The 144,179-nt window shown below is 39.7% G+C and overlaps 1 protein-coding gene and 1 long non-coding RNA gene across 3 annotated transcripts; one reads left to right on the plus strand and one right to left on the minus strand.

Annotated features, from left to right (window-relative positions):
• Nucleotides 1–30,622: 30,622 nt before the first annotated feature.
• Nucleotides 30,623–104,734, plus strand: slc2a1b (solute carrier family 2 member 1b). Of its 2 annotated transcripts, none has more exons than XM_061885701.1 (10): nt 30,623–31,018; nt 64,665–64,760; nt 85,904–86,064; nt 90,688–90,928; nt 90,999–91,161; nt 91,226–91,413; nt 91,492–91,596; nt 94,428–94,529; nt 94,608–94,811; nt 101,655–104,734. In XM_061885701.1, the coding sequence occupies exons 1-10, from the start codon at nt 31,004–31,006 to the stop codon at nt 101,853–101,855; spliced, it is 1,476 nt and encodes a 491-aa protein (XP_061741685.1). In that variant the 5' UTR covers nt 30,623–31,003; the 3' UTR covers nt 101,856–104,734. The 2 variants fall into 2 exon arrangements, with proteins under 2 accessions (XP_061741685.1, XP_061741693.1); XM_061885709.1 differs by lacking the exon at nt 101,655–104,734 and adding an exon at nt 101,439–101,648.
• LOC133541958 (uncharacterized) lies at nt 35,136–50,393 on the minus strand. Its single transcript, XR_009804021.1, has 3 exons — nt 50,137–50,393; nt 39,504–39,578; nt 35,136–35,955 (listed from the first exon to the last, which is right to left on the minus strand). It is a non-coding gene; the product is annotated as an uncharacterized LOC133541958 (long non-coding RNA).
• Nucleotides 104,735–144,179: the final 39,445 nt, after the last annotated feature.

Below are 144,179 nucleotides of genomic sequence, written 5' to 3' on the forward strand. Positions count from 1 at the left end.
ACGGTTTGAATCGGGTGAAAAATGTGGAAGGTAGAGCGCGGAAAAATCTGGAGAAGAAGACTAAAAACTATATGTGTGAATGTTTTGGAGCAGTCACACAACAAATCTTTCAAATTGCATGGAAACATCAGAGGTTGATCCAAATAAAGGACTTTACAGTTCTAGTTTTTTTTATAAAGGGTACAACCCAAACCTGGTTCGTCTCTGTCCACAGACTGGCATTGGTCCGTGGTTTTAGAAGCAATGATATTTTTCCTTGTAATACCGTACATCAAATTTTATGCAAATGCGTATACATTTTTGAAATTACAGATGGTTATTTCATTTAAATGATATTATATAAAGGTCACTAGATGAATACTATCAGTTAAATAAAGTTTTCTCACTGGGGACGCTACAGAAAACTTGACAGACTTCTTTTCAGGATAACGGAAACGGGAAAGAATCTGAAACGATGACAGCAACTACACTCTTGGGAGTATGGGTTCTTAAAGGGTTCTTTGTAGGACTACGGGTTCCCATAAGAACCATTTCAACACTAAGAACCCTTTTTGCTACTGGCAAATCCTCACTCTCAAGTATAGAAATGTTCAGCCATGTTTCTAATCTCGCTTCCGAGCTAATGAGTGTTTGTTACGTTTCAGTTTGATGTTAAAGTTGACTTTACATGCTTATTTGTGTTTCACTGTATACATTGAACCTAATACAATTGTAATTTTTTGTGACAACACTGTCTAAAATGTCACCAAATGCCACAGACTTTTGAAAATTCCGCTCCGAATATCTTCGGCAATTTCCATAGATCCACGGCCAAAAGACGTAACGAGAGTAATGCTCCTACACTCTGACCGTATTATTAGAGCAGTCATACTGGAAATTTGCAAACATTGTAAAGAGATGTGGTGTTTATCATTTACAATCCTTATGTAAGACACAAACACAAATGATTGGGTTTTCTTATGAATTCTAAATCCTAAATAGATATCTAACAATTGGATCTCATTATACTCTCTAAAAACATCCAGAAAGTCCATTTACATGATTTGACACAAAAAATGCTAGTAACAGCAACTATTTTTTTTAACCCTTCGTGAGGATTGTGATTGATTCTTCTTTTAAACAGAATTATGTGAGCGTCCCGTCGGTCGGCATCCCAGCAAGAGTGGAAATATTTATATATATATATATATATATATATATATATATATATATATATATATATATATACACACACACACACATATATATATAAGCCCTATATATATATATATATATATATATATACACACACACAGGTGCTGGTCATATTATTCGAATATCATGAAAAAGTTGATTTATTTCATTATTTCCATTTAGAAAGTCAAACTTGTAGAATGTATACATTCATTCCAAACAGACTGATACATTTCAAGTGTTTTTTGCCAAAAAGGAGATGATTAGAGCTGACAACCAATGAAAACCCTATATTCAACATCTCAGAAAATTAGAATATGGTGAAAAGGTCAGATATTGAAGACACCTGGTGCCACACACTAATTAATTAACTAACTCAAAACACCTGGAAAAGTCTTTAAAGGGTCTCCCGTTTTGATTCTGTATGACACACAATCATGGTGAAGACTGCTGACTTGACAACTGTCCAAAAGATGACAATTGATACTTTAAAGAAGGAGGGCAAGACACAAAAGGTCATTGCCAAAGAGGTTGGGTGTTCCCAGAGCTCTGTGTCCAAGCACATTAATAGAGAGGCAAAGGGAAGACAAAGATGTGGTAGAAAAAAAGTGTACAAGCAAGAGGGATAACCGCGCCCTGGAGAGGATTGTCAAACAAAACCAATTCAAAAATGTGGGGGAGATCCACAAAGAGTGGACTTCAGCTGGAGTCAGTGCTTCAAGAACCACCACACACCGACGTATGCAAGATTTAGGCTTCAGCTGTCACAATCCTTGTGTAAAGCCACTCTTGAATAAGAGACAACGTCAAAAGCGTCTCGCCTGGGCTCAAGACAAAAAGGACTGGACTGCTGCTGAGTGGTCCAAAGTTATGTTTTCAGATGAAAGTAAATGTTGTATCTCCTTTGGAAATCAAGGTCCCAGAGTCTGGAGGAAGACAGGAGAGGCACAGAATCCACATTGCCTGAAGTCCAGGGTCAAATTTCCACAATCGGTAATGGTCTGGGATGCCATGTCATCTGTTGGTGTTGGTCCACTGTGTTTCCTGAGGTCTAGGGTCAATGCAGCAGTCTACCAGGAAGTTTTAGAACACTTTATGCTGCCTGCCGCGGACCAATTTTATGGAGGTGAAGATTTCATTTTCCAACATGACTTGGCACCTGCACATAGTGCCAAATCTACCAGTACCTGGTTTAAGGACCATGGTATCCCTGTTCTTGATTGGCCTTCAAACTCACCTGACCTTAACCCCATAGAAAACCTATGGGGTATTGTGAAGCGGAAGATGCGAGATGCCAGACCCAGCAATGCTGAAGGGCTAAAAGCCACTATTAAAGCAACCTGGGCTCTCATAACACCTGAGGAGTGCAACAGACTGGTCGACTCCATGCCACGCCGTATTGCTGCAGCAATTCAGGCAATAGGAGCTGCAACTAAGTATTGATTGCCGTACATGCGGAAACTTTCCATGTTCATACTTTTCAGTTGGCCCACATTTCTAAAAAATATTTTTTGGTACTAGTCGTAACTAATATTCAAATTTTCTGAGATACTGAATTTGGGATTTTCAGTAATTGTCAGTACTAATCATCAAAATTTAATGAAATAAACATTTCAAATATATCACTATGTGTGTAATGAATTGATTTAATATGTAAGTTTCACGTTCTGAATATAATTACTGAAATAAATCAACTTTTTCATGATATTCTAATAATATGAACAGCACCTATATATACAGTATATATATATATATATATATATATATATATATACACACATATACATATATATATATATATATATATATATATATATACACATATATATATATATATATATATATATATAAATATACACATACATATATATATATATATATATATATATATATATATATATATATATATAAATACAAAACTTGTTGCTCAACCTCTTTGGGTAAGGACTCAAAAGTATAAGTTCCTGTATCGTGTTTTTTCCTCAAAGTAATCATTGTTGGCTCTCACAAAGTCTGCTTTATTAGCATTGTTGTTAATTCTTCATCCAAACGAAATGATGTGAGCGTCCCGTCAGTCGGCATCCCAGTGAGAGTGGAACTTTTACGATAAGTGTTTGTTTTATTATGGTTAATTTGTATGTTTAGCATTTAGCAATGATGCTAATGGTATAGTGTCGTACTAAAGTTAAATCCATCACTCAGCTTCTAAAACTTGTTGCTCATCCTCTTTGTGCTCGGGCTTAAAAATATGAGTAACACATCTTGTGAATACATTGAGAACAGGAAGTGAACAAAAGTGTTAGCAACTGCTATGTAAAGGAAAAGGTGCAGGATTAAATAAGCTCTGATTCTTCCTGCTCCTTTTCGAACATGTTGAATAGAGAAACTGTAAATTGTGATGTATCATGTTGTATGCATGCATGTCTGATGTATCATGTTGTATCCATGCATGTTCCAAATAAAAATACACACAAAATCAAACATCACCTCTGTGTGTTGTAGGGTTGTACAGTACTATACTGCCTCTAAAAAAGTACCAAAATACATTTTCGTACCAATACCGGTACCAAAATATTGGTATGGAGACAGCCCTAGGTCAGACCAATGGTTAGTCTGTATTCAAAAGGTGCTTTTAATGTGTTTATTTTAGTTTTATACACAATACATGATAACTAAGTTTTAGTAGAGTACTATAATAGATTTCCAATAGCAGGTCACTCCCACATGGGTTGAAAAACAGCAGTGAAACATTCCTGTCACTCACACAAGCTTTGTTGTCACGGTTACAGACTTAAAATGTTGCCACAGGCTGTCTTTACAATTGAACTACCCCTCTCTCTCTTTACCCCACGCCCCAAAAAATGGAGTTAAGTTAAGTTAAGTAAACGGCAGAGTCCTCAAGATAAAGCCCTAAAGATATCCACCGCTGTGTAGGTTTATCTGTTTACGGGCAGGAGATGTTGACAATTAGCGCATATATAGCCCAAGCTATCGCTGTCTCCTGATAAGAACAACAACACCTGACCTACCACTTTTAGACGAGGTGCTGTTAGGTGGAGGTGGAAGACAGGTTCACATTTTACTCTTATAGAGTTTGACATCTGATTAAATCAAAGGATGATTAAAATGAATCCAGGTGTGCATTAGTTGACATTTTTCATAGTCTGCATCACATTGTCCTTAATTGACCTGATCAACGGATTCACTACTTGGCCTGGTTTGCACCGCACTTCAGATCGGATTTGTTTGCCCTCAAGTGATACGGACTGGATTAATTTTTTTGCCAATCTAAAACGCTCCAAAGCGCTTCAATTCTGATCTTTTCGTATCAGTTTCAGGCCACAGCACATCTTATTAAATGTAACTTCAGTCTAAACCGCAAAGCGTTCTGAATGAGACTTTTATGTAGTCTTTGGGCGAGTGGATAGTTCATCACAAAATCCATAATGGGCTATATGTAATCGATCCATATATATTATATGTATGTATAACATTATATATATACATAAGTATATATATTATATGTATGTATATATATATATATATATATATATGTGTGTGAATATATATATATGTGTATATATATATATATATATATATATATATTTATATATATGTATATATATATATATATATATATATATATATATATATATATATATATATATATATATATATATATATATATATATATATATATATACACATTCACCTTTATATACGTACATATACAAATTAAAGATTGATTCAGAGGCTCGCCAAACGATGTAATGGGTTATACTTGTATAGCGCTTTTCTACCTAAGCGCTTTGACACTATTTCCACATTCACCCATTCACATTCACACATTCACACACTGATGGCGGGAGCTACCATGCAAGGCCCTAACGCTGATGTACCCGTTCCCCTACTTAACGGTCACAAAAAGATTACAACCATCCCAAATATATTACACTGTATACATCCATCCATACTTCATATTACTTTACATTCTTGTAAAAAAAAAAAAACAGTCATTTTTAAGTTGTGGTGACTTTTCTTTTCTTTTGTAGTAGTAGTAGTAGTAGTAGCAACGTCCTTGTTCATTTACGGATTGAGGCCACATTGGGGCTACATTGACCACGAGAGTCTGCTAAAGTAAGACTGCCTGCTAAACAACTTTGCAACGATGGAACTGGGTCCCAAACAAAACCACCTGGGTCCGTTTCAGACATCCCCCTGCTAGTATAATGCCAGTTTTAAATATGATATATGTCTGTAATGGAATTACTCCCTCTAGGAAAAGGCATGGGAAGACTTTAAAGACAAGTCCAAGGTGCCTGTGCGCTTCAAAGAGCTGTCGACATGTAAATGGTCCTGCTTTGACTAGTCGACATTTCCATTGCCATGGTTTTGGGGACAAATTCTCCCGGCAAGAACCCGTTACCTTGTCCACTCCCATTGAGAGCGTGGACATCCCTCAGGGTTTTAGTAGTCAGGGCTGGGCATGGCTTGGCGTTAGCTCCCGCCAGTCAGTTACAGTCCAAATGTCTTGGCAAGAACAATGACAGGACAGCCTGCTGAGACCTTACCCCACCAAACATATCAGCCGTGAGCCAATGGAGAAGTCGGGACAAAGCGGTCATGTCCATCAGCCAGTGTCTAAACACACGAAAAGTTCTACAATCACCTACTCAGTGCCCTAGTGGTTAGAGTGTCCGCCTTGAGATCGGTAGGTTGTGAGTTAAAACCCAGGCCGAGTCATACCAAAGACCATAAAAAGGGGAGCCATTACATCCCTGCTTGGCATTCAGCATCAAGGGTTGGAATTGGGGGTTAAATCACCAAAAATGATTCCTGGGCACGGCACCGCTGCTGCTCACTGCTCCCCTCACCTCCCAGAGGATGAAGGGGAAGGGTCAAATCCAGAGGACAATTTTCACCACACCTTGTGTAATTTAACTTTAACTTAATCAATCAATCAATGTTTTACTCAGATAGTGAATTATTAAGTGCATTGAATTACATTTTTATATAGCGCTTTTCTCAACGACTCAAAGCGCTTTACATAGTGAAACACAAAATCTAAGTTACATTTAAACCAGTGTAGAGGGCACTGGGAGCAGGTGGGTAGAAGTGTCTTGCCCAAGGACACAACGGCAGTGACTAGGAGGGCGGAAGCGGGGACCGCACTTTGAACGCTCAAGTTGCTGGCACGGCCGCTCTTCCAACCGAACTATACTGCTCCTAAATATATAGCCCTAAATCACGAGTGTCTCAACGGGCTGCCCAAGTCACAACGAGGAGGTGCTCACTTATGTTTTCACACCATATTATTTCAGTATCAACCCTGAACTACAAAGCAAAGACAAACTGAGGTTGGATGCAAGTCCATCCATCCATCCATTTTCTACCACTTGTCTCTTTTGGGGTGGCGGACAAGTTGCCACCAAAAATTTATACCAAAAACTTATATTTTGGTTTCATTTGACCACATGACATTCTCCCAATCCTCTGCTGTGTCATCCATGTATCCATTTTGGTATAAACTCAACTCGTCGTGTTTGGAGGTTGAATAATACTGAATTGCATCCCAAGAACACCATACCTACTGTGAAGCATGGGGTTGGAAACATCATGCTTTGGGGCTGTTTTTCTGCTAAGGGGACAGGACGATTGATCCGTGTTAAGGAAAGAATGAATGGGGCCATGTATCCTGAGATTTTGGGCCAAAACCTCCTTCCTTCAGTGAGAGCTTTGAAAGGTTGACCAAATACTTATTTTCCACCATAAATTACAAATAAATTATTTAAAATTCCAACAATGTGAATTCATGGATTTTTTTTTTCACATTCCGTCTCTCACAGTTGAAGTGTACCTATGATGAAAATTACAGACCACTGTCATCATTTTAAGTGGGAGAACTTGCACAATCGGTGGCTGACTAAATACTTTTTTGCTCCACTGTGTATATATATATATATATATATATATATATATATATATACATATATATATATGTATATATATATGTATGTGTATATATATATATATATATATATATATATATATATATGTATGTGTATATATATATATATATATATATATATATATATATATATATATATACGTATATATATATATATATATATATATATATATATATATATATATATATATATATATATATATATATATATATATATATATATATATATATATGTATATATGATCGGAAGCAGAAACGCGGATGCCGAACGGGGCTAAAACAAAGCAAAAGGCTAATCCCCACAGAACACCACTTCCCTCCATCCTGAAGCCAAATTAAAATGGAAGATGTGAGCCTGCTAGACTGGGTAAGGAGTCAGTTAGTTAAAACAAGTTTTTTCTGCTTTGACTGGACATGCGTTCTACTGAGGTGGCAAACTATGGTGCGTTCGGTTTATCAAAGCACCAAACAAACAATCGGAAAATTCCCATCATATCAATTCCTAGATATGGTCGTAATTATTTTAAGTGCACTACGCATAATAAACACAACATTACTAATATTGCTACTATGCATAATTTAAACAAAAATTCCCTAAAACAGCCCACTACCTATAATATAGGTTTTTTAAACATAAGATCATTGTCTCCCAAAACGTTATTGGTTAATGAGGTCATCAGAGACAACAATCTTAACGTCATCGGTCTCAGCGAAACTGGCTTAAACCAGACGACTTTTTTGCGCTAAATGAGGCATCACCTCATATGCGCATATTGCCCGTCCCCTTAAAAGGGTAGGGGGATCGCACTAATATACAACGAAAACTTTAACCTTAATCCTAACATAAATAATAAATGTGAATCGTTTAAGGTGCTTACTATGAGGTCTGTCATACCGCTGCCTCTATACCTGGCTGTTATCTACGGCCCCCCAGGGCCCTATTCGGACTTTATCAATGCATTCTCAGAGTTTGTGGCTGATCTAGTGACGCACACCGATAATATAATTATAATGGAGGACTTTAATATCCATCTGAATACCCCATCGGACCGACCATGCGTAGCGCTCCAGACTATAATTGATAGCTGTGGTCTTACACAAATAATAAATGAACCCCCGCATTGCAACGGTAATACGGTAGACCTAGTGCTTGTCAGGGTTATCACCGTTTCCAAAATTATGATACTCCCGTATACTAAAGTAATGTCCGGTCATTACCTTATAAAATTCGAGGTTCAGACTCATGTTCATCAAACTAATAATAATAATAATAATAACTGCTATAGCAGCCACAACATTAGTACTGCCACAATGACAACTCTTGCTGACCTACTGCCCTCGGTAATGGCACCATTCCCAAAGTATGTGGGCTCTATTGATAACCTCACTAACAACTTTAACGATGCCCTGCGCGAAACCATTGATAGTATAGCACCGCTGAAGTTAAAAAAGGCTCCAAAAAGGTGTACCCCATGGTTTACAGAAGAAACTAGAGCTCAGAAATGATCATGTAGAAAGCTAGAACGCAAATGGTGCACGACTAAACTTGAGGTGCACCATCAAGAGTGATGGTTTAATAACTTATAAACGCATGCTTACCTTAGCTAAAGCTAAATAATACTCAAATCTCATCCACCTTAATAAAAACGATCCTAAATGTTTGTGTAGTATGGTTGCCCACATATGCGGTCCTCTCCAAGGTTTCTCATAGTCATCAATGTCACCGACGTCCCACTGGGTGTGAGTTTTCCTTGCCCTTATGTGGGCTCTACCGAGGATGTCATTGTGATTTGTGTTGTGGTTTGTGCAACCTTTTGAGACACTAGTGTTTTAGGGCTATATAAATAATCATTGATTGATTTATATATATATATATATATATATATATATATATATATATATATATATATATATATATATATATATATATATATATATATATTATATATATATATATATAAATTAGGGGTGGGCGAATTAGTGCGTTAATTATGAGTTAACTCATCAATCTATTAACGCCGACAATTATTTTATCGCACATTTGCGTATGTTGTTTACATGCTTTTATTTTGTTAACGCCTTTTCTTAACAAGATGGCGTCGCCCGGCGTCGAGGGGCTCTTGGTAAAGATGGAACATTTGGCAAAAATACCAGACAATTCTGCAAATTTCATGGCTGGCTTACAGCGTGGTCACTCCGGGATCACTTACGACCGCCAGACAATTCTGAATGTGGATAGATCAGGCCGTTTTGGACTGAATGACGCGTGCTTGCTAGACCGGCTAGCTAGCATGGGAATACTTTGCCGGCTACATCCAGCGGCCTGTGAAGCAGCGGAGTATATGTGTTGTCTGTCTATTTATGAATAATGCAGACGAGGCGTGTTGGCTGAGTTCTTAATGTTTGCTTTCAGAGCGTGCATATCACAACATACAAGATGCCGTCATGGCGACACAACCTATACCGGGCTACCGCGCATGCTCGTCACTCCTGTTGCATGCTGGGTAGTGTAGTTCTTTTATTCCCTGACTCACAACTTCACAATATAGTACCATGTATATGATGCGTTCAGTTTATCAAAGTACCGAGCAAACAATCGGAAAATTCCCATCATATCAATTCCTAGATATGGTCAGAATTATTTTAAGTGCACTACGCAGAATAAACACAACATTATTAATATTGCTACTACGGATAATTTGATCAAAAATTCCCTAAAATAGCCCACTACCTATAATATAGGTTTTTTAAACATAAGATCCCTGATAAAAAAAAAAATTTCTGCTGTCACATCAGAAATTGCCTGTTCAGATGTTATGATTGTGGCTCAGAGATTTGTATGTAGATTATATTTATTTTCCATAACAAACAGGATAACTTAAATACCCTGGCAGTGGTAGTAATAAGCTTAAATGTTTGTATTTACATTTTTTGAGTTGATTTTCATAAAGTATGCTATTTAACTGCTACTGTTTAACAAGGACTGATTTAAATTGTGTTTGCACAACAAATGTTTTGGCGCTTTTGTTCATGTGGGGGAATATTCCACCAAAGGTGCACTACACACTACTTTTGAATTCATTATTGGGCTTTGCGTATACAATGCAGTTAATCGCGATTAATCAGAGAAATAGTGCGATTAACTTCGATTAAAATTTGTAATCGTTGCCCAGCCCTAATAAAAATATATATGTATATATGTATGTATGTGCTGATGTAGTTTTGTTGTAGTTGTCATATTCTGTATATATAAAAAAGGTTGATACCAATATACGTCAAAATGCCAAATATTGACGCCAATAGGGAGTCCAAGTTCACATTTTCTAGACTTTTAAACATACGGTAACTCTCATTCAAACTATACACTGCTGTGTAGTAGAAAAATGGAAACAGTGGATGAAGCATGTGAATTTACGAGCCAGTCTTCCCCACAACAAGAGGATAGAGAAAAATACTTCAAGGAAAATATTACCATATATGGAGATATCCACTGATGTCACCAATGGAAAAACGTTACAAAATGGGCAAATACCAAACATCTTGTTTGGGGAAGATGGAAGGAACGCAAGATTTTATAAATATATCCGCCAGGCATCCATGGTTTATTTTAAAATTTTCGGTAAATATGCATTTCCCAGAAAGACAGAAACAGGTACCAATAGGTAAAAAAAGTTGTTTTTTTAAGAATAGGGGTAGCACGGTGGTAGAGGGGTTAGTGCGTCTGCCTCACAACACGAAGGTCCTGAGTAGTCCTGGGTTCAATCCCGGGCTCGGGATCTATCTGTGTGGAGGTTGCATGTTCTCCCCGTGACTGCGTGGGTTCCCTCCGGGTACTCCGGTTTCCTCCCACTGCCAAAAACATGCACCTGGGGATAGGTTGATTGGCAACAATAAATTGGCCCTAGTGTGAGTGTGAATTTTGTCTGTCTATCTGTGCTGGCCCTGTGATGAGGTGGTGACTTGTCCAGGGTGTACACCGCCTTCCGCCCGATTGTAGCTGAGATAGGCTCCAGCGCCCCCCACGACCCCGAAGGAAATAAGCGGTAAAAAATGGATGGATGGAGGTCCCCTTTAAATCATTGACCATTAGTTTATTGATTATACAAATTCGAGGATACCAGTATTTCATATATGCCAGCATGTCTTTGAAAGAATTTAGACCATAACCATTAGGGGGCACAAAAAATGTAATTTACAATCTCTTAAGACTGTTGTCATGAAAAACATTAGCATGCTAATATTAGCTTGCATTCCTGTTATTTTTGTTTTGATCAATTGAATCCAACAAAGTTCTACCATGCCACCCAATATTTCAGACTTTCCTCATATCAGCTGAGTTCTCTAACTGTTTCAAGAAACACTGCTTCCAATCCACTCGTCAACAGAACCCCCAAGTACTGCTATGAACTCCACGATGAAAGGAGACCTTTGATGCGTTTGTGTTTTGCCGAACCAAAGCCAAGCTGTGCAGAACAGGAAACAAATCTGTTTTTCTTGGATCAGCCCAAGCCCGGAATCTTGGGAGTGTTCGTACTCAATACGCATGTTTGGGTTAAAGCAAAGGTTCCAGCAAAAACGTGCGTTCAACAGGTGGATGCCCTAGAACACTTCCTATTGGCCGGTTTCGACTCGAAACAGCGAGATTGGGGATTAAAAAGGTAGCAAAACAGCACAGTGCAAGTCAAATGAGGTAAGACTTAGATTATAGACCTAAATAACGATATTAGGTATGGACAGAGGATTGTCACTGGAGTGGGTTTCTTGTCTCTGTTACAGCGATGTAAGATTGATTGATTGATTGATTGATTGACACTTGTATTAGTAGATTACACAGTACAGTACATATTCAGTACAACTGACCACTAAATGGTAACACCCTTATACGTTTTTCAACTTGTTTTAAGTCGGGGTCCACGTTAATCAATTCATGGTTAAATCGTTGTTTTAAAGAAAACGTTTAAAAAATCAGGACTTTGCTGTTTTTTGACACTTACATGTCCCTTGTAATGTACCACAGAATACTTACTAGATCATTTCCTCACATTATTATCATTGAAAATGTCAAATTCTATAACACGCATGCTAAGAACCCAGAAAACGCTTCCCATTGGGCAACTTGTGCAGCTCTTTGAGACACTCGTGATTTAGGGCTATATAAGTAAACATTGATTGGTTGATTTATTGAACTCTATCCTGTAGCCACACCCCCTCAGGTAGTACACTTTCCGTGTTGTGACCTCTGTTTACAATCCGTCACGTCATAAATATATACCTTCTCGCTGGCTGCTGATAAATACTCTACAACAGGGGTGTCGAACTTATTTCACGGAGGGCCACTTCACAGTCAAGGCCTCAGAGGGCCGCTTGAAACTTATAAGAATATAAAAGCATAATTGCCTCATTATATTATTGCCTGTACATTTGGTAATTTGATTTTTGTACGTACAATTTGATGGATAACTTGCTTTGAAATTGTAAGTCAAGATGACCAGCAGATATTTAAGGATTTGTGTTATTTTTACAAACTATCATACGGTGTATAATAATTAGGGGTGCTAAAAAATTTTTTTTTATCACATTCGGATCCCGATTTTTTTTTGTAATTTTTTAAAATCAAATTTATTTTATTTTTTATTACGAATTATTCAAAAATATATATATTATACATATATTTTTGAGAAAGCTCCGCTCTAGATTTTCACTAATGTCAAGCATGACTGAGGTTTTGTGCCGGGGCCCTACTTCTTTTTACCCACCCCCCGCCACCCCACCCCCCGTGACCTCCTCTAATAAAAGACAGAGTGCGCACACTCGGAACCCACTGTGCTTTGTGAAGTGGACTGAGAAGATTAACACCAACACAAAGGCCGTTGATGGACATGGCAGAGGAGACTACGTGAAAGACTGCATGGACGCTCCTCTCGGCTCTTATTACCAGCACAGACCGGTTGAAAAGTGGCCCAGGTTTGAAAGACTTCAACAAGTTTCGGTAGAAACATGCATTTTTTTTTTTCGTGCTGCCCGGTAGAATCGTCTCTGGCAACAAACGTACATTAAAGTCATTCCTCAAAACTGAGACAAAAGTGGACTCCTTTGAGTAGCATCCTGAGCGTTGTGGTTGAACTCAGGTCTTTGTTCCAGAAAACACGTCTGTTATTGTTAAAAAGCAAACATAAACAGACTGCACTGTCCCATGGCAGGTGCTCTTCCTCCTCTCATTGGGATTATTTTTCTTTCCATTGCAAATAGTTTTATCTTGGAAATACAGCCAACACAACAATCGATGTTTATGCAGTCTGTTGACGTATTTGGAGTGTGCACTCGAGATGCAGCGATAACAGTCTGATTAACAATAATGGTTTCACCAGTAATACCATTATTATGCATTTATTCATTTTACAACAACATATTCATAAAATCATAGACATTCCTTAGAGATTGTAATGTGTCATTTATAAATAAATGATATTACAATAACAGTACACAATGATAAATATAAACAAAAATAATCAATAATAAACAGATACGTTAATCAGATTATTATTAACTAGAAAATTCCCATGGAAATTTTGATATCTGTGCCCTGAACCTCTGGCTGGGGGTCGACAGAAGCCGCCGTACTTTGAAGTTGTTGCCGAGTGTCTGAATCCGTGAGTTTTAGGTGTCACTATACAAAATAAGCTACAGGGCTAGCCTAAAACATTTGCATGCCTACATTAGAATGTAATATTTAGCATATGTGCTAACGACGGCATGCTAACAGTTAGCATGTCTCACATGTCAAGTAACAGGGCTGCGAGGTGTATGACTTACCATGAATTGATTTACGTGGACCCCTACTTAAATAGGCTGACCATACGTCCTCTTTTCCCAGGACATGTCCTCTTTTCTCGGGGTGTCCGGGCGTTTTTTTTTCAAACGCGTCAAATGTCCAGCATTTTGAATTAGGGTTGCGTGTATTTTCAATGTAGGTCCAGGGTTCAGTTACCGTATATATATATATATATATATATATATATATATATATATATATATATATATATATGTATATGTATATATATATATATATATATATATATATATATATATATATATATATATATATATATATATTTATATATTTATATATATATATATATATATATATATATATATATATATATATATATATATATATATATATATATATATGAAATACTCGAGTTGGTGAATTCTAGCTGTAAATATTGTAGCGGCTGGCTACGTGGTGTTAGCCAGTGGCTTGGGCTGGGGGGGCGAGACTTCCGGGTAAGTTAGGGAAGTTACGCTATTGACAGGAAGTGTTGGTTCGAGGTTTGCCGGGAAAAGGAAATAGACTCCTTGGTAAACACTAAGGTGAGTGTAAAGTCAACATTTTTAACTCCAGTAAATGAGTTATTTTAGAATTTATGAGTCCATGGAAACTTCACTTTCATCTCCCGCTGAATCCACATCGTTCAAGGATGGAGACAGACTAGCTGATAGCTTCAAGCTAACCAGCACCCGAGCAGACTCTTCCACCTCAAAAACATACTTTGCAGGTCAAAAAACAGGGCAGTTATTTGCCTTTTGAAGTGTTAATGTGCGAGGAGTGTTCAAAAGGAGTCTTTTGAAGAAGTGGCTGACAAGTTAGCATCGCTGACAGTGACGTCATCACCGTCATTGTTTACGGAAGCAGAGATGATAAACGTGGTAGATTTATCAGATTTAATTTTTTATTATCTATAGCAGGGGTGTCAAAAGCGTGCCAAAGGGGCCATTTGCGGCCCACAGCTAATGTTTTAAAGGCCCACGGCACATTCTAAAAATACTATCAAAATGAACTAAAACATAATAAAAGTGAAATAAAAAAGCATAAAGGTGAAATGTAATTTAGAAAAAGTTGCAATGTTGACTAATAGAACAAAGCTGTTTTTTTCCTTTTAAACTGTCATTGCTCAAAACATAATATTGAATCAAAATCAATGGTATTATGAATTATTGACCTATCCAAGGTTCCCATTACTTCACATCAAATATTATAAATAAATGATAAATGGGTTGTACTTGTATAGCGCTTTTCTACCTTCAAGGTACTCAAAGCGCTTTGACACTACTTCCACATTTACCCATTCACACACACATTCACACACTGATGGAGGGAGCTGCCATGCAAGGCGCTAACCACCACCCATCAAGAGCAAGGGTGAAGTGTCTTGCTAAGGACACAACGGACGTGACGAGGGTGGTACTAGGTGGGGATTGAACCAGGGACCCTCGGGTTGCGCACGGCCACTCTTCCACTGCGCCACGCCACTAAGAAAAATATTTTTGGTGGAAGATTTTGCATATTTTGTGTGTTTGCCATTAAAAACATAGTTTTGTTTGATAAAAAAGGGCGGAAAACAAACAAACAAAAAAACAACATAAAAAAAATAAAAGATTTTGAAATGAGGGATAGATGTGAAGTTGATGTAGACTCCAGAGATTTAAGCGTTAAATAAAAAATGTATGTATTTTTGGCGTTTGTCTGAGAGCAATTGTCCATTAAAAGGGCATGTACCCATTTAATTGGCCCATTTTTTTTTTTTTATTTGTGAATAGCGTCGCCATGGTAACACAACATGTTGCAATTTAAAGTACGGCCGTAGGCGCAAATGAGACCTTTCCGACGATATAACATATGTTTGGGTTCGTTGGCCGAGCCGTCTCGTATTAATCGGAAGAGAAATGTGCGGAACTATAATAATAAAAGTTGAAGTGTGAGGAATAATAATATGGGCTGCTTGCATCGCAGCAGGCCCATAATAATAATATTACAAGACTAAGAAACTCAAGTGTTATTGTCATCAATTTTAAGTGTGAATTGTCTTTTTATTGATTTTTCATACAAAAAATACAAAAACATGTTAGTGATAATTTGATGTGAAAATGAATGGTTGAAAACGTGGATTTCCAAGTTTTTACGGACATTTCACATGCCTAAAATGATTGATTTTAAGCCATTATCCATCAATGGACTGACAGACATACTTCTGTCACTTCTTTAATGGTTCCAATAATCTTCAAACTGGCAAAAAATGATATCAATGTTAAACATATTTGAGGTAGCTCAAGTCCGAGGTAAAAATAACATGGTTGTTTACTTTATGCTCGACCAATAACTGATCTTCTATTATTTTATGTCACAATACTAATATGTTTGGTTTCAAACATTGCATTAACACCCTTTTTTTTTTTACTAAGTGTAGCATTGTTCTGTTTGATCTCATGGCGAATGAGGAAGTACAGTGTCAAATTCCTTTTTTTCTATACAAAGTGGAACTTCTGAGGTCGAGTGCCATCAATCTAATTATTTCCTTTATCCTTTTTCTTTTTGATCAAAATTACTTTAAAAGTCTTAAAAAGTGTGATAATGAAGGCAACACATGATGTAAGTGTCTATATCAGTTATATTAGCCTACTATCAAAATGACTTTAAAGGCATACAAGTGTTATAATGAAGACAACACATGATGAAAGTGTCTATATTATTTATATTAGTCTACTGTCAAAATTACTTCAATCTAATATAAACGTTATAATGAAGACAACACCTTATTTGTCTAAATTAGTTGTATTAGCCTACTATCGAAATGACTTTAAGAGTCTTATATAAGTGTTATAATGAAGGCAACACATGATGTAAGTGTCTATATTAGCCTACTACCAAAATGACTTTAAAAGTCTTATATAAGAGTTATAATGAAGACAACACATGATGTAAGTGTCTATATTAGCGTACTATCGAAATTACTTTAAGTCTTATACAAGTGTTATAATGAAGGCAACACATGATGTGTCTATATCAGCAAGATTGGCCTATGATCAAAATGACTTTAAAAGTCTTGTGTAAGTGTTATAATGGAGGCAACACATGATGTAAGTGTCTATATTAGCCTACTACCAAAATGACTTAAAAAGTCTTATACTGTATAAGCGTTAAAATGAAGGCAACACATGGTGTAAGTGTCTATATTAGCTATATTAGCCTACTATCAAAATGACTTTAAAAGTCTTATACTGTATAAGCGTTAAAATTAAGGCAACACATGGTGTAAGTGTATATATTAGTTATATTATTAGCCTACTATCAAAATTACTTTAAAAGTCTTATATGAGTGTTATAATGAAGACAACACATGGTGTAAGTGTCTAAATTAGCTACATAGACATGCTGCTTATATACGTAAGCAGCATGGTGGAAAACCAACATTGAATGCCCGTGACCTTCGACCCCACAGGTGGTACTGCATCAAAAAGCGACATCAGTGTGTAAAGGACATCACCACATGGGCTCAGGAACACTTCAGACAACCACTGTCAGTAACTATAGTTCGCCACTACATCTCTAAGTGCAAGTTAAAACTCCACCATGCAAAGCAAAAGCCATTTATCAACAACACCCAGAAACGCCGCCAGCATTGCAGGGCCCGAGATCATCTAAGATGGACTAATGCAAAGTGGAAAAGTGTTCTGCGGTCTGACGAGTTCACATTTCCAAATTGTTTTTTGGACCAAAGAGGAAAAAAAACATCCGTATTGTTCTATGCTCAAAGTGTAAAAGCCAGCATGTGTGATGGTATGGGGGTGCATTAGTGGCCACGGCATGGATAACTTATAGGGGTGTGGGGAAAAAATCGATTGGAATTTGAATCACAAATGTCACGTTGTGCGATTCAGAAAGGTTATCATTATTATTATTATTTTTATCAATCCAAGAATACAATCCACAGCAATACCATAACAATGCTCTCCAATTCCAAAACCAAACCTGACCCAGCAACACTCAGAACCGCAATAAACAGAGCAATTGAGAGAAGACACAAACACGACACGGAACAAACCAAAAGTAGTGAAACAAAAATGAATATTATCAACAACAATATCAAAATTTGTTATAATTTCAGCATAGCAGTGATTAAAAATCCATCATTGACATTATCATTAGACATTTATAAAAATAAAAAAAAGGACAATAGTGGCTTACACTTGCATCGCATCTCACAAGCTTGACAACACACTGTGTCAAATATTTTCACAAAGATAAAATAAGTCATATTTTTTGTTCGTTTAATAGTTAAAACAAATTTACATTATTGCAATCAGTTGATAAAACATTGTTTTTTACAATTATAAAAGCTTTTTACATAAATCTACTACTCTGCTTGCATGTCAGCAGACTGCGGTAGATCCTGCTGAAATTCTATGTATTGAATGAATAGAGAATCCTTTTAAATCGGGAAAACAATCGTTTTTGAATCGGGAATCGTGTTAAATTGAAAAAAAAAATCGATTTTGAATCGAATCGTGAACCCAAGAATCGATATTAAATCGAATCGTGGGACACCCAAAGATTTGCAACCTTAGTAAATTACACATCTGTGAAGGCACCATTAATGCTGAAAGGTACATACAGGTTTTGGAGCAACATATGTTGCCATCCAAGCCACGTTATCATGGACGCCCCTGCTTATTTTAGCAAGACAATGCGAAGCCGCGTGTTACAACAGCGTGGCTTCGTAGCAAAAGAGTGGGGGTACTAGACCGGCCTGCCTGTAGTCCAAACCTGTCTCCCATTGGCGCAATATGAAGCCTAAAATACCGCAATACCGGACTGTTGAACAACTTAAGCTGTACATCAAGCAAGAATGGGAAATAATTCCACTTCAAAAATGTGTCTCCTCAGTTCCCAAACCTGTACTGACTGTTGTTAAAAAAAGAGGCCATGTAACACAGTGGTAAAAATGCCCCTGTGCCAACTTTTTTGCAATGTGTTGCTGCCATTAAATTCTAAGTTAATGATTATTTACAAAAAAAAAAAAGTTTCTTAGCTGGAACAATAAATATCTTGTCTTTGCAGTCTATTCAATTGAATATAAGTTAAAAATGATTTGCCAATCATTGTCTTCTATTTTTTATCTACGAATTACACAACATGCCAACTTCACTGGTTTTGGGTTTTGTAGAAATTTAAATAAAATATAACATAACATAAGCTAGCGGGTGTTGTTGTTATATTTATTTTGTTTAAACAGTGTAAGTTCGAGAAGGTTGCAAACAGCCCTTTCAATTAAAGAAAACAATTACTGACGTGGGTCGGCGAAGTATCGACAGTTTTGTTTTGTTTATTTTTTCACTTCCTGCAGTTGTAACGTCCAGGTGTCCAAATCCCCCCCCCCCCCCCAACCCCCCCTCCCCCCGCCAAGTCATTGTTTTTCCAATGTTTCAAAGGCAGGAGATGACATGGGCAGCGAGCAGATTCTTAGATTCACACCCAAAAACCCTCCCTCTGCCTCCGCTGTGCAAACACGCTAATATTTCCCATTTGCCGCTCACAATTCTTTTCCTATTTTTTTTTTTTGAATACACCCTAGCCAGACCCCTTCCATCCGTCTACCCTAAACAAAGGGCAGTGCGTAGTTTTGGGTTGAAACATTTGTTTTTTCAAGCCTTTTGCTAAAAAACATCCTAGATCACAGCTGAGAGAATGAATGGAGGGCATCTCACCAACTTTGTTAAAAATCATCAGATCACCATCAATGAGCCATTGTTGGAGTTCAGGTGGGAACGGGAAGGCCATCACTCATAGGTGGGTGGAGATCAGAACTTGTACCCCTTGAAATATGATGGGAATGTGAGGCTGCTAGATTTTTGACAAGAACAAGAAAGTTTGATTATATTACGCCTATACTGGCTTAGGGTTTTACTACTTAGGTATAAAATACTACACGGTCTAGCTCCGTCCTATGTTGCTGATTGCAAGAAATCTGCGTTCAAAGAACTCCCATCTATTAGTGATTCCCAGAGCCCAGAAAAAGTCTGCGGGATGTAGAGCATTTTCTATTGGGGCTCCAGTACTCTGGAATTCCCTCCCGGTAAAAGTCAGAGATGCTACCTCAGTAGAAGCATTTAAGTCCCATCTTAAAAAACAGTTTTATACTCTAGCCTTTAAATAGACATCCCTTTTAGACCAGTTGATCTGCCGTTTCTTTTCTGCTCTGCCCCCTCTCCAGGGGGGGCACAGATTTGGTGACCACAGATGAAGCGCTGGCTGTCCGAAGTGGGGACCCAGGGTGGACCACTTATCTGTGCATCGGTTGGGGACGTCTCTGCACTGCTGACCTGTCTTCACTCAAGATGATCTCCTGCTGTTCCCACTATGGACTGGACTCTCAGAGGACTTTCGTCTTTTTAACGAACGGGGAAAGAGGAGTGACGTATACCGTAAAGCAGGTCAGCACATTTGTAGTTTTTTGCGTGCCAGGGTTCCTGCCACCTTCCTTAAAGTTGCTATGTTGCTCAGGCCACGACAGAGGTGCCATTCAATTAGTTTTTGTATACTCTAGCCTTTAAATAGACCCCCCATTTAGACCAGTTGATCTGCTGTTTCTTTTCTTGCTCTGCTCAGATTCGGTGACCACAGATGAAGCACTAGCTGCCCAAAGTCGGCACCCAGGGTGGACCACTCATCTGTGCATCAGTTAGGGACCTCGCTGCGCTGCTGCCCTGTCTCCACTCAATATGATCTCCTGCTGGCCCCACTATGGACTGGACTCTCACATTATTATGTTATTTTCACTATGGACTGGACTTTCATACTATTATGTTGGATCCACTATGGACTGGACTCTCACACTATTATGTTAGATCCACTATCAAATCAACTTTATTTATTTATAAAGCACATTTAAAATTTACCACAGGGGTAGCCAAAGTGCTGTACAATGGGCAGGTTAAAAGATAATACGAGGACTGAGCAAACAACACAACACAAACAGAACATGATAAAAAATAAATAAATAAAACATAAAAACATAAAAACAGGTTCACAGCAGGTGTATAATGGGTAACCATTGCAGGATGGATATCACTCAGTGTTAAAAGCCAAGGAATAAAAGTATGTTTTTAAGAGAGATTTAAAAACAGGAAGAGAGGAGGCTTGTCTAACACTCAGGGGTAGGTCGTTCCAGAGCTTGGGAGCAGCAGCGGCAAAAGCTCTGTCACCTCTAAGTTTCAGCCTTGTGTCAGGGACCGTCAGTAGCAGTTGATCTTAAGGATCGGGTGGGGCAGTAAGGCTGAAGGAGGTCGGAGAGATATGTTGGCGCGAGGTTGTTTAGACATTTAAAAACAAATAGAAGGAGTTTAAAATTGATTCGATAACGCACAGGGAGCCAGTGAAGGGACGCTAATATAGGAGTGATGTGCTCACGTCTGCGGGTCTGTGTTAGCAGACGAGCAGCAGAGTTCTGCATGAGCTGCAGGCAGGCGAGGGAGGCCTGGCTAATGCCAACATACAGGGCATTGCAGTAGTCTAAACGATTTGAGATAAAGGCGTGAATTAATTTCTCAAGATCATGTCCTGACAGAAGCGGTTTCACGTTCCCTGTTTGGCGTAATTGATGAAAGCTTTTTTGAACGACACTGCTGATTTGTTTTTCGAATTTAAAATCTGAGTCGAACTTTACCCCGAGGTTTGTGACACAGACGCTGAGATACGGGGTCAGAGTGCCGAGGTCAACGTTGGGGGAGGGAGAGCGACTTGGACAAAACAACATAACTTCTGTTTTGTCTTCATTTAGACTCAGGAAGTTAGCTGAATGCCAGGCTTTGATGTCGTGCAGGCAGTCAATGAGACGTTGAACTGTGTTATTTTGTGCCATGGGAAAATAGATCTGGCAATCATTGGCATAAAAATGAAATGCAATACCATACTTCCTAAAAATAGAACCAAGGGGGAGAATATAAAGCGCAAATAGGATTGGGGCAAGGATTGAGCCCTGGGGGACTCCGTGTGGTAGAGGAGCTGTGGAAGACATAAAACTGTCTATTTTTACACAAAAACTCCTGTCGGCTATGTACGACCGGAATCAGTTGAGGGCGGCGCCCTTAATACCCACACAGTTCTCAAGACGAGTGATTAAGGCGGCGTGGTCGACGGTGTCGAACGCAGCAGACAGATCTAAAAGCACCAGGACAACATATTTACCAGAATCAGTTAACAGGAGGATATCGTTAAAAACTTTTAGAAGCGCTGACTCTGTGCTGTGGAGGTCTTTAAAACCAGACTGGAACAGCTCAGTGATACCATTATCCTCTAAGAAGGGCAACAACTGACTGTAGACAACCTTCTCTAATATTTTGGAAATGTATGGAAGATCAGAGATAGGTCTAAGGTTAGAGAGGAGAGAGGGGTCGAGGCTTGTTTTTTTAAGCAGATGTCGTACCACTGCATGTTTAAACTCTACTGGAACTATTCCAGAAGAGAGGCTACTATTGATAATGTTAAAGACACTTGATCTAATAGTAGCAAATACCTCCTTAAACAGGCGAGGTGGGAGGGCATCTGCAGGAGAACCAGAGGGCTTCATATGACTAACTGTCATTTAAAAAAGAAAAGGACACCGGCTCAAACTGAAGGAAAACAGAAGAGAAATGCAGAGGAACAGAAGGGTCATATGAAGGCTGGGATAAACTGGCTGTAGTTGACACAATTTTGTCAGTTAAAAAATGGAGACAATTTTCACAGAATTGAAAAGAAACATCAAAACCAAGAGATTTGGGAGCATCAGTGACAGTGTTAATAGTTTTGAACAGAACTCTGGGGTTGTTGCAGTTTGAAGATATAATCTGAGATAGATATACATTCATCTCTGCTTTTACAGTCATCTGAAAGGAAAGCAGGCTTTCTTCAAAAATGGCAAAGGACGCATGCAGCCTGTCTTTTTTCCATCTTCTCTCTGCTCTCCTACATTCACGCCTGGCTGCACGAGTGACGTCATTCAACCAGGGCTGAGGCGTGGCTTTAGAGCGGCGGCACTTGAAAGGAGCGATCGTGTCCAAGGTTTGTAAACAAATAGAGTTGAACCCAGTAACCAACTCTTCAGTATTCGGACATACAGAGGCTGCAGAATTATCATCACAAAGAGTTGAAAAAATGGAGGAGAACAGAGCAGGAGACGACGAATTAAACATGCGAGAGCGTTGAGGCGGAGCGCACAATTTAACCGGACACTGAGTGGGAATATCAAACAGGATCGGCATATAATCAGAAAAAACAGCGTCGCAAATGTCCAAATTTAAAACACATAAACCATACGAGAGCACTAAATCGAGTGTATGCCCGTGTTCGTGTGTGGAACCACTCACAGACTGTACAAAGTTAAAAGAGTCAATGACATTCAGGAAGCTCCAGGATAAAGGTTCGTCTGGACAGCAGGTGTGAATATTAAAATCACCAACAATTAGGACACAGTATCATATATGGGGAGGATTTCGGCCAGAAATTCAGAAAAGTTATTTATAAAGTCTTTGTGGTATTTGGGTGGTCGATATACGACGGCACACAGGACGACATCAGAAAGACCCAGTTCAAACATGCAGAGTTCGAAACTTGAAAAGGAGGATTGCAGGCGGATCTGACGGCATTTAAAGTCATTTTTAAAAACAACTGCCAATCCTCCTCCTTTTCCGCCGGACAACCGCGGAGAATTAAAATACGAGCACTCCGGTGATGAAAGTTCATTAAGAGCGGCGGACTCACCGGCTCTCAGCCATGTTTCCGTCACACAGAGGAGGTCCAGTCTGAGGGAGACGAATAAATCCTTCAGGATAAATGTTTTGTTTGTTAAGGATCTTGTGTTAACAAGACCGAACTTAACGGGGGCCGGCGCTTCCAATGCTGCTGCTAATCCAGGTGGGGCCCGGCACACAGCCCGCAGGTGGCGGGAATTCACGCCGCGCCTCCGGGGGCAGTGACAGCAGGAGCGAGGCGGGCGAGCTTCCCCCTGCAGACCGATGACTGGAACAATCCAGGACCTGGCGGGATCCAGCGAACGCGGGTGCAGGAAGAAACCAGGTACTGGTCCATACCTCCTTCGGGAAGCCACGGAAAGCCGGGCCAGGAGTGCCCTAACTCTCACCAGCTGGCCGCCACGTTTGCCGCGGCGCCGGTGGCGCTTTTGCCGGGGGGGAGGAGCCAGTGGGCGAAAAAGGAAATCAGGAACCCGGCCAGGTGAGAACGCTGACTTGGACATCGAAAAACCAAGGTCGAAGTTGATCATGTCCGTGTGAGAGGGACACAGATCCAACGGCGTTTGGCGATCATACACAAACAGTAAGCTGACAGGGACAACAAAAAACGTGAACAGCACAAAAACAAACAGAGCTGACAGCGAGAGACGGCAAGCCACAGCACATACTGGCACCATCCTGGATTTTTTTTTTCAGTTGCGACTATGGATTGGACTCTCAGACTATTATGTTAGATCCACTATGGACTCGACTCTCACAATATTGTGTTAGATCCACTATGGACTGGACTCTCACAATATTATGTTAGATCCACTATTGCAGGGGTAGGGAACCTATGGCTCTAGAGCCAGATGTGGCTCTTTTGATGACTGCATCTGGCTCTCAGATAAATCTTAGCTGACATTGCTTAACACGATAATTATGAATAATTCACAGTGCTAAAAATAACGTCCAACCGTTTCCTACCGCACCTGTTCAAGAAGTCGCATTAATGGTAAGAAGTATTTTATGTCACGATGGGGGGTGGGGGATGGGGGGGGGGTTCTCCCAGGAAGGCAGACAGACTACTTGGGACATGGCATTTAGGTAAAAACATGACTTAATTTAAACTACAAAAAAGATTCAAACAAAAATCTCTCACAGCGGAGGCACAACTTGGGCTAAGGAAGAAAGCTAACGCATAAACAGACTATGAACATTAATCAAACAAAACTTACTTGGCATGGCATGAAGCACGAAACTATGGCAAGGCATAAAACAAGTCAGCACAGAGCACGAAAAGATCACATTGACGCCAGGGCGACTGGCTGGCAAAGACAAGCTTAAATACTGCCTCTGATTAGTGCTCGGGAAGCAGGTGAGCCGGCATTTTGTCCACCAGAGACAGGTGGACAAAATGAGTAACCAAGGAAACCAGACAAGGGAGTGGAAGAAAACAGGAACTTAAAGAGTCCAAAAGACAAACAGCACATGGCCAAACAAAAATTTAATTTTATTTATTATTGGTTAGCTTCAGAATAACAATGTTATGAAAAAGAATAAGAGACTTTTTATACTCTAAAAATGTTGGTCTTGCTTAAAAATGCACGCAGTTAGTTGTATTGAGTGTTAAAAAATATGATATGGCTCTCACGGAAATCAATTTTGAAATATTTGGCTTTCATGGCTCTCTCAGCCAAAAAGGTTCCCGACCCCTACACTATTGACTGGACTCTCACAATATTATGCTAGATCCACTATGGACTGGACTCTCAGAATATTATGCTAGATCCACTATGGACTGGACTCTCACAATATTATGTTAGATCCACGATGGACTGGACTCTCACAATTTTATGTCAGATTCACTATGGACTGGACTCTCACACTATTATGTTAGATCCACTATGGACTAGACTCTCACAATATTATGTTAGATCCGACTATGGACTGGACTCTCACAATAGATCCACTATGGACTGGACTCTCACACTATTATGTTAGATCCACTATGGACTGGACTCTCTCACTATTATGTTAGATCCACTATGGACATCTTTTTCCAAATGGCGCCGCTGTAATGGCTTATGTTGGCAGGAGCTCTGTGCTCTTGTGTCATCCTTTTGTGTTCCTGATGTTTTAATGTGTTTATATATATATATATATATATACATATATATATATATATATATATATACATATATATATATATATATATATGTATATATATATATATATATATATATATATATATATATATATATATATATATATATATATATATATACATATCCATTCATCCCTTTGGGGTCGCTGGTGCCTATCTGAGCTACAATCGGGCGGAAGCCGGGGTGCACCCTGGACAAGTCTCCACCTCATCGCAGGGCCAACACAGATAGACGGACTACATTCACACTCACATTCTCACACTAGGGCCAATTTAGTGTTGCCAATCAACCTATCCCCATATATATATATATATATATATATATATATATATATATATATATATATATATATTCATCCATCCATTTTCTACCACTTATTCCCTTTTGGGGTCGCGGGGGGCGCTGGCGCCTATCTCAGCTACAATCGGGCGGAAGGCGGGGTACACCCTGGACAAGTCGCCCCCTCATCGCAGGGCCAACACAGATAGACGGACTACATTCACACTCACATTCTCACACTAGGGCCAATTTAGTGTTGCCAATCAACCTATCCCCATATATATATATATATATATATATATATATATATATATATATATCCATCCATCCATTTTCTACCGCTTATTCCCTTTTGGGGTCGCGGGGGGCGCTGGCGCCTATCTCAGCTACAATCGGGCAGAAGGCGGGGTACACCCTGGACAAGTCGCCACCTCATCGCAGGGCCAACACAGATAGACAGACAACATTCACACTCACATTCACACACTAGGGCCAATTTAGTGTTGCCAATCAACCTATCCCCAGGTGCATGTCTTTGTAAGTGGGAGGAAGCCGGAGTACCCGGAGGGAACCCATGCATTCACGGGGAGAACATGCAAACTCCACACAGAAAGATCCCGAGCCTGGATTTGAACCCAGGACTGCAGGACCTTCGTATTGTGAGGCAGACGCACTAACCCCTCTGCCACCGTGAAGCCCTATATATATATATATATATATATTAAAAAAAAAAAAAAAATACATATATATATATATATATATATATATATATATATATATATATATATATATATATATATATATATATATATATTTTGCCTTTTGGTTGGGGACACTTTGGGACTGTGGAACAAGGGGTGGCACTTTCATGACTTCTGCGTTGCTTTTTGTGGACTTCTGGATCTGCCTCCTGGGAGCCTTTTGGCCATGGAGACCAGCTGCTGGGTCTCTGCCACACCAGAGTCCGTTTGGAGAGACTGGAGGAGATGCGGATGAAGAGACAGGGCTGCGGAGCTAGCAAGGAGCGACGGGACAGACAGGCTTCACAGTGTCTTGGCTGAATGAGCAGGTATCGGACACCTTGGTCTCCTTGGACGTATCCTCGCTCATCCATGCGTACTGGACACTGGCCGAGTTAGTGGGCGGCCGAGAGTGCAGTCGGCTCTCTTGGTTGCTTTGTTGGGTCTGCTTCTTTCTTTGGCCATGCTCCCCCAACACCAGCAGACGATGGCGTGGAACACCACAGAGGCCACCAGAGTGTATATATTTTTTGTTGTTGTTTTACTTTTGTGGCCGTGTGTAGAAGTGGCTGGTTGCATCACCTCTGCTCTTTTAATGTCTTTGATGTAATTTGTGTTATTGGATGTTTCCGTCTTACACAGATGCTTATGTGTGCTATGACTATGAGTTTTTCATCCCTCGGCCTCAGTCTGGACCCCCTCGGACAATTTTTTTAAACAGGTAAGTGCGCCGTGTATTTCTTGAATCTCCAGCTCTTAGCTTTGTATGGACTCATTGATCCTTTACAAACTTAGTTCGGAGAAGAAGTGACGCCAAAAACATCGCGCCCCACACAGGAAGTGACGTCAGAAAGAACGCGCCACAGCACCTTCATAATTGTGGTTTCATAACTTGGAGCTACGTAACCACTGGAAATATGGAGGAGAGTCATCCAGACATGTTAGTGTTTCTCCTTCTTCTGCATGTACAAACGCTTGTGGAAATCACACATGAATACCTTAGGGGAAAGCGATTGCAGCTATTTGCGGATACAACACTTCTCAGACGGCAAGAGAAGTTTGGAATGTTCAGATCAGCTGCGATTCTACTTATCGAAAAATTTAGTCCATTTGTCGAAGGAGAGTCAACGAAAATGTACTACCTGGCCATCAAGGGAAAAGTACAGAAAACAACGAATTATTTTTGACTGGCAAAGCAGACTCAGGTGGGATTCACTACAATAGGGCCCCACAGCACACTGAATTCCATTTAATTGAAATACCTTAACACTGGATATTGTTCAGGTAAGTTAACCTCGAGAACTTGCACAAAAAGCAACACTGGAGGTGACTATGACGTGCGCATTTTCCGCGCATGCGTAATAGGTCACTTTGTGCCGGCGGAAGGAGGGGGGGAGGTGGTCTTAAACTGTGACATTGTTGTGTGTGGACACGGATAAGGTTAGGTGGTATTTACCCTGGATAACTTTATCCGGTTTAATGTAAACCAGGCCTTAGACTGAATTTTTTTTTCTCACCCCCTCCCTGCCGTTTACCTGTTTGTCACCTTTTTTGTAAGAAGCGCCGGAAGTTGGCACACCCGTGCGCAATCCTGTTTTGTCTCCCTGTAATGTTTGTCCGATCTTGAATGGGATTGTGTGATCCTGTTCTGTCTCCCTGTAGTGTTTGTCTGCTCTTGAATGGGACTGTGCTGGAAATTTCAATTTCCCCTCGGGGATTATTAAAGTATTTATGATTCTGAAAATCACCGGCCGAGTTAGTGGGCGGCCGAGAGTGTAGTCGGCTCTCTTGGTTGCTTTGTTGGGTCTGCTCCTGTCTCTGGCCACGCTCCCTCCACCCGAGCAGACGATGGCTTGGAACACCGCAGAGGCCACCACAGTGTTTGTTTCGGTTACTTTTTATTCATAGCTGTATGTAGAAGTGGCTGGTTGCATCAGCTCTGCTCTTTTAATGTCTTTAATGTCCTTTGTATTCTTTGAAGTTTGATGTTTCCTTCTTACACACATGTAAGAGGGATGTGTGCTATGGCTATGAGTTTTTATCCAAATATGTTGGTCTGTCCTTTCACCTTCGTCCTTATCTTCCTCTTTATGCTCTACTTACTCTATACAAAACTCTCTTTGAACCACATTTACCTCCTGTAATGTCATCTGGTGTAACACCTTCCCTAGCTACCTTCACAAATTAGAATCCATGCAAAAGAAAATCATACGGGCCCTATCACGGTCCAAGTTTAATGCCCCCACTCGACATCTATTCCATAATTGTCATCTCTTAAGACTGACAGAGTTCAATATTTATCACAATGCTTGTCTAACTTATGAAGTCATCCACAGGCTGAATCTCAGGCTCTGTAGCTTGGTTCCTATATATAGATAGATAGATAGATAGATAGTACTTTCTTGATTCCTTCAGGAAAATTAAATTTCCAGCAGCAGTGTACAGAGTTGAGATCAATTAAAAATAAAAAATAAAAAAATTAAAAAATCATCCCCAGCATGCCCACAACACACCTAACTTTGACCTAATATTAGGTAAACATTGTCTACTGGCTTGTACTGCTTGAAGTGTTGTATGGAGGGGACCAAAGATCTGGAACCGGCTTGATGAGAGCCTCAGGATGCTGTAATCATTCTCCAACTTAAAAAAAGAAAATGAAATCCTACCTATTAACCACCTATCTCTAATGCCTCATGTGGTGTAGACTACTGTTGGGTTGTGCGTGGTTGAATGAATGTATGACTTTAGACTTCCTCTTTATTGTCATTCAAATTAGAACTTTACAGCACAAATAAGATGTATGTATGTATGTGTATGCTTGCTTTAGGGCTCTAATTTTGTGTTTAACATCTAGCGTTTTTGTGCTTGCCACCATGTTTCAGCATGCCGTGCATATACTGACCTCTGGACCCCCTGCTAAAAGCTTATTTTAGCTTATCTGGGGGACCCTTTCACTTATCACCATCCATAAATGGATATTCACTACTGTTGTAATTGTAATATGGTAGAGTGAAAAAACTTAGCACTATTTTTTACCCTTGGTCTCGGCCTGGACCCCCTCTCCAGTGGCCCAGGCTTAGGCTGATTTTTTTTCTCACTCCCCACCCCTCATTGTTTACTTGTATCTCACCTTTTTTGTAAGGGGTGCCGGAAGTTGGCAGACCTGTCAGCGATCCTGTTATGTCTCCCTGTAATGTTTGATCCTGTTCTGTCTCCCCGTAATGTTTGTCTGATCTTGAATGGGATTGTGCTGAAAATGTTTATTTCCCCTCTGGGAGTAATAACGCATTTCTGTTTCTGATAATATAATTACTTCTAGATATTTAAGGAAAGTAAATAAAAAAACACTTTTATCTTTAGTTATGATCATTCTGGTTATGTTAGGCCAGCAGAGAAGGAATGCCTGGCTGGCCTTGACGACTCACCACTGCGTAATACACTTTTCAGGCATGTCTTATATTTGTGGGTAAATAAAAAGTGTAATTTTGACAGCTTTAAAGCAGAGAAATAGCTTCCCTTTGAAAAGACTTTAGTCTCATTGCGTGGTAAGAAAGTGAATGTTTCAGGCACATGAATAAATATTTTAGTTGTGCCCAGACTGAAAGGCTGCTGGGAGATGTCGGAATGGTTTTCTTCCCTCACTTTCGTGTCTCTTAGCTACAACAAGGCCTTCTCCTATTGGCCGAGAAGGAGGCTGTGTCTCCGCAGGACACGCCCCTAAAGCGTTGCGTCATTGCATGACATATATGAACCTCGCCGGCCTCCTTCCACAGGGCCGACAAACTTTCTTTCCCTCAAGGAAGGAGGAAAGAGGAGCAAAACAGAGTCTTGATTTACTTTTTTTTACTCACAAAATCCAAGTGGTGTTAGAAAGCTTAAAGGAAGACGGAAAGACGCTTGACTTTTTTTTTTTTTTAAACAAAAACCGCCATCTGGAAATCTCTAGAAGAGGAAAAACGTGACCACAAAAAGACGTTACTTTTTCTTTTTGTAGATTTTCTTTTATTTTGAGACGTGACCAAGCAACTTTGTGAGAAGAGGAAGTTGGCCCATCACTTTTTAATATTTTTTTTAAAGAAAAGTAGAGACGAACTAAAAACAAAAGAAGACTTACCGCCAGCACCAACATGGATTCTGGAAAGGTAAGCCCGTCAAACCTGTTTTTGTGCCGGTAGCTAAGTTGTCAGTGCCTGTTAAATTGTCGATTTATTTACAGAGAGTAAAAGTGTATTGTTGTCAAGGGAGGTCAATGAGTGCGGGACGTTTTATTTACTTACCCATGATGCACCTTGACTTTTATTATTTTCGATTTGATCACCAATGTCGTCGTTTTTAAGTTGCACATTCGAGCATTTTAAGATACACTCGTAATTTATTTAAATGTCGTCATTTCTTAGCTACACTTTGGAGCATTTAAATAGCTGTTTGTAATGTCGTCGTTTTGAAGTCGCACTTTCGAGCTTTTAAAAATATATTTAATTTATTTAAATGTGGTCATTTCCTAGCCGCTCTTTCGAGCATTTAAAATATATTTGTAATTAATTTCAATGTTGTCGTTTCTAGGCCGCACTTTCGAGCTTTTAAAAACATAATTGTAATTTCTTTTAATGGTGTCATTTCTTAGCCGCACTTTCGAGCATTTAAATAGCTATTTGTAATGTATTTCAATGTCGTCGTTTTGAAGCCGCACTTTCGAGCTTTTAAATATGTATTTGTAGTTTATTTCAATGTTGTCTTTTCTAAGCCGCACTTTCGAGCATTTATCATAGAATATGTCATGTATTTGTTTCTCTGTCATCATTAAAAAACAGTGCAGTTGTATTTCATATATTAGTTTTCAATTTTGTCTGTAAAGCCTGTGTAATAGCATTATAATTTTTCCGCAGCCGTCAAACTAAATGCAAAAGAGGTTTCAGTACACATTCGTCTATGTATTTGATTATTATTTTGTTTTTTTACATTTGTTTGTGGAGTTTCCATGGCAAATACACGCTACAGCAGGGGTCAGGAAGCTTTTTGGTATAGAGAGCCAATAAAGCCAAATATTTTAAAATGTATTTCCGTGAGAGCCATGTCATATTTTTTTTTTTAACACTGAATACAACTAAATGCGTGCATTTTTAAGTAAGACCAACATTTTTAGAGCATAATAAGTCTCTTATTCCTTTGAATAACATCGTTATTCTGAAGCTAACCAATATGAATAAAATACTTCTTACCATTAATGGGACTTCTTGAGCAGGTGCGGTAGAAAACAGATGGATGGATTAAAATGCCCGAGAATGTTATTTTTAACACTGTGATTACCAGCAGAATTATTCTCTACTAATCGTGTTAAGCAATGTCAGCTAAGATTTATCTGAGAGCCAGATGCGGTCATCATAAGAGCCACATCTGGCTCGAGACCATAAGTTCCCTAACGCTGCGCTACAGGAATGCTATCAAATGTTTTCCTTTTTCCCCCAAAACACTCACAAAATATAACAAAAATTTAATAAAGAAATAAGAGAAATAAATGAATAAAAATAGGTAAATACAAATAAAATGTAGATAAATTAAATAAATCAAAATCACAACTTGTTATATATATATTATTATTTTTTTTTTTTTACAAAACTAATTGATGGGTAAGTTGCTTTAAAGTCATAAGTGTGGGTGACTGGTAAATATTTAAGTAGTTATTTTACAAAAAATATTTGTTAATGATTTTAGCATGATCAGATTATATTGAAGTTTAATAGACATACAAATGCATTTTTTTCTGCGACAATTGAAAAAACAATCATGTTTAGTAAGAAAGGTGAAGGTGAAGTTTCCAGGCTTCTGTGGACCACATAACACGAACCAGATCTGGCCCCTTGGCCTTGAATTTGAAACATTATCAAGGGATCGCGATACCTTTTGACCTATTAACCAGCCATCAGAAAATAGTAAATATTCTGTCAAATTACTTTTGCACGTAGGCGCAGTTTTCATCTTATTTGCATATGTGTATGCAATAAGCCAACTTTAACTACTTTTAAACCAACATTGTGTAAAGCCTGCTGTAATAATTAAAAGTAAATGTTTAAATTAAACAAACGCATGTTTTGCTTGTAAATCGTAAATAGATAGCAAGAGACGTGTGTTTGCTTAACTGGAATGGTACTGCAAGTACGTTCCCAAATGCCCTCAGAGGTCATGGTGAAGTTCTGTATTGCCAAAACAGTTGACGTAAACATAGTTCGCATAGAAGCAGTGGAGCTCCGTCAAGGCCCGACCATCCGAAAGTGAATTGCGGAGCAAATTCTACATAGTGGATCGCTTACATGTGGTTGAATTTAGGGACATTTTCAAATGTAGCAAGAGTCAAAACAAAAAAAAAAATCACTCACTCCGTTGCGTAATGCAACTTAACAGACAACAATAGGAATATTTGCATGAGCAACCCTTTGCGTTGTTGTCGTTCATTCAAATGATTCCTAACCATGCCTGCCTTTATTCAAATGGCCCTAAGGCAAGGGTGTCACATTCATTTTTGCACAAGGGCCACATGGAGAAAAACTAGTAAAATCATAACAGAATAACTTGAAAAAATTAAGACAACTTTAGATTGTTTTCCTTGTTTAAAAATCGACCAAGCAGATTCAGAAAATGTACTTTCTGAATAAATTATGTGATTATTGTTCATCAGTCAAATAGGTGGAATTGAGTCTTAAAATGCTCCCGGTGTTCATTTTTAATCCATCATAAGATGAAATGAAAAATAATATCAATATCAAATTATAGCATGCTGATAATGTAATTTACTCATTTTCCTCAACTGAAGTACTAACATCTTGTCCATCGAGTGTGGTGCAACTGGCCGGTTACGTTGTTTCCGGTTTATTGGGCTGAGCACTCCATTTATGTTGAAATAGCATGTATTCGAATTCCACATTTTGTAGCTTCGAGTCACTTTCATCTCACTCTCTTGGCTTCCATCTGTTCCAACGTCTCACTCTTCCTTTGTGCTCACTTCTACAAGCAGTAGATCATTCTCAGTATATTCAGCTTCAAAATCATAAGGTTGTGAATCCTCATTGGTCCAAAAATAGTTATCTTTGTTGTTTGTTGCAGAATCTACCATGATTAGAAAACACTCACGTTTGTTTACGGATGTACGACACCCATTTTTTCATCATGTGGTTTATTCTGTACATTTGTAGCATCATCTATAACAAAACTTGTGAATTTGGACTTGTTTCATTGATCATATGTATAATTTTAGTATCTTTACGTGCCCCCATAAAATGTGTCCCCAGTTATAGGTACAACACGAGAAGTACAGATTATCAAAAGTAGAAATGTGGTCTGATTACAATAAAATTTGAAAAGTATATGAATAAGAAGACTTATGAACCTAATTGAGCAAAAAACAAACTGATGTCACAGTTTACATGACAGACATCTTCGACAATCAAGACATGGCACATACAAATAATGGCTATTGCGACATCTAGTGGACACATTCAGACCACCAATTTTTTGTTTGACAACCCTGTTCTCAGGGAAGGTATCAGTCGTCTTATATTGTTGTGAAAGCAAGCATGACTTTATCTGGTGTCTGATAACGCTGTCTCTGACTTCAGTGCCGTCGCGTTGTCAGACACTAAATTCGGCGAGACACCAAGGAGATCTTTTTGGACCATGTTCAGAGGGAGCGGTTTCTTTAGCCACTAACACATTTCCTCTGCATGAGTTTTCTACCACCCTGATCCTGTGGCTCCCCAGTGGGCGGTGCATATTGGGTGATGGGAGTCTGTCCTCCCAGTCTGCACACACTGATGCTGACATGACACATTGCCAGTGGGAGCGTGAGGCGAAGCGATGCATTAGCACAAAGCTCAACAATGTCATCACGGCTTTGCAGTGATATTTGACGTCATTGTTTACAGCTTATTTAATATATATTCAGAAACAATCATTCCATGGCGTTAGCTTTTCACATCTGAAATATATTTTATATATATATATAGATGTGTGTGTGTGTGTGTGTGTATATATTATACATATATGTATGTATGTATATATATGTATGTATATATATATTTATGTATGTGTGTATATATATGTATATACATGTGTGTATATATATATATATATATATATATATATATATATATATATATATATATATATATATATATATATATATATATATATACGCGTGTATATATATATATATATATATATATATATGTATGTATGTATATATATATATAGTGTGTTTGTGTGTGTGTATATGTGTTAGGGCTGCAACTAACGATTAATTTAATAATCGATTAATCTGTCGATTATTACTTTGATTAATCGATTAATAATCGGATACAAGAGACAAACTACATTTCTATCCTTTCCAATACTTTAATTTAAAAAACAGCATACTTAGACTTAGACAAACTTTAATGATCCACAAGGGAAATTGTTCTGGCACCATGTTCTTTCGACTTGCCAGGTAAAACAAGGCAAGTTTTACAAAAATGTTTTTTTTATTTTTATTCTTTTTTTTTTATATATAAAGTGCACCATTGTCCTGCACAATAGCCATAATTTTGCTTAGGGGAATTTCAAACCTGGCTACTACCTATTCCAAACATTCTGCAATGTTGGATGCTGAATGTCTTTCCTCTAGTGGCATGGTCGTAAGGCAGATTGACTTCATGTTCCATTCCTCTCCAATGTAGTGGCATGTATTGCCAGGGTAGGCTACACTTGTCCACACATCAGTAGTGAGAGCAATTTTGCTCTGGGTGGCTTTTACTGTATGTCAGTCTACACTGCATGGAATGTCCGCTCGTACTTCCTCTCCATCAGTTTGATAAAATGGTTCCTCGAGGGAAGAGTGTAACCAGGGTTGAGGACGTGAATCATTTGTCTAAAACCTTCATCCTCCACCATTGATAGTCGCCTCATGTCAGTTAGCAACATATTCAAGATAGCATCAATCAGTGCAGTCGCTTGCTGTGGTGTGCACACCTTCCTTTGTATCAGTGCAGCCGCTTGCTGTGGTGTGCACACCTTCCTTTGTACTAAGTCTCTAATGCTGCCTTGTTTCTTTCTGAAATGAGAGAAACCATATTATGAATGTACATAGTAGCATCATTTACATATAACTCAATACATACCCACTTGATTTAATTAATAATTTCCGACAAATAAGCCACCACATTAAAAAAACAGCTTAATTTAGTAAATGAACATTGGAGTTGCAGAATACACCAATAACAACACAGAAATGTAACTCATCAGATCAAAACGGGATCAGATATAGTACACGTTTCTGTTTTGAATAATAAAGGATTCACTTTAGGCTACCTCTGAATAACAGCATGTAATATTCCAACACCTTCATAACGTTTAGTTATACTAAAGCGTCACTCAAGTCTAAATAGATTGATATAGCCTAATTGGGCCCGGCTACATTGATCCATTATGAAACCAACCTGAGATATTTCTGTCCGTTACGTTTATACGTGCGTTTTCTCTCTGAAAACGGAGTCAAATGTGCCGGAGACACATTATCAGCCCCGCGCTGCAACAAAGACATAACGTTAAAGTTACTCACAAAAAAAGCTGAACTTATGAATGTCTGTTGCCACTCAAAACAACACATAAAATGAAGTCACCGCACTATCCAAAAAGTTCCTAACACTCTGAAAGTTAATACACAACACCTGCTGCTGCGCTTCCAGAAAAAAATGTCCTCGTTAACAAAAGATTAAAAACACACAAAGATTGACACAACGGATCACTATACCCGGACTATGGACTTAAAAAAGTTATGTACTGTGAGTTCTTCCCTTCATCTTCTTCAGGTGCTGCCAAAGCAATGTTGTCCTTCCGTGCCACGCGACGTCCATGCTGAACGTTTTGCAGGAAATATCTTCTTTGAAGTCTTTGAAGTAAAGTGTTCTGACACTTTGGACGACTTATGTCGTACACTTTTCTCTATTGAAGCAATAACCTCGAGATATTTCTCCGCTTAACTATCCGTACTGTTTCCCTCCGCCATTTTTTGAACATTTCCACAAAGGAGACGGCGTGGTCACGTGAGCTGCACGTGACCACGTCATTGGCTGGCTTACTGCCACCTCATGAGACTTAGCCTCAGCGCAGCCCTGGCGCTGTTTTGTACTGTTTTTGTACTTATTTAGATTATTGTTTTTCAGCTATTTGTAAATGGTGCAGTTTATAAATAAAGGTTTAGGGGGGAAAAAAAATATTTAAAAAAAGCCTCCGCGCATGAGCATTGCATACATCCAAAGATTCGATGACTAAATTAATCGCCAACAATTTTTATAATCGAATTTAATCAATTAGTTGTTGCAGCCCTTATATATATATATATATATATTGTACATATTGCGTTGGCATTGCTGTGAAACACTTTTATTGGTGTTCCTCTCCAAAGAATAAAGAGCTAATTGGGGTCAAGCGAATTGCCGAGGCGGCCTATTCTCTAACATAAAACTGTTGGCCTTAGTGTCAGCCTCCAGACAGGCTCTGTAGCCCAGCTTCTCTCTACTCTACACCTCCATTGCTCTTCCTGACTGACTTCACCGTGTACGAGTGACCGTCTTCATGCTGGCAACTGGTAGAATTGTCTTCTGACTTCGAATCAGACCTAATGAGACTGAGCTCAACGTTTGACTATGCGATTCTAAAGTGAAACCGGAGTCTGTAAATCAGAGATCACACGTCGGACCCTCCTGACTGTCACACATTAGATTTATTTTAAGATTAGCTCTCTGTCACCAAGGTCGTAGTGTTTGCGTTAGAGACTGTCTTGGCAAAGAGCACGGCGTCATATTGACTGTCTGTCATGTCTCCAGCCAGGGCGACGTTAGAGGGATGAAGCACTTTTTAAATACGCGTTGGCAACGTTACTTGGACCAGTACTGCACAGGCTGACCATCCTCGAGAAAATTATTGGCAGGTCAGACAAGCTCATCGCTCCAAACTGTTTGTATAAAGTTTAATAACCACGAATACCAGGCAGCATGAATGACGCCTTGCGTTCAGTGTTTCCAAGAAGAAGGGATACAAAGTGGTCATATGAAAACTAAGTATTTAATCAGGAAATAGGGCTGCACGATTTAGAGGAAAAACTTTATTTCAATTTTTCTCTCAAGAATTGCTATTAAGTGTTTGTTTGTTTGACCATCTCTTGTGGGCAGTCTTATATACGTGCCTCCACTTTGACAGCATCTTCTCCCCGTCATGTTTTTATGTGCCACTAGTTTTTAGCGCTTCCATAGTGAGTCTACTAAAAGATATGAGTTAAAAGTGTACGCTACTTTGTATTAGCAAGGGCAACAGCGTAGGATGAAATATTATTGACCACAATGGCGGATGTGCACATATTTTGAAGACTTATGCAGATCCCAAATACATATTAGCAGTTTAAAATATGTAAGAAAAGTTATTTTGCATAATATTGCGAAACAAAACGTCATATGTCTCTGAATAGGTGCCATTTTGGGGTCCTTATACACACACCATAATAATACCGTACGTTGAAGCACAGTACGTCCGACTATGGCAGCCGTAATGCTCAGACAATTGCAATTTTTCTCTCAAAAATTGCAATAGTGTTTGTTTGTTTGACCATTTCTTGTGGGCACTCTAATTTACGAGCCTCCACTTCGACATTATCTTATCCCCGTCATGTTTTTTATGTGCTGCTAGTTTTTAGCTCTTCCATAGTAGCATCATTTACATGTGACTCAATACATACCCAGTTGATTTAATTAATAATTTCTGACGTAAAAAACAAATACGCCACCACATTTAAAAAACAGCTAAATTAAATACAGTAAATGGACATTGGGGATGCAGAATACACCAATAACAACAAAGAAATGTAACTCATCAGATCAAAACGGGATCAGATATGGTACACGTTTCTGTTCTGACTATGGTAGCCGTAATGCTCCAACAATTGCAAAAATGTTATTAAGTGTATGTTTTTTTGACCATCTCTTGTGGGCACACTTATTTACTTGCCTCCACTTCAACAGCATCTCATCCCCGTCATTTTTTTATGTGCCGCTAGTTTTTAGCGCTTCCATAGTGAGTCTACTAAAAGATACGAGGTAGAAGTGTACGCTACTTTGTATTAGAAATGGCAAGAGCGGAGGATGAAATATTATTGACTAAAATGGCGGATGTGCACATATTTTGGGGACTTGTGCAGATCCCAAATATACATCAGCAGGTACCAGTAATTAAGAAAAGTTGGTTTTGCATAATATTGCGAAACAAAACGTCAGAATATGTCTCCTAATAGGTGCCCTTTTGGGGTCCCATAATAATACCGTACATTGAAGCAAAGTACGTCTGACTATGGTAGCCGTAATGCTCCGACAACTACAATTTTCCTCTCTCAATTAAAATTTTGTTTGTTTGACAATCTCTTGAGGGCAGTCTTATTTACGTGCCTCCACTTCGACAGCATCTTCTCCCCGTCATCTTTCTTTGTACCGATAATTTTTAGCGCTTCAATAGTGAGTCTACTAAAAGATCTAACTTAGAAGTGTATGCTACTTTGTATTAGAAATGGCAACACAACGAGAGGATACAGAAAAAGAAAGCGGATGAGCTCACATTTTGGGGACTTGTCGATCCATCCATCCATTTTCTACTGCTTGTCTCTTTCGTCGTTGCTGGGGGTGCTGGAGTCTGTACCAATAGGTAAGAAAAGTTGGTTTTGCATAATGTTGCTAAACAAAAAGCCAAATAAAATGTCAGCTAACAGATGCCATTTTGGGGTCCTTATACACACACCATAGTAATACCGTATGTTGAAGCACAGTACATGTGACTATGATAGCCAAAATGTCTCCTAATAGGTGAAATTTTGGGGTCCATGTACACACACCATTGTAATACCATATGTTGTTCTACTTCACACTCAAGCTAGCTTAGCGCTACGGCTAGCTTGAACACATAACGTTAGAGAAACGAATGGTTCTCCCATGGTTAGCCAGAACCAAACCTAGACCGAACATTTTGCATTAATACCAAATTTTAGAACCGCCTGTCTAACTTTATTTAACATTTACCATGAATTGATTAACGTGGACCCCGACTTAAACAAGTTGAAAAACTTATTCGGGTGTTACCATTTAGTGGTCAATTGTACGGAATATGTACTGAACTGTGCAATCTACTAATAAAAGTATCAATCAATCAATCAATCAAAACATATGTAAATATTCCATATTTCGATTCAGAATTGTCCACGTTCTAATCATGATGCATCAGAGCATTGATAATTTTTTGCACCTCTAGTAGCTTGAGGTTTAATAATTTTTGTAATTTTTTTTTTCCGAATAGTTTAACCAAGTTGTTGTTAGCATGTGACTGTAATGTTAGCACTTCAGCTCGCATAGCATTGCCGCTTTGAGACAGGCGTTGACAAAGACAAGTCATTCTTTTTAAAGCCACAAACACAGTAGAACTTACTAAAATTACTTTTAAACGTTCTAAATGATTGCATCAAGGCCATATTTGGGATGACACACCTAATGAACCCATTGACTTATAAAATTAAGACTCCGGAACAAAACACTTTTATAAATGGCGGTCGAGAGGATGAGTGGAAGAGGTGGATGATGCAAACACATGGCCCACTTGTTGGATTCTCCACAGATGTGTAATATGAGAGCGAGGAGGTGAGACGTGAGGAAGGCTGCGTAAGCCGAGAAAGTAAGGCCTGCAGTTTACAGGAGCTCCCAACTGTACTCTCTGTGTGACCTTTTGTTGTCTTGGCATAACGTGGTTGTGATTTGCATCACGCCTGCAGTCATATGAGGACTTACATGTATTTGTTATTTGCAATAACCCAGATATGCCCATGGTTACTATGCAAGTCACATTTCATGGTTTCTTTGTTGCTTTTGTAAAAACAATTTTAAGCTGTGATGTCACTCTTAAAACTATTGCCGCATTTAAAACCGCTCTCGTTGTGTCCTTCAGCAGTCTTTATTTATACTGTTTTTTAACATTTTTTTATCATTATTTATGCATGACCGTAAGTTTCCACCTATGGCTTGGCGATATATTGATATTCTCGATATATCGCGGGTTTGTCTCTGTGCGATATAGAAAATGACTATATCGTGATATTGGAGTATACGTTGTCACGCAGTTGCTTTTAGCTGCGGGCATCACACTGCAGGCTCGTCTCACTCTTTCCTGTCTCCTTCTCACAGACAAGCGTACCTTCTTACATTTGTAACATACTGTCGCATCAAACTCCCTCGCATGAGAGGTAGCAGCATGGGTAACATTAGCTGTGATGCTAGCGGAGTGGTGCAAATTTTAATACGAGAGAAAAAAGGTGCCAATCTGTTAACAAATGAAGGAATAATTTATTCCTAAGAAAAACAGCACGGGGTCCATCGTCTGGCTGTGGTTTGGCTTCAAACGGGAATATGTCGGACAAGTATGCGGCAAAAGCGTTGTTACAAAAAGTAGCACCTCCCGCTAATTTGTAGCATCATTTGAAAAGTCCCCCGCTAGAGAAGGAAAAGTGCTTGAAACTGCATGTCAACATCTCCGTTCGTTGCCATCCAATCCAATCCAATCCACTTTATTTACATAGCATATTTAAACAACAAAATATTTCCGAAGTGCTTCACAACAAAAATAAAAACAACATTCAAATACTATACTGAGCTCCACCAATGACTGAACAAAAACAAAAAAATAAATACATATAAAGCCATCCATCCATTTCCTACCGCTTATTCCCTTTGGGGTGGCGGGGGGCGCTGGTGCCTATCTCAGCTACAATCGAGCGGAAGGCGGGGTACACCCTGGACAAGTCGCTACCTCATCGCAGGGCTAACACAGATAGACTGACAACATTCACACTCACATTTAGGGCTGTACGATATATCGGTATACGCGATATATCGCAGGTTTGTCTCTGTGCGATATAGAAAATGACTATATCGTGACATTCGAGTATACGTTCGCACGCAGTTGCATTTAGCTGCGGGCATTGCACTACAGGCTCTTTCCACTCCTTCTTGTGTCTCCTTCTCACTGACAGCAAGCGGACAAACTTACACACGTCACATACTGTCACGTCATACGTCACATAAGTATACGCCCTCACCGAGCAGAGAGGTAGCAGACTGGGTAATGTTAGCTGTGATGCTAACGTAGCCGTGCGAGTGGTAATACGAGACAAAGAAGGTGCGAATGAAGGAAAAATTAATTTCCAAGAAAAACAGCAGACGGTGGTTCGGCTTCAAGCGGGAATATGTCGAATAGACAACTTTAATTTGTCAAGTGTGGGGCATAAGCGTTGCTACCAAAAGTAGCATTAGACTTAGACTTAGACTTTCTTTTTATTGTCATTCAAATTTGAACTTTACAGTACAAATAAGAAGGAAATTTCGTTGCATTAGCGCTTGGTAGTGCAGGATAAAAAAAGCAATAAGGTGCAGATATAAATAAATAGATTACTGTACGGATAAATATATTGCACTTTTGCATTTGCATCCAGGTTTAACGATGTATGTTATATTACCTTTTTATTCCAGCGAGTTAATCCATTTTGGGGGGGAAGTTGAGGGGATAATATCATTATGATGCGTTCAAGAGTCTTATGGCCTGAGGAAAGAAGCTGTTACAGAGCCTGGAAGTTCTGCTTCGGAGGCTGCGGAACCTCTTCCTAGAGTCCAGCAGTGAAAACAGTCCTTGGTGGCCGTGGGAGGAGTCTTTGCAGATTTTCTGAGCCCTGGTCAGGCAGCGGATTTTTGCGATCTCCTGGATAAGAGGAAGAGTAGTCCTGATAATCTTTTCCACCGTCCTCACCACTCTCTGGAGAGACTTCCAGTCTGAGGCTTTGCAGGCTATAGTCCAGACAGAGATGCTGTTGGTCAGCAGGCTCTCTATAGTGCCTCTGTAGAATGTGGTGAGAATGGGGGGAGGGAGCTATGCTCTTTTCATCCGACGCAAAAAGTGCATGCGCTGCTGAGCTCTTTTTACAAGAGCTCCGGTGTGTAGGGACCAGGTTATATTGTCAGTGATCTGCAATATAATGAAAAGTGGAGCGTGGCTGGACTGGTGCTTCCTGAAGTCAACGATGATCTCCTCCTTGTAGGCCCACTACTGTCGTGTCGTCCGCATACTTCACAATGTGGTTGGTAGTGGACCTGGCGAAGCAGTCATGGGTCATCAATGTGAACAGCAGCGGACTTGTAATGCTTCAATTGCTCCCTCTGGCCAGGTCATCACCTGCTTTACTGTAGCTTTCTTCCTGATCAGCAGGGGCTTGTATGCAGGAATTAGCATCACAGATATATGGTCTGAAGAGCTGAGGTGGGGGAGTGGTGCACCTTTATACGCCTGTTTAATATTACTATAAACTAAGTCCAGCTTGCTTCCACCCCTGGTTGCAAAATTCACATATTGATGGAAATGAGGGAAAACTGTTTTCATGTAAGCTTGATTAAAATCCGCTGCAACGATGAAAACTCCCCCTGGATGTGTAGTTTGCAGTGCATTGATGGAGCAGTACAAAGCATTCAAATAATCTTTGGTGTTAGCACTTGGGGAAATGTACACTGCTGTGAAGATCATAGCACTGAATTCCCGGGGTAAATAAAATGGCCTGCTTTTTATAGTTAATATTTCTACATCGGGAGAGCAGTGACTCCATTACTACTAAAATGTAGCATCATTTGAAAAGTCACCTGCTAATAACTTTAATAAATACAGTTTTTATCAATTGACTTAATTGTGATTTCCTTCTCTGCACGAAAGTTAAAAATGAGCATATATTAATGCGGTATGAACAAGAATTTTTTAATGTAGACACATAGAATCATCATACTGCTGTGATTATATGTATCAAGTGTTCATTCAAGGCTAAGGCAAAATATCGAGATTCATATTCTGTGTCGATTTGGCCTAAAAATATCAGGCGTGGCGAAGTGGGATAGTGGCCGTGCGCAACCCGAGGGTCACTGGTTCAAATCCCACCTAGAACCAACCTTGTCACGTCCGTTGTGTCCTGAGCAAGACACTTCACCCTTGCTCCTGATGGGTGCTGGTTAGCGCCTTGCATGGCAGCTCCCTCCATCAGTGTGTGAATGTGTGTGTGAATGGGTAAATGTGGAAGTAGTGTCAAAGCGCTTTGAGTACCTTGAAGGTAGAAAAGCGCTATACAAGTACAACCCATTTATTTATTCATCATTTATATTTAAAAACGTCCATATCGCCCATCCCTACTCACATTCACTCACTAGGGCAAATTTAGTGTTGCCAATCAACAGGTGCATGTCTTTGGAAGTGGGAGGAAGCCGGAGTACATGGAGGGAACCCACACAGTCACGGGGAGAACATGCAAACTCCACACAGAAAGATCCCGAGCCCGGGATTGAACCAAGGACTACTCAGGACCTTCGTATTGTGAGGCAGACGCACTAACCCCTCCCACACCGTGCTGCCCTCCGTTCGTTGCCATACCCAAAATGCCTAAGCAACCATTTCCAGATCGTATGAAAAAAAATAGTCAACAAAAGAATTTAATAACATCCATAGTAACCTACCACATAGCAGCTCATTTTTATTTGACAGTTATTAAGTATCTTGTGTGACATCATGCACAAAAGTGCACGTAAATTGACTTACTTGTGGTTTGCCTCTCTACATGAAAGTTTAAAATGAGCATATATTAATGCAGTTTGAACAAGGATGTTTAATGCAGACACATAGAATCATCATACTGCTGTGATTATATGCATCAAGTGTTCATTTAAAGCTAAGGCAAAATATCGAGATATATATTGTGTATCGTGATATGGCTTATAAATATCGAAAAGGCCATATCGCCCATCCCTATTTTCAACCCACTGGGAGTCAAATATACTGTGCATACAAATACTCACATACACATCGTTATTCATTCATGCATACATACATACACACTAGGGCTGTGAATCTTTGTGTTTCCCACGATTCGATTCAATATCGATTCTTGGGGTCACGATTTGATAATATACCGATTTTTTTTTTTTTGATTCTCGATTTCAAAAACGATATTTTTCCGATTCAAAAGGATTCTGTATTCATTCAATACATAGGATTTCAGCAGGATCTACCCCAGTCTGCTGACATGCTAGCAGAGTAGTAGATTTTTTTAAAAACAGCTTTTATAATTGTAAAGGACAATGTTTTATCAACAGATTGCAATAATGTAAATTTGTTTTAACTATTAAAAAAACTAAAAATATGACTTATTTTATCTTTGTGAAATCATTGGACACAGTGTGTTGTCAAGCTTATGAGATGCGATGCAAATATAAGCTACTGTGACACTATTGTTCTTTTTTATTATTTTTATAAATGTCTAATGATAATGTTAGTAAGGGATTTTTAATCACTGCTATGTTGAAATTATAACTAATATTGATACTGTTGTTGATAATATTCATTGTTGATAATATTCATTTTTGTTTCATTACTTTTGGTTTGTTCTGTGTCGTGTTTGTGTCTCCTCTCAATTGCTCTGTTTATTGCAGTTCTGAGTGTTGCTGTGTCAGGTTTGGTTTTAGAATTGGATTGCATTGTTATGGTATTGCCGTGTAGTGGTTTGTTGGATTGATAAAAAAAAAAAAAAAAAAGAGAATCGATTCTGAATCGCACAACGTAAACAATTCGATTCGTATTTGAATCGATTTTTTTCCCACACCACTAATACATACACACATACATACATATATACATAGGTACCTACACTCCCACATACATACACAAATACAGTACATACCTACATACTCAAAAGTTTGTACATGCACATTCACTGTACAAAAATACATATACACATACTGCACATATACAAACATACACTCATGCACATAATCCATCCATCCATCCATTTTCTACCGCTTATTCCCTTTCGGGGTCGCGGGGGGCGCTGGCGCCTATCTCAGCTACAATCGGAAACATATTAACGTTGTTGCCCTAGGGGAAACTGGATAACACATGGCACACTGAGAAAGCTTAACCTATTGTCGCTAAAACAATCTACAAGGTTAATATAGGTTGCTTCTCTTTCTTTCCCTCCATTTTTCTGCATTCTTTTGTATCTGTAGTTATCGTTACGTATATGTATTGTTGCATTTGAACAATTGTATTGTTGATAATAGAGGTAAATTATTGGTATTGTCCATTATCAATAGTGATATTTCTATTGGTATTTGTATTGCTCAATTTGTAGTGTAACACTGCTCAATGTCATTTCTGTATTATTTATTTCGCTTACTGCTTCTTTGCTATCACTTTTACTATCATATTTGTACATATCCCAATTGCTGATGTTGCTCTATTTATGTTGTTTTTGTTGTTATTGTTGTGTTTGCTGCTGTTGTTTTTTTCTCGCTGTCTTCCCTTTTTTCTCTTTCTATCTCCTCCTGCACCGGCCCGGCCACACTGAATGATAATATAAATACATTTAATAAAGTTAAATACAAATAAAGCAACAAGAGAAGTATTTCACACTTCTCTTTTGTAGAGTCAATCTGAACAGCTGATATATATATATATATATACATACACACACACAAATATTTTAATGTATTTTAGAGTGTGTGAAGTTTGCATGACATTTTTGTTTTTCTTTGTCATCATTAGTAAAATATAATTTTCAAAATGTCTGGTACTCAGACAATATTTTTGGTATATTCGATGGAGTTTTGAGTAAAAATTCCATCGAATATACCGAAAACATTGTCTGATTACAAGAACTTTTCAAAAGTATATGAATAAAGAGGCTTAATGAACCTTTTTGAGCATATTTGTAAAATATACACAGTATAGGCCAAAAGTTTGTACACATCTTCTCATTCAATGGGTTTTCTTTATTTTTATGACTATTTACATTGTAGATAGTCACATCAAAACTATGAATGAACACATTGTCCCACTGGGTGTGAGTTTTCCTTGCCCTTATGTGGGCCTACCGAGGATGTCGTAGTGGTTTGTGCAGCCCTTTGAGACACTAGTGATTTAGGGCTATATAAGTAAACATTGATTGATTGATTGATTGACATCTGGAGTTATGTACTTGTAAAATATCTCTTTGCCGTGAGGGTTCTCCTGAGTCCGAAAGATCGTCCGTGAGCCCGGTAGACAGTTTGAATGCAGTCTTTTTTTATTTAACCACAACAGTCTGGAATTGTTTTATCAGCAGTCTGTTTTCGGCGTGTCTCTCTCGCTCTCGCTCTCTCTCCAGCTCCCAACTCCAACTCCAACCCCGTGTCTCTTTCCACCTGCTGCTAATAAAGGTGACAGGTGATTAGATAACATGGCCCACCCGGACCATCTACTCAACTGTCGCTGTCTTCGAGGCCGGTCCTTGCACACCCTGTTCCGGGGCAGGCCCGCAGGCCACCCCCCCCCCCCCACAGTACTTAAAAAAAAAAAGGTGAAATAACTGAAACATGTTTTATATTCTAGTTTCTTCAAAATAGCCATCCTTTGCTGTGATTACTGCTTTAAGTAAAGTTAAAGTACAAATGATTGTCACACACACACACACTAAGTGTGGTGAAATTTTCCCCCTGCATTTGACCCCATCCCCCTGTTCACCCTCTGGGAGGTGAGGGGAACAGTGAGCGGCAGCGGTGGCCGCGCCCGGGAATCAATTTTGGTGATTCAACCCCCAATTCCAACCCTTGATGCTGAGTGCCAAGCAGGGAGGTAATGGGTCCCATTTTTATAGTCTTTGGTAGGACTCGGCCGAGTTTGAACTCACAACCTAGGGCGGACACTCTAACCACTAGGCCACTGTGTAGGTTCTTTGCACACTCTTAGCATTGTCTCGATTTATTTTCAAGTTGTAGTCACCTGAAATGGTATTCACATTCACAGGTGTGCCGTATCAGGGTTGATTAGTGGTATTTCTTGCTCTATCAATGAGGTTGGGACCATCAGTTGTGAATGAGGTGTGTCCAAACTTTTGACCTGTACTGTACATGTATTTTTTTAATTAAATGTATTTAAAGAAATATTTTCATTTAATTAAAACCAATATATACATAATTCTATTTATTTAAAACAAATTTGTGGGATACTTCTCTTGTTGCGTTATTCATGTTTGCTTGTATTAGGCGGACATGGAAACACATTAAAACAAGAAATAACCAATGATTGTTACCCGAGATGTCCGATAATATTGGACTGTCGATGTTATCGGCCGATAAATGCTTTAAAATGTGGTATCGGAAATTATCGGTATCTGTTTCAAAAAGTAAAATTTATGACTTTTTAAAACGCCGCTGTACAGAGTGCTACACGGACGTAGGGAGAAGTATAGTGTGCCAATAAACCTTAAAGGCAATGCCTTTGCGTGCCGGCCCAATCACATAATAACTACGGCTTTTCACATACACACAAGTAAATGCAATGCATACTTGGTCAACAGCCATACAGGTCACACTTAGGGTTGTGGTATAAACAACTTTAACACTGTTACAAATATGCGCCACACTGTGAACCCACACCAAACAAGAATGACAAACACATTTCGGGAGAACATCCGCACCGTAACACAACATAAACACAACAAATACCCAGAACCCCTTGCCGCACTAACTCTTCCGGGATGCTACAATATACCCGCCGCTAACATCCCGCCCAACTCAACCTCCTCATGCTCTCTCAGAGAGAGCATATCCCAAATTCCAAGCTGTTGTTTTGAGGCAAATTAAAAAAAATAATGCACTTTGGGACTTCAATAATAAATATCGCAGTGCCATGTTGGCATTTTGTTTTCCACAACTTGAGTTGATTTATTTTGGAAAACCTTGTTACATTGTTTAATGCATCCAGCGGGGCCTCACAACAAAATTAGGCATACTAATGTGCTAATTCCACGACTGTATATATCGTTATTGGTTGATATCGGATTTGGTAATTAAGGGTTGGACAATATCGGAATATTGACTGCATGTTAGCATAAACTTGTTTATGCAAAAATTGTGTTTTTAGTCTCTACCGTGAGGCCTGGTTGAGTATTTCCATGTGACTTCTTGAACCCAGTGCAGCATCTGCGGTAGCCTCAAATCCACAGTTATTTGTGCTTGGCAGTCATGACTCTGCAGAAAAAAAGTCACCATCACATGGTTAGATTGTCACCAACTAAGTTTAGTGGTGGGCTCCTGCTGACTGAAACACTCAAATAGAGACATGTAGGCGACGCATGAAGGTTAGAATTATTACAACACACTTCCTTGTGTTTGTTTACAATAGGCTGCATTCTTGGGATGATTGTTGACTTTAGGTAATCATATTTCCTTTTGCTCATGGCCACGCCCCCTATTGTGTATTAAACCACTCGCCACTGTGCATACAATGCTGCACGCTGGTCATTGTATTTGTTCTTTACTCCTACGAGAGTGAAAGATGCAGTCAGACCACGCAGTCCTCAGCAGCTGGCCGACTGAAGGCAGAGTTGGCGTGATGATGTCACTGCACGTCTTCATTGTCGTGTGTGGGAGTGGCGCCGATGACACGCAGCAGCCTTTATGCACAACACACTAGGAATCTTCCATTCGCTGTCAGCATGTGTTGCAAAGAAGAGAGCAGCAAGCACAAGTTGGGCCGAACAAGGCCCCAACATTAAAAGTCCTTAAATGGCTTTAAAAAACATTACATTGGCTGGTAGTCAATCAAACGCTAAACAAAAATGAACTCATCGATAAACTTCTATGCCAAAGTACAACTGGGCGATATGGCCTTTTATTAATATCTCAATATTTTTAGGCCATGTCACGATACACAATATATATCCATATTTTGCCTTAGCCTTGAATGAACACTTGATGCATATAATCACAGCAGTATGCCGACTCTATGTGTCTACATTAAAACTTTCTTTTTCACACTGCATTAATATTAGGGGTGTAACGGTACGTGTATTTGTATTGAACCGTTTCGGTACGGGGGTTTCGGTTCGGTTCGCAGGTGAACCGAACGACACGGACATATTAAGTAGTGCACCGCACGTTGTGTAAACAATGCATACCGAGGCACCATGAATGAATTTACGTGGACCCCGACTTAAACAAGTTGAAAAACTTATTGGGGTGTTACCATTTAGTGGTAAATTGTACGGAATATGTACTGTACTGTGCAATCTACTAATAAAAGTTTCAATCAAAAAAACAACAACACAAGGCATGCTAGCAACGACTGGGCTATGATAGACTGACCACACCTCCTCTTTTCACGGGATATGTCCTCTTTGCGGGGCTGTCCTGGTGGAGTTTCTTAAATGCCTCAAATGTCCGGCATTTGAAGTTATGGTTGTATGTATTGGCAATGTGCATTCAGGGTTAAAAAGGGGTTAAAAAAAAAAAAGTGGTGCACACAGCGTTAACATTCGTGAGGGCGGGGCAGAGACAGAGAGAGTAAGAGAGTTATGATAAACGCGCATGCGTCGCCAGGCTCTACTTTTTATCCTTTGATTAATCAGATTTAATTTTTTATTATCTATAGCAGGGGTGTCAAAAGTGTGCCCCGGAGGCCATTTGCAGCACAAAGCTAATGTTTTAAAGGCCCACGGCACATTCTAAAAAAACTATTGAAATAAACAAAAACATAAACAAAAGTGAAATAAAAAATCTTAAAGGCTAAATGTAATTTAGAAAAACTTGCAACGTTTACTAATAAAACAAAGTTGTGTTTTTTTCTTCAAACTGTCATTGTTTAAAATATAATATTGAATCAAAATCAATGTTATTATGAATTATTGATCTATCCAAGTTTCCGGTTACTTCACATCAAATATTCCACTAAGAAAATTATTTTTGGTGGAAGATTTAGCAAATTTGTTAAATAAGTAATCAAAAAATGTATATTTAGTTTTTTTCTTACTGTACCGAAAATGAACCGAACCGTGACCTCTGAACCGAGGTACGTACCGAACCAAAATTTTTGTGTACCGTTACACCCCTAATTAATATATGCTCATTTTAAACTTTAATTTTGCGATATTGCCATATTTTTGCTGAAAGGATTTAGTAGAGAACATCGACAATAAATGTCGCAACTTTTGGTGCTGATAAAAAAGCCTTGCCTGTACCGGAAGTCGCAGACGATGACGTCACAAGGGTGAGGGCTGTAATTTTGCGCACATCCTCACATTGTTTTTAATGGGAGCCTCCAGCAGCAAGAGCTATTCGGACCGAAAAAACGACAATTTCTCCATTAATTTGAGCGTGGATGAAATATTTGTGGATGATGATATTGATAGCGCAGGACTAGAGAAAAAAAATAAAATAAAAAAGTTAAAATAAAAAGGCGATTGCATTGGGACGGATGTTTTTAGACACATTTACTAGGATACTTCTGGGAAATCCCTTATCTTTCTGTTGTGTTGCTAGTGTTTTAGTGAGATTAAATAGTACCTGATAGTCGGAGGGGTGTGTTCACGGGTGTCTTGAGGCCAGTGTCTGAGGGAAGTCACGGCAGATACAAGGACGGCGCAAACTCCACAGATTTCCGGTAAGAGGCGACTTTTTAACATAATTTTCTCACCGAAACCTGCCGGTTGACAAGTGGTCCGGAACCACGTTCGCTTGATCGCTCTGGTCCATAGTAAAGCTTCACCTCCGGGAATTTTAAACAAGGAATCACCGTGTGTTTGTGTGGCTAAAGGCTAAAGCTTCCCAACTCCATCTTTCTACTTTGACTTCTCCATTATTAATTGAACAAATTGCAAAAGATTCAGCAACACAGATGTCCAGAATACTTTTTAATTGCGCGATGAAAAGAGATGACTTTTAGCCGCAAGTGGTGCTGCGCTAATATTTCCTGACAGTCTGTGACGTCACGCGCACGCGTCATCATTCCGCGACGTTTTTAACAAGAAACGTTGCGGGAAATTTAAAATTGCAATTTAGTAAACTAAATTGGCCGTATTGGCATGTGTTGCAATGTTAATATTTCATCATTGATATATAAACTATCAGACTACGTGGTCTGTAGTAGTGGGTTTCAGTAGGCCTTTAAGCAGTGGCACAAACATTCATGTCATTTCAAAACAGAAAGTGCAAAGTTGTCAGAGACGTTTTAAAACAAGCTATGAGTGCACTTTTGTGCATGATGTCACTAAGATGACACATCAAAACAACACTAAATTAAAGTGCGCTTTTTGTACAGAACGCCACTACAACAGTTTAAAACAAATAAAGTGCACTTTTGTGCATCATTTCACACAAGGTATTTCAATAACTGTCAAATAAAAATGAGCTGCATAATAGTAAGTCAAATAGTGTATGTCCTTCACTATGAAGTAGGTTCCTGCTGCTCCATCTGTTGTTGACTATTCATTTAATTCGGTGTTGATCTGGGAATAGTTGCTTCGGCATTTTGTTGGCGTGGCACCGAACGGAGATATTGACATGCAGAGTTTCAAGCGCTTCGTAATATTCTTTAGCAGGTGACTTTTCAAATAATGTTACACATTAGCAGTAATGTTACTTTTAGTAGCAACGCTTTTACCGCATAATCATTCAACATTTTCCCGCTTGAAGCCAAACCACTGCCAGACGATGGATCCCCTGCTGTTTTTCTTGGGAATGAATTCTTCCTTGATTTGTTACCAGATTCGTACCTTCTCTCTCCTGTATTACCAACCCCACCGCACCGTTAGCATCACAGCCAATGTTACCATGTCGCCAACTGTCTGCTCCGTGGGAGCGTGTAATGTTGCAAAGTATGTGACGTATGTAAGAAGGTGCGCTTGTTTTAAGTCTCTGTGAGAAGGAGTGACAAGAAAGAGTGAGAAGAGCCTGTAGTGTAATGCCCGCAGCTAAAAGCAACTGCGTGACAACGTATACTCGAATATCACGATAAGTGTAATTTTCTATATCGCACAGAGACAAATCTGCGATATATCGAATATATCGATATATCGCCCAGTCTGACGCTAGAGTGTTTCTTTTGTTAGTCTCCGTCTTTTAAAGTGGATACAAGAGGGTTCACTCTGTTCATCGCTCTCAGCACCTGAGCACGTTTGTTCGACCGTATAATTCCACGAACAGAGTGAGCCTCTTGTCAGTCTTTCACAATCTTTGTTTCGGCATTACATTGCATTTTAGTACCGTATTTTGCGAGCTATAAGGCATGCTTAAAATCCTTTAATTTTTGTCAAAACTCGACAGTGCGCCTCATAACCTAATGTACGGAATAATTTTGCTTGTGCTTACCGTTCTTGAAGCATTTTTATTTGTTACATGGTGAAATGATAAGTGTGACCATGTGTCTCGTTTGTTCTGTCGACGGATGTAAGGAAGCTACTTCCGGGTATGGCCAACAAGGTATTTGTCATTTGTTGGTATTTTACTTGGTAAAATGTTTGATCCACATGCTGTGCATGTTATTATTTTTACGTTTGTAACCTGCTTTATTTATTACAGTTTTCACAGTGAATTTGAAGGGAAAGTAAGCCATCAAATAAATCAGTTCAAGAAAGCCATTGTGTCTCTGCTATTTGGCGGGAGTTACACTTTCTAACCTCACTAATGCCTTGCATCGTTTATATTAGATATATAACAACGGGCGGGTGGCGGGTGGCGGGTGGGTGTGTCTTGGAGAAATGTTGGTTCGGGGGGATTGCAGGTGGATGACGAATTTAGTGATGCGGTTGCGGATGATATAATTGCCTCTCCGCGCATCTCTAATATGTATATGTATGTGTGTATATGTATATATATGTATATTTGCATATATATATGTATAGTGCCGGAGTGAGAAGACGTTTTAAAATAATTAGCGCTTGCTTACTTTTACCGCATGCCTTTGGTAAGCACAGGAGTGAGAAGAGGTTTTAAATTAATTAGCGCCCCGGCGGCTATTCAAGGAAATACGGTAGTTTTAAGTGGCATTTAAAAACATTCCATTAGATTAGAACCTGTATAAGTGACGGAAAGCATCGCCTACAAGTTTTGGCATGAATCCAATTCTTCAACAATCACGAAAACTCACATTTCCCCTGCAAAATATCTGAGCAAACACTGTTGACCGGACTGGATTAAATATAAACAATCCTTGGTAAAAGTTAAATATGTGGATGTTCTATTCCTCACTGTCAGCAGTCTGTTGACACTGGAAAAAGCTCCTTGAAACTCTCAATCTTTAGCATCGGTCCCTTTAAGAGACAAGCCCTTCATGCTGGAAAGTCATATTTACACAACAGGCATGTTTGTGATCTTGATGACACACACGCACACAACATCCGTATAGGCTCGGGAGAGAAGGTGTGCCTAAAATGGCTTTAAATCTGTTTTTTTTTTTTCACCAGGAAATGTTGACCTTTTCCACGACTTCCTCTTCACAACTGCTCGTAAAATAAGTGTCACACATGAAAAAGACACTTTAAAAGGTTTACAAAAACTGCTCTAATTTATGGTCTGCATCCTTCCAAGGCTGATCATAACAGAATGCAGTGCAAGGCCACATAAAAAGCAATAATTTCCTTTAATTTTTCTGGCTACATCACAATCCTCATCCATCCATTTCTACCGCTTGTCCCTCTCTGGGTCCCAGAGGGTGGAGAGGTATTCATGTTTTTCTGCAAACTGCAGTATTCATGTTAGAACAATACACAAGCTAGGTGGCAACAGTGCTCGACCTAATCAACAGGCTCTGTTCTACCCAGGAGGACCGTATTTTTCTGAACAAAGGTCGCACCAGATTATAAGGTGCATTAAATGTTGAATTATGACATTTTTTTTTGTAATTTGAAACTCTTCCTTGTGGTTGACATAACATGTCTTGTGGTTCTCTGGCCAAAATGTTGTATGGATTATAGTCTTTGAGCCGCTTTCCGACCATCTTTTTACGTGCCTCCACTTTGACAGCATCTTCTCCCCGGCATCTTTGTTATACCGGTAGATCTTAGTGCTTCCTAAGCGAGTCTACTGACGGATATAAGTTAGAACTGTATGCTACTTCATATTAGAAACGGCAACAGCGGAGGATGAATGCCCCACAACAAGAGAATAGAGAAAAAGAAGGAGCTTATTGATTACAATTGCGGATGTGCGCGCAATTACAGGACTTATGCAGATCCCAAAAACACATCAGCAGGTACCGATAGGTAAGAAAAGTTGGTTTTGCGTAATATGGCAAAACAAAACGTCAGTTAATGTCTCCTAACAGGTGCAATTTTGTGGTCGTTGTACACACACCATAATAATACCGCATGTTGAAGCACAGTACGTCTGACAATGGTAGTCGTAATGCCATAAAATCCATCAAGCGGGGTGGCTTCGTAGCTTAGCAAAGTCGTACTAAAACATTTTGACGGATTTTTGAGCGCTGTGTTTAATGTTCTATATTCTCAATGAAACATCAATGTTTTGGTGTTTCTTGATTACGGGTACTTGCTAGCATCATTTATTGAACAGGCGTCAACCTGCAGTGCACACATATCTCTTATGTGTGACTGCCCTCTACTGGTCGCACTCATCATGACACCATGCACCAAATAAAGTTACTTGGAGGTCGGTAAGCACAACCAGAATTAATATGCACATTAGGCGAACTGGGTTATAAGGCGCACTGTCCATTTTTGAGAAAATGAAAGGATTTTGAGTGCGCCTTTTAGTCGTAAAAATACGGAAAGTGCAAAAGAACACGTGTACAGAGCTAACGGAGGCTAAAGGATTAGAGTTTGTGAAAGAAATGAAAAGAAGTCGTCAGCACCATATATGAAGAATATAACTCAAATTGTATATTGTACAGTAAAATACCTGTAAATAACTATTATTTGTAAATAGTCATTAAAATCAGGGGGGTCGTGGAAAATGTCTGTCCCCCACGGGGTCATAGTATCAACTACCAAGTTTCATTGCGCTGTCTTGCTGTGGAATCTCTGGTGGGTTAGTAGGGAGACTTTGTATTCAGTCCTGAGTGGAACAGGCAGCTTCTGAATGTTCTTGCTGCGGATCCCGAAAAGAAGTGAGTTGCAGTAGTCCAACCTTTACTTTCGTTGTTCATGCTGACACTTCCAATGTGTCCGTTGAACTTGTAGCTTCTCAAACTACTCTGTGTAGTGTTCAATGGCTTAGACGCTACTGCCATCTAGTGTCTCGAAACTGCAACTGCCTTCAAATCCACTGCAATTTTTTTACCTCCTGGCTAGCAGAAACCTTCTCCGCTGATGAACAGCAGACTTGATAAGTTGGAGATTGTGTTACCGTATTTATTGGCAGGCTTAAATAAGTCATACAAATTATCAATATCGATCAATACAAAAAATGTATGTTGTGAAACAGTTTTCAGCCATATGGCCCAGCTCTACTTAAAAGCATGTAAACAGTGATATATTGGTACATTCCTATGTTATCCATTCATCCATCCATCCATCCATCTTCTTCCGCTCATCCGAGGTTAGGTCGTGAGGGCAGCAGCCTAAGCAGGGAAGCCGAGACTTTCCTCTCCTCAGCCACTTCGTCCAACTCTGCCCGGGGGATCCCGAGGCGTTCCCAGGCCAGCCGGGAGACATTGTCTTTCCAACGTGTCCTGGGTCTTCCCCGTGGCCTCCCACTCGTCGGACATGCCCTAAACACCTCCCTAGGGAGGCTTTCGGGTGGCATCCTTACCAGATGCCCGAACCACCTCATCTGGCTCCTCTCGATGTGGAGGAGCAGCGGCTTTACTTTGAGTTCCTTCCGGATGGCAGAGCTTCTCAACCTATCTCTAAGGGAGAGCCTTGCCACCCGGTGGAGGAAATTCATTTCGGCCGCTTGTACACGTGATCTTGTCTTTTTCGGTCATAACCCAAAGCTCATGACCATAGGTGAGGATAGGAATGTAGATGAACCGGTAAATTGAGAGCTTTGCCTTCCAGCTCAGCTCCCTCTTCACCCCAACGGATCGATTCAGCGTCTGCATTACTGAAGACGCCACACCGATTCGCCTATTGATCTCACGATCCACTCTTCCCCCACTGGTAAACAACACTCCGAGGTACTTGAACTCCTCCACTTGAGGCAGTGTCTGCTCCCCAACCCGGAGATGGCACTCCACCCTTTTCCGGGCGAGAACCATGGACTCGGACTTGGAGGTGCTGATTCTCATCCCAGTCGCTTCACACTGGACTGCGAACTGACCCAGTGAGAGCTGAAGATCCCGGCCAGATGAAGCCATCACCACATTATCTGCAAAAAGCAGAGACCTAATACTGTAGCCACCAAACCGGATCCCCTCAATGCCCCGACTGCGCCTAGAAATTCTGTCCATAAAGGTTATGAACAAAATCGGTGACAAAGGTTAGCCTCGGCGGAGTCAAACCCCCACTGGAAACGTGTTCGACTTGCTGCCGGCACTGTGGACCAAGCTCTGACACTGATCGTACAGGGAGCGGACCGCCACTGTCAGACAGGACGTTACCCCATACTCTCTGAGCACTCCCCACAGGACCTCCCGGGGTACACGGTCGAACACCTTCTCCAAGTCCACAAAGTACATGTAGACTGGTTGGGCAAACTCCTATGTACCTTCAATGACCCTGCCGAGAGTATAGAGTTGATCCACAGTTCCACGACCAGGACGAAAACCTCACTGTTCCTGCTGAATCCGAGATTTGACTACCCGGCGTAGCCTCCTCTCTAGTACACCTCAATAGACCTTACCGGGAAGGCTGAATAACATTCCTATGTTATTGTGTTTTTCTTATTTAATTTCCTTTGTTAATACGCTGTATGTTAATAAAATGTTGAGCTACTCCCTAGTCTATTGGTTCTTAAGTCAAGACGCTTTATAACTGGCAGGTTAAAAACAATGTAATAAAAATAGTGATTGGATGATATGAAAAAAAAATCTTTTTTCTGCTTTATTGCCTAGCCCGACTTAAACCATTTAATAAGGGTAGGTAGGTTTTTCAGAGGTGATTCTGGAGGCATCACTGGCCTGCAGTAGATTCAGTAGCCTGAGCTTTTATTTGTTGCACTTTCCAAGCCTGAAGGATGTCTGGGACTTATTTCAAACTACCACCACCTCCCAGTTCAGAGTGTCATTTTCTGTGAATGTGTGCGTACTGTACAGGTTGGTCTTGTATCGGTGCCATCTTTGTGTAGCCTTTGGTGTACAAAGGCATAACATAACATCATTCTCCAAAATTGTGACCAACGGTGCCCGAAGCACTCGTTTTTCCGGTCTGAGACCAGGAAATGAAAGGTGACATTCTCCACTATAGTTTATTAGATTTATGGTATGCGGAGAATACGCTCTAAGCCGCTCGACTCTACTCTGTCGGCGAAGAAGATGTATAGTAGTCTGGAAGTTCGATCTCTTGTGGGCGGTCTTATTTACGTGCCTCCACTTGGACAGCGTTTTCTCCCCGTCATCTTTGTTGGACCGGTAGTTAGAACTGTACACTACCTCATATTAGAAATGGCAACACCGGAGGATGAATTGATTAGGATTGTGAAAAAAATAAGGAGCTTAATGACTACAATGGCAAACGCGCAAATTTTCGGGACCTATGCAGATCCCAAATACACATCAGCAGGTACCAAAAGGTAAGAAAAGTTGGTTTTGCATAATATTGCAAAACAAACCGTCAGATAATGTCTCCTAATAGGTGCCAACTTGGGGTCTTTATACACACACCACAATAATACCGTATGTCGAAGCACAGTACGTCCGACTATGGTAGCCGTAATGCTCTGACAATCCATCAAGTGGTGCGGCTTCGTAGCCTACTAAAGTCGTACTAGAACAATTTGTAGGATTTTTGAGCGCTGTGTGTAATATTCAATAGTCTTAATGAAACATCAAAGTTGTGGTGTTTCTTGCTTATGGTTACTTGGGAGCGTCATTTATTGAACAGACGTCAACCTACAGTGCACACGTATCTCTTGTGTGTGACTGCCATCTACTGGCCACACTTATCATTACACCAAGTACCAAATGAAATTGTTCGGAGGTGCCATCTTTGTGTAGCCTTTGGTTTACAAAACTCCAAAACTGTGACCAACGGTGCGCAAAGCGCTTGTTTTTCCGGTCTGAGACCAGGAAATGAAAGGTGACATTCTCCGCTGTGGTTTATTAAATTTATGGTATGTGAAGATTATACGCTGTAAGCAGCTTGAATCTACTGAGCTTTGTCTGTGAAGAAGATGAAGATCTATAGCAGTCTGGAGGTTCCATCGCTTGTGGGCGGTCTTATTTACATGCCTCCACTTCGACAGCGTTTTCTCCCCGTCATCTTTGTTGTGCCGGTAGTTACAACTGTACGCTACTTCATATTAGACATGGCAGCATTGGAGGATGAATGGATTACTATAGAGAAAAAGAAAGAGCTTATTGACTACAATGCCGAACGCGCGCATATTTTCGGGACCTATGCAGATCCCAAATACACATCAGCAGGTACCAATAGGTAAGAAAAGTTGGTTTTGCATAAAATAGCGGAACAAAACGCCAGATAATGTCTCCTAATAGGTGCCATTTATGGGCCCTTCTATACACACACCATGATAATACTGTATGTTGAAGCACAGTATGTCTGACTATGATAGCCGTAATGCTCCGACAATCCATGAAACGGTGAGGCTTCGTAGCTTACCAAAGTCCTACTAAAACAATCTGGCGGATTTTTGAGCGCTGTGTGTAATGTTCGATATTCTCAATGAAACATCAAAGTTGTGGTGTTTCTTGCTTACGGGTTCTTGAGAGCGTTATTTATTGAATGGGCGTCAAACAACAGTGCACACGTATCTCTTGTGTGTGACTGCCATCTACTGGTCACACTTATCATTACACCAAGTACCAAATGAAATTGCTCGGAGGTGCCATCTTTGTGTAGCCTTTGGTTTAGAAAACTCCAAAACTGTGACCAACGGTGCCCGAAGCGCTTGTTTTTCCGGTCTGAGACCAGGAAATGAAAGGTGACATTCTCCGCTGTGGTTTATTAAATTTATGGTATGCGAAGAATACACTCAAGCTGCTCGAATCTACTGAGCTTAATGTCGGCGAAGATGTATAGCAGTCTGAAGTTTCCATCTCTTGTGGGCGGTCTTATTTACATGCCTCCACTTTAACAGCGTATTTTCCCCGTCATCTTTGTTGTACTGGTATTTTTTAGCGCTTTCATAGCGAGTCTACTAAAAAATATAAGTTAGAACTGTAAGATACTTCCTAATAGAAATGGCAACATCATAGGATGAATGGATTAGGATAGAGAAAAACAAGGAGCATATTGGCAATGACAATGGCAAACGCGTGCATATTTTCAAGACCTATGCGGATCCCAAATACAAATCACCAGGTACCAATAGGGATGCTGTTTGATAAGAAATTATCGAGTTTGAGCCTATTATCAAATCCTCTTATCGAACCGGTTCCTTATCGATTCCCTTATCGAATCCAGATAGGTTGTTGTACCACAATATTAGGTTTAACAAAAGCTCCCTTTTATTTTATAAGAAAAAAAATGATAAAATAAATAAATAAATACTGACTGTTGTTACCCCCCTAAAAAAAAAATTAAAAAAAAAATTGACTGTGTTACTACCCAAAGTATATTAAGTGGGATTTTTCAGAAAAACCAATATATACGTAACCCAAAAACAACCTGTCTCTGTGATCACTAAAAGAGTATAACTAATAATAGTGTTAAATAAAATCAGTCCCTTAGGGCACAAAACTGAAAATAATACAGCTCTCCAAAAAGTGCAATTCTGCTGCTATTGGAACATAATAACTACACACACTATGACACTAAGAACGCCACAGTCATCAATCAACAACTCTTCTTCCGAAAAATTAGCATGTCTGCTTTTTCAGGATCAAGTCTGACCCTCTCTTCGCTAATCGTGTCGCCAGCGGTGGAAATAACACGTTCACTTGGCGTGGAACTAGTTTGGACACACAGATAGGTTTGACGACATCCTCCTCCAGTCTACATCTAAACCTTCTGGGGTCCATCAGTGTGGGAAAATGAGGGATAGACATAGCATAGAATTATGGGGGAAATTAGCTGAATGTGAAGACTAGGGTGTCTGTTACTATGTCTTTAGCATATCAGTATGTAGAAATAAATGATGGAATGGATTTATTAATGAAGTTAAACATTGTACTTATATAATCCACTTTAAAAGGTTGTTCAAATAAATAGTGCTTACAAAGTACAAAGAAGAATTATGAGAAATACTTTCAACCTTATTGAAAGTAAGACATTCTTCATCCCAGTTTATTAATAATGACTGAATTTATTAACTACATATTACAAAACTGTAGTACATACTAATTCAGTGATGTTATTTTAATCTAAAAAGGTCAGTAAATGATGTATATATTTGTAAACGCTCTGAAGTGGGAAAGTGGTAGGATTAAATAAGCTTTACTTCTTCCTACTCCTTTTCGGACATGATGTAAAGTGAAATGATATGAAATTGTGATTTGTTATGCTGTTAGTGTGCTCATGTACAAAATAAACTAAAGAAAGAAAGAAAGCACTAGTTTATTAGACAGACCTGCAAACTTTGGAGTGGTGTAGGCTACAAGATACCGTTAACGTTATCAGACACGTACAAAAAGGCTAACGTTACCGTTAGCCACTGACTATGCTTAGGTAACATTAGTCTAGCTAACATTACTGCAGTCCTGGTTGACATAAGAGGTAACGTTATTTTAGCCTTAAGGCTAAAATAACGTGAGCGAATATGGAAATTAACCGGCAACAGTTGACGTCAGTTACTCACCGGCACTATCACTGGGACTGGGGCTGCAGGTTGAAGCAGAGGAAGAGGGGCGTGCTTCGTCATCTTTTTCGCTGCTTCTCCACGTGTTGAAAACACGCCATGGTTCTCGAACGTTCAGGTTATGTACAGCCTGAACATGTTTTAAACATAATTATTTTACTTCCCCCTTTACATGAGAGCGAAGCCTGGCAATAATTGCATATTGCCATTTCCTCGTCATATTTTTTAGTAAAATGAAGCCAGGCCTGTGTGGAGTTTGCATGTTCTCCCCGTGAATGCGTGGGTTCCCTCCGGGTACTCCGACTTCCTCCCACCTCCAAAGACATGCACCTGGGGATAGGTTGATTGGCAACACTAAATTGGCCCTAGTGTGTGAATGTGAGTGTGAATGTTGTCTGTCTATCTGTGTTTGCCCTGCGATGAGGTGGCGACTCGTCCAGGGTGTACCCCGCCTTCTGCCCGATTGTAGCTGAGATAGGCGCCAGCGCCCCCCGCGACCCCGAAAGGGAATAAGCGGTAGAAAATGGATGGATGGATGGAAGCCAGGCCTTGAGGCGTTTTTTCCGGTCCATTTTTTTTTGCTGCTTTCTGTATCTGCCGCCTAATGACTGAGCTACGTCATTTCCTGTGATGTCCCACAGGGCATTTCCTGTGGGACGGGATTCGTTCCTAGGGATTCGGATAAGGAACCAACTCTTTTTCTTTACTATAGTGGCCCCAATAACGGGAACCGGTTTTCAAAAAGGGATTTGAGTCCATAGAATCTGTTCTTTTCTTATCGAACAACTGCTCTGAGTCATCCAACCACACGCATTAAGAAACAAATAGGACTTTGTGTTGCATAACATACCACTTATTTTGCGAGTTTCGGTTTTTCCCGTGGATCCATTTAACCGCATGATTAGTACTCGTTACGCATTTACTCTGCAGTGTACATGTGACAGATAGTTAAAAAAAAAACTGAAGCAATGTTCCCCATAAGAAATCATGTAAATCCAATGAAAATATTAGCACTAAAAACATTTTGTAGAGAATAATCATAGTTTTACATGCATAAAACAATGTCAAATAAGTATACATGGCCAATTAATGGATAGATGAATATTTATTATCACTTCCTTCTATATCCCGTGGCTCTAGAGTCACATGCAGCTCTTTAGCGCCGTCTTAGTGGCTCTTTGGAGCTTTTTCAAAAATGTATGAACATAGAAAAATATATTTTCAGTTTGAATATTGTTTCTTTAGAAGGAAAAACATGACACAAACCTACATAAATGTTAGCAATCCCACTGTCAATGTTAAACATGCTTCACTGATGAGAGTATTTGGCGAGCATCGGTTTGTCCTACTAGTTTTGGCGGTCCTTGAACTCACCGTGGTTTGTTTACCAGTACAACTATCTCTGTTGCTTCCACAGAAAGACATGTTGTATACCACTACTTTGTCTCATTTTGTCCAGTAAACCTTTTATATTGTGCGTAAATGCACAAAGGTGAGCTTTGGTGATGTTATTGACTTGTGTGGAGTGCTAATCAGGCATATTTGGTCAGTGCATGACTGCAAGCTAATCCATGCTAACGTGCTGTTTAGGCTAGCTGTATGTACATATAGGATCATTATGCCTCGTTTGTAGCTATATATTTGATGAATGCATTAGAAGATGACAGCTTGGCGTTTCCTTTAACTTGGACATACACATCTGTACCTTTGGCCACATTCTAAGACAGTAATTTCCAGGAGTTATCTCACCCTCTGAGAAGTGTTACTAATGTTGTCCAATGTTGTAAAAATGTGTAGAGTAAATATTACATTTCAACATTTCTGTCAACGAAGATTTGTGTCAACCGACACAATGTTGATAGTAGGCTAATATCATGTGTTGTCCTCATTATAACGCTTATATCAAACTTTTAAAGTAATTTTGATAGTAGGCTAATATAGCTAATATAGACCCTTACATCATGTGTTGTCTTCATTATAACACTTATATTAGACTTTTAAAGCCATTTTGATGGTGGGCTAATATATACACTCACATAATCTGTTGTCTTCATTATAACACTTGTAGAAGATATTTAAAGTATTTTTGATAGTAGGGTATTATAACTAATAAAGACACTTAAATCATGTGTTGTCTTCATTATAACACTTATATAAAACTTGTAAAGTCATTTTGATAGTTGGCCAACATAGCTAATATAATCACTTATACTGTATAATGTCTTGCCTTCTTTATAACATTTATATTAGACTTTTAAAGCCATTTTGATGGTAGGCTAATATATACACTTACATAATCTGTTGTCTTCATTATAACACTTGTATAAGATATTTAAAGTATTTTTGATAGTAGGCTATTATAACTAATAAATACACTTACATCATGTGTTGTCTTCATTATAACACTTATATAAAACTTGTAAAGTCATTTTGATAGTAGGCCAACATAGCTTATATAATCACTTATATAATGTCTTGCCTTCATTATAACATTTATATTAGACTTTTAAAGCCATTTTGATGGTAGGCTAATATAACTTATTTAATCACTTATATAATGTATTGCCATCATTAGAATACATATACAAGGCTTATAAGTTTTTGTTGCTCCAGACAGATTTTTTTAATTCATTAATTTCTGGTCCAATATGGCTCTTTCATAATTTTGGGTTGCCGACCCCTGTTCTATATTGAAGACTGTTGTTGGCAAAGACAGTGATTAGCTGTGAGTTGTATTTTTTTAATTAATATTGTTTGTCTTCTCTTTTTAATCAACGTTCCGGCACTTGCCATTTTCTTTGGCCCCATTGTGGCTTATTTTGCAGTCTTAGTCAGTCAGAAAAAAGCATTTGTGTCATATACGCTACGCGAGCAAATGTGACTTGTGTGTTATGCGCCACTTTTAGGGTATTTTTAATCATCAAATGACCATATCCTACCAAAAGATGGCTATATCGATACCTTTCTACACGTTCTTCTTAACTCCAATCAAGCACTGACGTCACTTCCTGTCTCTCTTCCGTTGCAGAAAATTACCTTCCCCTTGATGCTGTGCGTGGGGGCCGCAGTCATCGGCTCCCTGCAGTTCGGGTACAACACAGGCGTCATCAATGCTCCTCAAAAGGTAACCTATTGTTATTTTTTCCCTATTTTAAACCTCATGAGCTGCCATGATTTGAAATTTCTCACACAGCTCTAAAAAACACCCGCTGTAATTTTAGGGTTGTGAGTCGAACCACGACAGAATTTGGTGCACGTTTTTCTTTAAGTGGGTAAATAAGAGCTGAATTTGTTGAAACATGTGGGCGTGTCCCTGCAGGGGGCGTGGAAGCCAGTGACCATTTTGCTAATGGTTATTCATCTTTGGGGATCTCTGTATTACGTTAGATTTTTTTAATTTTATTTTTTTCATTTTATTTTTATTGACATTTAGCATCAGATGTTCCTATCCATTACATCATATTCACATACATCATATATCTGTTGTCTTCTCTAAATTACAAAATATTCTTTGTTTATATCCCAACCATACAACCCAACCCCCCCCAAAAAAAGAAAGGAACAGAAAAAAAACAAAGTTCTATCTACAAATATATCAATTAAATAAGCAAAATATAAATAATAATACATTAATAATACTACTACTAATAATAATAATCAGAAATAAAACAACAAATAAAACAGATACACATATACTGTGTGTATGTGAATATATATATATATATATATATATATATATATATATATATATATATATATAAATATAATTTTTTTTACTCATATATTTATTCTCGGGCAGCACGGTGGTAGAGGGGTTAGTGCATCTGCCTCACAATACGAAGGTCCTGAGCAGTCCTGGGTTCAATCCTGGGCTCGGGATCTTTCTGTGTGGAGTTTGCATGTCCTCCTCGTGACTGCGTGGGTTCTCTCCGGGTACTCCGGTTTCCTCCCACCTCCATTGACACGCACTAAGGATAAGTTGATTGGCAACACTAAATTGGCCCGAGTGTGTGAATGTGAGTGTGAATGTTGTCTGTTTATCTGTGTTAGCCCTGTGAGGAGGTGGCGACTTGTCCAGGGAGTACCCCGCCTACCGCCCGAATGCACTGAGATAGGTGCCAGCGACCCCCCGTTGCCCCAAAAGGGACAAGCGGTAGAAATGGATGGATGGATATTTATTCTCATTGTTGCTTATTATTGTTATTTTTATTGGAATATTTTTCAATTTTGTTTCCATTTATAGCCCTATTATTTACTTTTTTATTTTTAAATTCGATCTCAATTCTGTACACTGCTGCTGGAATTTTTATTTTCCTAAGAGAACTCTCCTGAAGGAATCAATTAAGTACTAGCAATCTATCTATATACGCATTTAGAGAGTAATCTTAGAGTATTTTCTTTTCTTTTTTTTTTATCTTATTTGTATTTTTTGTTAGCATTACAATCACTAATTCGAAAAATTTAAGTCAGGCTTATGGGGCGTGACATAATTGACCCAGTTTTCCCAGTATGAAGTACATTTCTCCAATTTTTAATTAATAAAGGCAGTTATCTTTTCCATTTTATATGTCCATTGTGATTTCCATTCATTGCTTCAAAGATGTTTTTTTTTTTAACCAAAACCATTTATTTAATCACCTGATTTTGCAGATTTGCCCAATATTTTTCCATTCATTTAAAAAATTATAAGCAGTACAAAATATATACAGTGCATTTTACATTGAGCACCTTTTATGTACACACAGTATACTGGTACTAATGAAGTAACGAAGGTACTATACTGGGCTTTCTGCTTTGCCGCTCCCAGGCTGTGGAAAGCTCTCCCTGACAACCTGAGGGAACCTCCAGTAGGTGCTTTTAAAAAAGGCTTAAAAACCCTTCTTTTTAAAATCGATATATGCATACTAGTGCTAGCTATTAAACTTTTATAGTTTTTATTTTTATGTATTTATTATTTTTGATACACTGTAGCACTTTGAGGTTGTTTACTCAATGTATAGTGCTTTTTACAAATAAAATCTATTATTATTATTATTATTATTATTATTATTATTATACTGCCTTTGAAAAATACTGGTCCTCTTTTGTTTTTCCATCCGCGCGGGAATATAGGCACATATTAGACGCACGGAGCACTTACAAGCAGAAACATTGTGGAGAATGGACACATTTTGGCTTCTAAACTTACGGTAAAGGTGATGCAATAAACACCGACTGCTTTAAATCATAGCTAACTTCTCTCCGCGGTGTTTTAGCAATTTATAAAATCATTAGTCCTCGCCTCCATGGCGGCAAATAAGCTTTGTTTCTTACACGTACCATTATCACTGCAGGACGAGGAATAGCTAAGCTAGCGACAAGCAAGTGCTCCTGAATGTAAACAAATGGGTTTACATTTACATACATCGAGTCTTAATGATATCAAGTACAAGAGACGTATATTGTCGTTTTACTACATTACATCGATTTTTATTTTTATTACGACAAAATATTTTTTTATTTTTTTTATTATTTATATACTCAGAAAATAAGTCGCTGGAAAATGAATAACTTTAATTATGACCAATGTATGATCCTGTACCTACTTGGTATTGGATCCATACCCAAGTTTGTAGTATCAGCCAAAAAACGTATATAAAGTATCAAAGAATAGGTGATTCTTACATTTGAACAGAATGGTAAATAAAAACATGTTAAAGCTCGATTAATAATCCCTCTTTATGCCACTTATCCATCATAATTTTGACAGGAAATGACACAGTATGTTACCATGAATTGATTACAGGTTTTGCCGCAGCGCTCTGTTGTTAGGACGGCCGCCTTAACAACAAAGAGCCACCGCCTAAACTAAAATCTTAAAAAAAAAACTTTTTTTTTTCTTTAAGATTTGAAAAAAAATGTTATTATTATTATTTTTTTTGTCCTGTCCAACTTCTCAGGCAAATCATATAGTTTATGTAGATGCCCATACCGGCTGTTCGGATTTACTTTACAAAAGAGAAGTGTAGTATACTTCTCTTGTTGCCTTATTTGTATTTGACTTTATTAATTATTATTATTATTATTTTTATTGCTATTTTACTATTTTTTTTAGCTATAGTTACAGTAATCATTAGTACCAGATCTCATCCAACTCAAGACTGCCCAAATGATTTATAAAGCAAGTAAAGATTCACTTCCAACAGGGTTACAGAGAAGATTTTTACAGAGAGAAGGGAATTATAATTTACGAGGAGAACTACTTTTTAAGATCCAATATTGTAGAACAACGCAGAAACGAATGAGTATAACAATAGCAGGGGTTAAAATATGGAACTGTTTAAAGGATGAAATAAAACACAGCACCAACATAAACCAGTTTAAAACGCTTTTTAAATCATTTATCATTAGTAAACATAAGAAAGAAGAGCAAACATTGTCTTAGAAAGACAATAATATGTAATATGTATATAGATACAATTCGTGATTTCATAATTGTACATATAGGTTATATTGAAATGTATATATTGCCACTTAGTGTGGAATTTGGATAAATTGTGTATATATAATATATATATATGTACACGTATATATATATATATGGTTGTGCAAATGTATATGTTTGATTTGAATGTTGAACTGTGTGTGTGGGACGTGTGCTACATATATGTTGCTTATATATTGTTTAAGGAAAAGGAGAAAAAAAAAAAAGTAATATAAGTGAAGCATGTTTTAGATTTTATATATTTTGAACCTTGTTGTTGTTGTGATGGGGTAGGTTTATATAAGCGTTGCTTCAACCTACACCCTTTCGGCTCAATCATTGCTCAAATGAGTGTTTTTTTTCTTGTTGTCGTTGTTCTTTGTTTTATGTGAAGATTGCCAAAATAAATAAATAAATAAATAATGTAGCAGCCTAGTTTTGAATGGCAGGGTCCCTGCTATCACATGTTGATAAAAATATAACATTTACATAATAAAAATCAACTACAGGCTTCCCAAATGTTGTAATAAACTAAGTATGATGAGTTGAACATATGTCAGCATGTGGCCCCACTTTTAACTCTTTTTTTTAAACGCTTATTACAAACGCTTATTTACAGTAAGTCATTCATTTGACTTAGTCATTATTTTGACTTAGTAAGTATTGCCTTACTAAGACAAAATAATGACTAAATCAAATGAATTACTTTATTTTGACTTAATAAATATTGACTTACTAAGACAAAATTAATGACACACCGTACTTTTCGGACTATAAATCGCAGTTTTTTTCATAATTTGGCCAGGGGTGCGACTTATACTCAGGAGCGACTTGTGTGTGAAATTATTAACACATTACCGTAAAATATCAAAAAATATTATTTAGCTCCTTCACGTAAGAGACTAAACGTATAAGATTTCATGGGATTTAGCGATTTGGAGTGACAGATTGTTTGGTAAAAATATAGCATGTCTATATGTTAGTTATTTGAATGACTCTTACCATTATTCACTCCAAGGACATCTATAATAACAGGCTTCTGCAGACTTCTGTATAAAACTGTGTCCATGCCCTAAAAAGGATTCGCTGACTGGGGGAACACTAGGACCAGGATTATGGCAGGAAATGAGCGGGCACCTGTTCCCGCAGGTAGTAAGACCACATTGTCGTGGCCCCCTGTAGAGTCAATGCAGTTTTTATTACCAGAGAGGTTAACAATTTCCTGGTGGATGTATAGCACAGGGTTTCCCACAGCGCTTTGTTGTTAAGGCGGCCACCTTAAAGGGAAACATTATCACAATTTCAAAAGGGTTAAAAAAAAATAAAAATCAGTTCCCAGTGGCTTGTTGTATTTTTTGAAGTTTTTTTTCAAAATCTTACCGGTCCCAGAATATCCCTAAATAAAGCTTTAAAGTGCCTTATTTTCGCTATCTTCGAAACCACTATCCATTTTCCTGTGACGTCCTACAGTGCTGGCAATGTAAACAAACAATGGAAATACCACAGCAAGATATAGTGACATTAGCTCGGATTCAGACTCTGATTTCAGCGGCTTAAGCGATTCAACAGATTACGCATGTATTGAAACCGATGGTTGGAGTATGAAAGTATTGAAGAAGAAACTGAAGCTATTGAGCGAATAGCTATTGACGCTATTCATAGCCATAGCATGGCCGAATAGCTGCGTTAGCATTGCCGGTAAAATGTGCGGACCAAACGGTCAGGAATTACGCATTTTGTGATAATGGAGCAACTTAAGTCCGTCGATTGGTAAGTGTTTTTTTCGCATTAAATGTTGGTGGAAAGAAACGTAATATAGTTGCAAATGCATCTGCAGGTTATCCATAAATCTCTGTGCCATGTCTGCTTTAGCACCGCCGGTAAAAAGCATGTTAGCATCGATTCGCTGGCAGTCACGCCGCGACCAAATATGTCTGATACATTACACATACATCCGTACTTGTTCAACAGCCACGAAGGTTACACTAATGTTTGTGATAGAAAAAACTTTAACACTCTTACTAATATGCGCCACACTGTGAACCCACACCAAACAAGAATGACAAACACATTTCTGGAGAACATCCGCACTGTAACACAACATAAACACTACATAACAAATACCCAGAATCCCATGCAACCCTGACTCTTCCAGGCTACATTATACACCCCGCTATTAGTCTACCTGCTGAACCGATCCCACACCCACCTGGACAAGCCTGCAAGCAGTGTGATGGTCATGTTTTTTGACTTCTCCAGGGCTTTCAATACTATACGGCCTGGGCTACTGGGTGTGAAGTTGAAGAAGATGTAGGTGGAGGCCCCCTTGGTGTCCTGGGTTGTAGATTACCTGACTGACAGACCACAGTACGTTCGACTGCAGGACTGTGTGTCTGACAGGCTGGTCAGCAACACCGGGGCCCCACAAGGTACAGTCCTCTCCCCCTTCCTCTTCACCATTTACACCACAGATTTCCACTATCAGTCAGAGTCCTGCCACCTTCAGAAGTTTTCTGATGACTCTGCGAAATTGGGGTGTATTGAGGATGGTGATGATGAGGAATACAGCGCACTGGTGCAGGACTTTGTCACATGGTGTGGAAAGAACCACCTCCAGCTCAATGTGACGAAGACCAAGGAGCTGGTTGTGGACCTGGGAAGGAGGAGGAGTACTCTGGAGACCCCTGTTTCCATCAGGGGGGTAGATGTGGACATGGTTGAGGATTATAAATACCTTGGAGTACACATCGACAACAAGCTGAATGGGTCAAAACTCGCTAAGGCCCTCTAAAAGAATGCACAGAGGCGCCTCTACTTCCTCAGGAGGCTAGGATCCTTCAAAATCCGTACAAAGATGTTGAAGATGTTCTACAAGTCGGTGGTGGCGGGCGCCTTCTTGAACGCCGTGGCCTGCTGGGACAGCGGGCTGAGAGCGAAGGACACATACATACTGGACAAGTTGGTAAAGAAGGCCAGTAACGTGGTGGGAGTGGAGCTGGACTCTCTGGCGGTGGTGTCAGAGAGAAGTCTAGCAAAACTCCTAGCCATTATGATGGACAACACCTCCGACCCACTACACTCGGACCTTGCGGAGTGAATGAGCACGTTCAGTGGAAGGCTCACACTCCCAAAATGTAACACGGAACGACATAGGAGGTCCTTCATACCAACAGCCATCAGACTGTATAATGCATATGTTCCTTCTTGACTGCACTTAAATGTAGAATATATGTAGAATATATTTATATTATTCATATATTATATATTACATATATAATATATGTCATATATTATTTATTATTGTTATTGTTTATTGTGAGTGGACTGTGGTGCTGAATTTCCCCCAGGGATCAATAAAGTACTTTCTATTCTATTCTAAAACATTTTAACATTGCTGTATGTATACTTTGACCCAGCAGATTCGGTCACCTTTTCAGTAGACCCATAATAAATTCATAAAAGAACGAAACTTCATTAATGTTTTTTGTGACCAACAAGTATGTGCTCCAATCACCATCACAAAAATATAAGAGTTGTAGAAAGTATTGGAAACTCAGGACAGCCATGACATTATATTTTTTACAAGTGTATGTAAACTTTTGATCGCGACTGTACATTTGCAATATAGAGTCCTGCTAAAAAGAAAATTGACTACAACAACTTGAATTAAGTTCCCCATGAGAAACTTAAATTCAACATTATAAAAATATACCATTGTTACAATCAATTTTACATTTATAATGACTGAAGGTAGAGCATAGTTTAGGGTCACTGTAGCTGATGGTATAAGTAGTTCAACAAATTTAATCATGTGGGAAAAAACAAGATTCTGAAGTGAATGCTTTGTGTAGCCTGGCCTCCCTCAGACTCTACCTCCATCAGCCCCTAGGTAAATTAATCCCTGAAGAGTTTGTAAATTGTAGTTATTATTTTATTGTTCACAGAGCAGGAAATAGCTGGGAAATGCTATACAATTGGTTGATAAAGCGCCAATCAATCAATCCATCCATCCATTATCTTTTACCGCGTGTCCCTCGAGAAGTCTCAGGGAATCAAAAAAATTGGCAAATACAATGAAAAAAGTGTATGTACAAACCCCGTTTCCATACGAGTTGGGAAATTGTGTTGGATGTAAATATAAACAGAATACAATAATTTGCAAATTATTTTCAACCCGTATTCAGTTGAATATGCTACAAAGACAACATATTTGATGTTAAAACTGCCCCCCAAAAATGTTTTTGCAAACAATCATTAACTTTAGAATTTGATGCCAGCAACTTGTGACAAAGAATTTGGGAAAAGTGGCAATAAATACTGATAAAGTTGAAGAATGCTCATCAAACACTTATTTGGAACATCCCACAGGTGTGCAGGCTAATTGGGAACAGGTGGGTGCCATGATTGGGTATAAAAGCAGCTTCCATGAAATGCTAAGTAATTCACAAACAAGGATGGAGCGAGGGTCACCACTTTGTAAGCAAATTGTCAAACAGTTTTAGAACAACATTTCTCATCGAGCTATTGCAAGGAATTTAGTGGTTTTACCATCTACGGTCCATAAAATCACCAAAAGGTTTAGAGAAATTGGAGAAACCACTAAATGTAAGCGACGATAATACGGACAATTGATTCCTCAGGCGGTACTGCATCAAAAACCGACATCAATGTGTAAAGGATATCACCACATGGGCTCAGGAACACTTCATAAAACCACTGTCAGTAACTACAGTTGGTTGCTACATCTGTAAGTTCAAGTTAAAACTCTACTATGCAAAGCAAAACCCATTTATCAACTACACCCAAAAACGCCGCCGGCTTTGCTGGGCCCGAGCTCATCTAAGATGGACTGATGCAAAGTGGAAAAGTGTTCTGTGGTCTGAGAGTCCACATTTCAAATTAAATTTGGAAACTGTGGACGTGGTGTCCTCCAGAACCATCCGGATTGTTACACGTGCATAGTTCAAAAGCCAGCATCTGTGATGGTATGGGGGTGTATTATTGCCCAAGGCATGGGCACTTACACGTCTGTGAAGGCACCATTAATGCTGAATGGTCCATACAGGTTTTGGAGCAACATATGTTGTCATCCAAGCAACGTTATCATGGACACCCCTGTTTATTTCAGCAAGACAATGCCAAGCCACGTGTTACAACAGCGTTGCTTCGTAGTAAAAGAGAGCTGGTACTTTCCTGGCCCGCCTGTAGTCCAGACCTGTCCCCCATCAAAAATGTGTGGCGCATTATGAAGCGTAAAATACGACGGCAGAGCCACCGGACTGTTGAACAACTGAAGCTTTACATTAAACAAAAATGGGAAAGAATTCCACTTTCAAAGCTTCAACAATTAGTTTCCTCAGTTCCCAAACGTTTATTGAGTGTTGTTAAAAGAAAAGGTGATGAAACACAGTGGTGAACATGCCCTTTCCCAACTACTTTGGCAGGTGTTGCTGCCATGAAATTCTAAGTTAATTATTATTTGCAAAACAAAAATAAAGTTTGAGTTTGAACATCAAATATCTTGTCTTTGTAGTGCATTCAACTGAATATGGGTTGAAAAGGATTTGCAATTCATTGTATTCCGTTTATATTTACATCTAACACAATTTCCCAACTCATATGAAAACGGGGTTTTGTATGTGTGTATACACACATATATATATATATATATATATATATATATATATATATATAAATATAAATATATATATATATGTATGTATATATATATATGTATAATATATGTATGTGTGTGTGTGTATATATGTATGTATATATATATGTATTTGTCTGTATATATGTATGTATGTGTATATATATATATATATATATGTATGTATGTAATGTATATATATATGTATATGTATGTATGTATGTATGCGAAGTGAAGTGAATTATATTCATATACCGCTTTTCTCCAGTGACTCAAAGCGCTTTACATAGTGAAACCCAATATCTAAGTTACATTTTTAAACCAGTGTAGGTGGCACTGGGAACAGGTGGGTAAAGTGCCTTGCCCAAGGACACAACAGCCGTGACTAGGATGGCAGAAGCGGGGATTGAACCTGCAACCCTCAAGTTGCTGGCACGGCCGCTCTACCAACCGAGCTATACTGCCCGGTTGTACTGTATATATGTGTGTATGTATGTATGTATGTATGTATGTATGTATATATATATATATATATATATATATATATATATATATATATATATATATACATATATATATATATAACAAGTAGATAAATGATTCATTTTTACAGTTTGTCCCTCGTAATGTAGACAAAATAATAGGTAGAGAAATGACATATGTTACTGCATACGTCAGCAGACTAATTAGGATTCTTTGTTTTTTTACTTATTCTTAAAAGACAAGTTGTATTGTGTGTTCACTATTTACTGTAAGGGCTAAATTACAATAATAAACACATGTTTCATGTCCCCTAAGATTATTTTGTTAAAATAAAGACAAATGGGACAAGCCGTAGAAAATGGATGGAAGACAATATTGTCATTTTTTGTGGTCCCTTTATTTGGAAAAGTATTGATTAGTATCAAGATACATCTTGGTACCGGTACCAACATATTGGTATCGGGACGACCCTCCTTTGGATCCAGCGTTGACCCTTCTAGGACTGTAGTCGGGTGTTAAAGCACGAACATGTTTTGGACCTGCGGTATTTGCCAAAACATCTCCCTGCTGAGCTGGGCCCACTGTGGAGTGGAAAAGGGGGTGGGCTCACTGACGGGGATATTAATAGCTGCATTGGGGCTTATTCACCCCAAGGACATCTATATTAACAGGCGTCTGCAGATTTCTGTATAAAACTGTGTCCATGCCCTAAAAAGGACTCGCTGACTGGGGGAACACCAGGACAAGGATTATGGCAGGAAATGAGCGGGCACCTGCTCCCGCAGGTAGTAAGACCACATTGTCGTGGCCCCCTGTAGAGTCAATGCAGTTTTTATTACCAGAGAGGTTAACAATTTCCTGGTGGATTTATAGCACAGGGTTTCCTACAGCGCTTTGTTGTTAAGGGGGCCGCCTTAACAACAAAGAGCCAGCGCCTAAACTAAAGTATTAAAAAAATATATATATATGTATATATATATATATATGTATATATATATATATACATACAAATGGGGGTACGCTAAGGGGTACGTGAGATTTAAAAAAAAAAAAAAAATCTAAAAATAGCAACAATTCAAAAATCCTTTATAATTATATTTATTGAATACTACTTCAACAAAATATGAATGTAAGTTCATAAACTGTGAAAAGAAATGCAACAATGCAATATTCAGTGTTGACAACTGGATTTTTTGTGGACATGTTCCATAAATATTGATGTTAAAGATTTATTTTTTTGTGAAGAAATGTTTAGAATTAAGTTGATGAATCCAGATGGATCTCTATTGCAATCCCCAAAGAGGGCACTTTAAATTGATGATTACTTTTATGTGTAGAAATCTTTATTTATAATTGAATCACTTGTTTATTTTTCAACAAGTTTTTAGTTATTTTTATATCTTTTGTTCCAAATAGTTCAAGAAAGACCACTACAAATGAGCAATATTTTGCACTGTTATACAATTTAATAAATCAGAAACTGATGACATAGTGCTGTATTTTACTTCTTTATCTCTTTTTTTCAACCAAAAATGCTTTGCTCTGATTAGGGGGTACTTGAATTAAAAAAAATGTTCACAGGGGGTACATCACTGAAAAAAGGTTGAGAACCACTGGCATACATCTATCATTCATCTTAAAAAAGGCTTTTCTTTTTAAAGAAGAAGGGTTTTTAAGCCTTTTTTAAAAGCATCCTCAGTCTGTCGTGCCCTCAGGTTGTCAGGGAGAGCGTTCCACAGACTGGGAGCGGCGGAGCAGAAAGCCCGGTCTCCCCTTGTTCGTAGCTTTGTTCTCGGAGGTTGGAGGATTGTTGTCTTTATTTTGACAAAAAATCTTAGGGTACATGAAACATATGTTTATAATTATAATTTAGTCCTTAAATAAAATAGAGAACATAATAATAATAATAATAACATTGATTGTATTTGTAAAAAGCACTTTACATTGAGCAAACAACATCAAAATGCTACAGTGTATAAAAAAATTAGTTAATAAATGAGAAAATTTAAATAAAAAATGATTACAAAATCTAAATAAAAACTAAAACAGCCTAATAGCTACAACTTGAATGCATATATCTTTAAAAAAGGCTTTTTTTTTTTTTTAAAGAAGGGTTTTAAAGCCTTTTTTAAAAAGCATCCACAGTTTGTGGTGCCCTCAGGTGGTCAGGGAGAGTGTTCCACAGACTGGGAGCGGTGGAGCAGAAAGCCCGGTCTCCCATTGTTCGTAGCTTTGTCCTCAGAGGTTGGAGGAGCTTAGCCTGTCCGGAGCGGAGGTGTCGTGTGGAGGATTTGGGGGTGAGCAGTTCTTTGAGGTACAGGGAGGCATTTCCGTGTAGGCACTGGTGGGTTAGTAGGACGACTTTGTATTCCATCCTTAGTGGAACAGGAAACATGTTTCTTATTGCATTTAAAGAACAATGTTGGCACTAAATAAAATAAAAATACTAGACAACTTGTTTTTTAGTAGTAAGAAAAAAAACAAAGACTCCTAATCAGTCTGCTGACGTATGCAGTAACATATTGTGTCATTTATCCACCTATTATTTTGTCAGCATTATGAGAGACACACTGTAAAAATGTATTATTAATCTACTTGTTAATTAACTGTTAATATCTGCTTACTTCCTGTTTCAACATGTTCTATCTACTCTTCTGTTAAAATGTAATAATCACTTGTTCTTCTCTTCTTTAATACTTTACATTAGTTTTGGATGGTACCACAAATTTGGGTATCGATCTGATACCAAGTAGTTACAGGATCATACATTGGTCATATTCAAAGTGTGCAGAGACGAATTTCCTGACTTTATAGACAATAAAAAAAATTACAAAAGATTTTGTGATATTAAAAAGTATTGAGGTAATCATTGTAGTATCGACTATATACGGCTCTTGTACTTGGTATCGTTACAGCCAATGTCTGTATGGATCCACCCATTTGTTTACATTCAAGAGTGCTAGCTTGCTGTTAGCTATTGTATCCTCCTAGGGTGCGTACTAGTGAAGCATGTTTTGCTATTTCTCGTCCTCCAGTGATAATGTTAGAATTATAAGGGACAAACTGTAAAAATGTATCATTAATCTACTTGTTCATTTACTGTTAATATCTGCTTATTTTCTGTTTCAACATGTTCTATCTACACTTCTGTTAAAATGTATAAGTCACTTATTCTTCTCTCCTTTGATACTTTACATTAGTTTTGGATGATACCACAAATTAGGGTATCGATCCGATACCAAGTAGTCACAGGATCATACATTGGTCATAATTAAAGTCCTATATGTCCTGGGACGTATTTCCTGACTTTATAGACAATAAAAAATGACAAAAGATTTTGTGATGATAAAAAAAAATCTACGTAATTATTGTAGTATCGACTATACACAGCTCGTGTACTTGGTGTCGTTACAGCCAATGTCTGTATAGATCCAACCATTTGTTTACATTCAAGAGTCCTCACTTGCTGTTAGCGGTTAGCTATTGTATCCTCCTATGGTGTGTAGTGAAGCATGTTTATCTATTCCTCCTCCTCCAGTGATAATGCTACTTGTAAAAAACATACTTTATTTGTTGCCACGGAGGCCAGAATTAGTGATTTGGAAGTAGCTAAAACACTACCGACTCCGGACGGATGCTATCCGCTTAATAGCTAGCCATGTCTTAAAGAGACCTCTTCCTGAGGGGGTTTCAGTATTATAACTTAGCCTTTATCTTTACTTTTTACACCAAAATGCGTCCGTTCTCCCTTTTCTGTCTACACACTGTGTCTGCTTGTAAGTACTCTGTGCGTGTGCGCTGCCAAACATGCTCCTCTGCTAGTAAAACCAGCAATGTCACGACGTAACAGCCAGCATCATGCCCGTAAAAAACAAACAAAACAGAGTATAGTACCGTTTTTGATTCATTAGTACCGCGATACTATACTAGTACCTGTATACCGTACAACCCTAGTATGAAGTAAAGCTTATGTATTGCTGAAAAGTGACATCACAACTATGGAAATGGAGTAGGTCCAGATGTTGTAGGGTGTGCCGAACGAGACACAATATGAGTAATCAAAATCAAGAGACCTTAAATTTTCCACTTAGTTAACCCACACAAACGTGCGTCAAAGTGAAAAACAGCACGTGTTGCTAGTAATCCTGTTGAGAGGCAGAACATGGGGGCCTCCTGTGGGAATGTGGTTGGTTTGAGCAGCGTCACATGGACATGAACAATCACTCAACACATTCGCCCCACAATCCCTTCGTATTAGTGACTTACCTAAGAGGATATCCTTTAACCACTGACGTCTTTACGCCTCAACAAAACTTTCAGATTATCCCGTGTTGTCGAGATTGCAGATCAGCACAATTTCCAGGTTTACCACAGAACCACCAGTGTTCACCTCCACCACCTGACCGCCTGTACTCCACCAGAGATCAGTCTGTTTGGCTATGACAGAAAGGATATTTGGGTTTCAGAAGTGCGGAACGACACAATCGGCTGGTTTGATGATTTAGATCGATGTTTTGGATTATTAAGAATAAAGATTAAAAATAAATTATTGACGTTAAGTGCAACATAACAAAATTGACAATACACGAAAAGACTGTGGCAAACAGTAGGGATGGGAAGTGATGAGATTTTTCCGGTTCCGATTCCAATCTACAAAACCCAAAACCATTGTCAGGTTGTGTAAATGGTAAATAAAAAGAGAATACAATGATTTGCAAATAATTTTCAACTTATATTCAATTGAATGGACTGCAAAGACAAGATACTTGGCCCGGTGATGAGGTGATGACTTGTCCAGGATGTACCCCGCCTACTGCTCGAATGCAGCTGAGATAGGCTCCAGCACCCCCCGCGAGCCCAAAAGGGACAAGCGATAGAAAATGGATGGATGGATGGACGGACATAATGTACCATCACAAGTAGGTTATATACCATCACAAGTAGGTTATATAACATCTAATAACATCATATACCACCACGAGTAGGTTATATACCATCATATACCATCACAAGTAGGTTATTTACCATCATATACCATCACAAGTAGGTTATATAACATCTAATAACATCTTATACCATCACAAGTAGGTTATATACCATCATATACCATCACAAGTAGGTTATTTACCATCATATACCATCACAAGTAGGTTATATAACATCTTATACCATCACAAGTAGGTTATATACCATCATATACATCACAAGTAGGTTATTTAAATCTAATTACATCATATAGCATCACAAGTAGGTTATATATTTCATATAACATATACCATCACAAGTAGGTTATATACGATCATATACCGTCATTTACCATCACAAGTAGGTTATATACATCATATCATATACCATCACAAGTAGGTTATATAGCATTTAATAACATCATATACTATCACAAGTAGTTTATATCCCATCATATACCATCACAAGTAGGTTAAATACCATCATACACCACCATATACCATCACAAGTAGGTTATATACCATCACAAGTAGGTTATATAACATCATATACCATCACAAGTAGGTTATATACCATCATATACATCATAAGTAGTTTATATACCATCATATACCATAACAAGTAGGTTATATAGAATTTAATAACATCATATACTATCACAAGTAGTTTATATACCATCATATACCATCACAAGTAGGTTAAATACCATCATACACCACCATGTACCATCACAAGTAGGTTATATACCATGATATACATCATGAGTAGTGTATATACCATCATATACCATCACAAGTAGGTTATATACATAATATACCATCATATACCATCACAAGTAGGTTATATAACATCATATATCACCATATACCATCATATTATATAACATCTAATAACATCATATACCATCACAAGTAGGTTAAACACCATCATATACCATCACAAGTAGGTTAAACACCATCATATACCATCACAAGTAGGTTATATACCATCATATACATCATAAGTACTTTATATACCATCATATACCATAACAAGTAGGGTATATAGCATTTAATAACATCATATACTATCACAAGTAGTTTATATACCATCATATACCATCACAAGTAGGTTAAATACCATCATACACCACCATATACCATCACAAGTAGGTTATATACCATCACAAGTAGGTTATATACCGTCATATACATCATGAGTAGTGTATATACCATCATATACCATCACAAGTAGGTAATATACATAACATACCATCTATACCATCACAAGTAGGTTATTTAACATCATATATCACCATATACCATCATATTATATAACATCTAATAACATCATATACCATCACAAGTAGGTTATTTAACATCATATATCACCATATACCATCATATTATATAACATCTAATAACATCATATACCATCACAAGTAGGTTAAACACCATCATATACCATCACAAGTAGATTATATACCATCACAAGTGGGTTATATATATCATACCATCATATACCATCACAAGTAGGTTATATACCATTATATAAGATCATATACCAACACAAGTAGGTTAAATACCATCATGTACCATCACAAGTAGGTTATATACCATCACAAGTAGGTTATATATATCACACCATCATATACCATCTTATACAATCACAAGTAGGTTATATACCATTATATATAACATCATAAACCATCACATACTATCACAAGTGACAATCATTGGTACTTTAACTTAAGTACAAAACCCAAAAGCAGTGAAGTCGTCACGTTGTGTAAATGGTAAATAAAAACAGAAAACAATGGATTGCAAATCCTTTTCAACATATATTTAATTGAATAGACTGCAAAGACAGGATCTTTCATGTTCACACTGACAATCTGTTATTTTTCGCAAATAACGGCTCATTTGGAAGTTTGATGCCTGTAACATCGTTAAAAAAAGCTGGCATAAGTGGCAAAAAAGACTGAGAAAGTTGAGGAATGCTCATCAAACACTTATTTGGAACATCCCACAGGTAAAAGCTAATTAGGAACAGGTGGGTGCCATGATTGGGTATAAAAGCCGCTTCCATGAAATGCTCAGTCATTCACAACATTCATAACTAGATGAACCATGTGTGGCTGGGAAGGGAACACTAGTAAGGTTGTAAATGCTGTGTAGAGTAGGCTAACCAATGTTGTTCCTGTGGATGTCAACACAATTACTGTAGTTACTAAATAACATAGTGACTGAAACACACATAGTCATTCATTTGGATGAATGTATTTATGTCAACACTGTTGAAACATTTTCAATTATTTTAACACTAAAACATCTTTAAATTGGACTTTTTTTTGCTGTATAGAGTAGGCTAACCCATGTGGTTCCTGTGGCTGTCAACACAATTACTGTAGTTACTAAACATAGTGACTCAAACACACATTTGGATGAATGTATTTATGTCAACACTGTCGATCATTTTTCAATTCTTTTAACACTAAAACATCTTTAAATTGGGCTTTTTTTTGCTGTATAGAGTAGGTTAACCCATGTGGTTCCTGTGGATGTCAACACAATTACTGTAGTGACTAAATAACATAGTGACTGAAACACAGACAGTCATTCATGTGGATTAATGTATTTGTCAATTCTGTTGATCATTTTTCAATTCTTTTAACACTAAAACATCTTTAAATGGGGCTTTTTTTTGCTAATTGCTACATGTTCAATTGCTGAAAAAACAGGAGCTTTGCCAAAAAGGAAAAAAATGCAATCTGCTCAGAAAATTTGCCACGAAGGCTCATGTCAGAGCCATCAAAGTGACTGAAACAGACATAGTGATTTATTTGGATGACTGGGCTATGTATTTAATGATGCTAGCGTCATTACATTACGATAGAACGTACAAATATGCATGACAACAGTCCTACAGACATCACACATGGGACGCTTTAGTAAATAAGAATTGTTTTAGTTATATTGTAAAACTTACAAACGCTGTTTGGAGCAATTAATAATTATAATAATAATACATTTTCTAATAAGGCGCCTTTTTGGGCACTCAAGGACACCGTACAAAGTCAAAAAAATTAAATAAATTAGATAAAAAAACAACGAAAAAGATCGATAAGATTTACAATGAATAAGCAGCAAGGAATAGGTGTGTTTTGAGTCTTAATTTGAAGAGGGATATTGAGTAGAAGTTGCAAAGGTCTGGTGATAATATAACACCATTTCGGTGTCTTTGTTTTATTTTGCATACAAATGTTTTTATTTGTCTGCCGTCAGCAAAGAAAAATCCATAAATTAGCCGCTCAGTGTTATAAACGGCAGGGTTCAAAGCGTAGGTAAAAAGTAAAAACTCCACGGTGACATTTTGGTGAATTTACTGAGGAATTTTTGTTAGTATTGTTAAATTACAGTGGCATTCTTTTTTGTATTGTTTCACTCGTAAAGGTGTTCACCTATTAGCTAATGTTAATAGCACGTACAAATATGCATGAAAACACTCCTACAGACATCACACGTGTGACGGTTTAGCAAATAAGAATTGTTTTAGTTATATTGTAAAACTTACAAACATTGCTTAGAGCAGTGTTTTTCAACCACTGTGCCATGGCACACTAGCGTGAGTCTGGTGTGCCGTGGAAGATTATATAATTTAAACTACCTGGGTTAAAAGTATTTTTTGCAAACCAGTAATTATAGTCTGCAAATGATGTGTTGTTGTTGAGTGTTGGTGCTGTCTAGAGCCCGGCATAGTAACCGTGTAATAGTCCTCAATATTAGTAGGTGGCTGCCTGTAGTTAATTGCTTTGTAGATGTCGGAAACAGCAGGAGGCAGCGTGCAGGTAAAAATGTATCTAATGCTTAAACCAAAAATAAACAAAATGTGAGGGCCCCCAAGAAAAGGCATTGAAGCTTAGGTAAGGCTATGCGGAACAAAATTGAAACTGAACTGGCTACAAAGTAAACAAAAACAGAATGCTGGACGACAGCAAAGACTTACAGTGGAGCAAAGACAAAGTACATCCGAACATGACATGACAATAAACAATGTCCCCACAATGAAGGATAACAACAACTGAAATATTTTTGATTGCTAAAACAATGTAGATGCGGGAAATATTGTTCAAAGAAAAACATGTAACTGCTACAGGAAAATACCAAAACAACAAGAAAAGCCACCAAATTAGGAGGGCAAGATAAGAACTAAAACAGTACACACAGGAAAACAGCAAAAAAGTCCAAATAAGTCAGGGCGTGGTGACAGTACACCTACTTTGGGACAAGAGCTACAAACCCCATTTCCGTATGAGTTGGGAAATTGTGTTAGATGTAACTATAAACGCAATACAATGATTTGCAAATCCTTTTCAACCCATATTCAATTGAATGCACAACAAAGACAAGATATTTGATGTTCAAACTCATAAACTTTATTTTTTTTTTGCAAATAGTAATTAACTTAGAATTTCATGGCTGCAACACGTGCCAAAGTAGTTGGGAAAGGGCATGTTCACCACTGTGTTACATCACCTTTTCTTTTTACAACACTCAAAAAACGTTTAGGAACTGAGGAAACTAATTGTTGAAGCTTTGAAAGTGGACATTTTTCCCATTGTTGTTTTATGTAGAGCTTCAGTCGTTCAACAGTCCGGGGTCCCCGCTGTCGTATTTTACGCTTCGTAATGCGCCACACATTTTCGCTGGGAAACAGTTCTGGACTGCAGGCGGGCCAGGAAAGTACCCGCACTCTTTTACTACAAATCCACGCTGTTGTAACACGTGGCTTGGCATTGTCTTGCTGAAATAAGCAGGGGCGTCCATGATAACGTTGCTACAAAACCTGTATGGATCATTCAGCAATAATGGTGCCTTCACAGATGTGTAAGTTACCCATGCCTTGGGCACTAAGACACCCCCATACCATCACAGATGCTGGCTTTTGAACTATGGGCCTATAACAATCCGAATGGTTATTTTCCTCTTTGTTCCGGTGAACACCACGTCCACACTTTCCAAATATAATTTGAAATGTGCACTCATCAGACCACAGAACACTTTTCCTCTTTGCATCAGTCCATCCTAGATGAGCTCGGGCCCAGCAAAGCCAGCGGCGTTCCTTGGTGTTGTTGATAAATGGGTTTTGCTTTGCATAGCAGAGTTTTAACTTGCACTTACAGATGTAGCGACCAACTGTAGTTACTAAAAGTGGTTTTATGAAGTGTTCCTGATCCCATGTAGTGATATCCTTTACACACTGATGTCGGTTTTTGATGCAGTACCGCCTGAGGGATCGAGGGCCATAATATCACCGCTTTTGTGCAGTGATTTCTCCAGATTCTCTTAAAATTGTGATGATTTCACGGACTGTAGATGGTAAAATCCCTAAATTCCATGCAATACCTCGCTGAGAAATGTTGTTCTAAAATTGTTCGACAATTTGCTTACAAATTGGTGACCCTCGCCCCACGGTTGTTTGTGAATTAATCAGCATTTCATGGAAGCTGCTTTTATACCCAATCATGGCACCCACCTGTTCCCAATTAGCCTGCACACCTGTGGAATGTTCCAAATAAGTGTTTGATGAGCTTTCCTCAACTTTATCAGTACTTATTGCCACCTTTCCCAACTTCTTTGTTACGTGTTGCTGGCATCAAATTTAAAAGTTAGTGATTATTTGCAAAAAAAAAAAAATGTTTTATCAGTTTGAACATCAAATATGTTGTCTTTGTAGCATATTCAACTGGATGTGGGTTGAAAATGATTTGCAAATCATAGTATTCCGTTTATAGTTACATCTAACACAATTTCCCAACTCAAATGGAAACCGGGTTTGTATATTGATGCAGACTTGGTTATGGTTTAAAGTCATATCCAAAAAATGCGACGACTTTTTACTGTCAACTGAGTTTCGATTTTTAATGATTTCTGCTGGTGGTGTGCCTCTGCATTTTTTTTAAACGCAAAAAAAATGTGCCTTGGCTCGAAAAAAGTTGAAAAACACTTGCTTAGAGAGACAAATGAATAATCCATACAAGTAGAAATGCTTTTGACGATTAATTCAAAGTGGTTCAAAGTTTTCAACAGCAGGAAACACTGTAGCTATTTAGCCATTAGCACCTGCAGTGAGAAAACTTGTCCAAAAGCACAGATAATAACACTATTTTAGTGGCTTTGCATGTGTTTTATGGAAACCGGCCATAAATTAAGGCCTTTGCCCCCCCGCTGGGTTCAAAGCGAAGGAAAAAAGTAGCAACATATAGGCCGGAACTTGCGGAAAATCACCCTGCAAAAAGTGTAGTTGTGAAGGGCTTGAGAGGGGGTGTGATCCCGCTCAGCCCTGTCTGAACTAGTGTGAGGCTATGCCTTCACAGGAAAAACTCTTCAACAAAGGACAGGGCACGCCAGTTGAACAGGTCGACGCCGGCCATGTGAGTTTTGGCTGGGGGGGGCGGTGGCAGCACCAGTCGGCGGAGGTCAAGTGACATACTGGTGAAGTCACAGGCGGTGGACGGGGACATATTTGGAATCATGTGAGCAGTGTTGCCGTGACATGGGTGTGTTTGTCAACATAGCCGTGGCGGGGTGGGGAGGGCCCTTAACCTGACACTCTGGTTAAAGCTGGCTGAGCGTCCTAGCGACCGTCGCTCGCTGCTGCCACCCGCTGGCTCAACATTAACCTTGTAAAAACACAGAATTTTTTTTTTTTGTGTGTCTTCCAGATCATCGAGAAGTTCATCAACGACACGTGGGTGGAGCGCTACAACGAGCCCATCAGCGACGGCACCCTCAAAGCCATCTGGTCCACCGCCGTCTCCATTTTCTCCGTCGGCGGCATGTTCGGCTCCTTCTCCGTCGGGTTCTTCGTCAACCGCTATGGAAGGTAACGCAGCAGGAGTAGCGTATGTCACATGACCAGGATCAAGCTCTTTTTTTTTTTTCAAGTTTCAAAGTTGTTTGTTTTATTTGCACACACTGAGAAAGAGGAACAAAGAACAATATACAATGTAAAGCAAAAATATGTTTAGGTCTTGTGAGGACACCTGCCATCAAAACGCCACAATTTACACAGTAGCAGAAAATAATAAAATTGTTTTTGCACACACTGAGAAAGAGGAAGAAAGAATGATATACAATGTAACACAAAAATATGTTTAAGTCTTGTGAGGACACCTGCTACCAATGAGTCACAATTTACACAGTAGCAAAAAACAATAATAAAAAAAAATAGACATGTTACCTAATAATAATGACAATACCTTTTTGACCTCGGAGCCCAACTTTTCCATTACAGAGGGACCCCGGGCGCACTCAAATATTAACACTGATTTAGAAATCTTACTGTTAATTTTAACCGTAATCAATAATGACCATTTTTAGGCTCAGGTTAAGCTGATTAGGAAAAATTTGTTCCAAAAATTTAAAGTACATACATATTATGTTTAGCTAAAGTAAATTAAAGGTTTGACTAAACTCTCAAAAAAAATTAAGTGAAAATGACCACTTAGTCATATTTTTTGCTCTTTAAAAAACGTCTCTTTGACTTAAGCTCCAGACTTCTTCTGTTTGTTTGGTAATTTCATTACTGCCACAAGTGGCTAAAAGGGTATTACAACTACGGACACACGGGCCACAGCTGAGAAACACATATTTTTTTGGTGGCCCTCTAGGTGGCACTGGGAGCCCAACAATGGGCCCTATCAGAATCAGAAATGTTATTTGCACACACTGAGAGAGAGGAAGAAAAAACAATATACAATGTAAAGCAAAAATATGTTTAGGTCTTATGGGGACACCTGCCACCAAAACGTCACAATTTACACAGCAAGCAAAAAAACAATAATAAAAAAATAGACAAGTCACATGCAATACATGTCACCTAATAATAATAATAATAATAATACCTTTTTGACCTCAGGGCCGAACTTTTCCATCACAGAAGGGCCCGGGCGCACATAAATATTAACACTGATTTAGAAAAACTACTGTTAATTTTAATCGTAATCAATAATGATAACTATTTTTAGGTTCAGGTTAGGCTGATTAGAAAAATAAGTAACAAAAATTAAAAGTACACACACATTATCCATCCATCCATTTCCTACCGCTTGTCCCTTTTGGGGTTGCGGGGGATGCTGGAGCTTATCTCAGCTGCTTTCGGGCGGAAGGCAGGGTACACCCTGGACAAGTCGCCACCTCATATTATGTTTTGCTAAAATAAATTAAGGGTTTAACAAAACTGTCAAAAAAATTTAAGTGAAAATGACCACTGAGTCATAATTTTTGCGCTTAAGAAACGTCTCTTTGACCTCAGCTTCAGACTTCTCCTATTTGTTTGATAATTTCATTACTGCCACGGGTGGCTAAACAGGGTATTACAACTACAGACACACAGACCACAGCTAAGAAACAAATATTTTTTGGTGGCCCTCTAGGGAGCACTGGCACCCAACAATGCCCAATCACAGGGGTCGGGAACCTTTTTGGCTGAGAGAGCCATGAAAGCCAAATATTTCAAAATGTATTTCCGTGAGAGCCATATCATATTTTTTAGCACTCAATACAACTAAATGCGTGCATTTTTAAGTAAGACCAACATTTTTAGAGTATAAAAAGTATCTTATTCTTTTTCATAACATTGTTATTCTGAAGCTAACCAATAATAAATAAAATGTAATGTCTGTTGATCATGTTTTTGTTTGGCCATGTGCTGTTTGTCTTTTGGACTCTTTAAGTTCCTGTTTTCTTCCACTCCCTTGTCTGGTTTCCTTGGTTACTCATTTTGTCCACCTGTCTCTGGTGGACAAAATGCCCGCTCACCTGCTTCCCGAGCACTAATCAGAGGCAGTATTTAAGCTTGTCTTTGCCAGTCAGTCGCCCTGGCGTCAATGTGATATTTTCTTGCTCTGTGCTGACTTGTTTCATGCCTTGCCATAGTTTCGTGCTTCATGCCATGCCAAGTAAGTTTTGTTTCATTAATGTTCATAGTCTGTTTATGCGTTAGCTTTCTTCCTTAGCCCAAGTTGTGCCTCCGCTGTGAGAGATTTTTGTTTGTATCTTTTTTTTAGTTTAAATTAAGTCATGTTTTTACCTAAATGCCATGTCCCGAGTAGTCTGTTTGCCTTCCTGGGGGAAGTACCCCGCAGCAAACTGCGATCCCCCCCCATCGTGACATAAAATACTTCTTACCATTAATGCAACTTCTTGAACAGGTGCGGTAGGAAACGGTTGGACGTTATTTTTAGCACTGTGAATTCCAGAGGAATTATTCATAATTATCGTGTTAAGCAATGTCAGCTAAGATTTATCTGAGAGCCAGATGCAGTCATCAAAAGAGCCACATCTGGCTCTAGAGCCATAGGTTCCCTACCCCTGCCCTAGCGGAATCTAAATCAGAAATTTTATTTGCACACACTGAGAAAGAGAAAGAAAAAACAATATATATTGTAAAGCAAAAATATGTTTAGGTCTTGTGAGGACATCCTCCACCAAAAGGTCACAATTTACACAGCAAGCAAAAAAACAATTATAAAAAAAACAATATAGACAAGTCACATGCAATACATGTCTCCTAATAATAATTATAATAATACCTTTTTGACATCAGGGCCCAACTTTTCCATCAGAGGGGCCCCGGGCGCACACAAATATTAACACTGATTTAGAAATCGTTCTGTTAAATTTAATCGTAATCAATAATAACTATTTTTAGGATTAGGTTAGGCTGATTAGAAAAATAAGTACCAAAAATTATAAGTGCATACATATTATGTTTTGCGAAAAAAAATTAAAGGTTTAACTAAACTGTCAAAAAAAGTTAAGTGAAAATGACCATTTTCATAATTTTTGCTGTTTAAGAAACGTCTCATTGACTTAAGCTCCAGACTTCTTCTATTTGTTTGGTAATTTCCTTACTGCCACAAGTGGCTAAAAAGGGTATTACAACTACGGACACATGGACCACAGCTGAGAAACACATGTTTTTTTGGTGGCCCTCTTGGGTGCACTGGCAGCTCAATAATGGGCCCTATCAGAATCAGAATCAGAAATGTTATTTGCACACACAGAGAGAGAGGAAGAAGAAACAATATACATTGTAAAGCAAAAATATGTTTAGGTCTTGTGAGGACACTTTCCACCAAAAAGTCCAATACATGTCACCTAATAATAATTATAATAATACCTTTTTGACATCAGGGCCCAACTTTTCCATCAGAGGGGCCCCGGGCGCACACAAATATTAACACTGATTTAGAAATTGTTCTGTTAATTTTAATTGTAATCAATAATAACTTTTGTAGGCGCAGGTTAGGCTGATTAGAAAAATAAGTACCAAAAATTAAAAGTGCATACTCATCATGTTTTGTGAAAATAAATTAAAAGTTTAACTAAACTATCAAAAAAAAATTAAGTGAAAGTGACCACATAGTCATAATTTTTGCTCTTTAAGAAACGTCTCTTTGACTTAAGCTCCAGACTTCTTCTGTTTGTTAGGTCATTTCATTACTGCCACTTGTGGCTAAAAACGGTATTACAACTACGGACACACGGACCACAGCTGAGAAACAAATATTTTTTGGGTGACCCTCTAGGGGGCACTGGCAGCCCAACAATGGGCCCAATCAGAATCATCTATCCATCCGTTTTCTGCCGCTTATTCCCTTTGGGGTTTCGGGGGGCGCTGGTGCCTATTCAGCTACAATCGGGCGAATGGTGGGGTACACCCTGGACAAGTCGCCACCTCATGGCGGCCAATCAGAATCAGAAATACTTTAATAATCCCCGGGGGGAAATTAACATTTTCAGCACAATCCCATTCTCGAGCAGACAAACATTACAGCCAACTTCCGACACCCCTTACAAAAAAGGTGAGAAGCAGGTAAATGCTGGGGGGTGAGAAAAAAAAAAATCAGTCCAAGCCTGGGTCCCTGGAGAGGGGGTCCAGACTGAGACCAAGGAAGAAAAAAAAAACTCATAGCCATAGCATGTGTCCATCCCATCCATTTTCTACCGCTTATTCCCTTCAGGGTCGCGGGGAGCGCTGGAGCCTATCTCAGCTACAATCGGGTGGAAGGCGGGGTACACCCTGGATAAGTCGCCACCTCATCACAGGGCCAACACACATACAGACAACATTCATGTGTGTAAAAGGGAAAAATCAAACATCAAAGAATACAAATGACATTAAAGACATTAAAAGAGCAGAGCTGATGTATTAAACTACAGTATAATGTTAACATACAGGAATACATTATATGTGGATTTATTAAAATACAGCATAAGGCCAACATAAACAAACAACTTGACTGAAAATAATTTGGGATGTCATCATTTTGCTGTATGTTTATTTTTCATCAACATTAGCTCCCAAATATTTGATTTGAGACACCAAGTTAATTTCTCATCATTATTATAGCTTTTGTTTTTTCTAGTACACATCTTAAAATTCTGAAAAAATAATAATTCCTCTAATTGATTTTCTACCTCTTCTTCCTCTGACGCCCAGGAGGAACGCCATGCTCATGGCCAACGTCCTGGCCCTCCTCTCCTCCGCTCTGATGGGCTTCTCCAAGATGGCGTCCTCATTCGAAATGCTCATCATCGGCCGCTTCGTGGTGGGCTTCTACTCCGGCCTCTCCACCGGCTTCGTGCCCATGTACGTGGGCGAAGTGTCGCCCACAGCCCTGCGAGGGGCTCTGGGAACCCTCCACCAGCTGGGCATTGTCGTGGGCATCCTCGTCGCGCAGGTATTGCACCTCGCCACTTCCTTGCTGTGACAAATCCAGGGTTGATTCTCTCGTTGCTGGCGGCTCGCAGGTGTTTGGAATGGACGTCATCCTGGGCAACACTGACCTGTGGCCGCTCCTCCTGGGCTTGATCTTCGTCCCCTCGGTGATTCAGTGCGTCCTGCTGCCGTTCTGCTCGGAGAGCCCGCGCTTCCTGCTCATTAACAAGAACGAAGAGAACAAAGCCAAGAGCGGTAGGTGGTGTGCACAAAAACCCCGCTCGTCTGTCAGATCTGTTTGATGCAAACTCCTTGGCAGTGCTGAAGAAGCTGAGGGGCACCAACGACGTGAGTGCCGACATGCAGGAAATGAAGGAGGAGAGCCGGCAGATGATGAGGGAGAAGAAGGTCACCATACCGGAACTTTTCCGCTCACCCATGTACCGCCAACCACTCCTCGTCGCCGTCGTGCTGCAGCTCTCCCAGCAGCTGTCGGGCATCAACGCCGTGAGTACACATGTTTCACCCGTGACGATGCCGAGGATCACGTGCACATGACCTCCCTTGCACCACGTGCTCCGGCAGGTCTTCTACTACTCCACCAGCATCTTTGAGAAGGCTGGAGTTGCGCAGCCGGTCTACGCCACCATCGGCGCTGGTGTTGTCAACACGGCTTTCACTGTGGTGTCGGTGGGTATCATCTTTGTTTCAAGGAGAACGAAAAACGCACACTATGACATAAAAGGCACCGGAATATAAGCCACACCAACGGAATGTTAAAGAAAAATCCATTTATTACTCGCACCGGACTATAAACCACAGATATACATGTTGTGAAATTAGTTATTTACACAGAAATATTTATTTGCATACCTTAATTGTTGCCAAACGGTGTATGTAACAGGGCAGTAAAACGGCTGATCAAAAAACAGAAGTGAAGTAATTAATTAATCAAAATTTACTTATACTGTACAGCCCTTAGCCCTAAACCACGAGTGTCTCAAAGGGCTGCACAAACCACAGCGACTTCCTCGGCTCAGATCCCACATCAGGGCAAGGAAAAACTCAACCCAATGGGACAATGAGAAACCTTGGAAGGGACCGCAGATGCGGGGACCCCCCCCCTGGACGACCGGTGCAATGGACGTCGAGTGGATCTAGCATTATATTGTGAGAGTCCAGTCCATAGTGGATCTAACATTATAGTGAGAGTCCAGTCCATAGTGGATCTAACATAATAGTGTGAGAGTCCAGTCCATAATTGATCTAACATAATAGTGAGAGTCCAGTCCATAGTGGGGCCAGCAGGAGACCATCCTGAGCAGAGACAGGTCCGCAGTGCAGAGATGTCCCCAACCGATGTACAGACAGGCGGTCCACCCCGGGTCCCAACTTTGGAAACAAGTAAAGTGAATTATATTTATAAAGCGCTTTACATAGTGAAACCAATATCTCATTTACATTTAAACCGGTGTGGGTGGCACTGGGAGCAGGTGGGTAAAGTGTTTGCCAAAGGACACAACAGCAGTGACTAGGATGGTGAAAGTGGGGAACCCTCAAGTTGCTGGCACAGTCACTCTTCCAACTGAGCTATACCGCCTTAAGTCACTATCTGTGCAAGCGAAATGGTAAATGGGTTATACTTATATAGCGCTTTTCTACCTTCAAGGCACTCAAAGCACTTTGACACTATTTCCACATTCACCCATTCACACACACATTCACACACTGACGGCGGGAGCTGCCATGCAAGGCCCTAACCACCACCCATCAGGAGCAAGGGTGAAGTGTTTTGCTCAAGGACACAACGCACGTGACAAGGTTGGTAGAAGGTGGGGATCGAACCAGGAACCCTCAGGCTGCTGGTACGGCCACTCTTCCAACTGCGCCACGCTGTCCTCCAGCTCTCCAATCGGCTAAACAGACTCAAAAAATCCACGGTGACGTTTTGGTGAACTTATGCAAAGTGAAAGTGAAACAACACAAAAAGAATGCTATCGTACGTTAATTATACAAACACATACACTCGTAAATGTGTTAGCATTTGAGCTCATGCTAACGACGCTAGCTTAATTACATTACTATAGCACGTGCAAATATACATGAAAACTTTCCTACAGACATCACACATGGGAAGCCTCAGTCAGTAACAATGGTTTTAGTTGTACTGTAAAACTCACAAATGTTAATTGTTAATTCATTGTTAATTAAATAATAGTGCAAATAAATTACCTATCATTTGAGCATTCATGATTTATTTTGCTGTTTATGCAAGTGGTGAAAAATGACAACAGATGATGACTCCCTACACGTAAAAAGTATCTTCAAAACAGGGGTCTCAAACTCAATTTACTTGGGGGCCACTGGATGCAGAAACTGGGTGAGGCTGGGCCGCAAGAACAGATGTATTAAAAAGATCTAACATGCACTTTTTAATGAATTCACTTCTTTGAATGGCTTTCCCGCCCTAGCAATATACTTGTCAACTCTCGCGATCTTTCCGGTAAACACCCAAATATCTGTGCCCCTCCCGACAATCTCCCGGGGCAATCATTCTCCCGGTTTTCACCTGGAACGTTAATATTAAGGGCGTGCCGGGATGGTACTGCCTTTAACGTCCTCCACAAACTGCCGTCTTGTCCGCTTTTCCATCATACAGTGTGCCGACCCAATCACGTATTGTATGAGGCTTCGGCAGACCCACGGAAGTGACTGCAAGACATACTTGGTCAACAGCCATACAGGTCACACTGAGAGTGGCCGTATAAACAACTTTAACACTGTTACAAATATGCGCCACACTGTGAACGCACACCAAACAAGATTGACAAACACATTTTGGGAGAACACAAAATAAACACAACAGAACAAATACCTAGAATCCAATGCAGCCCTAACTCTTCCGGGCTGCAATAGGGGGCGGGGCTGGAGGGGACGGGGGTGTATATTGTAGCGTCCCGGAAGAGTTAGGGCTGCATGGGATTCTGGGTATTTGTTCTGTTGTGTTTATGTTGTGTTATGGTGCGGATGTTCTCCCAAAATGTGTTTGTCATTCCTGTTTGGTGTGGGTTCACAGTGTGGCACATATTTGTAGCAGTGTTAAAGTTGTTTATATGGCCACCCTTAGTGTGACCTGTGTGGCTGTTGATCAACTAGGACTTGCAGTCGCTTACTGCGTCTACAGAAGCCAAATACATCATGCGACTGAACTGTCACGCTATTTGTACAGGTTGTAGAGGACGCTAAAGGCAGTGCCGCAACAGTGCCCCCTTAATATTGTTGTTTGGGTGAAATTCGGGAGAATGTTCACCCCTGGAGGGGCACTGAAAATTGGGAGTCTCCCGAAACAATCAAGGATATAAAAGTACAAGGCTGTCAAGCGCCATTAATATAAAACTCGCGGGCCGCACCAACATTAAATTTTCACATTAAGGTGCGGGCTGCAAAAAAACGTCTCGCCGGCCGCAATTGGCCCGTGTGTTTGAGACCCCTGCTTTAACAGAATGGTTTGATTCCTGCAGCTGTTCGTGGTGGAGCGTGCAGGCCGCAGGTCCCTCCACCTGCTGGGCCTGCTGGGGATGGCGGGCTCTGCCCTCCTGATGACCATCGCCTTGGCTCTGCTGGTAAGTCCTCACCGGACCAAGGTCCACCTGACTCCTGTAGTGGGCGACTAAGATCCTCCCCTTCTTCTTCTTCTGCAGGACCAACTCAAGTGGATGTCCTATCTGAGCATCGTGGCCATATTCGCCTTCGTGGCCTTCTTTGAGATCGGCCCGGGTCCCATCCCATGGTTCATCGTGGCAGAGTTGTTCTCGCAGGGGCCGCGTCCGTCCGCCTTCGCCGTGGCCGGCTTCTCCAACTGGACCGCCAACTTCATCGTGGGAATGGGCTTCCAGTACCTGGAGGTGAGGAGAGGGAGGACCACACGTTTATATCTTCTCATCTCTCTTTATGAAAAGGAGTAGGAAGAACACATTTGTCCACTTCCTGTTCTCATTGTCTACACCCTCCATGATTTATCAATACAACACAAGTCAACATAATGAGATCAAGAATATTCATTATCAATCAAGTTCAAGACCTTTATCAAAATTCTTCTTAGTTTGAACACTTTCAATATTTCATAAAGTCAAATACAAATAGGCAACAGTAATGTAAATGTGTCCAGCAGATATACTGTAGATCATCTACATCACAGGTGTCCAACTAAAGGCCCCGAGGCCCCATTTGGCCCTCTGTATTACAAACACCGTTTCCATATGAGTTGGGAAATTGTGTTAGATGTAAATATAAATGGAATACAGTGATTTTCAACCCATATTCAGTTGTATATGTTACAAAGACAACATATTTGATGTTCAAACTGATAAACAATTTATTTTTGCAAATGATCATTAACTATAGAATTTGATGCCAGCAACACATGACAAAGAAGTTGGGAAAGGTGGCAATAAATACTGATAAAGTTGAGGAATGCTCATCAAACACTTATTTGGAACATCCCACAGGTGCTGTTTGGGTATAAAAACGGCTTCCCAAAAAATGCTCAGTCCTTCACAAGAAAGGATGGAGCAAAGTACCCCCCTTTTGTCCACAACTGCGTGAGCAAATGGTCAAACAGTTTAAGAACAAAGTTTCTCAAAGTGCAATTGCAAGAAGTTTTGGGATTTCAACATCTACGGTCCATAATATCAGTGGTTCTCAATCTTTTTTTAGTGATGTACCCTGTGAACATTTTTTTAATTCAAGTACCCCCTAATCAGAACAAAGCATTTTGGTTGAAATAGAGATAAAGAGATAAAGAAGTAAAATACAGCACTACGTCATCATTTTCTGATTTATTAAATTGTATAAAAGTAAAAAATATTGCTCATTTGTTGTGGTCTTTCTCGAACTATTTGGAAAAAAAGATATAAAAATAACTAAAAACTTGATGAAAAATAAACAAATGATTCATCCATTCTATCGATTTTCTACCGCTTATTCACTTCGGTGTCCCGGGGGGCGCTGGTGCCTATCTCAGCTACAATCGGGCATAAGTTAATGATTACTTCGATGTGTAGAAATATTTATTTACAAGTGATTCAATTATAAATAAAGATTTCTATACATAGAAGTAATCATCATTTTAAAGTGCCCTCTTTGGGGATTGTAATAGAGATCTATCTGGATTCATGAACTTAATTCTAAACATTTCTTCCCAAAAAAAGAGATCTTTAACATCCATATTTATGGAACATGTCCACAAAAAATCTAGCTGTCAACATTGTTGTATTTTTTTTCACAGTTTATGAACTTACATTGATATTTTTTTTAAGTATTATTCAATAAATATATTTATAAAGGATTTTTGAATTTTGGCTAATTTTAGAATATTAAAAAAAAAAAAATCTCACGTTCCCCTTGGCATACCTTCAAGTACCCTCAGGGGTACGCGTACCCCTATTTGAGAACCACTGCATGATATCATCAAAAGGTTCAGAGAATCTGGAGAAATCATTCCGCGTAAGCGGCATGGCCGGAAACCAACATTGAATGACTGTGACCTTCGATCCCTCAGACGGCACTGTATCAAATACCAACATCAATCTCTAAAGGATATCACCACATGGGCTCAGGAACACTTCAGAAAACTACTGTCACTAAATACAGTTTGTCGCTACATCTGTAAGTGCAAGTTAAAGCTCTACTATGCAAAGCGAAAGCCACTTATCAACAACATCCAGAAACGCCGCCGGCTTCTCTGGGCCCGAGATCATGTAAGATGGACTGATGCGAAGTGTTCTGTGGTCTGACAAGTCCACATTTCAGATTGTTTTTGGAAATATTCGACATTGTGTCATCCGGACCAAAGGGGAAGCGAACCATCCAGACTGTTGTCGACGCAAAGTTCAAAAGCCAGCATCTGTGATCGTATGGGGGTGCATTAATGCCCAAGGAATGGGGAACTTACACATCTGTGAAGGCACCATTAATTCTGAAAGGTACATACAGGTTTTGGAACAACATATGCTGCCATCTCAGCGCCGTCTTTTTCATGGAGACCCCTGCATTTATCAACAACACCAAAGAACGCCGCTGGCTTTGCTGGACCCGAGCTCATCTAAGATAGACTGATGCAAAGAGGAAAAGTGTTCTGTGGTCTGACGAGTCCACATTTCAAATTATATTTGAAAACTGTGGATGTGGTGTTCTCCGGAACAAAAAGGAAAATAACTATTCGGATTGTTATAGGCCCAAAGTTCAAAAGCCAGCATCTGTATTAGTGCCCAGGGCATGGGTAACTTACACATCTGTGAAGGCACCATTATTGCTGAATGATCCATACAGGTTTTGTAGCAACATATGTTGTCATCCAAGCAACGTTATCATGGACGCCCCTGCTTATTTCAGCAAGACAATGCCAAGCCACATTCAGCGCGTGTTACAACAGTGCGGCTTCATTAAAAAAGAGTGCGGGTATTTTCCTGGCCCGCCTGCAGTCCAGACCTGTCTCCCATCGAAAATGTGTGGCGCATTATGAAGCGTAAAATAGGACAGCGGAGACCCCGGACTGTTGAACGACTGAAGCTCTACATAGAAAAAGAATGGGAAAGAATTCCACTTTCAAAGTTTCAACAATTAGTTTCCTCAGTTCCCAAACGTTTATTGAGTGTTGTTAAAAGAAAAGGTGATGTAACACAGTGGTGAACATGCCCTTTCCCAACCACTTTGGCACGTGTTGCAGCCATGAAATTTTAAGTGAATTATTATCTGCAAAAAAAATTAAGTTTATGAGTTCGAACATCAAATATCTTGTCTTTGTAGTGCATTCAATTGAATATCAATCAACAATTAGTTCTATAGCCCTAAATCATTAGTGTCTCAAATGGCTGCACAAACCACAACACGAACCAAAACGACATCCTCGGTAGGCCCACATAAGGTCAAGGAAAACTCACACCCAGTGGGACGTCCGTGACAATGATGACTATGAGAAACCGCATATGTGGGCAACCCTCCCCCCTCTAGGGGACCGAAAGCAATGGATGTCAAGCGGGTCTAACATAATACTGTAAAAGTTCAATCCATAGTGGATTCAACACAACCGTGAGAGTCCAGTCCCAAGTGGATCCAACACAGTAGCGAGAGTCCCGTCCATCGTGGAGCCAACAGGAAACCATCCTAAGCGGAGGCGGATCAGCAGCGCAGAGATGTCCCCAGCCGATACACAGGCGAGTCGTCCATCCTGGGTCCCGACTCTGGACAAGCGGTCCATCCTGGGTCCCGACTCTGGACAGCCTGTACTTCATCCATGGCCACCGGACCGGACCCCTTCCACAAGGGAGAGTGGGACAGAGGAGAAAAAGAAAAGGAACGGCAGATCAACTGGTCTAAAAAGGGAGTCTATTTAAAGGCTAGAGTATACAAATGAGTTTTAAGGTGAGACTTAAATGCTTCTACTGAGGTGGCATCTCGAACTGTTACCGGGAGGGCATTCCAGAGTACTGGAGCCCGAACGGAAAACACTCTATAGCCCGCAGACTTTTTTGGGGGTCCGGGAATGTCTAATAAGCCGGAGATTTCTTGCCGGCACATATGGTACAATACAATTGGCAAGATAGGCTGGAGCTAGACCGTGTAGTATTTTATACGTAAGTAGTAAAACCTTAAAGTCACATCTTAAGTGCACAGGAAGCCAGTGCAGATGAGCCTTCATAGGCGTAATATGACCAAACTTTATTGTTCTTGTCAAAAGTCTAGCAGCCGCATTTTGTACCAACTATAATCTTTTAATGCTAGACATGGGGAGACCCGAAAATAATAAGTTACAGTAATCGAGGCGAGCCGTAACAAACGCATGGATAATGATATCAGCATCGTTAGTGGACAAAATTGAGCCAATTTTAGCGATATTACGGAGATGAAAGAAGGCCGTTTTAGAAACACTCTTGATGTGTGACTCAAAGGAGAGAGTTGGGTCGAAGATAATACCCAGATTCTTTACCAAGTCGCCTTGTTTAATTGTTTGGTTGTCAAATGTTAAAGTTGTATTATTAAATAGAGGTCGGTGTCTAGTAGAACCGATAATCAGCATTTCCATTTTTCTGGCGTTGAGTTGCAAAAAGTTAGCAGACATCCATTGTTTAATTTCATTAAGACACGCCTCCAGCTGACTACAATCCGGCGTGTTGGTCAGCTTTAGGGGCATGTAGATTTGGGTGTCATCAGCATAACAGTGAAAGCTAACACCGTATTTGCGTATGATGTCACCTAGCGGCAGCATGTAGATGCAGAAGAGTGCAGGGCCAAGGACCGAACCCTGGGGAACTCCACACCTTACCTTAACATAGTCCAAGGTCACATTGTTATGGGAGACTTTGATTGATTGATTGATTGATACTTTTATTAGTAGATTGCACAGTTCAGTACATATTCCGTACAATTGACCACTAAATGGTAACACCCGAATAAGTTTTTCAACTTGTTTAAGTCGGGGTCCACGTTAATCAATTCATGGCACAAATGTATACTATCAGCATAATACAGTCATCACACAGGTTAATCATCATAGTATATACAATTAATTATTTACATTATTTACAATCCGGGGGGTGGGAAGAGGAGCTTTGGCTGATATCAGTACTTCAGTCATCAACAATTGCATCAACAGAGAAATGGACATTGAAACAGTATAGGTCTTACTTAGTAGGATATGTACAGCCAGCAGAGAACATAGTGAGTTCAGATAGCATAAGAGCAAGTATATACATTAGAAATACATTTGATTATTTACATTAGGTTATTTATAATCCGGGTAGATGGGGTGTGAATGAAGGAGGGTATTAGTAAAGGATTGAAGTTGCCTGGAGGTGTTGTTTTAGAGCGGTTTTGAAGGAGGATAGAGATGCACTTACTTTTACACCTGTTGGGAGTGCATTCCACATTGATGTGGCATAGAACAAGAATGAGTTAAGACCTTTGTTAGATCGGAATCTGGGTTTAATGTGGTTTGTGGAGCTCCCCCTGGTGTTGTGGTTATGGCGGTCATTAAGGAAGTAATTTGACATGTACTTCGGTATCAGGGAGGTGTAGCGGATTTTATAGACTAGGCTCAGTGCAAGTTGTTTTACTCTTTCCTCCACCCTGAGCCAGCCCACTTTGGAGAAGTGGGTTGGAGTGAGGTGTGATCTGGGGTGTAGGTCTAAAAGTAACCGGACTAGCTTATTCTGGGATGTTTGGAGTCTAGATTTGAGGGTTTTGGAGGTGCTGGGGTACCAGGAGGTGCAAGCGTAGTCGAAAAAGGGTTGAATGAGAGTTCCCGCTAGAATCTTCAAGGTGCTTTTGTTGACCAGAGAGGAGATTCTGTAGAGGAATCTCGTTCTTTGGTTGACCTTTTTGATTACCTTGGTTCCCATTTTATCACAAGAAAGATTGGCCTCTAGAATGAAGCCTAGGTATGTGATCTCATCTTTCCCGGTGATAACAATGTCGCCCACTTTAATAGTGAAGTCACTGATTTTCTTAAGGTTGATGAGGGACCCAAATAGGATGGATTCCGTTTTACCTAAGTGTATGGATAGCTTGTTGTCAGCGAGCCAGGTGCAAATATTAAGGAGTTCAGCACTGATGATTTGTTCCACATGTGACTTGTCCTTGCAGGGCCGAGTCATCCGCAAACAGGAACAATTCACAGTGGCATGCTGATGGCATGTCATTTACGTATATTAGAAACAGTAAAGGTCCTAGTACACTGCCTTGGGGGACTCCACAGCTTACTGAGAGGGGAGGGGACACGGTGCCGTTCACCTCTACCACCTGTTTCCTCCCCTCCAAGTAAGATTGCATCCAGCTCGATGAGGTTCCATCGAATCCGATTGCTCTGAGCTTATCCAACAGTATAGTGCGGTTAACAGTGTCAAAGGCCTTCTGAATGTCCATCCTGTCAATAAGATAAGAGTTAAACCAAGACAGGGTTGATATGGGTTGAAAAGGATTTGCAAATCATTGTATTCCGTTTATATTTACATCTAACATAATTTCCCAACTCATATGGAAACGGGGTTTGTATTTCATGTGGCCCGTGAAAGCCTGGAAATAATATGCATTAAGAAAATGCTTTATCTTTTCTTACTAAATATATTTCTTCTTTCCCTTTTGACATTCAAAATCGTTTATTGCATGCATTTGCATATCTTTTAAAAATTCAACATTATCAAACTCAGTGTTCTATTATCATGTATTCCCAAAAATGTTTTTTGTTAAATACCATATTTAAATATCTGTTTTACTTATGATTTCAAAAGAAATGATCAATCAAATTTTCGACTGTAAAATTGACAATAGATGTTACGGTAAATTCTAAATTATTTTTACCGTAAAATCAACTTCAGTACTGTTTTTTTCCCATATACAGTAAGACACTAAACACTAAAAAACAAATACATATATATATTAAAATATCTCACGCGGCACAGTGGTTGAACAACACTGCCCTGGACAAGTCGCCATTTCAGGACGTGTGCTCTTCATTTTCCACGTTTTTGTTCAAGGTTCAACTTTCGGCTGATGAAAATGGTTCCTCTTGGTTCCTCAAAAGTGCCTGCAAAGTTCCAAACGCCATTTCAGCCTCAACCTGCTCTGCCAGAGAATAAGAAGACTAATTTATTTTTGCTCTCCTTATTATTTCTGTGCTAACTTCCAGCGTCCATGCAGATCAGATGCTGATTATGCAAATAAGAGTAATCCCTCTTCTCTTCCTCCCGCAGGCGGCGTGCGGCGCATACGTCTTCGTCATCTTCATCGCCCTGCTGCTCTTCTTCTTCTTCTTCACCTACTTCAAGGTCCCGGAGACCAAGGGCCGGACTTTCGACGAGATCGCCTCCGGTTTCCGCCAGAGCGCCGTGGGGGGCGGCGAGAAGCATTCGCCCGAGGAGCTCAACAGCCTGGGCGCCGACTCCCAGCTCTGAGGAGTCGGCCGCCCGGCGAACTCTCTTTTGTTGCTCGCGGCTGGGAGGCGCGAGGGGGGGGGGGGGTCTGCTCTCTCTCTCCACGTAGACCCCCGAGTCCCACCGGGGGGTGCGCGTCCTAGACATAGACGCGTCCCCGACTAGAATCTTTCTCACACTGTCGTCACATTTTTTGCTTTGTGAGCGTCCGACTCTGACGTCCTTGACACTGGGCGTGGCCTGGGAAATGTGACGGAAGGTTTTTCATGTTTCAAAGATCTCTTCCAGACTTTTGAGAGAAGATTAAGGAGTTCCAGTGCACCCGGTTTTTTATAGATCTCCTTTTATCACTGACTATAAATGTTGTTTGTTAGCACGGCACTGTAGACTGCACTGCCTCCTTCCTACACCAGATAGCGCACTTGTCCTGCTAATACTCGCTTCTTAGATATTTATATTTCACCTTCTTCACCACAATTATTATCAAATTGGAGTCAATGTTGGGGTCACACTGGAAAAAATACATTTTACAAGAAGAAATATGGGATTTTAGGACAAAAAGATCAACATTTTACACCAGTGAAGTGTACAAAACAACTTTAATGAATGGAATTGACTTGAATAAAGTTCTAGTTGTGCAAAAAAAAAAAAGTGGAACAACAATAAGTTCAGAAAGATTAAATTTAATGGGGGGAAAAATGTACGCATTTTACAACAATAGTCCGAATATCATGATGAAAAGTCAGTTTTGTGAGGGACAAATAATGTTTGGAAACCAAAGTGAAAAGATTGCGACTGGAGAAAGTTTCATGAGGGGAAGAAAAGTGACTTTACGGGAACAAATTTTAGTGGATTTTTTTACAAATATTTTAATTATTAAATTAACTAATAAATACTTTAAATTTAAAATTAAATTAAGATTAAATTCCATTTAAATATATTATTAATTTTGTGAGGGAAAAACGGTGAACAAATTACATTTGCTATTATATATATTACATTTTAATTTAAAATGTAATTAAATTCAAATTCAAACACATTACTAAATATTTAAATTTTGTGAGGGACAAAAAAGGTGGAATGTGAAAAAAATTGTGATTGTTTTTTTTGTGAGGGGGAATAAATGTGATTTTACGAGAACAAATAGTGGAATCGACAAATATTTTAATCATTAAATTTACTATTAAATATTTTAAATGTATTACATTTAAATTAAATTCCAATTCAAATATATTATTAAATATTAAAATTTTGTGAGGGACTAAAGGTACAATGTGAAAAGATTGCGACTGTTTTTTTTTTTTTATGGGGGGGAAGTTATGTGATTTTACGAGAACAAATTGATTTAATTTATGGATTATTAAATTTACTATTAAATATTTTAATTTATTAAATTTAAATAAAATTAAATTTTTATTTATTATTCAATATCTTAATTTTGTGAGGGACAAAAGTTAAAATGTGAAAAGATTGGGACTGTTTTTTAATGAGTGGAAGGACATTTTAGTGGGATTTTCAAAACATTTTAATTATTAAAGTTACTATTACATATTTAAAATTTTAATATACAAAATTTTAATTCATGCATCCATTTTCTACCGCTTGTCCCTTTTGGGGTTGCAGGGGGTGGTGGATCCTATTTCAGTTTTAAAATGTAATTACATTTAAAAAATGTAACCTTTTTCCTTGTGGCCCTGACACTTGACTTCCAGTTGTTACACTTTTTGGTTAATATTACATCCAAAAGGTAAAAATCGTACATTTATTTCAGTGTTTTGCGGGGGAGGGGGTGAACTATGGACCAAAGTGAAAGTGAAAGTGGACTTGTCACCCCGAACGCTGTCTTACTTCTGCTGTATCTCAACAATCTACTTTTTAGCTGCACTTTATTCTTATTTTGGAGGATTTTGTCTGGGGAAACTACTCGACTGCTGTTTTGTGTCATTTTGCTTATTTTTATTGTAGTTTGGCAGGACGGTGGTGTCCAACTTGTGGCCCCCGGAGCTCATTTTTTTGAACAGCATATTTGTTAAAAAAAAAAAAACTAGGAAATGTGCGACGAGAAAAAGTCAAAATGTCGACACTCACAACACAAATGTTTTTTGTTTTTTTGTTTTTTTGTTTTTTTTATAAACGGTTTTGAAAGTGAAAAATGGTCAGTTTGTACACCCCTGCCCTAGGACATTCCATCATCAATATTAGCACGTATTGATCGCCACAAGTGACCTTCACACGCCCTCGCCAGCATGCCCTTACCAAGATGGCCGCCTACCGTTCTGAATTTCAATAACAAACATGTATTTTCGTCAAAGGAGAGGAGTATTTTTTATTTTTTTTAACGAAATGATAGAAAACACGTGAGGGAAGGGATTCATACGGCCCCGTTCCTGGTTGGATCTCGCGCGAGAGGACGAGTTCACCCTTTTTGGAATGCAGGCTGCTGAAAATGACAGAAAGCGCCACTCCATATGGCTAAATGTGGTCTCGTGTTAAGATACTCAACTCTATGCTGCAATCTGGCAGCCAAAGTGAACAGTGCACTTCCCCGGTATGTCACGTTTCATGTGTCGGGTAAACCACGATGAATGGGGCCCTATGAATCCCATTTCCTGCTGATTGAAGAGAATTGGAGTATTTACGTTACATGTTGTTTATGAAATGTTGTCTTGAAACACAATGGAATAAAACAAACACAAAATAGTCAAACTTAATAACGTGTTGTAGAAAATATTTGACTGCAAAAGGACTGTCCTTTTTTTTTCTTTTTCTTTTTTTTCTTTTTTTTAAATGAGGCATTTGGTCTTTTTTTAACCAATCATCAGTTGATACCAACAAGGTGTTCTCTTTTTAGGGCACAACACATTGTAGTGTTTTCACAGAAATAAAAGAATACAATTCAAGTCTGTGTGGGGTTTTTTTCTTGAGAGTGTACAAAATTGTTTTGAGCCATTTAAAAAAAAAAAAAAAAAGAACTGAATTATATTTATATAGCACTTTTCTCTAGTGACTCAAAGCGCTTTTACATAATGAAACCCAATATCTGAGTTACATTTAAAACGGTGTGGGTGGCACTGGGAGCAGGTGGGTAAAGTGTCTTGCCCAAGGACAGAACGGCAGTGACTAGGATGGTGGAAGCGGGGATCGAACCTGCAACCCTCAAGTTGCTGGCACGGCCGAGCTGAACTGCCTCAAATGTGTTTGAGGCTTAATTATGATGGTCATTGATTGACTAACCAGACTTGAAGTTTTACAGACCATCTCCAAGTCTCTTCGGTATGCGCCGTTTTTATTTACCTGCTTCCACTTTGACAGTGTCTTCTCCCCGTCATTTTGTTGTACCGCTAGTTTTTGTGCACGTCCATAACGAACCCACTGACAGATATGTAAGTTAGAAGTGTACGCTACTTTGTATTAGAAATGGCAAGAAGAAGATAGAGAAAAAGAAGGAGTCCATTGACTACAATGGCGGACGCACGCACATTTTCAGGACTTATGCAGATCCCAAACACGCATCGGGCAGATACCAGAAGGTAAGAAAAGTTGGTTTTGCATAATATTGCCAAATAAAACACTAGATATGTCTCCTAAAAGATTCCATTTTGGGGTCCTTATGCACACACCATAGTAATACCGTATGTTGAAGCACAGTACGTCTGACTATGGTTTGCTCCTACACCCTCAAGCGGTGCGACTTCATAGCTTACCAAAGTCCTACTAAAACATTTCAACAGATTTCTGAGGTGCCTTGTGTAATGTTCTATATTCTCAATGAAGTTTTGGTGTGACTTGCTTGTGTCGTTTATCGAACAGGCGTCAATCTGCAGTCCATGAGTATCCCTTATGTGCGACTGCCATCTACTGGTCACACTCATCATTACAACAAGTCTATCCATCCATCCATCCATTTTTTACCACTTATTCCCTTAAGGGCTGCGAGGGGCGCTGGTGCCTATCTCAGCTACAATTGGGAGTACACCCTGGACAAGTAGCCACCTCATCACAGGGCCAAATAAAAAAGCTTGGAAGTCGGTAAGCGCAACCGAAATTACTCATACATAAGGTGCACTAGGTTATAAGGCGCACCGTCCATTTTTGAGAAAATGTAAAGATTTTAAGTGCGTCTTATGGTCCGAAATATATCCGATTAACGTAGGGCTGCTCCTCCTTGTTTATTCCGAGCGTTACCTTGTTTTTTCACATCATAAACCTCCCGGCTTCACCTCCTTCGACTTAACAGACGCAAATACAATTTCGGAGGAAGAAAATTAAAACACATGAAATTAAAGCTTCTTGCGAGACTGGAGGCATTAAGCAAAGAATCCAGCTGGAATTGCAACACATTTTTTTTTAATATGCTTGTTGCCACGCCACGCAGTTTTTTCCTCATTAAGCACCATCCTGCCTGTGCATCCCATTGTTAGACAACTTCTAAATTACTATGCGCCGGTGCACCTGTGTGTGTGTGAGTGAGTGATGTTCTGGCAATGCTTTCTTAATGGGGACATCGCTCTATTTACACACCTTTAGGGGACCTCTGACGGTATGGGGACATAAAAACAGGTCCCCTAAAGGAAAACCTTTTTAAATAATAGCCAGATTGATTTTGACAATGACCAAGTGATTTTTAAGTTTTGGCCCATAAAAGATGTTTCCTGGTTAGTTTGAGTGTGAGACATTTGAATAGCAGCCCCCTCCACTACTTCCGCGTATAGTTAATCACTTCTACCTGGTGAAACTTCCTATAAGAGGACATTTCTAATATTGCATTCTGAGGATCATGTCATATTTAATTTGAACTTTTTTATTTTAAATGGTCCTCAGTAGTCACGTACAAATTTGTGTGAATTATGCAAAATGATTTAGATTTGGTACCCATGAACCATATTAACTATTTTTGCCCATGGTCACCAGTAAGAATGATCAGCACATTACTTCATCAATCCAGGGATTTAAAGACGTGTATGAGCTAACTGGGGTGTGGCCATTTCACCTCATTTTGACAGGGTGGTTTCTACAAGTCATGATCAAAAACTTGGTCCCCATTCCAAATGATAACCTGTATGTGTGTGTGTTTGTGTGTGTGTGTATATGTGTGTCATATGGTCTTCCTTGGCTGGAGTCGGCATTTATGAGACGAGCAACACGCCGTCACGGCGCAACAGCCTCTGTGCCCGTGTGCCAATCCCAGGAATCTGGGAAAGGTAAATAAACAATTATCAATTAATTAAATAGGTAATGACCGTGTTTCGCGGACCATAATCCGCCGATATAAACGCTGTGAAATTAGTTATTTACATAAAAATATTCTGTATATTTTAAGGTCCCAAGAGCAACGGTACGGACAATTGTTTGTAAGTATGAAGTGCAGGGCACAGTTTTGTCACTGCCACAAACAGGAAGAAAAATGCAAGCTATCACCTGCTGCTGATAGAAAACTGGTCAGGATGAGTGTGAATGTTGTCTATCTATCTGTGTTGGCCCTGCGATGAGGTGGCGACTTATCCAAGATGTACCCCGCTTTGCGCCCGAATGTAGCTGAGATAGGTTCCAGCACTCCGCACGATCCCGAAAGGGACAAGTGGTAGACAATGGATGGATGGATGTTTATTTATATACCTTAATTGTCTCCAAACGATTTATGTAGCAAGGCAGTAAAGACGATCAAAAAAAAAAAAGTAATCATCATGGACACGCGAGCTGCGCAAGCTAGCGCTCCAATCCGCTAAAAAGACTCAATAACTCAACGATGATGTTTTGGTGAATTTACTGAGGAATTTGTGAAAGTGAAACAATACAAAAAGAATGCCGTTGTATGTTAATAATACTAACACACACATTTGTAAACATGTTAGCATTTTAGCTAGTGCTAATGACCCCAGGTTGATTACATTACGATACCATGGACAAATATGCATGAAAACATTACTATCAAACAGGTGATGGTTTAGTAATTGTTTGAAACATGCTAACTTTTTGAGCTAATTTTACAACCATTTACCCCAGAGTCACTTTGTCACTGTTAGCCTGCGAATGTTAGCAGGCTAAAAGGTAGCATGTTTTATACACCAAGTTACATGACTGTAAGGTGTGTAGGATAAAAACAGCTAAAAAATATATTTTCAAAAAGTTAGCATGTTTTTGTTAGCATGCTGAATTGAATCAATAAGTCCAGAGTGGCGTTTTGGTGATTTTTCAGAGGAATTTGTGAAAGTGAAACAATAAAAAAAAATGCTGTTTTAAGTTAATAATACTAACACAGACAATTGTAAACATGTTAACATATAAGCTAATGCTAATGACCATAGCTTGATTACATTACGATAGCACGTACAAATATGCATGAAAACATAACTATCAAACACATGACGGTTTAGAAAGTAAGAATTGTTTGAAGCATACTAACTTTTTGAGCTCATTTTACAACCTTTTACCCCAAAGTCACTTTGTCACTGTTAGCCTACTAATGCTAGCAGGCTAACAGGTAGCATGTTTTGTACACCGAGTTACATGACTCTAAGGTGTATGGCGTAAAAATAGCTAAAAATTGTTTTAAGCATGCTAACATTTTGAGCTCATTTTACAACAGTCAATTTGTCACTGTTAGCCTGCTAATGTTAGCAGGCTAACAGGTAGCAGGTTTTATACACCAAGGTACATGACTGTATAACATAAAAACAGCTAAAAAAAAAAAAAGGTATCAATTAGATGCTAGTATGCTAAATTCAATCAATAACCCCACGGTGGTGTTTTGGTGAATTTAATTAGGAATTTTTAAAAGTGAAACAATACAATAATAATGTTGTTTTAATTTAATAATACTAACACAGACATAAATGTGTTAGCATATTAGCTAATGTGTCATTACATAATGATAGCACGTACAAATATGCATGAAAACACTCCTACGGACATCACATATGGGACGGTTTAGTAGCTAAGAATTATTTTAGTTATATTGTAAAACTTACAAATGTTGCTTGGAGCGATGAATGAAGAATCCATACGAGAAGGAACACTATGGACGGCTAGTGTCACAGCTTGGTATAACACAGTTTAAGAGGAACTCAAGGATGCAGACAGACAAGAGGTGAGTCGAACAGTTCTTTACTTGGGTAGCATACTCACAAAAAGGTGCTCCTCACAGGAGGAAACGAAAGGCGACAGTGCAAAAAGGAGAACTCAAAATGGGCACCGTGGAAAAAACAAAAACTATTATATAAAACTGGAACAAACTTGGGTTGGAGTTGCAAGACGTGCAACTGCTGACACCAAGCTGGATGGCACCGGGAGCGGCCAGGATAACAAGCAGCACACAAATACAAAACATGGAAGTCGTCAGGAGTGGAGAGCCAAGGAGTGGAATCACCAAGTGCCATCCAGCTTGCCAAGGTGCTGCTTAAATATCATCCGGGTAAATGGGAAGCAGCTCTGCACGTCTCACAACTCCGCCCACTATGGGGAAACAGGGACTCTAAGGGGAAGGAGAAATGAAGTGAAGGTCAACAAGGTCAACTACACCAACAGAAGAAAACTGAATACGAACCACAAGGTGGCAGCAGGTGGTGACAGCTAGAAGACGGAACGGGACTTCTACCTCCGGTTCAAAGCACTAAATGGAAGGACATTTCAGCACGGCATAACACAAACTATAACACACGTTTTCAGTGTATTTACTTGTTTTTCATTATTTGCATTATGGCTGTCTGCAAAGAAAAGTTCATAATTTATCCGCACAGTTTTACACGCGGCAGGGTTCAAAGTGTAGGAAAAAAGTAGCGCTTTATAGTACGGAATTTACCCAGTTTACACAGATTTTGTTTGTTTTTTTGACAGATTTTTGATTTTGGTTTGTTTTTATATTTAAGAATTGTTAGACATAAGAATCGCATTTCATTTGAATATTGAAACAACGTTGTATTTTTTAAATGAATTTTAAATAGTCTTTAATCGATCAGGAATAGTTACACATAAGAATTGTTTTTCATTCAAAAACGTATTTATTTTACAGCCCCAGAAACTTTTTTTTTTTTTTTTTGCAAATAATCATTCATTTAGAATTTAATGGCAGCAACACATTGCAAAAACGTTTCTGGGTGTTGTTAATAAATGGCTTTGGCTTTGCATAGTAGAGTTTTAACTTGCACTTACAGATGTAGCGACCAACTGTAGTTACTGACAGTGGTTTTCTGAAATGTTCCTGAGCCCATGTGGTGATATCCTTTACACACTGATGTCGCTTTTTGATGCAGTACCGCCTGAGGGATCCAAGGTCCGTAAAATCATGGCTTACATGCAGTGATTTCTCCAGATTCTCTGAACCCTTTGATGATATTACGGAGCGTATGTGGTGAAATTCCTAAATTCCTTGCAATAGCTAGTTGAGAAATGTTGTTTTTAAACAATTTGCTAACGCATTTGTTGACAAAGTGGTGACTCTCGCCCCGTGTTTGATGAGCATTCCTCAACTTTCTCAGTCTTTTTTGCCACTTGTGCCAGCTTTTTTAAAACATATTGCTGGCATGAAATTCCAAATGAGCGAATATTTGCAAAAAAAACAACACATTTTTCCAGTTCGAACATTAAAAATATATTGTCTTTGAAGTATATTCAATTAAATACAAGTTGAAAATGATTTGCAAACCATTGTATTCTGTTTTTATTTACCATTTACACAACGTGACGACTTCACTGCTTTTGGGTTTTGTACTTGTGATGGTATATGATGCTATATAACCTACTGGTGATGGTATATGATGCTATATAACCTACTTGTGATGGTATATGGTGGTATATGATAGAATATGATGGTATATGATAATATATGATGGTATATGATGTTATGTAAACTACTTGTGATGGTATATGATAGAATATGATGGTATATGATGTTATGTAACCTACTTGTGATGGTATATGATGGTGTATGATAGTATATGATGGTATATGATGGTTCATGATTCTTTATGGTGGTATATGATGGTATGTGATGGTATATGGTGGTGTATAACCTACTTGTGATGGATATAACATACGTGTGATGGTATATGATGGTATATGATGGTATATAACCTACTTGTGATGGTATATAACATACGTGTGATAGTATATGATGGTATATGATGGTATATAATGGTATATAACCTACTTGTGATGGTATGTGATGGTATATGAGGGTATATCGAGGTATGTGATGGTATATGATGGTATTTGATGATATGTAATGGTGTATTACTTGTGATAATATATGATGGTATGTGATGGTATATGATGGTATATGATGGTATGTGATAGTATATGATGGTATATTATGGTGGCATATATCCTCCTTGTGTTTGACTGACCTCTAGTACTGTCAAAGAAGACTTTAAGAAGACCCCTGTGAACTCGCCTCTCTTACCTCTTCCTATTTCTGGACCATTAATTGTGACACATCAGCCATGACAGGTCAGAACGTTCGGGTCCAAACCCGCCAGTCACCCTGGAGCCGGTCCGCCAGTCACCTGTGGACGACTCCTCAGCTTGCAGGTGAGACAGGTGTGACCCAGCAGAGGAGTCGCAGTCCCCTAACTTCCTTCCTGAATGCTAATTGCAATTAGCTCAACTCGCTGGTGGTAATTTACACTTCAAGCGCGCGTGTGTGTGTGTGTGTGTGTGTGTGTGTGTTGTGTGTGTGTGTGTGTGTGTGTGTGTGTGTGTGTGTGTGTGTGTGTGTGTGTGTGTGTGTGTGTGTGTGTGTGTGTGTGTGTGTGTGTGCGTGTGTGCCCCAGCTGCAGAGCACATGTGACATTTGGAAGGAACAAGTGTTCCCTCCAGCAGCAGTGCCTCCACACAGAGTCTGAGGTCAGACATATTTAGAGCCTCCTTTTTCCTCAAAGGGCAGCCGGGTGTTTTTTCCAACACTTCCTGCCAGGAGACTTCCTGTCCACTCTCATTCTTTTTGCTCGTTGTGTCTCAAAGTACGGGGATCAACCAGAGTGCACCGGCAGAACTAATTGTACTTTCCCCACTATAAGCCGCTACATTTCTTTTCTTCCACCGCATTGAAACCTGCGGCTTATAAAATGGATTCTTCTCCGTTAACAACAGTCATGTTTTGACTTCAACAGACACTGAAATGGTGTGTTATTGTTTGTGCTGTGGCGCCGTCTTTCGGACGAATTCGCTCACACAGTATATTAATCTATAGCCATTCTACTGGTATGGATTCTTCTTTCGTCGCTCCAAGCGACGTTTGTAAAGTTTGCAATACAACTAAAACAATTCTTACTTACTAAACCGTCCCATGTGTGACGTCTGTAGGAGTGTTTTTATGCATATTTGTACGTGCTATTGCAATGTAACAATTGCCAGTGTAGTTAGCATTAGCTAATACGCTAACAGGTTTCGCATATTAGCGAAACCTGTTAGGTAATAACAGGTTAGTAAGTAAGAATTGTTTCAGTTGTATTGTAAAAATTACAAACGTTGCTTGGAGCGATTTTACTGCCATGTTTCAGACACCATTTGGAAAGAATAAGGGATGTAAATGTCAGGTTCAAACACTGATGACATCTATTAAACAGACAAGAAGCAAAGAATCATGCACAGACAGAGTTAAAGTTTGCTCAATTGAGGAAAGACGTTATTTGGACTGTACTCTAGTTACAGATCCAAACTTCGCTCTGATGTCCAGCCCACGTGCTTCCTCTATTTATTTGGGAGGTCCCTGGTTACATCACTGAAGCTGTCGCTGAGGGAAAGGGGTAATCTCGACAGCTCCAGTTAGACACAATATATCATTATACAAGAAATGCAAATCTGTTGATACTGGTGCTATCGCCTTGTCTCTGCTCTGTCTGTGTCACAGCGGTGTTAGCCTTGGCAGTCAGCAGGCCGTTCCTGGACACAGACACTGATACGAGACTGGCTTAAAATCTTTTGGATTGGCAGCTTTGCACAGACAAAGACAAATTCCACTTCAGCACAATCAATAATAATAATAGCAACGGCCGTCAGGCATAACAGTTGTGTGATAATATTTACGTAATTATTCTAAACATTGACAAAATATTTATGTGTCAAAAACTTATTTCAAACATATATATATATCTGCAATTTATAGTCCAGTGCGACTAATATGTGGATTTCATGCATATTTGTATATGCTATCGTAATGTAACGTTGCTAGCATACTTAGCATTAACTTATATGCTAAAATGTTTAACATATTAGCTAAAACTGTTAGCTAATAACAGGTTTAGTAAGTAATACTTGTTTTAGTTATATTGTAAAACTTACAAACGTTGCTTGGAGCACTGCATGAAGAATCCATACGAGTAGAAACACTATGGATGAATATACAACAAAACGGGAAGTACATTGTCAACCTACACACTGTTAATAATACAAACAATAATAATATAATTATTAATTTACAATGGCATTATTTTTGTATTGTTTCACTTTCACAAATTCCTCAGTATATTCACCAAACATCACCGTGGAGTTATTGAGTCTGTTTAGCTTATTGGAGAGCTAAAATGCGCAACTAGCGGGTCCATGACGATGACTTCTGTTTTGTTTGATCAGCCGTTTTAGAGACACCGTTTAGAAACAATTAAGTTATATTTCTGTGTAAATACCTCATTTCAAATGTATATATCTGCAACTTATAGCCCGGTGCGACTAATATGTGGATTTCATGCATATTTATACGTGCTATCGCAATATAACAATGCTAGTGTAGTTATCATTAGCTAATATGCTAACAGCTTATAATACTAAAATACTAAGCGTCTGTTAGTATTATTAACTTACAATGACATTTTTTTGGTATTGTTTCCCTTTCACAAATTCCTCGGTGAATTCACCGAACGTCTTTTTAGCTGATTGGAGAGCTAGCTTCCGTACCTAGTTGTCACGGTGGGGGGGACGCAGCTTACTGCAGGGTTTGTTCCCCCGGGATGCAGATGGACCACTCCGGACAAGGCGTGCAGGTAGGAACATGATTTAATCTTCAAAACACGTACCAAAAACGGAAAACAAGTAGAGGGCAAAACGTGCCGATCGCACGTGAAGCTCCGGTACAAACTAGCACCGGAAGCATAAATTACAAGCCAAGAAACAAGATATCGACCTACGTGACTGTTGCATACAACAAACAATGAAGCCAGGATGAGTGTGGCGAGAGAGGTGCATGAATAGTTCTCTGATTGGTGGTCTTCAACAGGTGACTAACCAGAGGCATGTGAACCCAATAATCCCCATGGAAACTAAAACAGGTGCACAAACAGGAACTAAGGGAGTCCAAAACTAACAGAAAATAACAAAACATGATCCGGGCCACGGATCATGACACTATTGGGTCCATGACAATGACTTCTGTTTTGTTTGATCAGCCGTTTTACTGCCCTGTTACAAAACAATTAAGGTATGTAAATAAACATTTACAGAATATTTCTGTGTAAATAACTCATTCCACATTGTATATATCTGCGACTTTTATAAGGAAAAATATTCAAAAATGTAGTGGGTGTGGCTTATATACCGGTACGCTCTAGTCCGGGAAAATATGGTAGTTAAAAAACAAGAAGCAACACCCTAACAGCAAAAGTGTTTAATTTGAATTGTTGAACATTGATAAGATTAAATCGTAGTTATAAAAACTGCGGGTGAAGATAATCAAGAACTGTATTTAACATAATAATAATAATAATAATAATAATAATAATAATAATAATAATAATAGTAATAATAATAATAATAATAATAATATTATGCTTCAAGTTCACACTAAAGTGTTGTCTAAGTCCAGAGTTGTCGATGACGTTTACGTTGCGGCAAATTTTCTAGGTTCTGCTTGGAGCTCATTTTCAAAATTTGGGCTGTTGTTTCCGGGGCCGGGCTGGACTCTGCCAGACCGTGGCATCTCCTCCGGAATTGCGCCTTCCAGGATAGGAGGTGTATGTAGAGTGGCGTTAATTATTCATCTTGCCATCCTGCTCGCCTGCGTCCTGCCCTGCAGTGCATCCAGCCCCTCCTCTTGCTCTCCACTGAGGCAGCCGTAACCATGGCGATGATGTACCGCTCGAAGAAAGATGGACTTCAGAGGTAAGCATACTTGCCAATCCTCCTGATTTTTCCAGGAGAAACCCAAATTTCAGTTCCAAAATGATTGGAAAAAAGAATGTATTTTCATCCAGGACAGCTCCAAGGGGAAGAGGTATGCGGCCCGCACCTCAACCCGCCCCCACAACCACGCCCACAGCACCCCCTATCTCCTGAATTCGGAGATCTCAAGGTTGGCAAGTATGGAGGTGAGGCGTGTCCTCAGCATCTAATGTTTAAAGCAGACCTGGGCAAATTAAGGCCCGGGGGGCCACATGTGGCCCGTTAAGCGTTTCAATCCGACCCGCCGGACATTCCCAAATATTTTTTTAGATCTTTAAGATGGAAAGTGTAGCTGCCCTTATGATGTGCACTGATGTTTTCAAATAACCGTAAGTCTTGAACTATACTAAGTAGTTCAATGGTTGGAATCTGTGCTTTTGCATGATATACCAGTTACTATTGTTATCTAATTAGTTACTATGGTAATGTAAGTCACAGCAGCTCAGACGAGGCACCAAGCAGTGTGGGTGGGGAGCGTTTCCACAGAGCGGCCAGCCTGAAATGTGGGTGTCAGGGACAGATGCGGAAGGAGACTTTTACTACAAAGCTCTAAAGCTTAGTGATATATCCCTTAAATCAGATTGTATCTGGGTTATTTTTTTACCCTTCACATTCATATTGCGCCGTTTGTTGCATTTTCCTTGCGTTTCGCATGATTGTAAAATATGTTGCTCAAGAGGGGGTGTGACGTTCATATTGTCAGGTTCAAACACTGAAGACATCTATTAAACAAGACAAGAAGGAATGAATTAAACAGAGACAGAAATACATTTGGTTCTATAAAGAGAAACACATACACCTATACCCTTGTGCAGTGTTCCACGCTCTGACAAAAGATTGTACGCCTCCTCTTTTATTTGGACTTTCCCTGTTTCTGTTTCTGTCGTAAACAGCCGTCACCTTTGATTAAAAACAGTTCAAAGAAGAGGTTGTAAAACAGTTCAAAGAAGAGGTGCCTGGAACTTGGGCAGGTCCTGCTTTATCTCCGCTTTGTAGCTCTCGGGTCAAGAAAAAGTATTTCTGTGGATTACAATACATCAAAGAAACAGAACACCTCCATGGGGCGGTATAGCTCGGTATAGAGCGGCTGCCAGCAACTTGAGGGTTGCAGGTTCGATCCCCGCTTCTGCCATCCTAGTCACTGCCGTTGTGTCCTTGGGCAAGACACTTTACCCACCTGCTCCCAGTGCCACCCACACTGGTTTAAATGTAACTTAGATATTAGGTTTCACTATGTAAAGCGCTTTGAGTCAATAGAGAAAAAGCACTATATAAATATAATTCACTTCACTTCACTTCATGTTGCTTCCCATCCTATACAGTGGAGTTTTACCAGCATTTTTCTTGGTAGGCTCAAAGACAGCTTATGACTACTTGCCAGTAACTCATTGAAACACAAAGTTTTGTGATAACTTAGATACAAATATTCTGACACATATGTTGTCAATATTCAGTGCTTTATCCTTCATAGTTAATATTGTAAATCTTTATTTTCCTGTTAATTCTGGGTGTCTCATTCAGTAAAAAAAAAAAAGGAAAAAATTCCATTCCGTTTTTTTAAAGCGGTCTGTCATAATGTTTTCAGCATTCAGACATCATTGTGAGGTATTGTATTAGTGTTCCTAAAAATAAATATACTGGCTCCCAGACACATTGTTTTCTCTAAATTTGGCCCCCCGAGACAAAATAATTGCCCAGGCTTGGTTAAAGTGAAGCTGTGTGAGGGTTACAGCCTTCCACCAATGAATCATCCATCCATCCATCCATCCATCCATCCATCCATCCATCCATCCATCCATCCATCCATCCATCCATCCATCCATCCATTCATCCATCCATCCATTTTCTACCGCTTATTCCCTTTGGGATCGTGGGGGGCGGTGGCGCCTATCTCATCTACAATCGCGCGGAAGGCGAGGTACATCCTGGACAAGTCACCACCTCATCGCAGGGCCAACACAGATAGACAGACAACATTCACACTCACATTCACACACTAGGGCCAATTTAGTGTTGCCAATCAACCTATCCCCAGGTGCATGTCTTTGGAGGTGGGATGGAACCCACGCAGTCACGGGGAGAACATGCAAACTCCACACAGAAAGGTCTCGAGCCAGGGATTGAACCCAGGACTACTCAGGACCTTCGTATTGTGAGGCAGACGCACTAACCCCTCCTCCACCTTGCTGCCCACCAATGAATCATAACAAGATAAACAAAAGGTGAGTTTTAAAGAGGACATTTCTTACCTTCTGGTACCCATTTTTGTGTATTTGGGATAAGGATAAGTCCTGGAGAAATTTATACATTTAAAAAAAAAAACTTGCCTTCTTTCATACTTCCTCCAAATGAGCCGTTTAGAGTTTGCCTAATTTGGGACATCACCAGTGAACATCTCCATAAATGGGAGACATGTACCCATGTTGTCAGAAGTGCCACTGGCAGTTTGGTTATGTTATGTTGTCACTTCCTGTCCCGGTGGTCTTGTTCTGTCAGTGTTTCCTGTTTGGTCTCTGTGTTGTGCAGCACCTTTACTTTCTGTTCTTGTTCCTCGTTTAATTAGTTTCCTTTATTTCTACCTGGGTCCCTCCTCCAGTGCTAGATCATTCTTCCTTTCGAGACTGATGCTTCGTGTGCTGTTTTGGTTCAACGCTTCCTTGTAAGTAATATATTTTTTTTTTACTTTACGCATCAAGCAACACTCATCACCCTGTGAAAATCCTCTTGTTGTGGGGCAGACAGGCTCGTACATGCACATGCATCCTACGCCGTTCCCATTTCTAAAGCAAAGTAGCGCAATAGTAACACAATCCCATTCAAGATCAGACAAACATTGCAGGGAGAGAGAACAGGATCACACAATCCCATTCAAGAGCAGACAAACATTACAGGGAGACAGAACAGGATCACACAATCCCTTTCAAGAGGAGACAAACATTACAGGGAGACAGAACAAGATCACGCAATCCCATACAAAAAAAGCTGAGACACAGTTGGGGGGAGGAGTAAAAAAATATTCAGAGAGGGGCTCCAGACTGAGGCCAAGGGGAAAAAAACCCGCATAGTAATAGCACACATATACACGTTACATAGAATCAACAAAACTTGCAACAGAGGGGACACAGTGGGAGCTACGGAAGGCCGGCTGCAGCTGTTTCAGTGATACACAGCCGTCCATCGCCTCTAAGAAAACTCAAGCAATGGTGAGGGCCACAAGGAAGTCTTTAAATGTAGAAAAATCTAGAGAAAGATGATAACATGCTTCCTGGTAAAATCATGAAAAAAACCAGGACCTAAAGGGGACCCCTGGGGGACACCCCAATATATTTATTTTTACCTCCCAACTCTGCTTAACGCCATTAATTTTTACCTTGCTTTGTACAGCTTTGTTGCACGCTTTTTATATTGAAAGAAGGTCATGTTAATGTCATTCATTCATTCATTCATTCGTTGACATTATTTCAGGGGGTGCAATTTGTTCTAGAGAATTTCTATTGTCTTTTAGGTTCCTCTAACTAAATGATTTGTTCATGAAGGGGGTGGTGTGGCTCAGATGGCAGAGCAATCGTGCAGAAAGTTTGAATCTGGCCTCTGCCGTCCTGGTCGCTGCCCTTGGCCAAAGCGCTGCTGCCAGTGGGTTATGAACCCTGGCAAATTCAAGTAAAATGCATTCATTTACTTTTGCATACTTTTACGTTCATTCTTTAAGTCGTTGTAATACGTTCATGTTTTCCACCCAGTACAGATTGCTGTCCTATTACATCAAACGTGTTTTGTGTTGTCGAAGAAGCCAGCTTAACTCTTTCCGTAGTTAGCTTTTTTTTTCACGGCTAATACCATAGCACGCCGATGTGTTAGTACGCCAGAAAAAGTACTTTCTCAGTGTTCACTCTTACAATAACAATGTTTCTACAGCTTGGTTATTATACAGGTTACGGAACATAAAAAGGATAGGATAGGACTTTATTGTCATTGCACAAATACAACGAAACTATGTTTTCAGCACAAACCCGTTCAAACCCTAACGGGGCTTAGCCTGGAGTGGGAAAAAACCTCCATGGCATGCACACATAAATATGTTACATATAATCACGACAACTCGCAACCGAAGGGGGTGGAGTTGGGGATGCTATGAAGCGCTGCCCCGAAGGGGAATCAAGTGGTGGTGAAGGCGTGGGGTGGGGGTGGTGGGGTGTCTGTATATGCCCTTTGTATTGGGTGTGTTGATGTAGTGTCAAAAGGCCTGGGGCCATTCTGCATGCAAGCAAAAGTTCGACTCCAGGTGTCTTTGAGGGGGGAGGGAGGTCAAAAGCGTCCATAATTGAGGTGTCCACGTGGGATGTTTTCCGAACAGGCTGCTCCTGTTGTTGCAGCGTCAAGGCCTTTCGAGGGAGTCAATTCCTAGATTAGGATTTTTGTTTTCCGCGAGCAGACATTACAATGGCTTGTCTGTTCTATTTGTCCATGCTGTCTCTCATATCTAATTTTTCACTTTCAACCAGCTTTTCCATGATGTGATCCATCTTGCGATTCAGTTCAGAATTCTCCCAAGTCTGTGATCCCACAGCCCGGCCGGCCCAATCCTTCCATTGCGACAAAGCCTCCAACAGCTGAGGCTATAGGCGACCCCCTGATGTACTTTTGTCACAGAACCCCTCAAAATGGCAATAGCTGTATCTGAAGTAGGCATTCAGCAGCTTTTCCCGAGCCTCTGCATCTTCAACTCTGTGTGTGTGTGTTCTTGTATTTCTACCCTTCTTAAGACATGAAGAAGGAAAAGTATCTTCCATATAAGGAGGTGTGAACAAGTGATGACATAAATCATGCTCCCAATAACATTGCATCTAATAGACAATGCACCCCAGCTGGTCAAAATGAGGGTGGTACCAAAGAGGAGGGGTTTTTCAAATTGACGTTGTGTCGCTTTTAAAAGTGGTCCCCCTCTGGTTAACATATGAAATAACAAGTCTGTGTAAAAAATTTAATTGCTTCCCCTTTGGCCAAAATTATTATTTTTTAAATGAATAAATATGTATATGGATACAAACTGTTACAACGTAAAGTAAATAATGAAGATTAAAAACCAATTAAACACAGAAAATTCAAAAAAATAATAAATAAATCAACTAAAAGCAGTCTTTTTCTTACAACATTTTGACTTTTTTCTAATAAAATTGGAAACAACTTTTCATATTTTTTCTGTAATATTGCAATATGTCCTTTTGAAATGATTACTTATGTATAATTATACTTTTTAATACAAAATGGTGACATTTGTCTTATAAAATTCTGACTTTTATCACATTTTTGCATATTTTTTTGTTGATCTTGTAACATATTGACATTTTCTGAGTAAAATCATGACTTTTCTCATAATTTTGCTGAGGAAAATTCAGATTATTAATATAATGTTGCCAACAGAGCAGCCACAGACCATCCAGATGTATCCCAAACAAAGAAAAAGGGTAAACACAAAGAAAAAATAGGACCAAGACATGTTTGAGGTGTGTCAGTCCCTAAGGGAACAATGGATGTTTTGCAATTATCCGCCCTCGAGGTTCAGTTCACGTTTCATTGGGCCGATTGATGTTTGGTCTCCTCTGATCCGCCGTTTGATTCCGACAAAACCAGCTGAGATGGAACATTGCAGCTACAAGTCAATTTACCTGACATCTTGACACAGGTGGATGGCGGGCCTTGAGGGACATGGAGAAAATCGACTGGGTCGTAGAACCACGATAGTATTGTGCTGTAAAAATGAATATTATCAAGTACACGATCCCAAAAAAGTCTATATCATCATTTTGTTTGGTTTACTCATTGTTTTGCTTCCAAATCCAAGCGACACGAAAGTCTTTTATACACTCTAAAAACTGCTGGGAAACTAATAGACCAAACCAACGCTGGGTTAATTTAACACAGCAAGATGGATTTCTTATTCAACCCAGAAAGATTGGTTATCTATGTATGTATGTATGGATGCATGTAAGTATGTATGTATGTATGGATGCATGTAAGTATGTATGTACGCATTTGGACGGATGGATGGATGGATGTACGTACTTGTATGTATGTATGTACGTACCTGGACGGATGTATGGATATATATATATCCATACATATATATATATATATATATATATATATATATGTGTGTGTGTGCGTGTGTGCGTGTGTGTGTGTGTGTGTGTGTGTGTGTGTGTGTGTGTGTGTGTGTGTGTGTGGAGAGACGGAGCCGACAGCAGGCTCGGAAAAACAGTGGTCCTGCCCAAGATGGCGGCAAGGAGGCGGAGCATGCAGCAGAGCAAGGGGCGGGGCACGCCTGGAGCAACACTGAGGCCATCAGAGTCAGGTGCGTGAATGACACACAGAAGTAGGAGAGGAAACACCCGACAACGAAGACGACAAAAGCGACCCAGAGAGAGATGAGCCCCCACCGAAGACGCAGCCACCGGCCACCGAAAGGCACGCAGCAACGAGCAGGAAGAGAGGTCGCGCTAGAAATTGGCGTGACCGACTGGCAAGAAAACTTGTTCATTGAAATAATAAACAAGAGTCAATCCTGTTACAATGCATCTTGCATTGATGGTCACGGCAACCCACACGATGACAGCTGGAGACCTGTCACACTATACATACATATATATATATATATATATATATATATATATATATATATATATATATATATATATATATATATACATATATATATATATATATATATATACATATATATGTATGTTTGTATGTATATGTATGTATGTATGTATATACAGCATCGCGTGGACATCGGGGGCGGTACCTCTGGATTGGCAGACCGGGGTGGTGGTCCCTCTCTTTAAGAAGGGGGACCGGAGGGTGTGTTCCAACTATCGTGGGATCACACTCCTCAGCCTTCCCGGTAAGGTTTATTCAGGTGTACTGGAGAGGAGGCTTCGCCGGATAGTCGAACCTCGGATTCAGGAGGAACAGTGTGGTTTTCGTCCTGGTCGTGGAACTGTGGACCAGCTCTATACTCTCGGCAGGGTTCTTGAGGGTGCATGGGAGTTTGCCCAACCAGTCTACATGTGCTTTGTGGACTTGGAGAAGGCATTCGACCGTGTCCCTCGGGGAGTCCTGTGGGGAGTGCTCAGAGAGTATGGGGTACCGGACTGTCTTATTGTGGCAGTCCGCTCCCTGTATGATCAGTGTCAGAGCTTGGTCCGCATTGCTGGCAGTAAGTCGGACACGTTTCCAGTGAGGGTTGGACTCCGCCAAGGCTGTCCTTTGTCACTGATTCTGTTCATAACTTTTATGGACAGAATTTTTAGGCGCAGCCAAGGCGTTGAGGGGATCCGGTTTGGTGGCCACGGGATTAGGTCTCTGCTTTTTGCAGATGATGTGGTCCTGATGGCTTCATCTGACCGGGATCTTCAGCTCTCACTGGATCGGTTCGCAGCCGAGTGTGAAGCGACCGGAATGAGAATCAGCACCTCCAAGTCCGAGTCCATGGTTCTCGCCCGGAAAAGGGTGGAGTGCCATCTCCGGGTTGGGGAGGAGACCCTGCCCCAAGTGGAGGAGTTCAAGTATCTAGGAGTCTTGTTCACGAGTGGGGGAAGAGTGGATCGTGAGATCGACAGGCGGATCGGTGCGGCGTCTTCAGTAATGCGGACGTTGTATCGATCCGTTGTGGTGAAGAAGGAGCTGAGCCGGAAGGCAAAGCTCTCAATTTACCGGTCGATCTACGTTCCCATCCTCACCTATGGTCATGAGCTTTGGGTCACGACCGAAAGGATAAGATCACGGGTACAAGCGGCCGAAATGAGTTTCCTCCGCCGGGTGGCGGGGCTCTCCCTTAGAGATAGGGTGAGAAGCTCTGCCATCCGGGAGGAACTCAAAGTAAAGCCGCTGCTCCTTCACATCGAGAGGAGCCAGATGAGGTGGTTCGGGCATCTGGTCAGGATGCCACCCGAACGCCTCCCTAGGGAGGTGTTTAGGGCACGTCCAGCTGGTAGGAGGCCACGGGGAAGACCCAGGACACGCTGGGAAGACTATGTCTCCCGGCTGGCCTGGGAACGCCTCGGGATCCCCCGGGAAGAGCTAGACGAAGTGGCTGGAGATAGGGAAGTCTGGGCTTCCCTGCTTAGGCTGCTGCCCCCGCGACCCGACCTCGGATAAGCGGAAGATGATGGATGGATGGATGGATGGATGTATGTATATACATTTTTTTTGCAAATAATCATTAACCTTAGAATTTGATGCCAGCAACACGTGACAAAGAAGTTGGGAAAGGTGACACTAAATACTGATATAGTTGAGGAATGCTCATCAAACACTTATTTGGAACGTCCCACAGGTGTGCAGGCTAATTAGGAACAGGTGGGTGCCATGATTGGGTATAAAAACAGCTTCCCAAAAAATGCTCAGTCTTTCACAAGAAAGGATGGGGCGAGGTACACCCCTTTGTCCACAACTGCGTGAGCAAATAGTCAAACTGTTTAAGAATAACGTTTCTCAAAGTGCAATTGCAAGAAATTCACGGTCCATAATATCATCAAAAGGTTCAGAGAATCTGGAGAAATCACTCCACGTAAGCAGCATGGCCGGAAACCAACACTGAATGACCGTGACCTTCGATCCCTCGGACGGCACTGTATCAAAAACCGACATCAATCTTTAAAGGATATCACCAAATGGGCTCAGGAACACTTCAGAAAACCACTGTCACTAAATACAGTTTGTCGCTAAATCTGTAAGTGCAAGTTAAAGCTCTACTATGCAAAGCGAAAGCCATTTATCAACAACATCCAGAAACGCCGCCGGCTTTTCTGGGCCCGAGATCATCCAAGATGGACTGATGTAAAGTGAAAAAGTGTTCTGTAGTCTGACGAGTCCACATTTCAAATTGTTTTTGGAAATATTCGACATCATGACAAGGGGAAGCGAACCATCCAGACTGTTGTCGACGCAAAGTTCAAAAGCCAGTATCTGTGATGGTATGGGGTGCATACCATCACATATATATATATATATATATCTTTTTTCATTTATGGATGGATGTATATATGTATAGATGTATAATATAGTCATGTAAAACAAGCACAAGTATATAATATATATATATATATATATATATGTATATATATATATATATATACATACACATGCTAAAACAAGCAAAAATATTAAACTTTGCATCTATGAGTAAATATTGATGTGTAATAATTGTCAGTAAGATTGCATGCTGAGCTTAGCATGCTACATACATGCTATATACATGCTACATACATGCTATATACATGCTACATACATGCTATATACATGCTACATACATGCTAACATAAGCTAATTAAAGACTGCTGTATGTTTCTGTATGACCGCTGTCATTGTTGTCATATAGCATGACCACAACGCCTGTTTTCAGCGGAACTGGAAATCATTTTTTGTGCGTTTTCACTGTCATTCCACGCGACAGCTGATGATTCTCTAAATGACGGCACGGCTCGTCACGATCTTCTGAAATTAATATTCTCCACAACGTGGAGCGTCCGTCTGCATAATGAACAGATCCAATTAGCCACGCCGCTTGGAGCGCCACAAACGGTTAATGGCGATCATTAAAAAGCAATAGTCAAGCGCAGCTATGAAAGACATTAAGGGCGTGCCTTATATCTTTCCAATGTTTCCAATGTCGCAATCTCCTCCGTCAGCGTGAGCGAATTGTTTCTTTTCTCACCCTTGGGCCAGCTTTGCTTTGTGGACGGAACTGTGGCGAGTCACCGTGGTCTCAGACCTCCGCAGGGAACTACCACGGCTTGACAAGGCAAAGGCCACACTTTTCTGCTGCCACTGAAATGGGCCGGAGGTGAAAAAAATGTCACTACTTTTTTAAGGCCCAAGCTGTTTGATTACATGCATTTTTTTATTTTTTATTTTTCTTTGCCATTTGGGCTTATCGGACCCTAATTAGAATAAAAACTAAGAATCATCTTTTGAAATGATGTACTTAGTCCATAAGTACACAAACGTGTACTTCATGTTTAGTGACATGCTAATTCTGTATTTTTACACTTTTTCCCCCCAAATTCCATTGTATGTTATACTCTTCTGACACCACCAGATGGCAGTATAAGTGTCCACATAAGTGGCTATAAGACACGAAATCACAATGTATGTATGTACTTGTATGAATGTATGGATGTGTGTGTGTATGGAAGGATGGATAGATAGATGGATGGATGAATTTGCATGTATGTGTGTATGTATGTATGTATGTATGTATGTATGTATGTATGTATATATTGACTTACTTGGATAGATTGATGGATGGATGGATGGATGGATGGATGAACTTGTATGTATGTGTTTATGTATGTATTTATGTACGTACTTGTATGTATGTACAAACCCCGTTTCCATATGAAGTGGGAAATTGTGTTAGATGTAAATATAAATGGAATACAATGATTTGCAAATCCTTTTCAACCCATATTTAATTGAATGCACTACAAAGACAAGATATTTGATGTTCAAACTCATAAACTTTTTTTTTTTGCAAATAATTAACTTAGAATTTCATGGCTGCAACACATGCCAAAGTAGTTTGGAAAGGGCATGTTCACCACTGTGTTAAATCACCTTTTCTTTTAACAACACTCAATACATTTTTGGGAACTGAGGAAACTAATTGTTGAAGTTTTGAAAGGGGAATTCTTTACCATTCTTGCTTGATGTACAGCTTAAGTTGTTCAACAGTCCGGGGTCTTGTTGTCTTATTTTACGCTTCATAATGCACCACACATTTTCGATGGGAGACATGTCTGGACTGCAGGCGGGCTAGGAAAGTACCCCCATCTTTTACTACAAAGCCACGCTGTTGTAATACGTGGCTTGGCATTGTTTTGCTGAAATAAGCAGGGGCGTCCATGATAACGTTGCTTGGATGACAACATGTGTTGCTACAAAACCTGTATGGACCTTTCAGCTTTAATGGTGCCTTCACAGATGTGTAAGTTACCCATGCCTTGGGCACTAATACACCCCCATACCATGACATATGCTGGCTTTTGAACTTTGCGCCTATAACAATCCGGATGGTTATTTTCCTCTTTGTTCCGGAGGACACCACGTCCCCAATTTCCACATATAAGTTGAAATGTGGACTTGTCAGACCACAGAACACTTTTCCACTTTGCATCAGTCCATATTAAATGAGCTCGGGCCCAGCCAAGCCGGCGGCGTTCCTGGGTGCTGTTGATAAATGGCATTCACTTTGCAGAGTACAGTTTTAGCTTGCATTTACAGATGTAGCGACCAACTGTAGTTACTGACAGTGGTTTTCTGAAGTGTTCCTGAGCCCATGTGGTGATGTCCTTTATACACTGATATCGGTTTTTGATGCAGTACCGCCTGAGGGATCAAAGGTCCATTATATCATCGCTTACGTTCAGTGATTTCTCCAGATTCTCTGAACCTTTTTATGATTTTACGGACCGTAGATGGTAAAATCCCTAAATTCCTTGCAATTGCTCGTTGAGAAATGTTGTTCTAAAACTGTTCGACAATTTGCTTACAAAGTGGTGACCATCGTCCCATCCTCGTTTGTGAATTACTAAACATTTCATGGAAGCTGCTTTTATACCCAATCATGGCACCCACCCGTTCCCAATTAGCATGCACACCTGTGGGATGTTCTGAATAAGTGTTTGATGAACATTCCTCAACTTTACCAGTATTTATTGCCACCTTTCCCAACTTCTTTGTCACGTGTTGCTAGCATCAAATTCTAAAGTTAATGATTATTTGCACAAAAAAAAAGTTAATCAGTTTGAACATCAAATATGTTGTCTTTGTAGCATATTCAACTGAATATGGGTTGAAAATGATTTGCAAATCATTGTATTCTGTTTATGTTTACAGCTAACACAATTTCCCAACTCATATGGAAACGGGATTTGTATGTATGTATGTATGTATGTATGTATATATGTATGTATGTATGTTTTTATGTATGTATGTATGTATGTATGTATTTACGTACATGTATGGATGGATGGATGGATTGTCTGTTATACTCTTCTGACACCACCAGATGGTAGTATAAGTGTCCACTTAAGCGGCCATTAGACCCTAATTCAGTATGTATGTACATACTTGTATGTATATATGAAGAGTTCATACGCAAAAACCGATAAACGCCATTTTGATAAAGTTTAGCCCAGCCTCGGTAATATATAGTCCGCCACTTCTATTGTGGTATACCAAAATCAATTTGTTTGCAAATGCGGACAAATGTCGCTTTTAACGTCATTTAGTTCAGCGATTTATTGCAAAGGCCGATAAGCGCCATGGATCATCTACCACAAAAGCCGATATATCCGTTTGCCCAACCAGCGCTGCATTACGGGATCACGTGCCAAACAAAATGGGGTCGCGCACGGAGTCACTCAGTGTTGTTATCCACGCATGAATAATTTGGAAGCTTCTCCTGTGAACACTGTTAAGCCAGCAAAAAAAACTGACGTGTTGAAGTTATTTGATGTTGGCGCTAGCACGCGTGTCCGTGAGTTTTACACCGCTGCGTTAAACGATGTTGTCGAGCATGGAGCTAATGTCGATAGCGATGATGAGTGAGCTGTTATCTGCACAGGAGTGTTTTTGATAGGCAAACCAGGTTGAGCATTTGTGGTTGTTTTATTAATAAAACATTGTCTTCATTGCAACACTGTTTTTTTGTTTTTTTCGTTTTGTGCTGAAAAGCACAAGGTAAATATGTGAGGTCACAGTTCCAAAAAAGCATGTCCGGTTAGCAAGTACGAAAAAACAATGTTCGCAGGGACAGCTAGATTTATACGTACCAAGGGATCGAAACTGTTAAATAATGAAGTAAATAAATGTGAACAGTTGTTACGTTGAATGTGGCTTTCGATAAATTTCACGTTCTGTTTTTCTCTCTATCTTTATCTTGAATATTATGCGAAATAACGACCGCAAAGAAAACGATTTTGGAGATATCTGTTTTTGCGACATATCATAATTTGGATATATCTGCTGGGCTTCACGGTGGAAGAGGGGTTAGTGCGTCTGCCTCACAATACGAAGTTCCTGCAGTCCTGGGTTCAAATCCAGTCTCGGGATCTTTCTGTGTGGAGTTTGCATGTTCTCCCCGTGAATGCGTGGGTTCCCTCCGGGTACTCCGGCTTCCTCCCACTTCCAAAGACATGCACCTGGGGATAGGTTGATTGGCAACACTAAATTGGCCCTAGTGTGTGAATGTGAGTGTGAATGTTGTCTGTCTATCTGTGTTGGCCCTGTGATGAGGTGGCGACTTGTCCAGGGTGTACCCTGCCTTCCGCCCGATTGTAGCTGAGATAGGCGCCAGCGCCCCCCGCGACCCCGAAAGGGAATAAGCGGTAGAAAATGGATGGATGGATGGATATATCTGCTTTTGACGTAAAACCACATCAAACACTCTTACTTGGAAGCCATTCATTACATCAGCATTTCTTAAAAGTTTAGGCTTTCATGACTTGCTTATGTTGATATTAAAAACGATCAGTGCCAGAGCTTGGTCCGCATTGCCGGCAGTAAGTCGAACACATTTCCAGTGAGGGTTGGACTCCGCCAAGGCTGTCCTTTGTCACCCATTCTGTTCATAACTTTTATGGACAGAATTTCTAGGCGCAGTCAAGGCGTTGAGGGGTTCCGGTTTGGTAACCGCAGGATTAGGTCTCTGCTTTTTGCAGATGATGTGGTCCTGATGGCTTCATCTGACCGGGATCTTCAGCTCTCGCTGGATCGGTTCGCAGCCGAGTGTGAAGCGACCGGAATGAGAATCAGCACCTCCAAGTCCGAGTCCATGGTTCTCGCCCGGAAAAGGGTGGAGTGCCATCTCCGGGTTGGGGAGGAGACCCTGCCCCAAGTGGAGGAGTTCAAGTACCTAGGAGTCTTGTTCACGAGTGAGGGAAGAGTGGATCGTGAGATCGACAGGCGGATCGGTGCGGCGTCTTCAGTAATGCGGACGTTGTACCGGTCCGTTGTGGTGAAGAAGGAGCTGAGCCGGAAGGCAAAGCTCTCAATTTACCGGTCGATCTACGTTCCCATCCTCACCTATGGTCATGAGCTTTGGGTCATGACCGAAAGGATAAGATCACGGGTACAAGCGGCCGAAATGAGTTTCCTCCGCCGTGTGGCGGGGCTCTCCCTTAGAGATAGGGTGAGAAGCTCTGCCATCCGGGAGGAACTCAAAGTAAAGCCGCTGCTCCTTCACATCGAGAGGAGCCAGATGAGGTGGTTCGGGCATCTGGTCAGGATGCCACCCGAACGCCTCCCTAGGGAGGTGTTTAGGGCACATCCAGCTGGTAGGAGGCCACGGGGAAGACCCAGGACACGTTGGGAAGACTATGTCTCCCGGCTGGCCTGGGAATGCCTCGGGATCCCCCGGGAAGAGCTAGACGAAGTGGTTGGGGAGAGGGAAGTCTGGGTTTCCCTGCTTAGGCTGTTGCCCCCGCGACCCGACCTCGGATAAGCGGAAGATGATGGATGGATGGATGGATATTAAATAAACCATTGTACGTTTGTACATGTACCGGCAACACCAGCAGGCAGAAAATCGTTAATATACAGAATCGGTCAAAAATGGATTTATCTGCTTTTGCATATGAACTCTTCATATGTATATATGTATGAACTGTATGTATATGTGTATGGATGTATGTATAGATGTATGGATGACCCCAATTCAGTAGTGTACGCAATTTTGGAAATAAGAGCTAAAAGATGTTGTCCACGTATGTGGCCACTAAGCATTTAGAGGTTTTGTTTTGCTGCGTTCAAATAACACTCTACATACTCTGCAAACTAGGGTTGTCCCATTACCGATATGTTAGTATCAGTGCCAAAATTAATTTTTATACTTTTTGATACTTTTTCTAAATAAAGGGGACCACGAAAAATGTCATTATTGGCTTTATTTGAACAAAAATTCTAAGTATACATGAAACATATGTTTATTATTGCCATTTAGTACTTAAATAAAATAGTGAACATGCAAGAAACTTGTCTTTTAGTAGTAAGTAAACAAACAAACACTCTTAATTAGTCTGCTGACGTATGCAGTAACATATGTGTCATTTATCTACCTATTAATTTGTCTACAGCATGAGGGACAAACTGTAAAACAACGATTTTTAATCTACTTGTTCATTTACTGTAAAAATCTGCTTATTTTCTGTTTTAACATTTTCTGTCCGCACTTCTGTTAAAATGTAATAATCACTTATTCTTCTCTTCTTTGATACTTTACCTTAGTTTTGGATGATACCACACATTTAGGTATCGATCCGATACCAAGTAGTTACAGGATCATACATTGGTCATATTCAAAGTCCTCATGTGTCCAGAGATGTATGTACTGACTTTATGAATATAATTAGAATTTTTTAGAAAAGAAAAAAGATTTTGTGACGATAGAAAATATCGATGTAATCATAGTAGTATTGACTAGATACGCTCTTGTACTTGGTATCATTACAGTGAATGTCAGGTGTAGATCTACCCATGGAGTTTGTTTACATTGTGACGCCGGTGAGCTGTTGTATCCTCCTATGGTGTGTAGTGAAACATGTTTAGCTGTTCCTCGTCCTCCAGTGATAATGCTACATGTTAAGAAGCTTACTTTATTTGTCGCCATGGAGGCCAGGATTAGTGATTTAGAAGTCGCTAAAACACTGCAGACTGCAGATGGATGTTAGTTGCTAAAATGTAATAATCACTTATTCTTCTCTTCTTTGATACTTAACATTAGTTTCGGATGGTACCACAAATTTGGGTATCGATCCGATACGAGTAGTTACAGGATCACACATTGGTCATAGTCAAAGTGTCCAGGGACATATTTCCTGAGTTTATAAATGTAATATGAATTTTAAAAAAAGAAAAAAGATTTTGTGACGATAAAAAATATTGATGTAATCATAGCAGTATCGACAATATATACTTTTGTACTTGGTATCATTACAGTGGATGTCAGGTGTGGATCCACCCATGGCATTTGTTTACATTGTGACACCGGTGAGCTATTGTGTCCTCCTACAATGTGTAGTGAAGCATGTTTAGCTATTCCTCGTCCTCCATTGATAATGCTACTTGTAAAAAGCTTACTTTATTTGTCACCATGGAGGCCAGGATTAGTGATTTAGAAGTCGCTAAAACACTGCAGACTGCAGATGGATGTTAGCTGCTAAAATTTAATAATCACTCATTATTCTCTTCTTTGATACTTTACATTAGTTTTGGATGATACCACACATTTAGGTATATATCTGATACCAAGTAAGTTACAGGATCACACATTGGTCAGATTCAAAGTGTCCAGGGACGTATTTCCTAACTTAATGAACATAATATGAATTTTTTTTTAAAGAAAAATTGTTTTGTGACGATAAAAATATCGATGTAATCATAGTAGTATCGACTGGATACACATTTCTACTTGGTATCATTACAGTGGATGTCAGGTGTAGATCCACCCATGGCATTTGTTTACATTGTGACGCCGGTGAGCAATTGTGTCCTCCTATGGTGCGTAGTGACACATGTTTAGCTAGTCCTCATCCTCCAGTGATAATGGTACGTGTAAATGAAGTGATTTATATTTATATAGTAATTTTTACTCCAGTGACTCAAAGCGCTTTTACATTGTGAAACCCAATATCTAAGTTCCAATTCAACCAGTGTGGGTGGCACTGGGAGCAGGTGGGTAAAGTGCCTTGCCCAAGGACACGACAGCAGCGACTAGGATGGCAAGAGGGGGGCTCTAACCTGGAACCCTCAAGTTGCTGGCACGGCCGCTCTACCAACCAAGCTTGTAAGAAACTTACTTTATTATACGGGGAACCAGTACTTTTTAAACAGAGTATGGTACCGTTTCTGATTCATTAGTATTGCGGTACTATACTAGTACTGGTATACTGTACAACCCTACTACGAACCCTGTATTGTCTGTCATCTATAAAAATAGCACAACAATAATGAAAACATACCCAAACATAACTTTGACGGCAGTGTGGCAAAAAACAAATTATATTGTTAAATACTTTTTTACTCGGATTCCATAGATTTTGCCCAAAAGACGAATCTATGGTATACTTTTTTTTAGCGAGAGACAAAAACACATTGTGATGATATGTACCGTTGTACTAGTTCCGGTAAACCGCACAACCATAGTTGTACGGTACAGGGTTACCGTACAACTTTTTGACTGATTCGATAGATTTTGCCCAAAAGACGAATCTACGGTATGCTTTTTTTTAGCGAAAGACACAAACAGATCCATCCATCCATCCATCTTCTTCCGCTTATCCGAGGTCGGGTCGCGGGGGCAGCAGCCTAAGCAGGGAAGCCCAGACTTCCCTTTCCCCAGCCACTTCGTCTAGCTCTTCCCGGGGGATCCCGAGGCGTTCCCAGGCCAGCCGTGAGACATAGTTTTCCCAACGTGTCCTGGGTCTTCCCCGTGGCCTCCTACCGGTTGGACGTGCCCTAAACACCTCCCTAGGGAGGCGTTCGGGTGGCATCCTGACCAGATGCCCGAACCACCTAATCTGGCTCCTCTCGATGTGGAGGAGCAGCGGCTTTACTTTGAGTTCCTCCCGGATGGCAGAACTTCTCACCCTATCTCTAAGGGAGAGCCCCGCCACACGGCGGAGGAAACTCATTTCGGCCGCTTGTACCCGTGATCTTATCCTTTCGGTCATTACCCAAAGCTCATGACCATAGGTGAGGATGGGAACGTAGATCGACCGGCCTCAGCTCCTTCTTCACCACAACGGATCGATACAACGTCCGCATTACTGAAGACGCCGCACCGATCCGCCTGTCGATCTCACGATCCACTCTTCCCCCACTCGTGAACAAGACTCCTAGGTACTTGAACTCCTCCACTTGGGGCAGGGTCTCCTCCCCAACCTGGAGATGGCACTCGGTTTTGGGGGTGCTGATTCTCATTCCGGCCGCTTCACACTCGGCTGCGAACCGATCCAGTGAGATTGTGATGATATATACCGTAAATTAATCTGGACTATAGGACTTCTTTCCTACACTTTGAAGCCTGCGGCTTATTAAACTGTGCGGCTAATTTATGGACACTGAAAAGATGTTATATTGTTTGTGCTATGGCGTCATGCGGACGAGTTTGCTCTGTTTAGAATGAGCTTTCAACCGGAAGTAGAAGTGCCGTTCCGTCTTACAGCCATCCATAGCGTTCTACTCATATGGATTCTTCATTCATCACTCCAAACAACGTCTGTAAGTTTTACAATATAACTAAAACAATTCTTACTTACTAAATCGTCTGTATGTAAAACATGTTAGCCTGCTAACGTTAGCATGGTAACATTTACAAAGTGTCACTTACCAAATTATATGACTCTGAGGTAAATGGTTGTAAAATTAGCTGAAAAAGTTAGCATGCTTAAAACAATTCTTACTTACTAAACCGTCACATTTGATAGTAATGTTTTCATGCATTTTTGCACATGCTATCGTAATGTAATGAAGCATCTGCTAATATGCTAACAGGTTTATGAGTGTCCGTGTTAGTATTCCGTCTTCCGGCTGTCCATAGCATTCCTACTCGTATGGATTCTTCATTCGTCACTCCAAGCAACGTTTGTAAGTTTTACAATATAACTAAAGCAATTCCTACTTAGTGTGTGAATGTGAGTGTGAATGTTGTCTGTCTATCTGTGTTGGCCCTGCGATGAGGTGGTGACTTGTCCATGGTGTACTCCGCCTTCCGCCTGATTGTAGCTGAGATAGGCACCAACGCCCCCCCCCCTGCGACCCCAAAGAGAATAAGGGGTAGAAAATGGATGGATGGCATTCTTACTTACTATCATCCCATGTGAGATGTCTGCAAATTTGTACGTGGTATTTGAAATGTAACAAAGCTAGCATCGTTAGCACTAGCTAATATACTAACACGTTTCCACGCAGAGTCATATAATTTGGTATGTGACACTTGTTAACTGTTAGCATGCTGACATTGTTAGCTTTTTTTACACTTTTTTATCCTCTAATTCCACAGCCATACACCTTACAGTCATGTAACATTAGCATGCTAAAAGTTATTAAGTGTCAAAAATCAATTTTACCAGGTCGTAAAATTAGCTAAAAAAGTTAGCATGCTTAAAACAATTCTAAACTTACCAAGTGGAGAAATGTTTGATAGTAATGTTTTCATGCATTTTTTGTACGTGCTATCGTAATGTAATGAAGCTTTAGCTAGCATGCTAACATGTTTAAAAGTGAATTATATTTATATAGCGCTTTTCTCTAGTGACTCAAAGCGCTTTACATAGTGAAACCCAATATCTAAGTTACATTTAAACCAGTGTGGGTGGCACTGGGAGCAGGTGGGTAAAGTGTCTTGCCCAAGGACACAACGGCAGTGACTAGGATGGCGGAAGCGGGAATCGAACCTGCAACCCTCAAGTTGCTGGCACGGCCGCTCTACCAACCGAGCTATACCGCCCCAGTATAGTGTCTGTGTTAGTATTATTAACTTAAAACAACATTCATTTTGTATTGTTTCACTTTGACAAATTCCTCAGTAAATTCACCAATAATAATAATAATAATAATAATAATGGATTAGATTTATATCGCGCTTTTCTATTGTTAGATACTCAAAGCGCTCACAGAGAAGTGGGAACCCATCATTCATTCACACCTGGTGGTGGTAAGCTACATTAGTAGCCACAGCTGCCCTGGGTTAGACTGACGGAAGCGTGGCTGCCAGTTTGCGCCTACGGCCCCTCCGACCACCACCATCATTCATTCATCATTCATTCACCAGTGTGAGCGGCACCGGGGGCAAAGGGTGAATTGTCCTGCCCAAGGACACAACGGCAGCGATTTGGATGTCCATAGGTGGGAAGCGAACCTGCAACCCTCAGGTTTTTGGCACGGCCGCTCTACCCACTACGCCATGCCGCCCCAAAACGCCACCATGGAGTTATTGATTAAATTTAGCATGCTAACATTAACACGCTAACTTTTTTTTGTTATTTTTTTGTTTTGTTTTAATTTTCACGCTATACACCTTACAGTCATGTAACGTGGTATGTAAAACATGTTAGTCTGCTAACGTTAGCAGGCTAACAGTGACAAAGTGACTCTGGGGTAAACGATTGTAAAATTAGCTCAAAAAGTTAGCATGCTTCGAACAATTTTTACTTAGGATACGTCACATGTTTGATGGGAATGATTTCATGCATATTTGTACATGTTATCGTAATGTAATCAAGCTGGGGTCATTAGCATGAGCTAATATGCTAATATTTTTACAAGTGTCTGTGTTAGTATTATTAACTTAGAACAACATTGTTTTTGTATTGTTTTACTTGGACAAATACCTCAGTCAATTCACCAAAACGCCACCGTGAAGTTATTGACTAAATTTAGCATGCTAACATTAACATGCAAAGTTTTTTTTTTGTTCAGCTATATTCACGCTATACCCCTTACAGTCATTTAACTTGGTATGTATAAATATAAATGATAAATGGGTTGTAGTGTATAGCGCTTTTCTACCTTCAAGGTACTCAAAGCGCTTTGACACTATTTTCACATTCACCCATTCACACATACATTCAAACACCGATGGAGGGAGCTGCCATGCAAGGCGCTAACCAGCACCCATCAGGAGCAAGCGTGAAGTGTCTTGCTCAGGACACAACTGACGTGACGAGGTTGGTACTAGGTGGGCATTGAACCAGGGACCCTCGGGTTGCGCACGGCCACTCTACCACTGCGCCACGCCGTCCAGTATATATATATGTATGTATAAAACATGCTACCTGTTAGTCTGCTAACATTAGCAGGCTAACAGTGACAAAGTGACTTTGGGGTAAACAGTTGTAAAATTTGCTCAAAAAGTTTACATGCTTCAAACAATTTTTACTTACTAAATTTTGATAGTTATGTTTTCATGCATATTTGTACGTGCTATTGTGATGTAATCAAGCTGGGGTCATTAACATTAGCTAATATGCTAACATGTTACACATGTCTGTGTTAGTATTTTTAACTTAGAACAACATTCTTTTTGTATTGTTTCACTTTCGCAAATTCCTCAGTAAATTCACCAAAATGCCACTGGAGATACTGATTCAATTTAGTATGCTAACATTAACATGCTAACTTCTTTTTTTTTTGTTAAGCTATTTTAACACCATACACCTTAAAGTAATGTAACTTGGTGAATAAAACATTCTACCTGTTAGACTGCTAACGTTAGCAGGCTAATAGTGACAAGATGACTCTGGGATAAACAATTGTAAAATGAGCTCAAAAAGTTAGCATGCTTCAAACAATTTTTACTTACTAAACCGTCACATGCTTGATAGTTATGTTTTCATGCATATTTGTACGTGCTATTTTGATGTAATCAAGCTGGGGTCATTAGCATTTGCTAATATGCTAACATGTCTACAAGTGTGTGTTAGTATTATTAACTTAAAACAACATTCTTTTTGTATTGTTTCACTTTAACAAACCTGCGATGAGGTGGCGACTTGTCCAGGGTGTTCCCTGCCTTCCGCTCAATTGTTGCTGAGATAGGCACCAGCGCCCCCCGCGACCCCAAGGGGAATAAGCGGTAGGAAATGGATGGATGGCACTTTGGCAAATTCCTCAGTATATTCACCAAAACGTCGACGTGGAGTTATCGAGTCTGTTTCGCGGATTGGAGAGCTAGCTTGCGCAGCTAACGTGTCCATGACCATGACTTCTGTTTTGTTTGATCGGCCGTTTTACTGCCTTGCTGCATACATCGTTTGGAGACAATTAAGGTATGTAAACAAACATTTACAGAATATTTCCGTGTAAATAACTCATTTCACAACGTGTATCGCTGCGGTTTGTAGTCCGGTGCGGCTTATATATGGAAAAATACAGTTTTCTTCTAATGTTTAGTGGGTGCGGCTTATATACTGGTGCGCTCTATAGTCTGAAAAATACTGTACAATCTGTTATAATCAATCCAATTACTAATAATTACTCCCACCTAAATGCTGAGGAAAGCCCTCAACTTGAAGTGTTTCATTGACATTCCTCCACAGGGTTTATGGGTGTTTTTTGATTGATTGAAACGTTTATTGGTAGATTGCACAGTACAGTACACATTCCGCACAATTGACCACAAAATGGTAACATCCGAGTCCACGTTAATCAATTCATGAAAAAAGATGTTGTTTTATTTGGTTTTGTCAATGCTTGGTGCAATCGTATGTGTGCAGTATGGAATTTATGGCCTATTTTCTGGTTTTTCGTTGTGTTTTACTATTGTAGCTGTATGTAGAAACAGCAGCAGGTGGTTGCATCAGCTCTGTGCTCTTTATTGTTTTTTATGTCCTTGTGTTTTCTTTAATGTTTCCTTCTTGGTTTTACCTTGTTTTTCGTGCAGTTTTGGCAACCACATCATTTCCCGGTGTGGGATGAATAAAATCCATCCTATCCCATAATAATCGGGTAGAAAATGGATAGACGGATGGATGTTTGTGTTTCGTATTGTTCTCAAAGCTCCTTTCCTCCCTTGTTTACCTTTCCTTGTTGCGAGGCGCATTGACCCTTCACAACTGTGTCTCTTTGGCGAATCAGGACTCACACTGGTTGCCAATCCTAATCACTCCCCTTTTCCCGCCATTGCAACTCTCGTTGGCTACACTTGGTCTTTGTGTTTTGGATTAATTCACCTTCTTACCTGCACGCTGCTCGCCGTCCCCAGCGTCCATTGGAATTGCATACATGCAGAGGTGGGTAGTAACGCGCTACATTTACTCCGTTACATTTACTTGAGTAACTTTTGGAATAAATTGTACTTCTACGAGTAGTTTTTATGCAACATACTTTTACTTTTACTTGAGTATATTTATAGAGAAGAAACGCTACTTTTACTCCGCTCCATTTATCAACATTCGGCTCGCTACTCGCTACTTTTTTTTATTGATCTGTTAATGTTTGTTTTGGTTTATGACATAGCTTCAAAGTAGGATACGCATGCCTGCGTTTCACCAATCACATGCAGTCATTGGTGACGTTGGACCAATCAAACAGAGCCAGGCGGTCACATGACCCGACTTAAACAAGTTGAAAAACTTATTGGGTGTTACCATTTAGTGGTCAATTGTACGGACTATGTACTGTACTGTGCAATCTACTAATAAAAGTTTCAATCAATCAAAAGTGTAAAGGGAAAAAGACACTTTATATTTCAACCGTACTTCCTGTCAAAAGCCTAAAGACTGATCGCACAGTTCCTGTCTTCACAATAAAAGTGGCGCTCCATCGCGCCTACGCTAACAAAATTAGAGTGTCCGAAAGCCAGAGCATACAAGCTAGCAAGCTACGGAGTTTGCCGCCAATGTATTTCTTGTAAAGTGTATAAAAACGAATATGGAAGCTGGACAAATAAGATGCCAAAAACCAACGACTTTCATGATGTATTAGACAGAAAAGAGGAACTTTTTTTCTCCTCCATTTGAAATCGTGGACGTCTGATTCCAATCAGTGCAAGTCATCAGAATCAGGTAATACACCAACTTATATTCTTGTATTCATGAAAGATAGGAATCTATGTGTGGGTAAACATGCATGTATATTCATTGAAACACCTTTAAGATGTCAACAAAAACGGCAAAATAAATAAATATAAATTATATACTGTATATATATATATATATATATATATATATATATATATATATATATACATATATATATATATATCTGATATGTGGGGCGGTATAGCTCGTTTGGTAGAGTGGCCGTGCCAGCAACTTGAGGGTTCCAGGTACGATTCCCGCTTTCGCCATCCTAGTCACTGCTGTTGTGTCTTTGGGCAAGACACTTTACCCACCTGCTCCCAGTGCCACCCACACTGGTTTAAATGGAACTGGGTTTCACTATGTAAAACGCTTTGAGTCACTAGAGAAAAGCGCTATATAAATATAATTCACTTCACTTCACATGTGTGTGTACAGTATATATGATATGTGTGTGTATGTATATGTATATATGAGGTAGATCACCTCGACTTGGTCATTTATTAAGTAATTGATAAACGTTGAAAAACTTATTGGGGTGTTACCATTTAGTGATCAATTGTACGGAATATCTACTGTACTGTGCAATCTACTAATACAAGTTTCAATCAATCAATCAATCAATCAATAAATGCCTACTAAGCCTACGGTGCTGTTAAGTTATTGTGGCTCAATGTGCCTTATTTTTTTTAATTTTAATGTACTATTATTTAATATATATTATTGTTTTAGTTGCTTAAGAGATATTTCTGGCTCTGAATTTGCTCATTGCTATTTTTATGTTTTTGTGCATTATTTGTTGCCGCAAACAGGTTACTCATCAATTACTCAGTACTTGAGTAGTTTTTTCACAACATACTTTTTACTTTTACTCAAGTAAATATTTGGGTGACTACTCCTTACTTTTACTTGAGTAATAAATCTCTAAAGTAACAGTACTCTTACTTGAGTACAATTTCCTGCTACTCTACCCACCTCTGCATACATGACAACATGCCAGCACACGACGGGTAACTCATAAGTAACTCACATTGCAATAGTAATAGATTACAAGTAAAAGAGAATCTGTTTCTGATGACAGCCAAAATTGATTGTGCTTGTTTTTACAATTCTTGTTTACAATGAACTCAACAGTGGTATGGCTTGTATTCAGCCAAGATGGCTGTTGTGCAGCAAACAGTGTGTGAACAATCTGAGTACACAAGAGGTTTAAATCTTCATGAAAAAATCAGATGCAAGCAAAAAATCTAACTATGCAATGGAATAAATCCTATACTTTATCCAAAAAAAGATTTGTGGAGTGTTATCCAGGATTATTTGTCAGTGGAGTTCCCAGACTTATGAACTATTGTGCTCCAGACATCTTTCTACACAACAAAACAGATGAAATTTGTAAAAGCATGGAGGTCTACAACTTCTTTGTGTGAGTCTGGGTCGAAGAAATTGGTATCAAGACTCTCCCAGATAAATATGTATCATTTTTGCTCGGGTAATGTTGTGATTCATGATTTAACTTCACGTCTACTGCCATGTTTGTTGTTGTTGTTGTTGTTGCACGCTCTGTTTACGAGGAGTGTTTTCATCAAAATATAACTAGAGATGTCAACATTGTGTATGTGCTGAAAGATTAATTTATGATTGTTTGTCAAAACATAACTATGGATGTCACCATTGTGTATTTGCTGAAAGATTCATTTATGATTGTTTATCAAAATAAAACTATAGGTGTCTACATTGTGTATGTGCGGAAACATTCATTAGTTTATCAAAATATAACTAAAGATGTCAACATTGTGTACGTGCTGAAATATTCATTTATGAATATTTATCAAAATATAACTATGGATGTCAACAGTTTTTTCATTCTTATAACGGTACAGATGGTAGATGAGACGGCAGGGAGACAGTGACCTCGTTTGCTGTCAGCGTGTTCAATGACAGGCAGGAATGAACGTGAGGTGTGTGTGTAAACCAAATGAGTATAGTGTGCTTACGTGAGGTAAGTATATGTGAGTGGTTACCATCGGGTGTTAAAGGTGCGTGTTGGGGTTGAGGCGGAAGTCTAAAGAGGGAAAGGCTGGCTTTGAAGTCCAAGAACAGGCGGAAGATCAAGGGCCGGAGCGAGGCGTTGTGGTCAAAGGCAGGCGTGAAGTCGCGATCCAGAGAGGCAGCAGAGTGTCCAGAGGGGATCCGGGAAGACGAGACACACATCTCGACAACAGGGGAAGCTGGATGACGACAAGAATGAGCATGATGGGGAGGGAACACAGAGAGCAGTGATACGTAGCTACGCTTTCTCGCACTGGATTTCAAGACGTGCTGGCTTATGAAGAAAGGTCGCTCATCACGGGCAGGTGTGTTAAATACTGAATCATTACAGCCACGCGGAGGCGCGACAGCAGCCGAAGGGGAGCGCCCGTGGGCGTGGCCTGCTGTGCGCAATGCGGCAGGAGTATCAACCATAACAATTATTTTATTTAGACTCGCAAATTGGTGCTTTTCGAAACACTAGCATCAAACGTGTAAAAGAAATACAAATAATATCAAAATAATACTTCAATGGGAAATAATAAACGTTAAAAGTATATAAAAAAAAACTTTAAGGGAGTGATCAGTACAAACTTGTGGGTTGGACTGGAGTGTGAGCTGATTTTCTCGTCGGTGCATAAAATCTTAACATTTTCCGCCCTTTTGAGGAACTCTGAAAAAACATTTAATCTTTTGGCGATTTGAACGATTCTTACAGCAGAAAACAACACAAGAATGGGACATTTTTTTCTTGGGGCATTTAAAGGCTGAATGGCGCCAAGTAGCCACTGAGGACAGAGTTATTTACAGTATTTTTCAGATGATAAGGTGCACCTAAAATCATGTCATTTTCTAAAAAATGGACAGTGCACCTTATAACCCGGTGAATGGAATAATTATTGTTGTGCTTGCCGACCTCGAAGCAAAGTGGGACTAGTAGATGGCAGTCACACATAAGAGACACGTGTCGACTGCAACATCAACATTTTTTAGTGCGACTTTGGTAAGCTACGAAGTTGGAGCATTATGGCTACCATACTGTGCTTCAACATACAGTATTATTGTGGTGTGTGTATAAGGACCCCAAAATGGCACCTATTAGGAGACATATCGTCTGGCGTTTTGCTTGGCAATATTATGCAACATTTCTTACCTTCTGGTACCTGCTGATGTGTATTTGGAATCTGCATGAGTCTTGAAAATATGTTGTCAATAAGCTCCTTATTTTTCTCTATCTTCCTATGGGACATTCATCCTCAACTGTTTACATTTCTAACACAAAGGAGCATAAAGTTCAAACTTACATCTCTCAGTAGACTTGTTATGGAAGCGCTAAAATCTACCGGTGTAGTGAGTTTAAATTATTCATCCAAGGAACTTTAGTTACTGGAGTTCCGGTCGGACGGTTTTTCACGGGACACATTTCCGGTGTTGTTGTTTCTAAAGTCAAAATGTCATCAAAACAGTTAGCTCTGTCTTTTGACACTTCTTCCACTCCCGTCCTTGCACGCTACACCGCCACAATAAAGGTGACGGGGAGTAGACACTATCAAAGTGGAGGTACGTAAATAAGACCGCCCACAAGAGAGGGTCAGAGAGCGACTTGAAGAGGATCTTTAAAACATTGTCTATGCAACATTTTGAGCTTAAGAACCACCATAACATGTTATGTAGACCACAAAGAAGTCTTTTACATTTTGAAAAAAATCATTTTATGACCTATTTAATGCGCCTTACAATTCGGTGTGCCTTTTGTATGAAAATAGACCTGAATAGACCCGCTTATCGGCAGTGCGCTTTATAATCCGGTGCGCCCAATGGTCCGAAAAATACGGTATATCCGGTGCGCCTTTTGTATGAAAATAGACCTGACTGGACCGGCTTCTCGGTAGTGCACCTTATAACCCAGTGCGCCCAAAGGCCCAAAAAAATACAGTAATGTAGTCAACATGAGCTAATCTTTACTTTTCACTTTGTCATGCAGTCCGTAGCCTCATTAAACCGCCAACCATCCCTTGCTTCCCATTAATGTCGTGGCTCTAATTGCAGCATTGCCCACAAGCCTTTGAGCAACACACGGTCAGTCAATTAGCTGCAGAGCAATCTGCAATAAGGAGAAAATCAGCCATCTCCTTTGTGAGATTACTGATGAGGTGATTTTGCTTTGCTAGGGGCCAGAAACCAAAATATTTCACAACATGGCTTCTTCCTCCGTCTGGCAAGGAAATCCAACAAGGGCAGAGTCCTGACTGAGCCGCAGAGGTGGGAGCGCTGAAATTTGCCATTTTGTGGGAAGTGCACTTCATTAAAATGCATGTAAATAATGCTGTTACACAAGAGATGTTGCAGCGCCGCAGGCTATTTAGTATGCCGTTTTAGGTGGAGGATTTCCATCTACACTCCCCTGCTCTTCACTTTATTGACTTGTGGCTGCACCTGCCACCACTCCATGCTGCAAATGTAAGACGATCATGACAAGCCTTTCGTTGATTGATTAATTTGTGCTGTGATTTTCACGCTCCATCAACAATGTCTACTTGACACTGGATGAAAGCTAGTATCAGTCCTTCTATCAAGTTCACGCCCAATGCCACCGACCTGCTGATCCACCCCAGGCCTGGAGGGGGAAGTGGTATGCAGTGCAAAGTGGACCCAGTGGCGATTGCTCCAAGACTGCAAGGGAAGCTCAGTTTCCCCTAAAATGTCAAAACATTAATTAATTAATTATATAGTTGTGAGGTTTAAACACTGACAACATCTATTAAACAGACAAGAAGCAAGGAATTAAACAAAGACATGATTCAATTTAGCTCATTGAGGAGAAAGCTCTGGGCTGTACCCTTTGTGCAGTCTTCCACCACGCTCTGGCAAGAGAATTCTACGCCACCTCTTTTATTTGGACTTTCCCTGTTTACATAGCAACAGTAGTTTCTAAAGGGAGAGGGGGTCGTGAACAGCTATTGCCTTCGGTCACAAAACAGTTCAACACAAAGATGCCTGGAGCTTGGACAGGTCCTGCTTTCTCTCTGCTTTGTAGATCTCGGGTCAAGATAAGATCTTCCTGTGGATCGAGAATAGATCAAGGAAACTGAACCCCTCCTGTCTCCTCTCATCGTACACAGTGGAGTTTTACAATCTTTTTGCTTGGCAAGATCAAAGACAGCTTTTGTCTGCTCGCCGGGATCTCATGGAAACACAAAGTTTTGTGATAACTTAGATACAGTTATTCTGACAATAGTTTTGTGTGCACATATTCTTGACTAAATATGCGCTACAACGCGCTATTTTTCTTCAGAATCAGCTTCTTATCACTGGTAACGACGCGGCATTCCTCTCGCAGTCACTCAGCTTCACAGTGCTTTAAACAGTGTAGACGCTTGGCGTCCACAGACTTCAGTGGAGAAGCAAACACTGCTGCAAAACGAGACGAGTCATTGGATAAATGCTGGGCTTTGTCCCGCCCATCGGACGCCCAGCGTCTCTGGGGGTCTACGGTTGCAGTGGGCTGGCCCGGACGCTCAACTTCAGGATGATGATTGGATGATCCGTCTAAAGCTGATACCCTTTTTGATTGACAGAGAAA

This window comes from Nerophis ophidion, linkage group LG02 (assembly GCF_033978795.1).
Source record: "Nerophis ophidion isolate RoL-2023_Sa linkage group LG02, RoL_Noph_v1.0, whole genome shotgun sequence".
Taxonomy (NCBI): domain Eukaryota; kingdom Metazoa; phylum Chordata; class Actinopteri; order Syngnathiformes; family Syngnathidae; genus Nerophis; species Nerophis ophidion.

What these genes read in the sequence shown, in the direction of transcription:
- slc2a1b (XM_061885701.1), top strand. An exon ending in TTCGTCAACCGCTATGGAAG is followed by an intron (nt 86,065 to 90,687) that starts GTAACGCAGCAG and finishes TCTGACGCCCAG; the next exon opens with GAGGAACGCCATGCTCATGG. An exon ending in CGGCTTTCACTGTGGTGTCG is followed by an intron (nt 91,597 to 94,427) that starts GTGGGTATCATC and finishes TGATTCCTGCAG; the next exon opens with CTGTTCGTGGTGGAGCGTGC.